General features: G+C 41.1%; 3 protein-coding genes, 1 long non-coding RNA gene, 1 other non-coding gene and 2 pseudogenes across 5 annotated transcripts; 2 read left to right on the top strand and 5 right to left on the bottom strand.

Annotated features, from left to right (window-relative positions):
* The first annotated feature begins 22,684 nt into the window (after positions 1-22,684).
* On the top strand, positions 22,685-22,771 carry LOC128593518 (uncharacterized; annotated as a pseudogene).
* A 16,732-nt stretch (positions 22,772-39,503) lies between these two features.
* Positions 39,504-67,813, bottom strand: AFM (afamin). Its single transcript, XM_053581624.1, has 15 exons — positions 67,659-67,813; positions 65,610-65,658; positions 65,080-65,212; positions 64,186-64,397; positions 62,917-63,049; positions 61,536-61,633; positions 60,653-60,782; positions 57,809-58,023; positions 49,081-49,213; positions 46,558-46,655; positions 45,247-45,379; positions 43,951-44,174; positions 42,096-42,228; positions 41,091-41,150; positions 39,504-40,292 (listed from the first exon to the last, which is right to left on the bottom strand). Exons 1-14 carry the CDS (start codon positions 67,744-67,746, stop codon positions 41,130-41,132), a joined length of 1,800 nt encoding a protein of 599 aa, XP_053437599.1. The 5' UTR covers positions 67,747-67,813; the 3' UTR covers positions 39,504-40,292; positions 41,091-41,129.
* Positions 67,814-73,670: 5,857 nt separating this feature from the next.
* On the bottom strand, positions 73,671-93,808 carry AFP (alpha fetoprotein). The gene is made up of 15 exons (XM_053580221.1): positions 93,677-93,808; positions 92,906-92,957; positions 91,702-91,834; positions 89,531-89,742; positions 88,603-88,735; positions 87,692-87,789; positions 86,049-86,178; positions 83,973-84,187; positions 80,386-80,518; positions 79,781-79,878; positions 78,856-78,994; positions 77,126-77,349; positions 75,687-75,819; positions 74,165-74,219; positions 73,671-73,819 (listed from the first exon to the last, which is right to left on the bottom strand). Exons 1-14 carry the CDS (start codon positions 93,759-93,761, stop codon positions 74,175-74,177), a joined length of 1,830 nt encoding a protein of 609 aa, XP_053436196.1. The 5' UTR covers positions 93,762-93,808; the 3' UTR covers positions 73,671-73,819; positions 74,165-74,174.
* LOC128587625 (deoxyuridine 5'-triphosphate nucleotidohydrolase, mitochondrial-like) lies at positions 80,525-83,900 on the bottom strand (annotated as a pseudogene).
* On the bottom strand, positions 80,684-80,790 carry LOC128591993 (U6 spliceosomal RNA). The gene has a single exon (XR_008381732.1). It is a non-coding gene; the product is annotated as a U6 spliceosomal RNA (small nuclear RNA).
* A 2,572-nt stretch (positions 93,809-96,380) lies between the features above and the next one.
* On the top strand, positions 96,381-104,376 carry LOC128579693 (uncharacterized). Its single transcript, XR_008378247.1, has 2 exons — positions 96,381-96,484; positions 101,503-104,376. It is a non-coding gene; the product is annotated as an uncharacterized LOC128579693 (long non-coding RNA).
* On the bottom strand, positions 104,260-122,445 carry ALB (albumin). Its single transcript, XM_053581248.1, has 15 exons — positions 122,298-122,445; positions 121,554-121,611; positions 120,428-120,560; positions 118,194-118,405; positions 117,232-117,364; positions 116,377-116,474; positions 114,608-114,737; positions 113,157-113,371; positions 112,040-112,172; positions 110,922-111,019; positions 109,514-109,652; positions 108,632-108,855; positions 107,357-107,489; positions 106,423-106,490; positions 104,260-104,426 (listed from the first exon to the last, which is right to left on the bottom strand). The coding sequence occupies exons 1-14, from the start codon at positions 122,374-122,376 to the stop codon at positions 106,449-106,451; spliced, it is 1,827 nt and encodes a 608-aa protein (XP_053437223.1). The 5' UTR covers positions 122,377-122,445; the 3' UTR covers positions 104,260-104,426; positions 106,423-106,448.
* Between the last annotated feature and the right edge of the window lie 7,328 nt (positions 122,446-129,773).

Below are 129,773 nucleotides of genomic sequence, written 5' to 3'. Positions count from 1 at the left end.
GTTAAAATTCAGAACACTTATTAAAAATTTAAAGTAGTGCCAGTACCTACCATACACATGACAAAAGATCTTTAATATGAAAGTCTATAAATTGCATAGAAAAAAAGAAAGAAGGTGGTATGAAATAAAATCACAAGAGGAAATACAAGTCTATGAAAAAAAAAAAAGATCTTTAGCGTTATCAATGGTATTAATCTGTAAACAATCAGGAGCCAGAATCCACGCAGAAATTCAAAAGGGGGAAGTTTAGCATAAAGAATTATTAAGCTACGATAGGCGAGTACAGCTAAAGATGGAGAGAGAACTGTAGGGCTGAGGGAGAGACCTCTAAAAAGGAAAAGCTTGGAACGGGAGTTTTTACCTTCCCCGGAGGAGCGCCCGCAGTCTGCCCGATAGGAGAAGCTCTCCGGGTGGCCCAGGCCGGAGCAGGACCGCAGGTGCCAGGCAAGCAGGTGCAACGGGCTGGGGCGTGGGTGACCTGAGGCGGGTGGGCAGATGCTTGAGCAGCCTGGGGCTTTGCTAGGGGTGGACACAAAAGAATTGAGGTGTAGCTGCAGGCGCTGCTGGAACGGAGAGCTGGCCGAGCATCTTTAAGCCCGCCCAGGACAAAGTCGCAGAGTGGCCCCCTGGGGACCTGCCGCAGGCCGGTCTCTGTGGGTGTGCACCCAGCTGAGGGATGCAGAGAGCAGAGGTATGAGCAGAGGGACAGTCCCCGTGGGGCTCCAGGTTAGACCACATTGGCCAAACCCAAAGCTCGAGAAGAGCTCACGGGAACCGACCCTGGAGGGGCAGTGCATCCCGGAAAGGCGGCTCTACCCGCCGCCAGACAGTGTGGGGCGCAGCACCTGCGCAGACCCGCCCCGCGGGACTCCACTGCGCCCTCTGCCGACTGTGCTGGGGCGGCACCTGTGCAGACCCGCCCCCGCGGGACTCCGCGGCGCCCTCTGCCGACTGTGCTGGGGCGGCACCTGCGCAGACCCGCCCCTGCGGGACTCCACTGCGCCCTCTGCCGACTGTGCTGGGGTGGCACCTGTGCAGACCCGCCCCTGCGGGACTCTGAGGCGCCCTCTGCCGACTGTGCTGGGGCGGCACCTGCGCAGACCCGCCCCCGCGGGACTCTGAGGCGCCCTCTGCCGACCGCCCGGGACACTACGCCGAGCAAGCGACAGCCAGTCTGGAGGTGGAAGACGGTAAAACAGAACCTGGCGCGTCAGCAGAGCACACAGTGAAGGAAAATGAAATACGCGTTTCGGTCTATGGGCAAAGTGTAAGAAATGATAGTATTAAGCACCCATTGAATCACGAGATGGGCATTCCCAGCACCCTGTGGGGAACCTGCCACCTTGAGGCCACGTGGGGCCTTCGATTCCCGAGTGAAGCCTTTTGACTGAATCCCAATTGTACCGAACAAATCCTTTCAGCAAGGGGGTTTGTTCTGTGAAGTTGGGTTTCGACTGAGGAGCTGTACTTCGGCATGTGCAGGTCCCCCACCCCTACATTGAAGATCTTACCATAAGGAAATAATGATAGATACAAACGCATTCTGCAAAGATATTTATTATATTGTTATTTATTGTGACAGAAGGAAGTTAAAATCCTGTGTTCAAAAAATAGAAAAAAAGAAACATCATGTACTCATAGAATGTTACATAGCCATTATAATTATGTTTCCAAATACATTTTAATTATGGGATAAATTTTCTTCATATATAAAAATAATATGTACACATAGACTCCAAAATATGTATCATATTTATAAGGTATTAAGGTCTGACAATTAAGTTCATGAACTCATCCTAGAAAGTGCTACCTTGTTGAATATCACTATGGCCACCTCTGCAGTCTCCCCTTGGAGCTAAGCACTGTCCTGACCGCGGGACAGCAACGGGGGACACAGGAACCACCTAAAGGAGAAAAAGAAACAAGGGGCGCAAGAAAGGGAGACAAGACAGTTTTCTGATCAGGTCTCAAACTTTATTGAAAAAACCTGTGCCTTATAAGCATTACGGGGAAGGAGGGTGTGTCTTGTTGGGAGGTTCAGAGGAGTTGTTAACTGGGGATGGGCTAGAGTAAGTAAGATGGGGCATAAGGTGATTGGTTGGCTAGTTGCCGGTTACCGGGAAAAGGTGAAACTGTTTTTCACTTAAAGAGGAAGTAAGGCCCAGCTGTGCCTTATATGGCTTCCCACATCTCCTCCCTTTTTGTTTTAAGGAGGTGGGCATTAACCGAGAGAGGGAGTAGTGACCTGGCTCCTCCCGTGGATTTCCCAGATCCACATTTGTTATTTGCGGTATCTTTTGGAGAGGAGAGGTAAGCGAAATTTTTGATACCAACCTCTATGCAAGCCAGGTTTGCTCTCAGAGAAAAATCAGAGGGGATCTGATCCTTCATTTGACTTCTCCTTGGGATCGGGAGGTCAAAGGATTGTGGGACCTTGTCTTGCAATGCTTTGCTGTGCACTCAGCTCGGTGCCCATACCCTTTTTTCCTTTTATTAGGAATGGGTAAGTGTACCTCTGATCTATACACTGCCCTCATTATGAGGGGAAGCCATGAGATAAGGAATAGTCGGCTTCTTGGTCAGACAAAGCTAAGCGATGGTAGTGAATTTGAATTGGTTTTGCTAGTGCAGAGTCTATTTGTTGTTTAATGAAGGTGGTGACCTTTTTGAATAGCCAGGGGCCAAAGGAAAGGACTAATGGAAGACCTAACAGGGGGCCTAGGAGTGGGAGGAGATAAGGGAGAAGTCCATTGAGTCCTGACCAAAGGGGGTTATCTCGAAGTTCCTTTCTTCTTTCTTGGAGCTGGTCTTGCAGGGTTTTTATCTTGTCTCGAACAATGCCTGACTTGTTGGCGTAGAAACAGCATTTTTCCTGTAAAGCCAAACAGATACCTCCCTGCTCTGCCGTGAGGAGATCTAAGCCTCTACGATTTTGTAGGACTACTTCTGCTAGGGAGTCTATTTGATCTTGAAGATCGTGAATTGTTTCAGAAAGAGTTGAAACATCCTCTATTAGTTGACGAGACAGTTTGTGGTAGGAATGTATAGATATTCCTGTTCCGGTAACTCCTGTGGCTACTGTTGTAGTGATGCCTAGTCCTGCTATTAGTGGGATAAGTTGAATAGCTCTTTTAGAGCGTGGATGTCCAGCTATATAATCAAGACTGGGGAGAGGAACAGGTTGATCTTCTAGTATAATAGAGATATCAGGGAGTAGTTGGGCGGTTATGCACTAGCCTGTCCAGTTACCTGGTAGGGCCGTGTAGGCCAAATTTCCTCCGCATACAAAAACATGTCCGGGAGGGGGGCACCGGTGTGAGGTGTTGTTAGAAATGGAGGAGCAGTTTGTGAAGGTGATGCTTCCTAAGTCTACATCATAATTATTGTTCTGGGGAGGTTTGTATATACAAGGGGTTTGTGTAAATTCTATAGGTTGGACTCTAAAAGGTAGACTGTTGCTACAGTTTAGATGTGAGTTGTTTAGATGTAAGTGGAGGTGTCTGTTAGTAGGGCTAGGGGCATAGGTGTGCCAGGAGTTAGCAGTTTTCCGCGAGGGTTGGGTTGGAATTATTTAAAGCTTTGAAAGTGGCTTCTAAAATATCAGAGGTTTGGATGTCAAGATCTATGTCTCGAGATTTAGGTAAAGCTAAGGGGTGGTATTGTAGGGGAGTATATTTTTCTTTAATTATTTTTTCAATTTGTTTTTGAACTGCATCTTCTCTTATTTTATCTGATGGCCCACCACCATCAGATGTGTGAATTGGTGGTTTTAGTGGCCAGCAAACATTCTTGCCAATTGTGCCTGAGCAGGAGGCTTGGGCATATTTGGAGTGTCCCAGGTTATGAGTAGAATCAAGCTCACCTCCAAAGGAGCCGGAATAAGTTCTTTGTAAAATGGCTGTTAGATATGTGTTGCCGTTTGTGTGGGTGCACTGCTGGACACTATTGTAGCACATAGAGTGCATTTGATCGGTTATTTCGCACTCCGTGGGACAAGGTCCTGGTTCGTTTTGAACTGGGAGTATTATTTTGGGTGCATTAACACACTGCCAGTTTTGCTTATGTCCTCCTCCTACCTGTGACGTGAAAGTTAAATAGGCGGTTTTGCCACTGCAATCAACTTGGCTAGTCTGGGAGGTGGGTACTATTGTAGTTGTTCCTCCCTTACAGTCACAAGGTGCCCCATATAGTTTTTGGAGTAGTTGTTCTGTGGTAATTGGGGGCCCCATGCCACCTAGGGTAGTGTTTAATAAGGTAAAGAATATTATGGTAGGGTAGAAAACCATGGTTTTGATTGATTTTGTCCTAGCAGGTAAGAGTTTATTGAGAAGTATTGTCTTCAGGAAGATCGTGTTCCAGGGCCGCATCTGTAGGGGAAGATGAAGTTTTCTCAGGGATTTTCCCTGGAACTGATAGTGTTACTGAGGGGTTGATGGGTTTGATTAATCGTTCTGGGAACCAACGAGGTCCGTCTTCTTTGGTATCATATATACAGGCATGTCCTCGACCCCAAATGAGAACGGGGTCAGGGCCATTCCATTTTAAAGTAAAGGGATCTTTCCACATGACTTTGGCATATTGGGTGTTTGTTTCTTGGTGCCAGAGTCTGTCAGCTGCAGACTTTCTGTGGTAATCTAATTGTGAGAAGTTTAGGACAAATAGAGCATGGTTAAGGAGGTTATGAGGGGAGCCTTTGGTGGGATAAAAGGAGGTAGTTTTAAGTTTGTTAATTGTGGTTTTTAAGGTTTGATGTGCTCTTTCAAAGATCCCTTGGCCTTGTGGGTTACAAGGAATCCCGGTAATGTGCTTGATTTCTAATTGATGGCGGAATGATTGAAAGGCTTTGGAAATGTATCCGGGGCTGTTGTCAGTTTTGATTTTTTGAGGTTTATTTATGGTAGTAAGACATTGGAGAATATGGGCTATGACATTTTTTGTGGCTTCACCGCTTTGAAGAGTGGCGAAGATGAATCCACTGAAGGTGTCAATAGTGACATGGACATACTTAAGGGTGCCAAATTCAGTGAGATGGGTAACATCCATTTGCCAAATTTCATTGGGGAGTATACCCCTGGGATTGACTCCCAAGTGAGGAACCGGTAATGAAGTTACACATCCGGGACAGGACTTGACAATTTGTCGAGCTTGTTCTCTGGAAATTTTGAATAGGAGTCGGAGGGTGTGAGCATTAAGATGGTGAGTAGCATGAGTTTGTTGGGCTTTGGTAATAGGGTCTGTAAAGATGGGGTATATAGGTCGGGTATTTTTGTCAGTGATGGCATTGCCCTGGGAAAGGGGCCCTGGTAGTTCTGTATGTGCTCTTAAGTGTCTGATGTAAAAAGGAATTTGTCTGGTTCTTATTAATTTTTGTAGTTGACAGAATAGTGGTAGGTTAGTGGTAGGCATTAGTGGTAGGTTTAATATAGGGAATAGTTTCTAATAAAGGGATGGAAAAGGCTAGGTAAGAACTGTCAGTGTAAAGATTAAAGGGAGAATTGGGTAATTCTGTAAAGACTTGAAGGATTGCAAAAAGTTCTACAAGTTGGGCAGATTTGAAAGGGGATTTAATGGAATGTTCTTTATCATTGATAGTAAAAGCAGCCATGCCATTGGAGGAGCCATCTGTAAATACTAAGAATGCTTGTTTAAGTGGTGTTTTTGAGGTGATTTTGGGGATAACGAAGGGATGTAATCGTGCAAATTGCAGTAATTTGTGGGGAGGGAAATGGTTATCTATTGTTCCTTGGAATGAAGTGAGGGAAATGGTCCAATCGTCATCATGTTGAATAAGCCAATTTAATTGTTCCTTAGTATATGGAAGAATAAGTTGATTGGGATCTCTTCCGAAGTATTGTAAGCTTTTTTCTCTCCCTTGTCGTATGATTTTTGTGACTAATGAAGGGTAGGGGGTAAGTACCCAGGAGGGAGAGGAGGGTAAGTGAATCCAAAGAAGGGGATTGTCTTGCCATAAAACTCCTGTTGGTGTGTGAGGTGTAGGGCATATGATAAGAGAGAAAGGTTTATTGTAGGAAAGGAATGTAATTTGTTGTTGTTGAATGGCATTCTCAACGGAGCGAAGGGCTTTCTTTGCTTCAAAGAAAGAGAGGGAGCGTGGGGAGAGAGGATTAGAATCACCCTTTAGGGTGTTAAAAAGGGGCTTAAGTTCCTCGGTTGTAAGTTTTAGATAGGGCCTTAACCAATTAATATCGCCGAGGAATTTTTGGAAGTCATTAAGGGTCTGAAGGTGTGAAGTTTTTAGTTGGACTTTTTGAGTTGTAATTTTATTTGAGTTTAATTCGAATCCAAGATAATAATAGGGGTCTTTGAGTTGTATTTTATTGGGAGCTATTTGGAGTCCTAAGGTGTTGAGTTGATTTTTTAGTTCTTGGCTGCATTTGAGTACTTTTGAGGCTGAAGGTCCTGCTAGAATATCATCCATATAGTGAATGATATACATAGAGGGCCATAGTGGTCGGAGGGGGTCTATGGCTTGGGCGACAAATTTTTGACATAGGGTGGGACTGTTTGCCATTCCCTGTGGGAGTACTTTCCATTGATAGCAGGGCATAGGCCCTTTGAAGTTGATGACGGGGAGGCTGAAGGCAAAACGCTCCCTGTCCTGAGGGTGTAAAGGAATGGTGAAGAAACAATCTTTAAGATCAATAATAATTTTGAAATAATTGGCTGGAATAGCAATTGGGGAGGGGAGGCCTGGTTGAAGGGCTCCCATGGTATACATGGTTTTATTAATTTCTCTGAGATCTTGGAGAAGTCTCCAGGATCCTGTTTTCTTTTTTATTGTAAATATGGGGGTGTTCCAGGGGAAAGTAGTAGGTTCTAGGTGGCCAGCTGCTAGTTGTTCCTGTACTAACTGAGTAGCCGCTGTAAGTTTTTCATTACTTAGAGGCCATTGATCTACCCACACTGGTGCGTCGGATTTCCATTTTATTTTGTCAGCGTGGGGTACAGGAAAGTCAATGGCCATTATGGAAAATGTTCACTCCCTAAACCCGAACGGTTACTGTTTTGTACTAGGGAAAGGGGTTGTTTTATTCCTTGGCCGTTTTTACCTAATCCTTGCCCTGGTAAGAAGCCCTGCTTAAGCATTTGATGAGTGATGATTTCATTGGGACTGCACATAATGATTTTCATCTGGGATAAGATGTCTCGCCCCCAAAGATTGATGGGCAGCCCTGAAACAATGTAAGGTTGTACTTGTCCGGTATTACCTTCTTCGTCTTTCCATGTTAATATTTTGGAACTTTGTTTAGGGTTGGTGGATTGACCAATACCTTTAATGTGAGTTATGGAGGCTTCACAGGGCCAACTAGAGGGCCAGTTTTGGGCAGCGATGACTGTAGCATCAGCCCCTGTATCTACTAGGCCTGTAAAGGCTTTGCCATCAAGATGTAAAGTTAACAATGGTCTTTCAGGGGTTATTTCTTGTGCCCAATAAGCATCAGCTGATCTGAGAGCAGCATTTAGTTTGGGGAAGGAGGAACTATTTTTATTGGAGGAATTTATGGGGAGCAATATAAGTTGGGCTATTTTTTTGACTTTGGGGATGGACACAGGTCCTGATGGTGCTGAGGCTAAGAGTGTTATTTGTCCTGTATAATTATTATCAATAATTCCGGATTGATGTGGAGACCGGCCAGTGTAATACTTCCTCTGCCTAAGACGAGGCCGAAGGTCTCAGGAGGTAGGGGCCCATATGATTCTGTGGGTATGAGCTGTATTCCTTGGTCAGGAATTAATATTGTATCGGTGGCGGCACAGAGGTCCAATCCTGCGCTACCTGGGGTGGTGTGGAGGAGAGATTTGACATCTGAGCGGGGAGAATTTGTTGTTGGTTTTCCTGGGCTTGAGGGATGAACCTGGTGGCCCCTTGGTTCAGTCCCTGAGTTGGGGCCAGGGGCTGGCCCCTCAGGGAGTTTCCCTGGTTGGGGTTTTCCCGCGAAGGGGTAAGGAGTTTACCTTCGATATCAGTTTTGGAGTAGCATTCATTAGCCCAGTGAAGGCCGCACTTGCAACGTGGGCAACGAGTTTTGGGAGGTGCTCGGGGCTGGGAACATTTAGGCGGGGAATTGGTGGTAGCTGCTGATTGTTTTTCATTAGGGCGGTTACGGGCGAAGTGCCCTGGCTGTTTACAATTATAACAAGTTTTTTGTTGGTTATTTGAGGTGAGGTCTTTTAAGGCTGCCCCAATGGCTAGACCAAGTGTGTGAGAAGTGCCAATGCCTGAGCATAATTTTATGTAGTCCGACAGACTGCCACAACGATGGGGTCTAAGGATTTCCTGGCATGTTAAATTTGCATTTTCATAAGCAAGATGTTTAATGAAGGTGCCCTCGGTTTCTGCTTCCCCTAATAATCTTTCAGCAGCATCAGTGAGGCGGCTGACAAAGTCACTGTAGGGTTCATCAGGGCCTTGGCGAACTTTAGCCAAGGAGGTGGTGGCTGAGCCTTTAGGAGGGAGTCGTCGCCAAGCTTTGAGGCCTGCATTCTGAATTTGGGCTAATAATCCAGGGGGAAATGTTGCTTGGATTTCATTAGTTTCATAGGGACTCCGGCCGAGTAGTTTATCTCGGGTCCAAGAGCGTGTGGTTTCACTTTCACTATTGCGCTGGGCGGTTTCTCAACAATTTTCCACAAAGTCAGTCCGCTAAAGGACATAGTCACCTCCTGATAATGTAGCTCGTGCCAGGGAGAGCCAATTGTTGGGTGTTAGCCATCAGTCACTAAGACTCTCAAGGATGGTAAGTGTATAAGGGGCAGTGGGGCCATAACTGGTTACTGCCGCTTTTAGATCTTTTAAATGTTTAAGGTTTAGGCGGCGGTATTTTTGTCCTTTAACAAGATTCTTTTGGTCAGTGTCTAAATCCTCCGTGTCTGAAATATCAGGATCAGGTTTTATGGAGTCGGGGGAGGTTTCATTTTCATTAGAAGGGTCTTCCTCAATCTCATTGTCTTCAGATTCTGCTACGGCAGGGTTAGAATTTTGGCTACGGGTGACTGGGAATGTAAGAACAGGGGAGTTGTCTTTGGCCCTTTTTGTTCTCCCTATCTTTTGTGGTGGTGAGGGAGATGGATTATTGGCAGTGAGGTTAGGGTTTAGTTTAAAAAGTTCAGTTTCAAGGGCCTGAATTTCTTTAATAAGGTGAAGGTGCTCACACTTGGTTTGTAATATTTCTTTGAGGGAGGAGACTTCTTGAGTGAGTGTTGTTTTCGCTTGTCAGATGGGGTCAAGTGGGAGATTATTGGGTATAAAGGGAGGTTTTGGAATAATTGAGGTGTTGAGGTTGTAAGAGTGTGGGTTATGGGGGGGGTTATTGATGACAGGAGCTGTAAGGCCCCAGGGGTTATGGTAATGGGCAGCTTGATTTTCTAGGGATTCTTCTTCCTCAGGGTTTAAATGATGTATTTGATTATTAGAAATGAGCGATGGGTAGAGTTTGGGAGATGAAGGTTTTTGAGGGAAAGGGTTGGTAACATTTGGAGTTTTAAGAGCGTTGTCGGGGCTGTTCGGGGGTTTAGGGGGAACTGGGGGGTTGTCAGGAATTTCTACCGTGACACAGGGGCAGGTGGAAGGAGGGCGAGAAGCCTCTTTAAGGACTTCTTCTCCTACTTTGATGACATCTCGAATGTCAGGATCTAGTGAATGAACTTTTAACATGTCGTGAATTAAATTCCAGTAGGAAAAGGCTGTAACTGGGATTTTGTCAGGACCAAAGGTGTGGTAAAAGTCCTGCAAGGCATCTCCTACTCGTTCCCAGCGTTTTTGGCTGATTGTTCCCTCTAAAGGGAACCAGGGGCAGGTTTTATGAATAAAATTAAAAAATTCTTTAAGGTCCTTTCTTTTAACCCTTACTCCTCGCACTCTGAGTGATCCCTTGAGTCCGTCAAGGAACATTTCATGTGTACTAAGCGAATTCCCCATTATGTTGGCTGGATGGCTCTCTCAGGATCTCGGTTCATGCAAGTCTCCAGTCGACTTGGAACTTAAGTTTCTTTGTGACCACTCTCTCTGTGCCTTACGATCTCTGCTCGTGTGTCATAGGTCGGCAGGTATAATCCGCCTGCTTGGACCCTCTCAGGCAGGACAGCTGCCTACCGCCCTCAGGCATGGCCTTTGGGAGGCAGCGTCCCTGGGGATGCCCTTGAGGTGGACAACTGTATAAGACGTAGCGAGCTCAGAGTTTGTTAGAGAGTGTTAGGCAGAAAAACTAGTCCAAGTGTTTTGGAGTTCTCACTGCCGAAACGGGTACCTCTTGTCCTTCCCCGCTTTGGCGCTGTGAGCGTTGGTAAGTGGATTAGATCCGGGAGAGCCAATAATAACAGCCAAGATGAAGGGGTGAAATGTTTGAAATCTTGTAAGTTATCGTTTGCCTACCTTATCTTCCGATCCATCTCACGGTGGGTGAACTGAGGCGATCTGAATGGGGAGTGCACGCAGGTCCTCGCTGCAGCTCCGAAGGGTGCCCAGCTGGGGCTTCTGTAGGCAAGCATTCTCCTCCAGGGGGTCCCAATCGCCCCATGTTGGGCGCCAGGATGTCCTGTCCCGCGGGACAGCAACGGGGGACACAGGAACCACCTAAAGGAGAAAAACAAACAAGGGGCGCAAGAAAGGGAGACAAGACAGTTTTCTGATCAAGTCTCAAACTTTATTGAAAAAACTTGTGCCTTATAAGCATTACGGGGAAGGAGGGTGTGTCTTGTTGGGAGGTTCAGAGGAGTTGTTAACTGGGGATTGGCTAGAGTAAGTAAGATGGGGCATAAGGTGATTGGTTGGCTAGTTGCCGGGTAAAGTTACCGGGAAAAGGTGAAACTGTTTTTTACTTGAAGAGGAAGTAAGGCCGAGCTGTGCCTTATATGGCTTCCGACAAGCACCTACACCAGTGCCTCATCCACCCTTCAAAGCAACTGTGGAACTCCTTCTGGAATGGCCAAAGAGCTGTTGTCATATTACCCTTGATGTCCTAAATGTCCCCAAAATGTGGGGAAATTAAAAATTCACTGGGGGCCAATCTGGTGAGTAAGGAGTGTGTTCCATATGGTTGTTTGCTGGCTGAAAACTCCCTCACACAGAGTGCCCTGTGAGCTGGGGCATTGTCGTGATGCAAGAGCCACACCTTTCTCATGCCAAGATTTTCGGTTAAGATTTTTCTGTTTCTCTACTGATGTTAACTTGGTTTGCTGTGCTTCTCATGGTCAGGCACTCATTTTGACACATGATTCATCACATTTTTGCCATACTGTCTTCAGTTCTGCCCATTACTGGTTGCCCTGACCACGCTTCAGGGACACTGTCTCTCCCCTCAGATAAACATTTCATCCACTTGTACACTGATGTTTTCTTCATGGCATTATCCGTATAAACTTGGATTAATATGTCCCTGGTTTCACTTCCACTTTTGACAAGTTTAACAAGAAATTTATGAATGTTTGTTTGTTGCTCTAATTCAAGTTTGACATCTCATGAAAACACACAAAAGTAATGAACACCACTCAGCAAGACACCACGATGTATTACTATACTCACAGCTCTGAGACTCTGCTATTCCAAGTTTATGAACCCTTACTAACTAAGTGCGGTGTTGCCAATATGAGCATATGGTGGCCAGATTGTGAACTTAATTGTCAGCTCGGGTATACATGCGTGTTTATATGTGTATGAGCATACACTAATATTTATGTAGGCACACACATTCACAACCAAAAACATGTTATAAGTCATTATGAGTGATGGTTTTCTAATTTTCTATATTTATTAAATGTTATGTAATTAATATTTATTATTCTTAAATCAGGACATAGAAAAGTTATTACTTAAAAATTGTCATCAAAAAAAGTGCACATAATCACAGAGTTCTACTGGGTGCAAAGAATTTCAGATCAATTATTCAGATGAGACAGTAGCATCACTTCTGTGGTAGCTTTAAAATATATCCCTGAACTCTTTGCTGCTCCTCCTTTCAAGAGATAGAGCCTAATTTTCCTCTTCTTGAAAGTGGGCTGAACTTAGTGACTTCTTTTTATTTCATTTTATTTTTAATTGACGAATAGTAACTGTATAAGGTACAATGGGATGTTATGGCATGTACATTATGGAATGATTAAATTGAGTAATTGACATGTTCATTGCCTCACAACCTTATCATTTCTTTGTGGTGTGAACATTTAGAAATCTACTCTTTTAGAAATTAGTGTCTTCTAATAGAGGAAGCAGAAGAGGCAGTGTAAGACTCTGGAGACTGGGTCATAACAGTCTCTGTCCACGTCCTGGTTATCCCTGGAAAGGACATGGAACTTGATAAGGAACCATGACTTTCCGCCTAAAGCCAGCAAGGAATTGAGGCCTCCTGTCAACAGTCATGTGAGAGATCCATCTTTAAAAAAATAAAACTGTTGGGGATTCATTGAGGGTGCAAGATACCAGGTTACACTGATTGCATTTGTTAGGTAAACTCCCTCTTATAATTGTCTCTTGCCCCCAAAAGGTGTGTCATACACCGAGATCCCACCCCCTCCCTCCTTCCCTCTCTCTCCTCTTCCCTCCTCTCACCCCCTCCCTCCTTCCCTCTCTTTGCTCTCCCCTTCCCCCTCCCCCCTCCATGTACTAAGTCATTAATTGTTCTCATATCAAAATTGAGTACATAGGATTCATGCTTTTCCATTCTTGTGATGCTTTACTAAGAATAATGTGTTCCACTTCCATCCAGGTTAATACAAAGGATGTAAAGTCTTCATCTTTTTAATGGCTGAATAGTATTCCATGGTGTACATATACCACAGCTTGTTAATCCATTCCTGGGTTGGTGGGCATTTAGGCTGTTGCCACATTTTGGCGATTGAGCGGTTCATCTTAAAAGTGCATCGTCTAGCCTCATGCAAACCTGAAGATGGCTGGCACCCCACCTAAAAGCTTCAGGAGAGAGCCTGAGCCAGAACTCCCTGTGAAACCCCCCCATCCCTGATCCTGAGAAACTGTGTGACATAAGAAGCATCTATTGTGATATGCTGCTCAATGTAGGATAATCTGTTACATAGCAAGAGATAACTCACACAATTTGCAGGACAAAAACCTGTTTATGAAGGCATCATTTTTACATAATACAAAAATATAAAATTTCTTCAAGAAATCATTTATCCTTGTTTTAGGCTGTCCAAATATTTCATTCTCAGTTACATATTACTTAACGTCAACATCCAGATGATATACTTACTAAATGATAGAGAGCCTGTCACATTCATTTCTGTATGAACTTTGCTGATCAATTTGGATCCATAAGGAGAAAGAAAATAAGCATGGCCTGAACCAGCCGTTCTCAACCTGTGGGTCGCAGCCCACAGGAACTGTATTAAAGGCTCATGGCATTAGGAAGGTTGAGAACCACTAGCCTAAATGGTTATGATCCCCAAAGAGAAACATCTTCATGACTTAGTAGTTGACCGTCTGAAATGGACTCTAAGGCCTTTCATCAAACCTTACACTTGCCAACAGGCCTTGTCCTTTAGCTGAAAGACATAATTAGGGTAATTCCTCTCCCACTTTCAAGACCCCATATTTGGAATGAATAAAAATTACTGCCTCCACACTACAATGTAAGATTCTTTTGCTATGGGGTAAAAACAAGCCATCAACATCAGCTTCTTATTGACTTTCAAATCTACTCTAAGTTAATCCCACTATTTCACTACATGGTCAGGTACAGGACCCCAAGAGGAACAAAAGTGTTTGGACTGAATCAAAATTTCTTTACCCTCTACATGTATACTAGTGTAAACCCCTACATTAATTCCAGAAGTTCTCCACAATTTTTACCTGTCTTTATTCAAATAAAATCATTTGTGGAACTCCAGACATAAAGATAAAGTGAGACCTCATTTAGCTGAAATGGGAGCAGGACCTCTCAAGTGTCACCTTAAGGTAAACAGGTGCACCTGCACACACATCCTGGGGGCAGCTGACAGAGCCTGCAGGATTCTGTGCTTAGAAAATGGTTAGAAATTTATTAATTTCCTACTTCCCCCATCCTCAACCAGTCCCACACCAAATAATTTAGAGGAGAATCTCTGTAGACTTGATTTTCAAACCACCTCTAGAGTTTAACCCATGACTTTAGAATAAATCTTCATGGGAAATTTCTCCATCAGTTTAACCCAAGATGTTAATATTAATCTCATCCATTGTCTTGGAACCCAACAATAGTGATGGACATCATCTTTCCCTATATTTGTGCTTATTCACCTCATTTATGCTATAGTTCCTTGGTAAATTTCTAACTGCTATTATAACACATGCTGTTAAATATGTTTCTGGTGGGTGGCACCTGTGGCTCAGTGGGTAGAGCACCAGCCCCAAATACTGAGGGTGGCGGGTTCAAACCCAGCCCCAGCCAAACCGCAACAAAAAAACAGCCGAGCATTGTGGCAGGTGCCTGTAGTCCCTGCTACTTAGGAGGCTGAGGCAAGAGAATCGCCTAAGCCCAAGAGCTGGAAGTTGCTGTGAGCTGTGATGCCAAAATACTCTACCAAGGGTGACAAAGTGCTCTGTCTCTTAAAAAAAAAAAAAAATATATATATATATATACATATATATATATGTATGTATGTATGTTTCTGGTAAGGGTAAGGTGGGAGGACGGCCTCAGAGGGGCAGTTAGTAATGAAGAATGCCTTGCAGGAAATAAGAGCAGTGATGCCTTCACAGCTGGAGATAAAGCCCATACAACATTTCCTTCTACAAAACATGGACTCATAGGATGGGACACAGAAGATGGAGAAAAGAAAGCAGGAAGATCTTCCTCATGCTGAGTCCAAATTTCTACTCTTTGATTTCCTTCGATGCTGGATCTTTGGGGAAACTGCTGGCATGGCACTCATCCTGAGGCTTTAAGATAAACTTTTCCAGTGTGTCGCTTCATGTACCTGGTACCATGGTTTGCGATCCTTTTTCTATTCTAGACACTTCCAGGCATAACAATTTGCCAATGCCTCTTAAACGTGTTGTCTCTCTCCTCTCTTCTGAAATCTCAATACAATAAAAATGTATAGAAGATAATAAAGCCCTATCAATCATGTCACTGATTTGAAAACAAAAGCACCATCAATGTAAGAGATGTTGATGCATTTCTGGGATTAACAAAGAAAAGAAAAAGCAATTGGGGATGATATTGACCAATATGTCAAAGTGAAGAGACAGGAGCTCAAATAGTAACATAGAAAAATGTACCAGCAGTAAAAGATCAGAAAGTCATTGATTTCTGAGCTGATTTGGTTCTTGTCTGCTCCCAGCTCATTTTTCAAACCTCCCATAGATTTTTGAAACCACTATATCTTTTCAAGAAACTCATTTTTACTTAAGTTATCCAGAATTTAATTCTATCATTTACAACTGGCATAAAATACCATGCAAGTATATGGACAAAATAATTTTTTAAAATACAAGGACCTCAAAAATTTATTTCCCAGATACCCATCCTGAAAAATACATAATACATACATAACTTGAGCATATAGCCTAACAAAGCTTAAAAGAATCCACGAAAGAATACAACATGGGGTAATAAAAATAATCAAATTTACCCAGATTGTATTGAAAAGAAATCCCACATAGACAGCCATGAGTAGGGCCCCAAAATAACCCAATCCAAACTGAAAGATAGGTAAGACGTTTTGAAATGTGGCCTAAGACAGTGTTAGTCAACCTCTCTATCTCACAGAACACCTAAACCTACAGGTAAACGCCTGCAGCACACTTGAATTATGTTGATCAAAAAAAGAAGAATATACTTATGGTGCTTTGAACTTCTTTCAAAAACAATTTATTAATGATCTTTAAAATTTTTCATGGCACACCTAAGATCCTCTCACAGTACACCAGTTGAAAATCACTGCGTCAAGATGATAATATATTCTAGTCTACAAAAACTATATAATTAAGAACCTGAAATATTTACATGGTGTGATGAAAGTAAGGGCTTTGTACCTTATTTGTTAACATGGCAGGAGAATCATTTGAAGCCAGGACCAGCCTGAGCACCATAGTGAGACCTCTCTCCCATCTCTATATAAAGTTTAAAACTTAGCCGAGCATGGTGGTGCACTCCTGTAGACCCAGCTACTTGGGAGGCTGCCGCAGGAGGATTGCAAGAAGCCCAGGAGTTTGAGGCTGAGTGAGCTAAAATTGCACCACTACATTCTCTCCTGGGTAAAAAAGCAAGACCTGTATCTAAATAAATTAAATTAAGCTAAAAAATGTTTGAAGTATATATTAGGAAATTATAGTTCAAATATGCAACACTAAATATATGTGGCATAATTTTCTGCAGTTAATAGCAGGTAAGAAAAGACACTTCATTTAATCTTAAGCTCTGTCAGATTCTCTTTTTTTTTCCCCTGTTCAAATCTAAGTATTTTTATTTATTTTTTTTATTAAATCATAGCTGTGTACATTATGTCAGATTCTCTTTTAAAGGACTCAGCGTAACTCACTGACATTCGTTTGTGATGACACTGTCAGTAATATTCCAGGTAAAGGCTCTGTTATGTTACTATGTTATTTAAAGGTTGCTAGTTTTTACCAGAACCTATTAACACAGCAGGATGTATAAATATGGACAGTGTCAAAGTAATAGTATAGTTTTACAAAATATTGCAAAGAAGTCAAGGGCAGTATTAGACATGTTAATTATGTTCTGGAGAATCATTAGGTGATGAATAAAGTTGAAGGACCAAGAAATAGAAGATGGCTAATAAAATAATTAGCACTAACTCCTCAGAGTCTGCGGGTGGGATGGTTGAAGTTAGTGTAAGTACATCTCTTCTTTAAGTGATGGGCATGTTTTCAGAAACTATTAAAGTGATGGCATAATCACAGGAGAACTAAAAGTGAAAGGTTAAAATGATATTGACCTTATCTTGGAAATAAGGAACATACCACCCTGTTTTTCTGGCTGAACTTTTGTTATGTCCTTGTCCCACCTACATAATTTTCAAAACTTGTGTAATGTATCAAAAGAAACTGAGCGTAGTGACCCAGAAGGTGTTGACCTATGTAGATGGGGATTATCACTGTGCTGGATTTGATCTCTCCCCCACTGGAAAGGCCTCCCAAGATTGCAGTAGCTTTGGCAGTAGCCCCATCAAATGTGGGGACTCCTGTAAAGTGTGGACAGCTTCAATCAACAGGTCTCTTCGTGGATACTTGTGATAAGCCACAGCTAAAAGCTAAATTTGACCTTTCCTTGTAATTTTCTTTTTCTTTTTGGAAACCGGGTCTTGTTTTGTCACTGGCTTGCAATCCAGTGGCATCGTAGCTCACTGCGACCTCAGTCTGACTACTCAGTTCTGCAGCTGTAGCCTGAATCTGGCAGCCATAGGCAATTCCTAAATGAATGGGTGTGGCTTTTTGCAAAAAAATTTTTATTCATCTAAGCAGGAACTGTAGCTAATTTAGCTCAAGGGCTATAGTTTGCCTACTAACACTAGACTACAAGTACATGACTTTTAACATAAGCACCTGTACGGTTTAGCTGAACAGGTAAAAAGAAGCCACTTCAGGTAATTAAGGCATTCAAGGAAATTGTTACCCTTGAAAACATTTCCCAAGGCCACTGCTAAACTTCACACAGTCCTAACCGGTCCCAGCCTGTTTTGCCACAGCACAAATCTACTTAGTTTAGTTTTTTAAACTTAATTTTGTTTCACTACACACCAGCATTCCTTGCTCAGACACTGCTCCTGTTACCTGAGTTTCTGTTCCTGACGTCACATCCCTGACAGGAGACTTTGTCCCAGGTCCCTGCATTGATTCCTCTCAGTGAATCTACAGGGATTTGCTGCGCTGCGTCCTACCTCTATATTCTCAGCAATTTAAAAGGCACAACTTAGCTATTTTATGAAAAATCATTAACTTGTTAACTGTATGCAATTAGATAATCACAGAAACAGTCTCCTGGGACAGAGTATGATGTGGAGATGGTCACTCTTCTCTCTTGCCAGTGCTCTTTTCTCTCTCTGCTCTTCAAGCGCCATTCTAACGAACCGCAGACCACAGAGAAAATGAAGCCCCCTCTACCCGGCTCCCTAATTAAGTCTCCAAACTGCATTTGGCGACTCTTTCCTATTTTATCCTAGAAATTTCTAGAACAAAACTCCAGTTTTCTCAGATAGATGTTTAGACCGTTATTTCTTTTAAATTTCTCTATATTTTCCAAGGATACCATTTCTCTACAATTACCAAAGATCTTCAGTTTATTCTCCTTCCTCCCATCCCTGACTCTGGGCAACCCTGTCCACCTGGTGTCTTGGCTGTTGTCTCTCCATCATGTCTAATGCTCCCAGCTTCCTCAGATGTGCATACGTATTAATACACTATAACCCCAAATGTAGTAAATTACCCCACTCCATTTAGACTGTGATTTTCTCCTCATCTACTCATGACTGGATTGGGAAAAGGATTTTTCCTGCAACCACATTCCTTGATTTTTTTTTTACTTTAATAAACAAGGAAACAGAGGTGTCTCTTCTTGAAAACATAAGACTTTGCTCAGCAGCACCTCTCCAGCAGGTGAGTAAAAGCTGCAGTTTATTGGAGCTGCATCTCTGTGGCTTAAGGTCCCTGTCCCTGGGTTCCAGAGTCAGGAATGCCCCGCCTCTCTCTTGGCAGGATGAGGGTTGAGGTTTGGCTGTTGTTTCTTGCCATGGGGGTGATTGACAGGTTGTAATAGATTACCTCACTGGCCTAATTGGATGGTAATGAGCTCTAGGTCAGTTACAGGTCACTAGGAACTTTGACTAAGTACCTTCCCACTAGGGAACAGCTCCTAGCTGCAGTTTGGTTCCTAGCTCCAATTCGGTTCCCACTCCCTGCTTTAGCCACAGCCTTGCCACCTGCTCACCTTCCCCAAGACCTAACGGTTTCTGCTACATGGTGCACTGAGGATCCTACATCCGAAATGAGGAATAAAAACACAAGCACTCCCTGAGTTCTAGAAAGCCAGCTCACAAGCCCGCCTTGGTCATTTCGATTGCATACCCCTCTTACCTTCATCCCTCTCTTATGGCTAAAAACCCTGAAAATGCCTCCATCTGCAGCATTCGCATCATCCATCTCTGTCTGTGTGCTGACTAAACACACAGTTTCTACAAGCACAGCTCCTTGGTATAAATGTTACATTACATTTAATTCTCTTTACGTACTTATTGCCAGGTTAAAAATTTTTGTTTTCTACTATTTTCATTGTGTATGTACTCATATAGAAAATTACAGAGCCATTAAATGACAAAAATACAAACGTTATATAATTTTTTAAGCTACACTAAAAAATAATGGCAACAGCCAATATTTTTGAGTACATTAAGATCAATGTTTCAGACAATGTGCTAATAATTTTTTATATGTTATTTCACGGTATGTTTTCTGGTATTTTCTTAAAATGGCTCTATGTCAGTTCCATTTTGCATCTGTAACAGATTTTTTGGACTTCTTGGGAATAACTTAAGTCTCAGCATATATAGAAAAAAAAAACTGGTGGGGTGAGCCTCCTCCTCAGGAGGCATGAGGCTCAGGAAGCGCTGATGAGAACTCATCCTGAGGCTGGGAGCCAGGTTCAAGGACTGCACCCCAGGGAGAAAGGTTTTCCTGGTCAGTGGAAGACAGGAGTAATTCTGTGATTGTCAGCTGTACCTCAGCTAGACTCATCTCTAAGTCACACAGGGATCCTGGTAACTCTCTGAAAAACGTACTTTCACTGAACTCTTGCCAGTATTAAAACACAAGCTGCTTTGCCTGGCACCTCTAAAAATGTGTATAATCCTGGGAAGAGAAGAGGGGCATTATCTTCCACTGGCTGTGAAATACGAAGCCATTTGCCACTTCAAGGGACTCAGTCTGCAGCTGAGTAGGAGACAGAGGTACAGGGGGTCTTGACGATCTCCCATGGTGTGGGAGAGGTCAGGGAGCACAACCTTGAAGAATTCTGGTGTGTGGGGGTTGGGAAGAGGAGTTTCCTAAGCTCCTCTTTGAGGATTCTGGGGATAATTGCTGGAAGCAAAATTCTGAATAAGCAGGAAGTAGCAAGAACATGCAAACCTGCATTATTAATCGCTGAGAACCAAAGGCTGATGGACAGAAGGCACTTGTGGGAGTGTGCACTTGTCCACATACGTGACCTCATACATCCCATACTCTCCATTGGTAATGGGAAGCACAGCATTGTGGGAATTAAACGGTTATGATTTTCTTCTTTGTACTCTTCCATATTTTCTAAATTTTCTATAATGATTATGCATCACTTTAACAGCAAAAATATCCTTTTCTAATTATTCTATATATTCAATTTTTATTCTAAATGAGTATAAACTTGATCCCACCTGAAAGAAAATAGCACTGTCCTTGTGTCTCTCTCTCATTCAAGTCTGTGTAAGATAGTCACTGTGTACTAACTTTGAATAATAATTTTCAGTTTTTATCAAATTAGTTCAAATGATAAATACAGGGCATTTCTCATGGGGATTTGGTGGGTTTTATCTCAGAACATATTTTCCTGAATAGAAACACTATTGCTCATGATGGTGAAATTCATTCATAAAGCCATAAAAGCATAGGGTAGCTGAAGTTCCTGGTTACAGACACCAGCCATCATGGTGCAGAAAATCAAACAGACCCTGCGGGCCTACATGATGGGATTCTGTACTTCCAAACACCTGTTTGGGGCTTCTGTGGTCTGGCATGGGGCATTTAACACCACAAAGGACTGAGGCTGAATTTTCTGCTATTTCATGCAGACTCTGGGCTCTCCTATTATAGTTCATCTGGATGGCTACAAAGTCAGCGTTGTAGTAAATAGCCTCTGAAATAAATGCATGTACAGGCCATTAAATCTTTTGTTTGTTGTCTACCATGTGTAGGAAAAGGGACTACAGCAACCATTAGGGAACAGTCCCTGTTCTCAGGGGACTCACCCCTGGTTGGGGAGAGACTGTGCCGGGTGTGCAGAGAGGAGTAGAGGGCTGCAGGGGCGGTGAGGACAGTCGGAAACCAACAAGAGGCTGAATTCTCCCTGCTGAAGAAGAGTGGACCCCACACACACCAGGCGGAATACACAGCCTGGGGAGGGAACGACCCTCAGCTGCTTCTCCTCCTTTAACAACAAACATTAAAAACATTAAAAGTAGCCCCTGCGTACTTACCTTAGAATCAGCAAGCACACAGCTTTTCCTCCTTCCAGTTAATCTTCACCCCCGAGTTAAGATTTACCTTGAGTGGATTCTATACACACACAGTGGGTGGACGCTCTGGGCTGCTCGGCCCTCCCAAGCCCCTTCCCGTCTCCCCGTCTTTCTTCCTCATTCCCTGCGCTGGTTCTTGAAACCACCACAGCTTTTTTCTTAGTGTTTACTTCAGAAACTCAAAACTGTAAGTACTTTCTTCTCTCTTTGAAATGTTTAAAAGTCCTTTTGAAAACTGGACGTGCCATTTGCCAGCTTTGTGACCCTGCCCTGTCATTGTCACCGGCTGGCAGCCATCCTCTGAGATGCAAACCAGGCAGACAGCACCCCTGTCTCCCAGTTTCTGGGGGAAACTAGGACCCGAACTTCACTGAGAACTTTGCTCCATGTCACAAAACTACTTCTCGTACATTAATGTGAAGTTTTATTTTTCAGTGTTTGGGCTGTTTGGTTTTTGGCTTTTGATTGTCTGTTTTACTCTGTATAAAGGAACTTGTCTAACACACAGAGGTCATCCTAGTGGCCAGGGGAGGAGAGGATGAACTGTGTGTGATGGTACCATTGTCCCATCCTCTCTCACTTAAAGACTAGTTACTGTCACAATAAGGGGCTGTGTCCTGGCTGCCTAAGGAGGGGCATTTCTGTCTTTACCGCCCCTCAGCGGATGGCCTCTGACCCACAGCATGTTCTCGTTTAATGCATATCCCATTGACAAAGCCAACTTTCTCACTACTGCTTTTGTGGAGAGGTTTTTGTGGACAGGACATGATTTTGTTTCTGACGTTCCCCAGTGGTACACAAAGAATGGCAGCTCACCCAGCCCGGGGAGTCCAGGAGGGGCCACAGGGCAGGGACTGCTGAGCTGGGCTCTGACAAGGACTTTCTTCCCTCCTTCCTAAATATGGCTGTACCTCACAACACCCAGACTTCGCTGTTGAGTGTCTGTCTTCGGCAGCTGCGGTGTCCACCCTCTCGTATCTGTGTACTTGTGTGTGTGAGCGTGATGCACGTCGGAATGTGCTGACATGCATTAGTGGATAAGGCAATATATATCACTGAAACACATTGATTAAAGAAATACAAAATATTGGCATCATTTCCCAACTTAAACGGTAAAAATAAAAACTACCAAAGGAGCTGCATCCCCTAAATATGTCATGGGGAGCAATGAGCATGTCCAGAATGTAAACTGGGCCCTGCTGCTTGTTTCACACTCTTCACAGCAGCAGCTTAGGGCTCTGTCTGCCGTGCACCTGCAAATGGGTCTGCTGGGGCCTGACAAAGACAGACAGGTCCAAGGGAAGGACGGAGGGGAGTACGGGGCGGGGGGTCAGTGAACGTGGTTTTGCTTTCTTGGGTAGGAGTGGTTGGAAAAGAAAAGGCAAGAAGGGAAGAAGAAAACTCAGTTACAAAGTCAGAGTGAAGTTGTTTCCAGGACAGCTGTGAGGTCCTTTTGTAGTTCACAAGCACCATGACATGTGAGATGTGCCCTCGTCAAAGCTTATTGTGAAGTCAGCACATTTCCCATCTGACATGAATTTACAGGAATTTAAAAAACTATGTTTGGGAGTTGCTTTTTGTTTTTGTTTTTACAAAGACTAGATGGGGGTAGGTGAGAGGCAAAGTGAGGAAGGAACAGTCTGAGCTCCCAGCAATCCAGGTGAGAGTCAACAATGGCCTGAACTGGGAGACTGGTGGTGGGAATGGACAGATTTTAAAGAGAAAGAGTCTGCAGAACTAGCTTTTGTGGCTGAGAAAGAACTAGAATTGATTAATGCATTTATAACAGAAATAGAATGTGGGGAAGAGTATAGTTTCTATAACCTCCAATGAGAGTCAACATACTCAAGTGATTCTCAAAGTGTGAAACCAGGTCAGTGGTACCAGCACCCTGGGAAACTTGTTAGAAATGTAAATTCTCACGCCCCATCCCAGACTTCCTGAACGGGAAACTCTTTGGGCGGGGTCTGTGTTCTTACAAGTCTTCCAGGTAATTCTGACGCAGCCTGACGTAGGAGAACCGCAAGTCTAATCCTTACTCCGGGCATTAGCAACAGATCACAACATAAAAGTAATAAGCCAAAAATTCTCTCTAAAACAAGAATACTTTTTCTGGATCTATTCTGCACATTTAATTTAAGGTCAACAGAATGGGACACTATATCAAACCTTTCCTCAACGCTCTACTTTTAAACAGAATTATAGTAAGATCTCGAAGATCACAAACAGTAGCTTTTGTTCCTTTGATAACAATCTCTGAAATACCCTGGGATTTCCCAGGCTCTCTGCACACAGAAGGGATATGTGTTCCATCTGGCAAGTAACTAAGGTTCATGCTTGGTGGTAAAAATACTCAATTTGTGCCATGGTTCTGACTTAGAACTAGCAAAGGAAGCCTGGATTAGATCTCTGTCATAGCCCTGACTCAAGGAGGAGGTAAAGAGAGGCTGCAGGAGGAGGGTCAGGCTGCCTTTGCTCTGACCCTCAGAGCAGTGTCTGGCATCTGGGGAACTGGTCTGGGATGCCCTATAGAAGTGCCGAAGGTGGTACAGGCACCTATCTTATTAGACAAAGAGAGCTAGGTTGGTCCTAAACTGATGTTTTCCCTTGGCCTCTGAGATTTTTAAGATCAGACATGAACGCTTAGCAACTGTCAGTGTTAGGAATTGACTAAAACTTACTGAGCAACACAAATTGGAACTCTATCCTATAGACGTCCGGTACCATCTCTTAATTTTTCATGTACGTCACTGTGACTTTTTGCACAGTCATGGCTTATAGACATCACTCTTTAAGACACCTCTTTCTCAAAAACAGAGATAATCAGTGTTTATCTATTGTTGCAATAATGTATCTTCAGTTAAGATTGCAAAACCATCTTCTCTAACACTTTAATGTAACATTTATCCTACACCCAGGGATTTACTTACTTAGTAAGTTTATAAATCTTGAACATCAGCTTTGCCCAACACAGAAACTGCCGTGTATTTTGTGGAGAAGTGGGACAGCGAGACTGGTGCTAGGCTTTCTGTGACAGGCTCATTTGCAGGCGTCAGTGGCATATTTTGTGAGCGCAGGCTAATCACTCACCAAGCTAGAAAGAGAAGCTTAGAGGGAGTTTATCAAGCTACATTTGAGGGATCAATGGGCGTGTGTGTGTGTTGGTTGTTTAATAAATCTGTCCTTTTATATAAACAGAACAGATTTAGAGATACAGGCATAGAAACACAGCTCTACATTCAGAAGTCATGGTTTAATAAAAATACGTACCAAGTGTGAACATGACAAAGTTCTCCGCCGATATACATGGAAGTGAATCAAAGGGATTTCAGAGATAAAGGCAATATCAAAGAGTTCTTGAACCATGAACATGAGATCCAGTTGGAAGAGACCAGTGACCTTGTAGGCTTAACCCTTTGGCAGGAGCACTGGTTATCAGCCTAACTAATACCTAATTCTTATCCTGATAAGCAGTATTTGTTACAGTAAAGGTTTTATCAGATTTGCATAAATTTAGCCTGGATTTTAGACTTAGCTGAGTCCTTACTGCCTGTATGACATTAGACAAGTCACTGAACTTGCTGAAACTCAATACCTAATCTATAGAATGCACTCAGGCATTCAGGCATTACCTATCTTATGAGGCTACCATGAGAACCAAATAGGACCTGGTTGTAAAGCTGCTTTATCAACTCTAAACATCTGTTAGCCTATAAGGTGCTGTTACCAGAGTAACTATCGTGGCATAACAGTGATGCTGTAAATGGTGCTGCCCGAGGAGAGACTGACTCACCCTCCCTCCCATGTTCTTCCTGCTGGGTGCGCCTGCTGGAGCCCAGTCAAGACCAGAGGCCTTTGCGCTTGTCTTTCCATCCCTACTCTTCACCCCAGGAACAAGCCCTTGCAGATATGAAAGCCGTTGATTAGAATAACAAAAGCCAGACCCTCCCTGGGTCACGGGCAGCCTGGTTCAGGGACCTGTAGTCAGCGGTGCATTAGGCCGCCAGCTTTCTCTTCACCAAATGCACAGTGGAGCTACTGCTGCTCATGAACAGCTGGATTTCTGGGCTGAGCTAGAGACAGTTTCCAGATTCCCACACTCTAACTGGTGCTTTCACGATACCTGCTACCGTGCCAAGCAAACATCCACATGGACTTCACAGAGAGACTGTGAAGGCTTCACCAAACACACAGTCTGTTAGAGAGTGACTCACCCAGAGAATTGCTATGGTATGAAGATGGTTTCCAGTCAAGACCAGAGGCCTTTGCACTTGTCCTTTTGTGATCTCTGTTCCTAACAACAGGAAAGTCACAGGATTGTTGCAAAGAAAAGGCAGCTGCATGCACAAAGTTAAATCCTGGATCCAACAGTCCCAGGCGTAGCTCTTTGAGCAAAGCCTTTCAGGTGTGTAAGCCTAAATTCCCACGTCCTTGACATTCACTTCATAGAATTTATCATCCTCCTGTCTCCTGTGCCATTGTTTGATTTTCATATAGTCAAAAGTTACTAAAATAAACTAAGCCCGAATCCGGGGAAAGGCACTGTTAATGAGAACTCCCCATCAGGAATATGTGCTGCTTTGCCTTCCTTTCTTCTTAATTGTCTCCCATTTTGTTGTTAATGGGAACTTATTTTAAGAACTGAACTCTGAGACAAGGTGTATGCAGTATCAAGCACCCAAATGGAAATGTAATAACTTGCTTAGTTTCCAGATACTTTTGGGAAGCAGTAAATGTGTGGAATCCTTTAAATCTCAAATGATAGGTGTTTTCAGATTTGAAAGATAATAGCAAAAAAAGGGGCATCTTTTGAAGCAAGTAGAAATCACTATAAAGTAAATGAGACTGGCCACCGGCAGATGTACTCCATTTAAAATGTGTTTCTAATGAGACTGATCATTGTTTTATGTCTTTTCAGAGTCTAGTAAAATATAGGTAGGTTATAGCCCCAAGATGAGAATAAAAAAAATCTATAATGAAGAAAATTACTAAGTTGTATTTTAAATTCTTTAGTATGAGAATTATGGATCAAAAAATACTCATTTGTATTATAAATTATTTAGTATGAGAATTATGGATCAAAAAATGTGTGGATTGTAAGAATTTTTAGTGTTTACCAAGAATTTTCTAAAACAATCACTATTTTCATGGAATTTGGTAATTAAAAAATAGATATACTTTATAACAAGACCATGATTAGTCTCAAGATTTTCTATTGATTGGGGCAGAGACAAGATGGTTGACTGAAGCCAGCTTTCCACAGAGGCTCCCATCCAGAAAGAGAGTTAAAGGACAGAAATTTAGCAAGTAACCTGGTGGATTAGAGCTGCACCAAGAAAGAAGGTTGAAGAATGCACATCAACCCCGCTGAGGCAAGCTGCGACCCCAAGGATACAAAAAAAAGTATAAAATCCATCACCAAGTAGACGGCAGTCCCCTCCCCCATGAGAATGTTTCGGAGTGCCCCACAAACAAATGAGCCGAGTTCAAAGTTCCTCCCACTAGACTCCATGGGAGAGAGGCTCTAAAAACTGGCCCTACCTCCCCTACTAGGGTGCCGCGTTCTCCTGCCAGGCATAAAACTGTATAAAACTGTATATATTCTCTACCTGCAACTCTGAGCTCCCAGCACTCCCCTCCACTCTCACTCTGAGGTCTGGAGGCCTGTCCCCCAGGAGTCCAGATTCTTGAGTGATTTCTCAAGGGGTGTGGACAGGGCCTGAACTGCAGCTGGTCAGTGCTGGCTCTGGGGCACGGAAGCGAGGAGAGGATGGTTGGCTGAGAGGGAACCACACCTGAGTGGCAGTGCCCTGAGGAACAGAGCAGCAGCTGTCTTTTAGCAACAATAGGGCTCACTCCCAGATATTCTGAAGCCACACACTCCTGTCTCCCTGGGCAACCAGAAGAGGCTGGGCATCTACTCAGGTGGCAAGCACCACAGAACAGATCTGGGACAGAAACGTAAACCCTGTGAGTAAAGGGTTTGCCTGAGGCGGTACCTGCCTGGGTGGAGCGTAGGGACTAGAAATGCATGTGCAGAACCAGGAAGTTCCCAGGGCAGGGCTGACCCAGAGAACAGCTTTACTGAGCCTAAGATGCACCCGGCCCTCAGGGGATCGTCAGCCTATAGACAAAGGAAGACAGGAGGCTAGAACTGACAGGTAACCAAATACAAACCTCAGGGGTAAAGACAGGGCCTGAGGCGCAGGCTCTGGGAACTCAAAACAGCTTTTCTTCTGTAGGGGAATTTAACAGGGACAGAAGAAAATTCCCACAAAGTTGTTCTGTCAGTAACATCAATCAGGGGTGGGGCTGGAACTGAGTGAACACCCCTCAGCCTCCATCAAGTGCCCAAGGTTGTCAGGCCTCACCTCCCCCTGCTAGATAGAGGCACAGCGCAGCGGCCTGGCTGAGCAGAAATAGATTTCCTTGTGATTCAGGCAGGTAAAAAACCCTGGAGTATCTGTTCACTACAGGCAACTGGGTCAAAGCCCTGCAGGACTAGTAGTGACTGGGTGTGACAGGGGTGCAAGGCAAGGTGGGGGGGGTCCTCCTGACTCCACGAAGCACTGGAGCAAGCCATATCAGAGTAGTTAACAGAACCCTGCAATCCAGTTGCCAGAGATCTTTTAAACTCTCCCACCTGAGACAGGTGCTGACTGAGACAATTGATTTGGACCTTTTGAACTGAGCCAATCACCCGAGGACTATTCAGGTGGTGCCCTGGGTGTGTGGTTGTAAGGAGGTTTGATTTTCCTTTTCCAATTGTTGCCTGTGGGGGCGGGGTGACTTAATTGCTGGTATTTCTCCACAGCTGAGATTTCAACCCAGAGGAATTGTTTCACTAGGGTTGAACAGAGACCAGCTGAAAACAAGACAGAACCACTTAGCCCCACCACACCAAAAAGGTCCCCAGTTTCTCAGGACATAGCACTGTACAGGTCCTCAACAAAGCTCCAGGGGAAAAAATCAAACGGTGTAAGACAATCATGGGGTGAAATCAGTGGAAAAACTCTAGTAACATGAATAACCAAAATAGATCAACCCCCACAAGGAAATATATGGCAGATGTAACTGAAGATCCCATTCGTAAACAGCTGGCTGAGATGTCAGAAATCGAATTCAGAATTTGGATTGCAAACAAGATTAATAAAATGGAGGAAAATTTAGAATTAGAAATTCGAGCAGCAATTCAAAAGTTGGAATTAGAAATTAGAGGAGAAATTCAAAAGTTGTCTCAAGAATTTAACGAATTTAAAGACAAAACCACCAAAGATTTTGACACACTGAAGCAAGAATTTGCAGCCCTCAAAGACATGAAAAATACAGTATAATCCCTCAGTAACAAAGTGGAGCAAACAAAGGAAAGGATTTCTGAATTGAGGTCAAAGCCTTTGAATGCTCCCAAACTCTCAATGAGGAAGAGAAATGGAGAGCAAAAATGGATCATTCTCTCAGAGAGCTCTGGGATAATTCGAAGAAGGTTAATATCTGCCTCATTGGAATCCCTGAAAGTGATGAAGTGGCCTCACAAGACACAGAGGCCCTTCTCCATGAAATTATGAAAGAGAATTTTCCAGACATGCCAAGAGATTCTGAAATTCAGATAGCAGACAGTTTCAGAACCCCAGCATGACTCAATCCCAATAAGACATCCCTCAGGCATATGATACTTAACTTTACTAAAGTTAATATGAAGGAGAAAATTCTGAAAGCAGCCAGACGTAAGAAATCCATTACCTACAAAGGGAAGAATATTAGAATGAATGCAGATCTCTCTGCTGAAACTTTTCAAGCCAGAAGAGGGTGGTCATCGACTTTTAATCTCCTAAAGCAAAATAACTTTCAACCCCGGATCCGGTATCCAGCTAAACTGAGTTTCATTTATGATGGAGAAATTAAATACTTTAAAGACATTCATATGTTGAAGAAATTTGCCATAACCAAACCAGCTCTTCAGGATATTCTCAGACCTATCCTCCATAATGACCAGCCCAATCCTCTACCATAAAAGTAAACTCACTCAGAAACTTTTGATCAAAGTCCCAACTTCCACAGTGGTGAAAGGATTAAAAATGTCCACTGGACTTTCAAAAAACTCGATACCCAAAATTTTACCAGACTTATCAATATTCTCCATTAATGTGAACATCTTAAACTGTCCTCTAAAGAGGCACAGGTTAGCTGACTGGATACAAAAACTCAGGCCAGATATTTGCTGCATACCAGAGTCACATCTAACCTTAAAAGACAAATACAGACTCAGGGCGAAAGGATGGTCATCCATGTTTCAGGCAAATGGTAATCAGAAAAAAGCAGGTGTTGCAATTTTATTTGCAGATACAAAAAGGCTTTAAACCAACAAAAGTAAGGAAGAATAAGAATGGTCACTTCATATATGTTAAGGGTAATACTCAATATGATGAGATTTCAATTATTAATATCTATGCACCCAACAAGAATGCACCTCAATTTATAAGAGAAACTCTAACTGACATGAGCAACCTGATTTCCTCCAGCTCCATAATAGTTGGAAATTTCAACACTCCTTTGGCAGTGTTGGATCAATCCTCCAATAAGAAGCTGAGCAAAGAAATTTTAGATTTAAACCTAACCATCCAACATTTGGATTTAGCAGACATCTACAGAACATTTTATCCCAACAAAACTGAATACACATACTTCTCATCAGTCCACAGAATATACTCCAAAATCAATCACATCTTAGGTCACAAGTCTAACCTCAGTAAATTTACAGGAATAGAAATTATTCCTTACATCTTCTCGGACCACCATGGAATAAAAGTTGAACTCAGTAATAACAGGAATCTGCATACTCATACAAAAACATGGAAGTTAAATAACCTTATGCTGAACGATAGCTGGGTCAGAGATGAGATTAAGAAGGAAATTGCCAAATTTTTGGAACAAAATGACAATGAAGACACAAATTATCAGAACCTCTGGGATACTGCAAAGGCAGTCCTAAGAGGGAAATTTATAGCACTGCAAGCCTTCTTCAAGAGAATAGAAAGAGAGGAAGTTAACAACTTAATGGGACATCTTAAGCAACTGGAAAAGGAAGAACATTCCAACCCCAAACCCAGTAGAAGAAAAGAAATAATGAATATTAGAGCAGAATTAAATGAAATTGAAAACAAAAGAATTATACAACAGATCAATAAATCAAAAGGTTGGTTTTTTGAAAAGGTCAATAAAATAGATAAACCTTTGGCTAACCTAACCCGGAAAAAAGGAGTAAAATCTCTAATCTCATCAATCAGAAATGACAAAGACAAAATAACAACAGACTCTCAGAAATTCAAAAAATCCTTAATGAATATTACAAGAAACTTTATTCTCAGAAATATGAAAATCTGAAGGAAATTGACCAATACTTGGAAGACGTCACTTTCCAAGACTTAGCCAGAATGAAGTGGAAACATTGAACAGGCCCATATCAAGTTCTGAAATACATCAACCATACAAAATCTCCCTAAAAAGAAAAGCCTGGACCAGATGACTTCACATCAGAATTATACCAAACCTTTAAAGAGGAATTAGTACCTACATTACTCAACCTGTTCCAAAATGTAGAAAAAGAAGGAAGACTACCCAACATGTTCTACGAAGCAAACATCACCCTGATCCCCAAACCAGGAAAAGACCCAACAAGAAAATTATAGACCAATATCACTAATGAATATAGATGCAAGAATATTCAACAAGATCCTAACAAAAAGAATCCAGCAACACATCAAACAAATTATACATCATGACTCTTTATCCCAGGGTCTCAAGGCTGGTTCAATATACATAAATCTATAAGTATAATTCAGCACATAAACAAATTAAAAAACAAAGACCATATGATTCTCTCAATCGATGCAGAAAAAGCTTTTGATAATATACAGCATCCCTTCATAATCAAAACACGTAAGAAAATTGGTATAGAAGGGACATTTCTTAAACTGATAGAGGCCATCTACACCAAACACACAGCCAATATCATATTGAATGGAGTTAAATTGAAATCATTTCCACTCAGATCAGGAACCAGACAAGGCTGCCCATTGTCTCCACTGCTCTTTATCATTGTAATGGAAGTTTTATCCACCGCAGTTAGGGAAGAAAAGCCGATCAAGGGTATCCATATAGGGTCAGAAGAGATCAAACTTTCGCTCTTCGCAGATGATATGATTGTATATCTGGAAAACACCAGGGATTCTACTACAAAACTCTTAGAAGTGATCAAGGAATACAGCAGCGTCTCAGGTTACAAAATCAACATTCATAAATCGGTAGCCTTTATATATACTAACAATAGTCAAGCTGAAAAAACAGGTAAGGACTCTATTCCATTCACAGTAGTGCCAAAGAACATGAAATATTTGAGAGTTTATCTAACAAAGGATGTGAAAGATCTCTATAAAGAGAACTGTGAAATTCTAAGAAAAGAAATAGCTGAAAATGTTAACAAATGGAAAAACTTACCATGCTCATGGCTGGGAAGAATCAACATTGTTAAAATGTCCATACTACCCAAAGCAATATACAGTTTTAATGCAATCCCTATTAAAACTCCACTGTCATACTTTAAAGATCTTGAAAAAATACTTCATTTTATATGGAATCAGAAAAAACCTCAAATAACCAAGACATTACTCAGAAATAAAAACAAAGCAGGAGGAATCACGCTACCAGACCTCAGACTATACTATAAATCGATAGGGATCAAAACAGCGTGGTACTGGCATAAAAACTGAGAAGTAGATGTCTGGAATAGAATAAAGAACCAAGAGATGAATCCAGCTACTTACCATTATTTAATCTTTGACAAGCCAATTAAAAACATTCATTTGGAAAAAGATTCCCTATTTAACAAATGGATGAACTGGCTGGCAACCTGTAGAAGACTGAAACTGGACCCACACCTTTCACCATTAACTAAGATAGACTCTCACTGGATTAAAGATTTAAACTTAAGACATGAAACTATAAAAATGCTAGAAGAGAGTGCAGGGAAAACACTTGAAGAAATCGGTATGGGTGAGTATTTTATGAGAAGGAACCCCCGGCCATTGAAGCAGCTTCAAAAATACACTACTGGGATCTGATCAAACTAAAAAGCTTCTGCACAGCCAAGAACACAGTAAGTAAAGCAAGCAGACACCCCTCAGAATGGGAGAAGATATTTGCAGGTTATGTCTCCAACAAAGGTTGAATAACCAGAATCCACAGAGAACTCAAACGTATAAGCAAAAAAAGTACAAGTGATCCCATCGCAGGCTGGGCAAGGGACTTGAAGAGAAACTTCTCTGAAGAAGACAGGAGCACAGCCTACAGACATATGAAAAAATGCTCATCATCTTTAATCATCAGAGAAATGCAAATCAAAACTACTTTGAGATATCATCTAACTCCAGTAAGATTAGCCCATATCACAAAATCCCAAGACCAGAGATGTTGGCGTGGATGTGGAGAAATAGAACACTTCTACACTGCTGGTGGGAATGCAAATTAATACATTACTTTTGGAAAGATGTTTGGAAAACACTTAAAGATCTAAAAATAGATCTGCCATTCAATCCTATAATTCCTCTACTAGGTACATACCCAGAAGACCAAAAATCACATCATACCAAAGATATTTGTACCAGAATGTTTATTGCAGCCCAATTCTTAATTGCTAAGTCATGGAAAAAATCCCAAGTGCCCATCAATCCACAAATGGATTAATAAATTGTGGCATATGTACACCATGGACTATTATGCAGCCTTAAAAAAGATGGAGATTTTACCTCTTTCATGTTTACTTGGATGGAGGTGGAACATATTCTTCTTAGTAAAGTATCTCAAGAATGGAAGAAAAAGTATCCAATGTACTCAGCCCTACTATGAAACTAATTTATGGCTTTCACATGAAAGCTATAACCCAGTTATAACCTAAGAATAGTGGTAAGGGGGAAAGGGAAGGGAGGGAGGGTGGAGGTGGGTGGGGAGAGAGGTGCAGTGCATCTTACAAGGGTATATGTGAAACTTAGTAAATGTAGAATATAAATGTCTTTACACAATAACTAAGAAAATGCCAGGAAGGCTATGTTAACCAGTGTGATGAAAATGTGTCAAACGGTCTATAAAACCAGTGTATGGTGCCCCATGATCACATTAATGTACACAGCTATGATTTAATAAAATTAAAAAAAAATTATTTCAATGACTGCAGTTTTCCGCTGTTAATACTAAGACAAGTTTGTATTTTATTAAAGACACTCTAACAAATGCTGAAAATAAATGTCTATATTATTTTTAAAAAAAAGATTTTCTATTGATTGAGCAAAGGAGTTCATAATATATTCAATTCTTTCTTCTTTTTCATATTTTCAAAGAAAATTTTTAAAACCAGTACTTCAGTTCCCCTATGAGTCTTTATATGAGACGTCAGACAAGAATATTCCAGCGCAGAGGCAGAATAACCACACGTCAACAACTTGATATTCTAGGTTACATCTCATTCTCTTGAGGGTTTGGCTCTTAGAGCCTTGTCTCCCAGCGATGCTAGAACACTTTCTTGCACGTGACTTATCCACACATACTTACCTTACAACCCCATGCTGAATTCTTCACCTAGCCCCCTTCGTAAGATGTAGCATCTTTTGGTTGCAACCTAGTTTGAGGAGATAAAGGCAGGACACGGTTCACCTAGCAAGTAGAGTACATCTGAAGATAACTCTTAACTCTCAAGTCTCAGTCACTTCTCTGTGAGACTCAGCGACTCCTCCTGAGCTGCTTTCTGAGCAATCTGAGCATTCCCAATGCGGAAACGTGACATCTGTGATGTTAAAGATAGAATCAAAGCCTTTTCCTCCTTTTTGTTACATCACTGCTTCATTTCCCCCCCCAAAAAAATTAATGTTAATTTCAAATTTTACATCAAAAAGTATTGCTAATAAAACTCACATGTCTCTTGAGTTCTCCAGATAATGCTATTAACATGCTGCATAGCTGGAAATAGAAGATTTTATTTGTTGCTGTCATCTGTACGTTTATGGCCTCTAAAATTCACACATTGAAATTCTAACCTGCAAGTTGGTAAGTTGGTGGTATCCACGGTGGGGCCTTTGGAGCGAGGGCAGGGTGGGGCTCTAATGAGTGGAATTAGTGCCCTTATAAACGAGGTCCCTGGGAGCTGACTTACTCCTGTCACCATGTGAGGACACAGCTGCTTCCTTGATCTTGGACTCCCAGATTCCAGAACTCTGGAAAAATAAGTTTTTGCTGTTTATAAGCTGCCCAGTCTGTAGCATTTTGTTATAGCAGCCCAGACTGACTAAGAAATTTGCACAGGAGGAAATTTTCCAAGTTGAAATCCTTTACAATTCTGCAGTCTGCATTTGTTCTCTTATAAATATCTAGATGTATTTTTATTTACTGTAAGAAATTAGAATAAATTACCAGAATGTATCTTTACTTTATATTCAAACTATATTCCAGGAATGACTTATTTACATTCAAATGTATTGTGTAGGTGAAATCTGTCATCAGCCTACAAATAAACCTCTCATCCAGGTGTTCACACTTGTAAATGAATGCAACTTGATGACTCAGTTACTCAACTCTGTACAGCTGAAGTTTCTGGCACACCTGAATTAAAGTTTAGCACCAGGAACAAAGTGTAAACGCAAACACCTTGCCAGGCTTCACTTGGCAGAGACAGCACCTCACACATCCTGGACCCCTCATCGTCCCCACCTTCTCCACCATCCCACCTCCACAGGACACCAACCACCCTCACGTTCTATTGAAAACAACAACTTCCTTCTTGTACCAATAGTTTCCAAAGAGTTTGGCAGCTGTCTCTTAAATAAACAAACCATTATTTCTTATGGCTTTAAGGTAAGGAAAGGCTTGGGAGACAGGTATTCTGAGTTCAGCTTTTCACTCTAGTACTTTGCGTGAGCTTGAGAAAATAAGCTGAGTTTCTATCCCTATAAAGTATAAGCTCTACTACACTGAGTGATGGTTAGGATTAAATGAAGGTGCGTGTGAATCGCTGCCCCAGGGCCTGGCACAGGGTAGGTGCTGAAGAGCACAGCTCACGCTGTGAGCCACCATTCACATTGTTGCTCTGAGACCACTTATTCCCAAATACAGATTTGAAATAGGAGCCCCAGGAGGGGTGGTTGGTCCATGTTGCCTCAGGATACCAATTCCCACACATTCCCGTTTAGCAATAGTCAATGACTCTAACAGTGATGATCTCTGAGAAAAATACGACTTTCCAAATACATTTTGGTAGTCCTTATGCCTTATTTATCTTTTCTCTATGCCTGGGATATATAGGTTATAAGAGGATTTCCTGTCTGCATCTAGTAAACTTCTCTAAAGAGTCTGACATTTAATACAGCTGAAGAAAACAAGAAATGATATGGGTTTAATACTGTTCATTATTTCAGATGAATGTTTATCATTTTAGGGAAATGGAAAGCTTCTTTATATTCTTCTCCATTAATTTCTATTAACATTAACCTCCTTCTGGTGGGCATGTTTTCCAGCCCACCGTGACCTTGATAAATTCATGACAATGAAGAATTGTTGATGGATTACCTTCATTAATGAACACTGGATTTTAAAACAAGTCATGACGTGCAGACCTGGTAATAAGTAACGAATAAACACTTTTGGCAAATGCTGGTTGGCAATGCCTCACTTCCTGGAAGCGTTCAGCAGGTACAAAGTTCTAAAGTGCTGAGCAGAAGGTAAATATGTACCTTCTCAGATTACATAAGTGGTCAGGGTTCAAGTTCCTGGGGAGTTCAGAGTGAGCATTCGAAGCAAACCCAAAAGAATGGGACTTAATTTCCTGAGTGCTTCCTGTGGTTCCAGCACTTTGTATGACTTTCCTACGAATAGTGATGTTTCTATTTATTGAATGAGGAATTAGGACTTAGAGTCACGTAAATTGCTCAGACTCACAGGTGAGACTTCAGGTGTGTCTGATTCAGAGCTCACACCACCTGGAGCTAGTGTTAAACAGCTAGGGCCCCAATATTGCCTGCTTTGCCTGTCATACAGTTCTCAGGTCTACGTCAGGAAACAGTTGATTACTAAGAAACAGCTGTAAGAAGCCTGTACACGAAAAGTCCGAAATGTTGGAAATGGGCGATCACTGGTTGTTGCTTCACCCTGTTGTGTTCTCAGTTGTCTCACATGTGAATGGAGAGTTTGGACCCTCTAAGGATGACAGTCCACTCACTACTCAATGCTGCTACCCACATATTCTCACTTCTGGTTTTCCAAGCAAAAAATAACATAAAGAAAGATGTGCTTTCCTGAAAAAGAAAAAAAAAGAAAAAACTGTTATAATGTAGGTTTGGGACACATCAGCTGCAGGTAAAGGGTACGGTGGCCCTGGGTGATACACGGCCACGCTCAGCAAGGGGAAGGCTGTCCTTGGCAGTTTTCTATCATCTACTTTGAGTCCTTTACACAGTCCTAAGGCTCAATGTCTCTTCTGCCATGGATCCTTGAAGCTCTTCCTTTGAAATCGTATTCTGAGCACTAGAACTATCACGAGCATGCCTATTGACCTGTGTGGTGGCCCACACCTATGATCCTCGCAGTCTTGGAAGGCAGAGATGGGTGGATTGCCTGAGCTCATGAGTTGGGGACCAGCCTGAACAAGAGCAAGACCCCATCTCTACTAAAAATAGAAAAACTAGCCCAGGGCATAATGGCAGGAGCATGTAGTCCCAGGTGCTCAGGAGGCTAAGGCAGGAGGATTGCTGAAGCCCAGGAGTTTGAGGTTGCTATGAGCTATGATGCCACAGCACTCTACGCAGGGTGACAGACTGAGACTCTGTCTCAAAGTACCTATCATACTAGGTCCAATTCTTTGACAAATCCTTTGAATGAACACTGTCAGAGTGTCCCTCACACAGACAATACTGAAGTGATCACTGTGGCCTTTCTCTCAGCCTAGGCTCAGCCTAGTTGGACGCACTGTCCTTTGAACGAGTCTAAGGGACAGTCACTACAATCCACTGGAGTTAACACTGAGGAAAAAAACTGTTATCTGTGCACTAAACTAACTCTTCCTTTCAAAAAATCTGGCCCAGGGCGGCGCCTGTGGCTCAGTGAGTAGGGTGCCAGCCCCATATACCGAGGGTGGCGGGTTCAAACCCAGCCCCGGCCAAACTGCAACCAAAAAATGGCCGGGCGTTGTGGCGGGCGCCTGTAGTCCCAGCTACTTGGGAGGCTGAGGCAAGAGAATCGCTTAAGCCCAGGAGTTGGAGGTTGCTGTGAGCTGTGTGATGCCATGGCACTCTACCGAGGGCCATAAAGTGAGACTCTATCTCTATAAAAAAAAAAAATCTGGCCCAAACTAACTTTCCACAAGAAACTTCCTCTCAGAGACATTTGAAATTTGTAAGAGATTCTTGAAAATGTAAGAAGTCACTTTTTAGTAACTAACAATGGAATTCCAGACCATCAATGGACAAGCACTGTGGGATTATTTAATCAAAAGTCAGGGGGTGGGTTTTGTGATTTGGTTCAGTAGCCACCACTGCAGACCCTGCTCTTTAAGCATGTACACTTATCAGGCTGCCCATTAAGATGAAAAGTGGAAGGTCTACAAGTTCAACACACAGGGATAAATGTTGATAAATATTGCTTTTACAAGCAAATAGAATTCTTGGCCAAGTCATAGAAACAGTTTGAAAGAAACTTAGAAAGACCAGGACTGGCCCTGCACCCACCAAACGGGGTTGGTGGATGGTGACGGCTCATGCACGGGCGTCTTGGCATTCAATGTTGCACATGAGACTTACCAAGTTCACAGCGTTGCTAACAGCAGTAGAGTCTTCCTGCCTCATCCAGCTGTGTGCTGTTGCATTCGCTGCTACTAGCTCTGTCCAAGCAACACAGTAAGTTTGGTGCGCATTCTAAATCCTTTCTTGTCAGGCAAAATAAACCTTTTAAATAAATTGTTTTTCTCCCTCTTCTCCTCACGTCACACTGGGTACCTGCTTTTATGAGCGTGTTCTCTGGGACAGCGGCAGAGAAAGAGTAGTTGTAAGTTTCCTCCGTGAGAACAGAGCCGTTCACAGCTGCAGGCTCCTGGCCCCCGTGCGTCCGTGTCTCTGCTGCTCTTGGGGCAGCCGTGAGCACAAGCAGAGTCCACTACTAGCATGATATTAATTAGCTGATTGAGCTTTGTTTCATTCTGTTTCTGAACCCAGTATCTACTGTTTAAGAAAAACTTCCTTCCTTCCTTGTTATCCTCATTGGTAAACAAGAGTCTTGGAGAAAATGGTTAAAGGACAAAATAGCTTTATAAGCGAAACCCCTGACAGACATTTGCTGGTCCATGTGTGAAGTACTTTATACAGTAATTTAATGCATTTCTTAGAGCCTCTGTGATGTGATTATTAGCCCTTACACAAAGAAATGGAGGTCACCTGGTAAGACCAAGAGTGTCTAAGGTTCTCAGCCAAGTTCACACCAACAGCAGCGGGACTTTGAAGCCCCCAGCTGCTTCTCACTCAGCCTCTCAGCTTAGCTGAGTGCCTGTGAAAAGTGCCCCACCGCGGGATCCCTGCACCTGCAGCACTGAAATGAGACTGTTTGTTTACCGTCCCGGCCCTCCCCAGCAAGACACGGGAACTTTTCCATCTGGTTCACACTGGCTTCCACAGTGTCTGACAAGGCAGTGTTGTTCTAATAAATACTTGTTGAATAAATGAATGAGAATTCCAAAGGCTGTGCTCCAAACACTACACCAAAGAACTCTGAAAACATCCTCCTGTTAAGTGATTATCATCTTGGAGTTTAGATATTGAAATGCTAAAAACCTAGAAGTTTAGAGAACAGTCAGGATAACTGGCTTTGAGCCCAGCACCAGTCTTTATTTCCTGAGTTCTCCCCTCCTTTGATGTCGCAGCTGTCAACCATTTAGAGATCCACATATCAGGAATTTTCCCATGGAACGGATGGAGCAAGACACCATTATCACTGTGGATGCTCCTCCGTCTCTGGATAACAGATTCTATAAGGCGTACCCCGTGGCCGCACCTGGGACCTCATCCCGGAGTCAGAGGCCCCAGATTCAAACCTTGCTTCTGCCAATCATCACTTACATCGCATTGCACAGATGATCTTCCCAAGTCTTAGGCTCCCTGATTATAAAATGGAAATAAAAATGACACCCACTGTTGCAGGAAGACGAGGCCCAATGGAGAGAAAGAGCACCCAAGCACCATGTGTATAAGAGGAAGGGCTTTATTTCAGCTGCGGAGCACACAGTATAGAAGAATTGGAAATGGCCACGCTCCCTGACTGGCTTGGTCTTTCCCTTTTTATCTCCAGCCAAAAAGTTCTAATCTTTCTCACTGGTCAGTTTGAATCAAGCAGGAGAAGCTATTCCAGCCCTCACAGAACTACAGGATTGTACAGAAGTGGAAATTTTCAGGTCCCAGGAAGTTAAGTCTACAAATTCCCAAGAGCTGAGTCACCATGGAGAGGACCCTGCAGGTGTGTCCTTGGGGTCTCCTTGAGAAGCCCTGTTCTCCTGGACCTCACCCTTCCCAGGTATCCTCTCTCACTACTTACAGACTTTTTAGGATTGAATCAAATAACTCAATAAAAGTACCTGGAACAACGTTTAGTACATTGAGAACAGGGAAACGCCAGCTGCTGGGGGCAGCAGCAGTTGCAGCAATAACCCTGTGCCCTCAGTTCCCCATCTCTTCCGGGCAGAGGCAGGACTGGGATCTGAGGGCACCGGACCCTCCCAGTTGCAGTGCAGAGTTCCGACCTCCACAGGGGAAACAGGCAGCGAGCAGAAAAAGCTGACAGAATGAAGGGGTCAGGGCTGCTGAATCTGTGGCTGGTGGACGCACAGCATTAGTCTGAGAAATGGCTTTACCACTTGGTGTTTATTGCTCGCTATGACAACATGATTTCGGGTGACACTGCAGCAACATCCTTTTATTTTGTTCTCAGGAAATGGAATTCACCACAGGACAGTTAGGAGGCCCAGAAGTTAGACATTGCTAAAAAGAAAAAATAACAGTTTATGCATTAAAAGGCTATGAAATGCTGTAGCTTGGATGGTAGTCATATATTTAAAATAACTGGCATTCTTCACTGTTTTGCATTTTGTAGACCAACACCCACCCTCTCTGGGGGTCCAGGACCCTCTCCCCCAACACTGAATGTCACTGCCATATCTATGCAACATTCTCTTCCTAAAGTTGATGTTACATAAACATAAGGCGTCTCTTATACATCTTTTTGAAATCACAAACATACTGCTTTTTGTTTGTGTAAAATTGTAAATGCTACAGCAAGACCCTTGGTGTGTGTGCCAGTCATATCTCGAAGAGATTTATTTATTTATTTTGCAGGGGTTTTTTTTGGCTGGGGCTAGGTTTGAACCCACCACCTCCGGCATATGGGGCCCGTGTCCTACTCCTTCAAGCCACAGGTGCTGCCCTCAAAGAGATTTTGTTAAAAAGAGTCTTGGAACCAGGGTACTGAGGCTGTCTGCCTACCCTATTTTGAGCAAGTACCCCCCTTATTTCTGTCAGCATTGAAGATTCAACTCTCTCAGTAAAGACAGCTGAATCCGATAGCAGCTGTCTACTGGAAAGGAAAGGCAGAGGCTGCTCTGAAAACTGCTTGAGTAGTAGGAGAAGTGGGGTGTGGACGCAGCATTGCCCAGAGAGCAGCACAGACCAGGAAAGGGGCTCTCAGCGACAGAGTGCACGGGATAGACCAGTAAAGCCTGAGGAAGCCACAGAGACAAAATGAGACGAAAATGCTCCCCACATTGATTGAGAAAGAAGTACCTTCAATGCGTTTTACTTTGTTTCTCAAGCAGCCTGGCTTCAGCCGTCAATTTTAGGACCCTGAAAGGAGAAAAAAAAGAAAGAGAAAAATGTGATGCTACCATTTACATTTAGAGAAGCATGTTGCCCTGAATTTTGGAAAGAAAACTCAAACTTCTCCTATATTGTACAGGGAGACAATGAACATTCTTTTTCAAGTGAACTTGAAATAGACATCCAAGGCCTCCTACAAACTTCCAATAAATTCAACCATCCCTTTACACAGCTCTAATGGACAAACTCAGATAAATGCTAGATGTTAATAGTGTCTAACTAAAATTAATTATATTAGTTTTCAAAACTAAAGTGTACCAAAATGATTTCCTGCATACTAAGCACGCACTCAGATCAGAGGGCTCTCAACAGAATGACAGGCGTGCCTGTGTGCGCCAGTGGACGTGCATGAAGTGTGTGAGTGTGCCCAAATGGTGAGTGCAGTGTTGAGTTTGGGAGTGGAGCAGGTGTTTCTAGGAAAGAAGTAACAACAACAACAAGAAAATCCAGCAGGAATGAGCAGGCACTTCCACGGAGCCATCCATCCAGGTTGATGTTCCCAGGTGGCTGGGACACCACTGCTCCAGGGAGTGGACGCAGACTCCACCACCGCAGGGACGCTGAGAACATTTCTCTCCCTTCCTCTCCCACTACCCTCACCCTGACGTGTCCTGCATGGATTCTCAGCTGAGGGACGCTGGAACAGCCACCCCTTGAAGGACTTTGCTTTCAGTTACATGATCAAGACCTTGGGATCAGCACCCAGGGCTCCCAGCTGGCTTTTCTTAAATAAGGAGAGAGAGCCGGCGGCCTGTATCATAGGGATGTCTGCATACTGGCTGTGTGGCAACTGTCCGCTCAAACCAGACCTCGCAGCCACTGCAGAGAGGAAGCAGATTCCCACAGGGGTCAGATTTATTTTATCTGACCAGAAACACCAGCTGAATTTCAGGAGAAAGGAATCATAACTACCTCTTCATTAAAGCAGGCCTCTGGGGCCTCTGCCTCGCAGCACTTCTCCACAGCGTTGGTGACTCCTGTGAACAGAGTCTGCAGCTGCTCAGCTGTGAGTTGGCGCCTTCGCTTCACCAGGTTGACAAGAAACCTGCGGCCAAAGATGTCCAGAGAATTAGCCAGGCTTCTTCCTGGAGCGCCTCTTCTCCAAAAGGCTCATCATGGAATCACATGCCTTGAAGTCTCAACTTGGGTGAGTATGAAGAGTTAATAAAATATTCCACTTTTGAAAGACTCTCCTGAAACTTTCTTGTTAAACTTATAGAGTTGATCCCACAGAAACATTCTTTGGAGGGTTATATAATGAAAGACAAAATGATACAGAAAGTGTGATAAGGAGAAGTTGGATAAAGCATACAAAAATCAGGTAAATAGGAGTGAGTTCTGATGTTCAAATAGTTCAGTAGAAAAAGTATCTCTGGATGGCGCCTGTGGCTCAGTGAGTAGGGCACAGGCCCCATATACTGAGGGTGGCGTGTTCAAACCTGGCCTTGGCCAAATTGCAACAAAAAATAGCCGGGCATTGTGGCGGGCACCTGTAGTTCCAGCCACTTGGGAGGCTGAGGCAAGAGAATCGCCTAGGCCCAGGAGTTGAAGGTTGCTGGGGGCTGTGATGCCACAGCACTCTACCAAGGGCAATAAAGTAAGACTCTGTGGAAAGGAAAGGAAAGGAAAGGGAAATTGATTGTAGATTTCAAAATAGCTAGAAGAGAATTGAATGTTCCCAAGATAAAGAAAAGATGAACGTTTGAGGTGATAAATATCTAATTACCCTGTTTTGACCACTGCACATTGCTACAGGTATCAAAATATCACATGTACCGAAAAATACGTACAAAAATTATATATCAATAAAAATGATACAAAAGAAGCAATTCAAGAAAGAAGCTATGACAACTAAGTGTGACAACTGCCACAGACATTAGTCATTTCCTTTATTTCTCGTAACCTCTAGAATTCCAGTGTTTTTCAAACTGCAGGTTGCTACCATGAGTGGTCTCAAAAGTATATTTTTAGAGAAATTTTTTAAAGTCATAAAAATTTTTCATGCATAACATTAGAAAGAATAACAAGTCCTGAATTCCCATTCTCCACATGTAAGGATTAACAACACTTTACATTTCCTCACTTTCATTTATAAAATGAAAACAGAACAGTTAAATAAAATAGAACACACTAAAGTAGGATGGGCTAGAACATACAAACGTTCACTACAATGTGAGTCTCTCACATAATAAGAGTGAGAATTTACATCCTATAAAAATGAGAACATGTCAGGCCTTTATCATACACAGTATTGTAGACACGTGTCTACATTTAATCTTTCTTGAAAAGTCTTGTCCACAACCTTCAATCCCTCTCTAGTAGCTGAATGCTGTTTCCACTATACTTCATACAGACGCTGTCTAAATCCCAAAAAACAGGTCTTATTCCTTAGCACTTAAAGCATCACCTGAGGGAAGGGAAGTAAAACTCTCATCCCTTCAGGCCTCCCCTTTTTTCAAACACTGGGTGTAATTCTCACAGCCTTCTCTCAGAAAATCCAAGTCATTGTGAACCTGCCTAGGAGCCGTTTTTCTGACTCACCTTTCCAGATTATACTCCACTGGACTCTCTAAGTGTCTTTCAAAGGAAAAGGCAAATCAGACTGTTATTTATAAACAATGGTGATTAACTTGCCCTGGTGTTTGTGGCAGTTTGGTGGAAGCAACAGGATTGTGATACCAAAAGCACATGTCTGCTACAGTGAACCTCACTCACTCATGGGGCGTCTTCAGCTAAGGAAAAAGATTAATGAAAGAGAATGTTTTACCTGTCTTTCTTTCTCTGGAGCTCCTCATTCTGAGCTTGACACAAGTCAGCATGAAATGTAAATAAATCTTTAGAAGTAGGAGGAGGCACATATGTTTTATCGACTTCCAGACCCGCAAAGCAGTGTCTTCTGAAGGCAAAGTTTGTTGTACAACAGTGGTCCACAGCAGGGTTGATGGTTCGGTTGTTCTGTACTCCACACAACTCTCCAAGAACTAAATCGACCTGTACCGACCAGAGTTGGAACCCAGAGACGATTTTGAGACTTGAATGGAGTTTTGAACACTGTGGTTAGATGAATCGCTTGATAGTTCTAAGATCATTATTTACCCTACTCACCTCAAATGTTTATCTTTTCTTTATCTTGGGAACATTCAATTCTCTTCTAGCTATTTTGAAATATACAATAACTCACTCACAACACACTACTATGTACAAAGAAAAACAGAGGCTAGGGGTCCTACATGGCTTTGAGACCAAAATGTAAGCCACAGAAATTTAGATGCCTACAGGTGAACTTCCTGGTGACATATACACAAACAGTTGTCAGCAGAGAGCAAACAGCCAGCCAACGGTGGCACTCAAGCACTGTGGCCCCTTGGGTTTATTCCCCTCCTGGGACATCCTGTAGAGTCCTCTCCTCCCAGCACTAACATTCAAGCCCTGACTGCTGGGAGGAGCAATTGTCTTACAGGAATTCTATAATATTACTTTAAAATTATGAAGTTCCCCATATCATTTTAAAACAATATTGTGATTCCTAATAATTCCATAATAGATCACTTCTATTTTTTAGCATAAACAGACGCTGACAAAACAAATCACTTCTAATATAAAAGAAATGAGAAGCCAGGTGTGGTGGCTCACGCTGTAATCCTAGCACTCTGGGAAGCTAAGGCAGTCGGATCACCTGAGCTCAGGAGCTGGAGACCAGCCTGAGCAAAAGGGAGACCCCGTCTCTATTGAAAATAGGAAAAACTAGCCAGGCATTGTGGCCAGCGCCTGCAGTCCCAGCTACTCAGGAGGCTGAGACAGGAGGATCACTTGAGCCCAAGAGTTGGAGGTTGTCGTGAGCTATGATGATGTCACGGCACTCAACCCAGGGTGACAGAGTGAGACTCTGTCTCAAAAAAAAGAAAAAAGAAAAAGAAATGAGAAAGGTAACATGGAGGACCTGCCAAAAAACTATCTGGGACAGTGGTGAACACAGCAAAGCGAGGAGGGCAGAGGTACGATGCTGCAGAGCAAGGAACACAGCCATCCTTTTTTAAAGAGGAAGCGCGTGCGCTGTTCTCACCAAGTTATCAACGCAGGCCAACTCTTCACTGAGCGTGCAGCAGGTGGTCAAAGCCGTCACCATATTCTTGCTGAGGAAGATCAGTTCTTCAGTGGAGAGCTGAGGAGCTGTCTTTGTAAGTCTGATGAGGTAGCTGGAAAAACATTTGTTTGTCTGCTTCCAAACGAAAGCAGACACTGTTTTTCCCTTTAATAGCTGCTGAAACCCAGATCCTTCAGGTCTGGAGACAATCAATATAAGCGCACCTGAAGCTCAGCCCTTTCCCAGCGCAGGGAGAGACGCCTCCCCACCGCCCCTGGCCTGCTGTATCAGCAGAGCTGCTTCTGGTTCTGTGGTTATCTCAGAAGCTTTTAGATTTGCCTGGCCTATCCCATCTGGGAGTGTAGGAGCTCCTTGGTAGCAACCAGCTACCTTGGTAGTGTGTAAAATCCTGCCTAAAATCCTTTGCGTAGTGTTTTAAAGGGAGAGTTTTAATGGAATACTTGTCAGAGAAGGGTAATCTGAGATGAAGGGAAGGAAGATCTTTCAAGGGCTGAATTTGAATTCCCAGCTAATAGCCAAACTGCAAAAACAGTAAAATTGGGTTTTTTAAATTGTGTTTTGTTTCAATTTGAAGATGTCTAGTTTCAACAAACACTACATCAGAATTATAATTAAGAAAATCCAAATAAAATGCATATTATTTATGAATTCCCATAAGCACTGAAAAATTAAATATTAAAGTGGTAACTATAAATCCACTTATTTCTGTAAACTCAGTTAAAACTAAGATGGACTTAAATTGTGGGCAAAATATCTCTTCCCTAGTAAATTGTAATTGCCTGAAATTTGCTCCATTTCACTTTCAAATGGGGCAGGATCCAAGGATCCTGGGTTAGGCCTGGGAAAGCCAAGTTGAAACAGAAAGTAAACATCAGAAAATAATTTTGTCCAAAATCTTAGAAAATTCTTCCCCTCTAGCAGAAAGAGGGACGGAGGGAGGGGGGTGGGGCCTTGGTGTGTGTCACACTTTATGGGGGTAAGACATGATTGCAAGAGGGACTTTACCTAACAATTGCAATCAGTGTAACCTGGCTTATTGTACCCTCAATGAAACCCCAACAATAAAAAGAAAATTCTTCCCCTCTAGCCTCATTTCTGGTAAAAGATTAATGTAACGGCTTAATGTGCATTCTTGACTTTTGAGTTTTTTATTCCTTCCCAGAGTTTAAGAATTGCCCACTAAAAATCTTGACCTAACTCTTTTATACTTTGATGGAATCTTCCTTTTATCGTGGTAACAACTGTTAGCTCACTTTGCAAATAACCTACTGGTATTTCAAGCCATTCTCGCCCCAGTTCTGGAGATGTTCACATTCTTGCTGTGCTATCTTGAGGCTTTTCTCAGTTGTCTTATTGAATCTGTCTTCCTGAAAATAAGAATAATCATAGTCACACACATTTTATCTAAAATTTAATCCTAAACTGTAAACCAATTTATTAAATATTTTCAAACTCCAATTATTATAAATTACTCACTAAATTAAGGGCACTTTCTATATGTGTGTGCAAAATTTTTATTTTTCAGTTATATTAGATACATTTTTTGCTAAATTTGAAAGTTCAAATTTTTCATTATTATCTTGTACATTTTATAGAGCCTTCCAATTTGCAAAATAGAAGTTAAATCTTATTCTGACAATGATCACGTTCAATTTTCACTTTGAAATGACAATGATCACGTTCAATTTTCACTTTGAAATGGCCAGAGCAGTCACTATCTCCATTTTTAAGTAAAAAAGAAACTGATCTTGTGAAATTGACTTTCCAAGAATGAATGACCCAGCTAGTAAGTATTGTTCAGATTATTTTTAATCATGCTTATTTTTATCACTTTTTTCATTATTTAGATTTGGAAATTAAAACCTCCAATACTACGTAGTTGTCTTCAAATATTTAATAAACTCTCTCGTGTGCCATAAAATTGGACATCTGCTGGACAGAGTGCTAAATACCCATGGATGGACGCTATGGCACACTTGGTATCTCACACAGAAAGAGAATTTTCTAGCACCGAGATTCATTTAAGGCTCAGGAACAGAACACAGCATCAGGGGCAGTGACAGAGCAGGAGGGAGACCCAAGTCTTTCTCCATTGCTCAAGTTTGAATCAACTGACTTTTATGACAAGTGGAGGAAAATTTAAAAATAAAGCAAAAAATTAAAAATTACCCAAAGGAATGAGAAATAAATAATAATGTAAAATAATTTCTGTAACAGATAAGGAATCAATATGAATTGATATAAAAAAACATTAATCTCGATAGGAAAATGGGTAATAGATATGAACAAATTGTTCACAGGAAATTTGTAAATATAATGGCTAAAATCATATGAGGAAATTTAACATCATTTAAAAATCCAATAAATGTCTTCTTAAAATACTGCTGTTGTTTTCTACATACAAAAATGGCAAAGGGTGGCGCCTGTGCTCAGGGGATAGGGCGCTGCCCCCCGGCCAAACTGCAACAAAAAAATAGCAGGGTGTTGTGGTGGACGTCTGTGGTCCCAGCTACTCGGGAGGCTGAGGCAAGAGAATCACCTAAGCCCAGGAGTTGGAGGTTGCTGTGAGCTGGGACACCAAGGCACTCTACTGAGGGCAAGAAAGTGAGACTCTTAAAAAAAAAAAAAAGATGGCATAGTTAATTTCCACGTGCAATGTTGGCAAAAGCAAAGCTGAAGAGGGCGTGCTCAGCACGGTTGTGGGGCTGTACACTGGCAAAACTTCCCAGAAAGTAACCTGACAATTTGTGTCACATGTTTTGTTTTTTTTTTGGCCTGGGCTGGGTTTGAACCCACCACCTCCGGCATATGGGGCCAGTGCCCTACTCTGTAGAGCCACAGGCGCCACCCATGTCACATGTTTTTTTAAAGGTCCATATCTTTCAACCCAGTAATTTCCCTTCTGATAACCTAGCCTAAGAAAATAGTCATAAATATTAATAAAGACAAATGGAGTGTGATTCTCAGAGTCCCTTAGGAAATTAAAACCCTGCCTGAATACCCAGAAGCCCCACCGCCAAGCAGGGAACAGTAATGTAAACTACTTTGTGTCGTTAGGACACCCTCACTTAAAAGGAAGCATATTTCGAAGTCTATTCAGTGACATAAAAGGATTTCTCTAGGAGGAGCAGAGAAAGGCAGGGCAGGCTCCCAGAGCCGCAGAGGGAACGGCCCTCCCAGCACCTTGACTGTAGCCCCTAAAGACTCACTTCAGACCTCTGGCCTCCTGCGAGGGAGTAAATGTCTGATGTTTTAAGCCGTTAAGTTTGTGACAATAAGAGGAAAGTAATACAGCACCATTTATAACCCCCCCCAAAAGTTTTCTATTATACCAATAAAAAACAGGTCCAAACATTTCCTAAGAATTATTCCAACTTTATTTTTAAAGCACACACATATGTACACGTATCTGCACAGAAAGGATGAGAAACTGTTATTTCTTAGTGGTAGTATCGGATGGGTTTTTCGTGTGAGTATTGGTACTTTTCTAATTGTCTACAATAACAATTCATTTCTTTTATAATCATACAAAAATTTAACATGGCTCAATAAAATGCAAAGGACATAAATTAAAAGCATATAAAATGTTTAATGGGAAGAGCTTTTGAATCAACACACTGGCTTAGTTGTTGAAATCACTATGGGTCAGCCAGACTGGCCACAGTATCCTCTGAGTGATTGTTTTCTACTCCCTAGACAGAATTAAACTCTGATATTCATTTCTAAGTGTTTTGTTGTTGTTGTTCTTTTCTCATTTTCTGGCCCTCTAACCCCCACACCGATGGGACCTACCGCATGCCGGTAGCAGTCTGGAGGGTTCTCCATGTGACAGCAGTTGCTCAGGAGGGCCTTGTACACGTGGGTGATTCTTAGAATCTCTGGGATAGACAGGCCTGGGTGATTCCTTGCGTATTCATAAGTGAACCTGAAACATGTAAAAATACTTTGCATACTAGAACTTAGAAAAAAAGGAAAACACCAAAACCTACTATCTTGTAATCTAGTCAAATCTTCCAATACTGAGTTTTCTTTCAAATGCTAAGTCCCTCCTCTGGTTTGCAAAGCATTGGAAGTCATACATTGTCTTCTTAGTACTTAGGAAATAACGTGTCTATTGAGTATAACTGTGTCCCTCAATGCATTTGAACTTCCACGTGGGACTCTGGGAATAGGGCTTGCATCTCGCTCCCTGTTCAGTCCTGGCCAGAGCCTGGAGCCCCCTTGGCCTATCACTCTGTCTTGCCACCTGCCACGTACAGGAGTTTCATCCCTTCAGCTCCGAGTCATCAGCAGTGCTTTCTGTGGTCCCAGTCAGAAGCTTCCAAGTCTAGGTGAGCATGATTTGGGGAGATAGCAGGAAAAAGTGAAGCTAACACTTACTGAGCCCTCTCTAGGCAGGCGGTAGGCACAGGACAAGCTTTGAGTGTGAGAGGGACAGACAGGCCGTATACTTCCTGCTCTGCACAGACACTTTATCATCACGGCTCACTTAGTCCTCATGGCAAACCCTGCCATACACGAGGAAACCAAGCCACAGCCCGGAGGAGCACCCCGCTAGGAAGGGAACATAAAAGTTTGATTTGCCCCTGGTCCCGGGGCTGCCTACTCCATTCTTTTCTATACTGGTTGACTCTTTTCTCAAGAGAGAGATGTCTTCTCAAAGGACCTTGGTTATGTTATTTGTATAATCTTCTCCATAAAGGAATCTCACCTGTTCATTCACAGTCAGTTAAGATATCCCATGTTTTATGAGAGCAAAACTTGATAAAAGTTTTTAATGACAAGGTAACTCTTTTCATCCCTCCCCTACTCTTTTTTTTCCAGCCTTTGATTTTCTTAATGAATTTTGGTTTTCCTGACACCATCTCACCAACTCCCCATCTGCCTTCTCAGTCCACTTGTGGGATATATTCACACACTCTAAAGCAGCAGTGCTTAACCTTCAGAGACTCAGGGCTCCCCTTAATATTTGACATAAGTCATGTGGTTCTTCCCAGGAAAAAGTAAAAACACACATAAAAATGCCTCCCCAACATGTTGCAATCAAAAAACCCTGGGAGCCTATACTAGGCTGGGGAGTCCATTGAAGCCTTACACAGATGTTTACATGCGGAAAACCTGCACTTTACAACTCCGTCACACTCGGCATACCCCCTGCTGGTCTCCCTGGGCCTCAAATACTGTCTATGTTGTGATGGGGACGACAGTGCAGATAGAAGTGCAGATGATGGTGACAAAGTGGCCTCTGTTTAAGGAGCACACACGTCAGGCACAATCTATCATTCTGTTTAGATGAATTTGATCTAATATACACAACCTGCAAGTGCAATGGAGCACAGTGGTTATGAGACCAGGAGCTGGAGCCACACTGCCTGGATTTGAACCTTGGCTCTGCCACATGTAAGGTGTGCAGCTTTAGGGCAAGTTACTGAACCTCTCTCTGTGCCTGTCTTGTCACCTGTAAAATCAGGATCAAAAAGTTATACTAACCGTTTTTGTTTTTTTTTCTCACAAATAATTTTTTTTTTTTTATTGTTGGGGATTCATTGAGGGTACAATAAGCCAGGTTACACTGATTGCATTTGTTAGGTAAAGTCCCTCTTGCAATCATGTCTTGCTCCCAGAAGGTGTGGAACACACCAAGGCCCAACCCCCCTCCCTCCTTCCCTCTCTCTGCTTTTCCTTCCCCACCCCATAACCTTAATTGTCATTAATCGTCCTCATATCAAAATTGAGTACATAGGATTCATGCTTCTCCATTCTTGGATGCTTTACTAAGAATAATGTCTTCCACTTCCATCCAGGTTAATACGAAGGATGTAAAGTCTCCATTTTTTTTAATAGCTGAATAGTATTCCATGGTATACATATACCACAGCTTGTTAATCCATTCCTGGGTTGGTAGGCATTTAGGCTGTTTCCACATTTTGGCGATTGTAAATTGAGCTGCAATAAACAGTCTAGTACAAGTGCCCTTATGATAAAAGGATTTTTTTCCTTCTGGGTAGATGCCCAGTAATGGGATTGCCAGATCAAATGGGAGGTCTAGCTTGAGTGCTTTGAGGTTTCTCCATACTTCCTTCCAGAAAGGTTGTACTAGTTTGCAGTCCCACCAGCAGTGTAAAAGTATATTCCCTTCTCTCCACATCCACGCCAGCATCTGCAGTTTTGAGATTTTGTGATGTGGGCCATTCTCACCGGGGTTAGATTATATCTTAGGGTTGCTTTGATTTGCATTTCTCTAATATATAGGGATGATGAACATTTTTTCATATGTTTGTTAGCCATTCGTCTGTCTTCTTTAGAAAAGGTTCTATTCATGTCTCTTGCCCATTGATATATGGGATTGTTGGCTTTTTTCATGTGGATTAATTTGAGTTCTTTATAGATCCTAGTTATCAAGCTTTTGTCTGATTCAAAATATGCAAATATCCTTTCCCATTGTGTAGGTTGTCTCTTTGCTTTGGTTGTTGTCTCCTTAGCTGTGCAGAAGCTTTTCAGTTTAATGAAATCCCATTTGTTTATTTTTGTTGTTGTTGCAATTGCCATGGCAGTCTTCTTCATGAAGTCTTTCTCCAGGCCAATATCTTCCAGTGTTTCTCCTATGCTTTCTTTGAGGATTTTTATTGTTTCGTGCCTTAAATTTAGTCCTTTATCCATCTTGAATCAATTTTTGTGAGTGGGGAAATGTGTGGGTGCAGTTTCAGTCTTTTACATGTAGACATCCAGTTCTCCCAACACCATTTATCGAGTAGGGAGTCTTTCCCCCAAGGTATGTTCTTGTTTAGTTTATCGAAGATTAGGTGGTTGTAAGATGTTAGTTTCATTTCCTGGTTTTCTATTCAATTCCAAGTGTCTATGTCTCTATTTTTGTGCCAGTACCATGCTGTCTTGACCACTATGGCTTTGTAGTACAGACTAAAATCTGGTATGCTGATGCCCCAGCTTTATTTTTATTGCTAAGAACTGCCTTAGCTATACGGGGGTTTTTCTGGTTCCATACAAAACGCAGAATCATTTTTTCTAAATCTTGAAAGTACGATGTTGGTATTTTGATAGGAATGGCATTGAATAGGTAGATTGCTTTGGGAAGTATAGACATTTTGGGAAGTATAGACATTTTAACAATGTTGATTCTTCCCATCCATGAGCATGGTGTGTTCTTCCATTTGTTAATATCCTCTGCTATTTCCTTTCTGAGGATTTCATAATTTTCTTTACAGAGGTCCTTCACCTCCTTCGTTAGGTATATTCCTAGGTATTTCATTTTCTTTGAAACTATGGTGAAGGGAGTTGTGTCCTTAATTAGCTTCTCATCTTCACTGTTATTGGCGTATACAAAGGCTACTGATTTGTGGACATTGATTTTATATCCTAAAACATTACTGTATTTTTTGATGACTTCTAGGAGTCTTGTGGTTGAGTCTTTGGGATTCTCTAAGTATAGGATCATGTTGTCAGCAAAGAGGGAGAGTTTGACCTCCTCTGCTCCCATTTGGATTCCCTTGATTTCCTTGTCTTGCCTAATTGTATTGGCTAGAATTTCCAGCACTATATTGATAGTAAAGGTGACAGAGGACAACCTTGTCTCGCTCCAGTTTTAAGAGGAAAAGCTTTCAGTTTTACTCCATTTACTAGTAAAATATTAGCTGTGGGTTTGTCATAGATAGCTTCAATCAGTTTTAGAAATGTGCCACCTATGCCTATACTCTTCAGTGTTCTAATTAGAAAAGGATGCTGGATTTTATCAAATGCTTTTTCTGCATCTTTTGAGAGGATCATGTGATCTTTATTTTTGCCTCTGTTAATATAGTGGATAATGTTTATGGACTTGCATATGTTAAACCACCCTTGTATCCCTGGGATGAAATCTACTTGATCATGATGTATGACTTTTTTGATGATAAGCTGTAATCTATTGGCTAGGATTTGGTTGAGAATTTTTGCATCTATATTCATGAGTGAGATTGGTCTGAAATTCTCCTTTTTGGTTGGGTCTTTTCCTGGTTTTGGTATCAGGGTGATGTTTGCTTTATAGAATATGTTGGGGAAGATTCCTTCTTCCTCAATTTTTTGGAATAATTTCTGCAGTACAGGAATAAGCCCTTCCTTGAAGGTTTGATAGAATTCTGGTGTGAAGCCATCTGGACCAGGGCATTTTTTTTATCAACAGAATAAAAAGAATTGAAATTTTACCTTGTATCTTCTCAGACCATAACACACTAAAGGTGGAACTCAACTCTAACAAAAACGTTCGACCCCACACACAAAGGCATGGAAATTAAACAGTTTTCTGTTGAATAACAGATGGGTGCAGGAAGAAATAAAACAGGAAATCATTAACTTCCTTGAGCATAACAACAATGAAGACACAAGCTACCAAAACCTGTGGGATACTGCAAAAGCAGTTTTGAGAGGAAAATTTATCGCCTTAGATGCCTACATTCGAAAAACAGAAAGAGAGCGCATCAAAAAACTCACAAGCCATCTTATAGACTTGGAAAAAGAAGAACAATCTAATCCTAAACTCAGTAGAAGAAAAGAAATATCCAAAATCAAATCAGAGATCAATGAAATTGAAAACAAAAGAATCATTCAGAAAATTAATTGAACAAGGAGTTGGTTTTTTGAAAAAATAAATAAAATAAACCATTGGCCAGACTAACTAGAAATAGAAAAGTAAAATCTCTAGTAACCTCAATCAGAAATGATAAAGGGGAAATAACAACTGATCACACAGAGATACAAGAGATCATCTCTGAATACTACCAGAAACTCTATGCCCAGAAATTTGACAATGTGAAGGAAATGGATCAATATTTGGAATCACACCCTCTCCCTAGACTTAGTCAGGAAGACATAGAGCTTCTGAACAGACCAATTTCAAGCAGTGAGATTAAAGTTATACTAACCTTAAAGGGCACCTCTGAAAATTCAGTTGGTTAGTAGATAAGAAGCACTTAAAATTGAGTAAGTATTCAATAAATATTAGTCATTATTCTACTCAGTTATCCTCAACTCAGACCTCCTGTCACACCAAGTTCACATTTAAAACAGTCCCCTGATAGTCCCAATTAGTTGTCCTACCTACACCTCACAATCACCTTAGACCTAAATATATTCTCTTTCCCACAAAATCTGCTTGTTCATCTATACGTCCATCTCATTGGAGAGGAAAACTACCAGTCCAGTCATCTAAGCACCAAACTGGGATTCATTACAGATCAAGTTTCTAAAAAATAAATGTGATTTGTCCTTGTTTATTCTTCAGTAAAAACCATTCCATTGAACCCCATCGCAGGGCTGCAGGATCCACCCCCCTGCCCTCCGCACTGCCTCAGCCAGCGGCATACAGATACCAAGTTGTGTGACACTCTGCCCATGCTCTGCCTCATCTGTCTACATCACCAACAATTCTTCAAGTACCTCCTCCCTATCAAGCCTTTCTAGGGTCCCAGCCACAAGGAAACCCTACTTTCTCTGTCCCCCACATTGTGTGGAACATAGTGCTACCAGAAAGAAGAGAAACTCTTTTTGCATTTATTTATTTATATGTCTGTCTCTTCCCACATCACACTCCCTATAGAGAAGGTTTCCTGGAGGTTGAAATCTGGTAAAGTCCCTGAATTATATTTCACTACCAAGAAATGAATGAATGAATGACTATTCTTAAGTGAATAAATTGATGGTTTCATATGAATTTTACATATGACAATATAAAGCACAGAAAAGCTAATTTGTCCAAGTGACTCAATTTGGACTCCATTCCAGTTCCTGTGATTTCAAATACACGAGTCTTCCCCATAACTGCTGTGAGGTGACACAGCATGACCACTGCCTGCAGTCTCATGGGCCAGACCTCCTGGAGTCAAATTCTTACTCTGTCATTTTTTAGCTGTGAATCTTGAACAAGTCACTTCATTATATCTTGTTCATCAGAAAAGGTAGGGAAAATTGGACTTGTTTTACAAGGTTTCTGTGAGAATTAGAATAGATAACCTGATGCAGAAAAAGCTTTTGATAATATCCAGCATCCCTTTATGATCAGAACACTTAAGAAAATAGGTATAGAAGGGACATTTCTTAAACTGATAGAGGCCATCCACAGCAAACCTATAGCCAATATTATATTGAATGGAGTAAAATTGAAAACATTTCCCTTCAGATCAGGAACCAGGCAAGATTGTCCACTATCTCCATTGCTTTTTAACATAGTAATGGAAGTCTTAGCCATTGCAATCAGGAAGAGAAGGCAATCAAGAGTATCCACATAGGGTGAGAGGAGATCCAACTTTCACTTTTTGCAGATATGATGGTATACCTGGAAAACCCCATGGAATCAACCACAAAACTCTTAGAAGTGATCAAGGAATACAGCAGCATCTCAGGCTACAAAATCAATACTCACAAATCAGTAGCATTCATATATACCAACAGTAGTCAAGGTGAAAAACCAGTCATGGACTCTATTCCCTTTACACTAGTGCCAAAGAAAATGAAATATCTGGAAGTGTACCTAACAAAGGATGTGAAAGATCTCTATAAAGAGAACTATGAAACTCTGAGAAAAGAAATAGCTGAAGACATTAACAAATGGAAAAACATACCATGCTCATGGCTGGGAAGAATCAACATTGTTAAAATGTCCATACTACCCAAAGCAATATACAGATTTAATGCAATCTCAATTAAAGCACCTCTGTCATACTTTAAAAATCTGGAAAAACTAGTTCTTCATTTTATATGGGAATAGAAAAAACATCAAATAGCCAAGACACTACTCAGAAACAAAAACAAATCAGGTGGAATCATGCTACCAGACTTCAGACTATACTATAAATCTATAGTGATCAAAACAGCATAGTATTAGCACAAAAATAGAGAGGTAGATGTATGGAACAGAATTGAGAACCAAGAGATGAATCCAGACACTTATCATCATTTGAGCTTCGATAAGCCTAGCAGAAACATAAATTTGGGGAAAGACTCCCTATTTAACAAATGGTGCTAGGTGAATTGGCTGGTGACTTGTAGAAGACTGAAACTGGACCCACACCTTTCACCTTTAACAAAAAATTGACTGTCACTGGATAAAATACTTAAACCTAAGATATGAAACCATAAAGATTCTTCAAAAGAGTACAGGGGAAACACTTGAAGAAATTGGCCTGGGAGAAAACTTTATGAAGAAGACCCCCAGAGCAATTGAAGCAATACCAAAAATACATTACTGGGATCTGATCAAACTAAAACGCTTTTGCACTGCCAAGAACACAGTAAGTAAAGCCAAGTGGACTGACCTCAGAATGGGAGAGGATATTTGCAGGTTACATTTCTGACAAAGGTCTGATAACCAGAATCCACAGAGAACTCAAACTTATTAATAAGAAAAGAACAAGTGATCCCATTTCACTATGGGCAAGAGAGCTGAACAGAAGGTTCTCTGAAGAAGACAGGTTCATGGTCTACAGACACATGAAAAAATGTTCATCATCTTTAAACATCAGAGAAATGCAAATCAAAACCACTTTGAGATACCATCTAACTCCAGTAAGAGTAGCCCACATCACAAAATCCCAAAACTACAGTTGTTAGCATGGATGTGAAGAAAAGGGAACACTTCTGCACTGCTGATGGGAATGCAAACTAATATGTTCTTTTTGGAAAAAAGTATGGAGAACACTCCGGGATCTAAAAATTGACCTGCCCTTGGATCCTGCAATTCCTCTACTAGGAGTATATCCAAAAGACCAAAAATCACTTTGCAAAAAAGATATTTGCACTGGATTATTCATTGCAGCTCAATTCGTAATAGCCAAGTCATGGAAGAAACCCAAGTGCCCATTGACCCATGAATGGAATAATAAATTGTGTTATATGTATACTATGGAATACTATGCAGCCTTAAAAAAGATGAAGACTTTACCAGTTTTATGTTTACATGGAAGGACCTAGAACATATTCTCCTGAGTAAAGTATCTCAAGAATGGAGGGAAAAGTATCCAATGTACTGAGTACTTCTATGAAACCAACTTATATTTACTTATACTTTCTTATGAAAGATAGGATCACACCTATAGAGCATATTGCAAGGGTACAAGTCAAATCTGTCAAGTGTAGAACTTAAATGTCTTAACACAATAATCAAGTAAATGAGGCGAAAGCTATGTTGATTGGTTTGATGTAAGCATGTCAGATTGTATAAAAAAATAAACACACTGTACCCCACATATGCATAAATGTATTCATGATCTATGTGTATATGACTTAATAATATGTTTTTTTTAAAAAGAATAGATAATCTGCCTGGTGCCAGGCACATGTCAAGTACTCCATAAATGTTAGCCATTGCTTTAATGCCACAGTTGTTTCGTTCTTAAAACTATGGGAAAACACTGTAGTCCATGGCCATGATTTTAGAAATTATAAGATACCCAGTGAAATAATGGGTCCACATCACTCCACCCAAATTAGCCAACATAGGTCAAATCTTATAAATTTCAATAAAGAAGGATATTACTCAGCAAAGAAGTTGTCCGGGTCAGCATCTCGTCCTTGACAGACATTCTCACTGTCAGTGAATTTCGCTTCTCCTGGTGACAAATCCTTTGGTCTGTCATCCTTGTTTGAGTTGATTATGCATTCTCCACGCTCCAGGATTTCCTTTTCACAGCACTCTTTGATTTTGCTGGAAATGGATTCTTGTTTTGAACAAATGTGGTTCATCACCTTGCTCTGTGCCAAATGAGAATGAGAATGATTTTATGCCCAAGGTGTCTTCGGGGCTGGGTTTTGTTTCATAATGGAATGGTGGCATGGAAAACCAGTCATGAGCATAACGTCTGGGATCACTTCATCTGCTAATATAATACAAATAACACTCATTTACATTTTGTTTTCACTCGATAGTTGAGAAGTTTTACATTAATGCAATCTTTATCAGATGACGTAAATATGACAAATGGTTCTATATAAATTTACATTTGTTGTTAGGTATTAATCTTTTGAATACTTTATTCCTCCTACTCTGGTATATCGGTATTCTGTATTCTAAATGGAGTCTTTTTTCCATAAAAGTCCACCTGTGCTTTCCGGGGAGGCCCCCAGAGACATGTTACTGTAGTATGTATAATCCTCATCTCCTCTCCTGGCCTGGAACTACATCGCCATGCATATAGCAACAACCTGATGCATATTTAATAAGTGAATAAAGGATGGAGAATGAACAGACCACTACAGATGACAATTTCTCAAATATAAGAAGCTATTACACTCGTGGCCTCTTCCTGTGGGTATCTTAATTGGAAGCTGTCCAAGTCACCAAACAAGGTACAAAATAGAGAACCTGACTCTGGCCCCATCCCTGCCCTCACCGCAATTCCAATCTCTACTGACAAAGTTTGGGAATTAGAGGGAGGAGGAGGTTATCTTATTTACATGTTAGTTGGATAATTTTTGAAAAACCAAAAGGCTCCTGGTCCCTTTCCAGACTCCCCAGAGCGAGCTGCCCATTCCTCCTCTCTGTTCCAGCCCGGCTTGAACTGAGCTAAGCTCCTTCCAGCCCTTCCCACTGACCGGAATCTTCCTGTGAACACTGAGAGTGAGGAATGGGAGGAAGCTCAGGGTGGTGGAAGTGGAGGGACGTTGGCACTGTGTTCCAGCACACCACGTGGGACCAGGGAGCCCGTCCTAACAAAGACACCCACATCTCACCTGGGGCCACTGTTGTCCTCAGCAGGACATCTCTGAGAATTTACCTCTACTTTCAATTAATTCACTTCCTCCTATTTCTCCATAAAGGCATTAAAGAAAAGGAAATTTGAGATATAATGTGATCCCTTCCTCTGAGGTTCAAACCTCGTAGGAAATCTACAGTTTTATTATAATTCAATACATTAGATTTAAGATTATAAAACCCACATTCCCATAAACAATCTAACAATATAAAAATAAATCACAAGTGAAGTTGCTTTAACTGGGGACACTTAGGGGAAAAATTCTTGGGTACATCTGTTGTCCATTGCTTGAAATAAAATGGACGTTTCTTAATACTCTAAAATTCAAGTTATTTAGTTAACATACTGTCTTCACCAAGAGCCTAAAACAGTTAAACCAATTACAAGTTACTAAGATAAAGCCTGATTTCAACTAAGAAGCTATCAGGATCTTTCTAATAAAATTGTATTTCCTTTGAGTGCATGAACAATTTCTACCATGCCAGACGTATATTCACCAACATATTCCCTTATACAATCACTCTAGAGGTTACTAGAGCATGGGGAATGGGGGAATTAGGTAAGTGTTGCCCAAAGGGCTCAAAATTTCAGACAGGAGGAATAAATTCAAGGGATCTATGGTACTTCACAGTCATCATAGTGACCACAGCTCACACCAATGTATGGAGTATTTCAAAACTGCTAAAGGAGTTTTGAAGTGTTCTCCTCCCAAAAGAAAGAAAGAAATATGTGAGGTGATGTCTATGTTGAATAGCTTGGTTTAGACATTCTGTGATGTGTGGGCACATATATACATGTGTACAAATGTGTGTATGTATATATCAGAGTACCACATTGTACAGCATAAGAATACACAATGTTTAATTGTCAATTAGAAAGGAAGGAAGGAGGGAATGATGGAAGTAGGGGAAAAAAAGAAGGAAGGGAAGCAGGGAGAGAAGGAAGGAAGGAAAGAAGGAGGGAGGGAGGGAGGAAGGAAGGAAGGAAGGAAGGAAGATTTAAAAATCACTGCACCTACCAACTTGGGAAGACTACCTAAATAGCTCAAGGAAGCTCAGAGAAGCAGTTTCTAGAAACAGAGTGACAGCAAATCGTCCCCTGAGCTTTACTGTTAACATTTCTTTCTTTTTTTTTTTTCAGTTTTTGGCCAGGGCTGGGTTTGAACCCACCACCTCCGGCATATGGGGCTGGTGCCCTACTCCTTTGAGCCACAGGCACTGCCCAACATCTAACATTTCTAAACAAGAATTTGTAATGGAAAAGAAAACTTCAGTCTGGACTAATGGGTTTTCAAAAATTCTAAATTCCTGAAGTTTTGCATCAAGACATTTAGCTATATAAGATATAATCTCTGCTGACTAATCTTTAAAAACTCTATGCATATCTGGGGAAGGCTGGAATACTATTGAAAGGATAAAATTAAATTAAATTAAATTAAAATTCTGTGTATTAAAAACCCAAAATTTTATTTGGGTTTATTTGTAAAAATTTTAAATTTTAAGTTATGATTTAATAATTTATTAACATTCCAATTTCAGCATAGCAAAGTAACCACACATTAGGGCAACTTCAGAGTAAACAATGGTTACCAAAAATCATGATTTTTACTTGGTTCTGAGAACATTTACCATGCTGCGGATACACTGCACAACGTCCCCTTCACAGCAGGCATCATACTTGGAAGAAATATCTTCTATGAGGGAGGAAAGTTCCTGAAATCCAATCTTGGGAAATTTTTGACTGAGTATAGCAATGTTTCTGGAAAAATAATAGAAAAACCACTAAGATAATTTTATCAGCAAGTAAAAAGGGCGGGAGTCCTTTGTTAATACAGTATAAATATCTCCGAAACCACTGGTACCCTTGGTTTTTATAAACATCTTTGTTAAACAGCTGATAGTATATTGACAGCCCGCAAGATCACTTTGAAAATGTTAGGCTGATATTTTTAGCCCCTCACCCAGGATCCTGATATGAGCAAAAAAAAAAAAGCTTCATTATAGCAAGCTGTGTTGTGGAAGGGCCACCATTTCCTACTGTGAGCCATGAAAGGCATAGAATCCATCACAGAACTCTTTCCTGCCAACCCACTTCAAACGTCAACAGTTCTCTCAAAACATTGCTCTAGCACCCTGACTAATGGGTCAGGGTGAACACCAGAGATAAAATTTATCCTTGCGAGGTGGTCTCCTGACCATAAGGTCAAAGATGAATGGATAAGTCAGGTCTAAAGCACAGAGGGGTCTTATACCCCTCACTAGGAACACCCATACCAGGTCAGATTTCCAATTAACCAAAATATGTCTCAGAAGCAGCTGCTTTTCTCTCCGGCGTCTCCCACCTCCCAAGCCTTGTCTCACCTGACAAGTTCTGAGCTGTTCATGTGGGCTCAGACCTGCCTAGTTCCCTGGGACACAGGGAAGAGTCTGCATAGAAATTCATTGACTGTTTAACACAAACAGGACACAGAAAGGAAGGCGACCAGAGACGAGACACACGTATAAAACTCACATCAAGTTTAAGACTTTGGGCCCAAATTTCAAAAGTGCACCACAGACATTCTTTTGATAAGCAGAAAATGCTCTTAAATATTGTATGACAGGTGCTGCCTAAAGAAGAGAGAAAAAATTCTCTTGAAACTAGAGTAAAACTTCACTCTTCTCTTATTTTAAAACTATAAGTCAAACTATTACAAAGCTTGTTCAAAGAGAAAAATCTATGAAAGTTTTATTTTAGTAACATTATATGTGAAAAGAAATACGCATTTGTGGCACATGACCAAGTTGAGGCCAGCTAAGCCTTCCTGATGGCTGAGTTGTACCTGCAGGAAGGCGTGGGATGCCCCCTGCTGGGCAGAGTGCGGTGAGCTCGGCCATCTCTACAGAGATGATCCGGGAAGGCACCAGGATGCCCCCTGCTGGACAGAGTGCCATGAGCTCCTCCATCTCTACTGAGATGATCCGGGAAGGCCCTGGGATGCCCCCTGCTGGGCAGAGTGCGGTGAGCTCGGCCATCTCTACTGAGATGATCCGGGAAGGCGCCAGGATGCTCCCTGCTGGACAGAGTGCGGTGAGCTCGGCCATCTCTACAGAGATGATCCGGGAAGGCGCCAGGATGCCCCCTGCTGGACAGAGTGCCGTGAGCTCGGCCATCTCTACTGAGATGATCCGGGAAGGCGCGGGATGCCCCCTGCTGGGCAAAGTGCCGTGAGCTCGGCCATCTCTACTGAGATGATCCGGGAAGGCGCGGGATGCCCCCTGCTGGGCAGAGTGCGGTGAGCTCGGCCATCTCTACTGAGATGATCCGGGAAGGCCCTGGGATGCCCCCTGCTGGACAGAGTGCGGTGAGCTTGGCCATCTCTACTGAGATGATCCCAGAAGGCGCCGGGATGCCCCCTGCTGGACAGAGTGCGGTGAGCTTGGCCATCTCTACTGAGATGATCCGGGAAGGCGCCAGGATGCCCCCTGCTGGGCAGAGTGCCGTGAGCTCGGCCATCTCTACTGAGATGATCCGGGAAGGTGCAGGATGCCCCCTGCTGGGCAAAGTGCCGTGAGCTCGGCCATCTCTACTGAGATGATCTATTGTAGGGGAGTCAAAAGAACGTGTGTTGGAAATAGAAGATAAAATATCTTTCATCCTGGGTATTCACTCACTAGGACTTCTTCCCCATTAAAAAAAAAAAAAAAAAAAACTAAGAGAGAAACCCTGGAAATGAGGGGCTGTGTTCCAGAGTCTCAGGGAAAGAGACTACTTAGATCAGCAGCTGGTGGTTAACGCGATGAAAATCAGTGAGTGTGACAAGGGCAAGTCAGGGGCAGGGACGAAGCCCTAGGCAGGTCTGGCCCTTGGTGTGGGTGACTGGGCTCTCCGGGGACATGGGCGCGGTACCCACCCTCCTTTGAAAGCAGCCGACCGTGCGCTGCTCTTCACAGCAGGCTCCAGCTACCTCTGCAAAGCGAGCGGCCACACTGAGAAGCGTGGGGCCAAAGACAAAGGGGTTCCTCCTGGCAACTTCATACACGTAGCTGTAAAAGAGTTAAAAATGAAAGATAGAGAAGACGAGAAAAGGAAGACCAGAGAAGGGAAGGGAGGGAAAGGGGGAAGGGAACAAAATGACAAAAGGAAATGAGATCAGGTTGCAAAATTGAGTGGAGGAAGGCAGTTTCCCATCACAAAAAATGCCAGCGGAAGGCAGCATGGCCCCCGGTCCCTTCAAGGCCTCACGGCTGAAGTAGCTGACTCCAGAGTGAAGGGACACTGGGACACCACCCCCAGCGCGGAGCTGGGTCCAGCCTCCTCCCTCCCAGGTGGCCGCTGGTCTCCCTTCCACGTTCAGAGAACGGCTATGTGTGCACGCCCCACCTGCGCCCTCTGAGCTCGGAGCTCACATGTACTCATGTTCAAGTCAACTTGTGATTTCAGTTTCCACGAGCACACCAGCTTTCCAGAAGTCTCTGCTTCTGCGATGGCCATACTATTAAAAACAGGTTTTTTTTTTTTGCTAAACACCCATTAATGTGTTGTCTGCTAGAGGTAAAAGCTGCAACTCCCCCTTGGGAAGAAGGTATTATTCCCTCCACGGTGCCTCCTAGCGATTTAACACCCTGCGCACACCTGGGCTCTAGAACTTACCACATTAGAAGATACGTTCCTTTGATATTAGGGTCTTAAAGTAGGGTCCGTATCTTATTCACATTAGTATCCCCAACCCTGAGGACGGACTCTGACACACAATATGTGAATGAGTTAAAGAATGAATTCATCAGTGAACCCAGCCGCGCTCCTGTAAGGTAGGTAGGTATTTAGCCTAAGAGTAATTCTTATTAAACCACTGGTTCTCAACCTTCCTAATGCCGCGACCCTTTAATACAGTTCCTCAGGTTGTGGTGACTCCCAACCACGAAATTATTATAAAATAATTTAAAATATTTATTAAATTATAAAAATTGTATTTGTAATTTCATGGTTATTATTTTTCATGGTTATTATTATATTTTATAATAGAAAAATAATTTAAAGTTATTATAAAATTATAAAAATTGTATTTATAATTTCATGGTTGGGGGTCACCACAACATGAGGAACTGTATTAAGGGGTCGCAGCATTAGGAAGGTTGAAAACTGCTGAGTCAAACCATTTTTCTACTAAGGTTAAACTTACTGATTTAGAAAAGATTCCGAGCTCTTCTTGAAATCCTGGCATTTCTCTTCAGGATCCAGAGTAGGGAAAGGAGGCAGAAATCCTACATCAGCTTTCTTGTTAAGGAAGAAACACATTCTCCTTTCAAAGTCAACGTTACCACAGCACTGTGAAAAATTGTACTTTTGTGGCAGCCCCTTCATAGCACATATTTTTTCCTGTAAAACATTATTCTGGACAATAGAGGGGAAAGGGGCAATTTCAGTCATGGTATTCTCTACCAGTGGAAAACACAGAGAGCACAATAAGCCATCACTATTACCCTTTGGTAAGAGGTGACCCTTTTCCCACTATTGCCTGCAGGGCAACCTTGCCCACACCATCCCCTCCTTCCCCGTGCTGGAAACTTTTCTCTGCCTATCACAAGACCCCTGAACCTCTCTAACGCTCTTTCCCTGCCTCCTGCGTTTCCTTTCCAGTTTGGCTTTTCTCTCCACCTCCCGAGGCGAGGATCCATCTGTATGTTAATGTACTGGTGAAGTGTTTAGAAGCAGAATTTAATAGTAGTTTCCTAGAGATGCAGATAGAGACTCTACTTGGAGGAGACCCAGAAAGGAAGGTGTGACGAGAGGATATACTGAGAGAGGTGGCTGTGGTGGGTGTCTCTGTATGATACTTAGTGGCTTCCTCCTCTGCCCGTATACACATGGTGTACTGCATACATAAGGCATAGGCATACATGTTGCAAGAACATAGGCCATTTCTGTGCATCGTAATATAGAATTATTATCTCTCCTGAGGAAAGTACCATTCCTAAATACTGAAATTAAGCAAAATAAAAATGATAGCACAGACCATAAGCCCTAAATTCTCTCTCAGTCTTATGTGTTTAAGAAACATAAGCAGTTTACTCACAGGCAATCTGAAGCACTCTGGGCGTGTCCTGTTAGCCACACATCTGTCCTTGTAGTTGACCATGTCTTTTACCAGCATCTCCACATCTTCGAAGGTGGCTTCCTGAACGTACTGAGCAAAGGTGATAATGGTGCTGCAACAGTCCACACGGTACACACAGATCATTGGCAGAAATTCCATTTATGTCCCCCAAACTCTTAACAGCCTCCCAACTATCCTCAGGAACTTAACTAAATATGAAGGCTGCAAATTTTACAACTTTTAAATGATTTAATTGCCTCACCAAATATTTAATTAATGTTATATTTACTTTTTGATATGGTTTCTACTTATTTTTTTTTCTTTGCAGTTTTTGGTCGGGGCTGTGTTTGAATCTGCCACCTCTGGTATATGGGGCCAGTGCCCTACTCCTTGGAGCCACAGGCACAGCCCAATTTAATTTAAATTACTTTGGGGGAACGTTAACTTTTCCAAAATGTATCAGATAAGATTATAACAAACCTTATCAAAAAGGGTTTGGTACAACTCACATGAATGCAGTGTTGTCCTCTATAAATTTCTGAGTAATCTTGAAGTCATCTGAAAAGCAAGAATATTGAGGTTATTGCGTCTCCTGGTATTGTAACATTTTTCCAGGATATAGCTACACGTGGCATTTGAGTATATGAAGTGTGAAGCAGAGCGCTGGGGGTAGAAAAGGGTCTGGCATATTTAACAAGAAGAAAAGAAGCCGTGTGACAAAAATAGGAGACCTTCAATACAACTGATATTTGCTCGGGACATATTCATTAAATTTAGTTAATTAGAACGAATCCTAACTGACTAGACTTTACATTTGTAATTTATGGCCCTCTAGATACAAGCATCAAGTACAAATATCATTTCCCCTTGCTCAATGTGTGTCCTCTTTGACTAGAGAAGTAATAGGAGGATTAGCTGGTGGGCAGTGTAGGGCCACGGAGGGCTTGCTGGTGGTCAGCACGGCTCCCAGGGCTAGTCCAACACTGACATCTAGGTGGTCTCCTGACTCATATGAGATCATGAATTCCCTCCCCGAAAGCATATACAAAATAGAGGACGTCTGTGTGTGTTCACACAGATTGCACTTAAGGAGTCCTAATTGCTGGGCACTGAGGTGACCATCACTGGGGCCAAAACACTCCACTGGGCCTCAGGCTCCTAAGCACTCTCTGGTGGAAATGACCCGTGGGCGTGACTGTTATCCAGTTTAGAATGTGCTTAAGTATTTGACAGCAGTGCTATAGGATCCCTCGTTGAGAAACCAAAGAGGATGGTAGGGGAGTGGTAGACCAGCCGAGCATGAAAAGACGTAGGGATGTAGCCTGCGGGAAGATGAGGAGCCTGACTTTCTGTGTTAGGATGCCGTGGGTGAAGCACAAACGTGAAAAATCTGGAGATGTATTTAGGGAAAGTCAATCAATGTTGATGGGAAAGTGGGTCACCGCAGCAACAGTGGGACCCACAGGGCCTGGGTCCAGATTATGGGGGTCTCGTGTATAAAACTGAGGAGTCTGGGCTTCATTTGGAAGCTGTAAAGTCTCTGAAATTGTCCATACCGGACAGTAACATGATCATTTCTATACACTAAGAAGTAACAGTCAGGGAGTGACAAATCTAAGGTATGGGGCTGTGCCTGACAATTAGAAAGTGACAGGAACCATTTGTCAAATAGATGGACAGGAAAAAATTAAAAGTTCACTCATGGATCTTTGTAACTGTCCTACTGAGAAATCAGGGGGATCTGAATTTGGGGAGAAGTAATGGCAGTGAAAAGGAAAACCTGGAGAGAAAAGACATTAAAGAGGATTAACAGGATTTGGAACAGTTATTACAATGGGAAACAGACAGTGACCTCAGAAACGACGGCTGTCTTCAGGTCCTCCAGTATTACCAGCAGGTGTCATAGGAGGTTATCAACTGAGTCAGACCCAGTCCGCACCTTCAGAGCCACTGCCATGCTCAGAGAACCTTTGTTCAAATTATAAGAAGATGTTCCTTCTAGGCCAGAGGGATTACAAGAAGATACCCCTCTGGACAGGTGAAGTTCAAAATGCTTCCCCATTTGGATGGAAGAAAAAAAGAAAAATAAAAGTAATTCCTTGCTCCAGGTTGACCCTGCCTTGGCCAGGCTTTGGGTACCGTGCCCGGAGTACAGATGAAGCAAGAAACAGTATTCTGCATGCCCTGACCATGTTCGCCGTCTGGGTGGGAGGTCTGTTGGACACCAACTCATACCTATCATTCCAACATTACCATAAAGTAACCACATCTGCAGGAAATACTAACACTTAAAATCCAAATTGTACCTCCCTGCAACACTTGCTATCCCGCCACAGGGCGCTGACCAGTTTCTAGGTGTGATGCACAGAGCTGCCTCTGCTTATAGACTCACTATCACGACCACCAAACACCAATTCTAGAAAGGTTAGTTGGGACCATTTTATATAAAATAATGAGAAAAGAAAAAGCTGAAGAATTAAATTGAAAGAAAGCAAAATTAAAAATTAAAATTAGCCTATTTGGTCATGCCTTAGCTGATATACAAGTAAATTTCTTACCTACATCCTCAGGCTTTGTGGGCAGAGTGAGGGATTCAGTAAAAAAGAACAAGAAAAAAATAAAATCTCTAAGCTTTAACTGTTTCATTTTCTTTTATTTTTTAGAAATGGCATTCACAAAACTAAGTAATGTGGCTGAGGAACATCAAGTTTTTATATTATTCTTCAACCTTATAAGTAAAAAAGTAACCCATTTAATCTATTTGGAAACATTGAATATTCAATTTTTATTTAATCATCCTTCAGAACTTGCTGCTAATTATTAACTAGGAAAAGTTGCCACTGTGTTTCACTGGGAAAAATCTTTTGACTTGGAACAAAAGTCCACAGGCTAAGTATGCACCATATCCAATCAAACAGCACCCGAAACGACTGAGAAATACTGCAGTAATTTCTCAGTAATCTCCAGTAATCTGGAGATCCAGTAATCTCCATCCTGGGCGTAGAAAGAAAATGCAATATCTGCATGCCCATGTCCACACAGCAGCATTAATCATAATAACCAAGACAGTGAGAGTAGTGGTCACTGTGCATGGCACCTCTCCACCAAATATTGAAATTGGAGGTTAAGACGGATCCAGCAATCATGGGTGGAATGATTGTTCGAATTGGAGAGAAATACGTGGACATGTCTTCAAAAACAAAGATTCAGAAGCTGAGTAGGGCCATGCGGGAGATGATCTGAAAGTGTTGATTTTCTATCATTGGTGAAAAGTTCTTAAACTTGAAGCAACAATAAAATGCTTCCAGAACCGAAAAAATAAAATAAAATAAAATAAAAAAATAACCAAGACAGGTAAGACAACTCAAGTGTCAGTCAACAAACGAATAGGTAAAGAATTTGTCATTTTGTTTCTGTGTATACACACACACAATGGAATACCAGTCAACCTTTAAAAAGAAGGAGATTCTCTCATATGACACAATGTGGACAAACCTGGAGGACATTAAGTGAATAAGCCAGATACAGAAAGGAAAATACTGCACCATCTGATTCCCAGAGACAGGAAAATAACAACGGTGGTTAGCACGGCGGTAGGGGAGGGGGGCTGCTGGAAATGAGCATGAAATTTCAGGTATGTGGGGTTAGGAGGCTGCACACATCTGATGTTCAACACGGGAAGTACAGTTCAAAGGTAATACTGGACTATATCCTTGGAATTTGCTAAAAGACTAGGTCTTAAGTATTCTCACTACCTTAAGAAAAAGGTAACTATGTGAAGAAATGGATATGTTGATCAGCTTGACTGGTGCTCAGCCCATTATGCATATTTATAACAAAACGTCACCTTGTGCACCTGAAATATATAGTACACAACATGCTCTGGAAAGTGTTGTTGGTGTGTTTTACAACTAAGTCAAAATCCAGCAGTGACTCTTTCTTAGTCTGGATTCTCCAAAAGTAGACCTGTAATATACTTGGGAGGTGATTGGAGGAGGCGCAAGTGGAAAAATGGGACCAGGCAGGGAGAAAAGTCAATGCCAGTAGTGTCAGTGAGAACAGGAACAGTGTAGCGATTCGGCTATGATCCTGCTGGGAACTGAGAAGTGGAAGATGCCCCCGCATCATCCTGACAGAGGACAGGGAAGCTGGGCCACCATTCCAGGGATGGAGGTAAACACAGCAGGAATAACAATCAATTGAATAATGAGATATACATGAGCAAGAAGAATGATAACTCCTCAGTTCATAAACAAGAGAAAAGAAAGCTACGAGAGGGAGGCTGCCTACCAGGTAACAAAGCACATCCTAAGACATCACAATAGTTAAAACTATCCAAAAGTGGGAATTAAGATACAGATACAATGAAATAAAAGTTAAAATGTAATTCAAATGTTAGCCCATCTGTAGGGTCGTATAATTCCAAATAGACCAGTGATAAATGTGTCAAAAGAAATAGGGGAAGTTACAAAAGTACTAGAAGAAACACAAGTGACAAAGGGAAAACGTCCCTAACTATGATGCAAAATAAACACAACTGCAAAAAAAAAAATTAAAGACTTTGCATCAAGAAAATACTGCAAGCAAAGTCAAAACACAAAGGAAAAACAGAAAAAGTATCTGCAACCTATATTATAATATACAAAGAGCTCTTGAAAATTGGAGAGAATAAAATGGCCTGTAAAACAGTCAAATAATACAAACAGTGCATAAAGGGGGAGGGAGCCTTAACAGAAGAAAAGACACACAAAACAGAAGAAATATCCATCTAACAACATCAAGGGATGTTTCTTATCGGTATGATTGAAAAACATCTAAAAGTTTGACAATATATTGTGAAGATTAAATTGTAGAAAATAGGTCTTCTCATTTATTGCTGGGAATGAAAATTGGTATGATATCTATAGGAAATTTGGCAGTATCTCAAAACATATGCATTTATTTTTTGGGCTAACCAACCCTCTAATAGGTGCATATGGTACTTACTGATTGTAGGAGCCCTCGGTGAACCCACACGGCAGTACTTGCAGTACCAAGAGATTGGAAATAGTCCAAATGTCCATCGAGAGAAGATCAACTGGGTGGACTATACCACATCTGCACAAAGGAATTCTAGGGAACTGTTAGAAATAATTTTGAGGAAAAAAACTTATGCATAATGTGTAGTGGTCACCAAGATTATATTCTTACCTAAAAACAGCAAAGCATAGAACGATATATGTACCCTGCCACCCCTCGTGTAATATGGGAAGCATGTTGTAATAGGAATATGTTTACATGTGTGTATTACACATTTTTGCTTAAAACTGAATGTGTAAAGTAAGAACTAAGAAAAGCTTCCTTCTATAAGAGGAAGAAGTTACAGGGTAAAAGGGATGGAAACGGAAGTGAGACTTCTCTGAGTAAACTTCATTCAGGGTTTGGCTTTAGAATTACATATTTTACAAGTCAAGAAAATCAAATAAACCTAAAAGGCAAAAAAAAATTTTTTTTTGAAAATAAACTGGAAGAAATGAAACTAGTTGACTGTACATTGAGCTTATGGCACAGACACAGAATGAGTTTGGAGCACAGTATTTTGATGGTACATCCTTGGTTGACCATGCTATCAGAGAAACAGAAATTTCTTAAATGAAAATAATTATGTTCATTTATGGGATAGAATGCGATGTGTTGATATATGCATACATTACAGAAGGATTAAATCAAGCTAATTAAATCCCCTCACATTCTGATCAACTTTTGAGGTGAATATACTTGGAATTACTATTAGAAATTTTGAAATACATAGCATTATTTGAAATACATTATCATTAACTATGGTCACCCTGCTGTGTAACAGATCTCACAAACTTCTCCCGTCCAGCTGAAACTTTGCCCCCAACCCCAGTTGACACTGGTAACCTCTGGTAACCTCCCATCTACTCTCCCTGAGTTCAGCTTTTTTCAGTTTCACATGTGAGATCAGCAGTGTGAAGTCTCTGCCTCTCTCTACCTGGCTTATCTCTCTTAGCACAATGTCTTCCAGGCTCTTCCATATTGTTTCAAATGACAAAATTTCTTTCTTTTTAAGGTTGAACAGTATTCCATTGTGTGTGTATATAAGGACATGTGCTGAAAATCTTGGCATGAGATGGGTGTGTGCAAAAAATGGTCCCAAAAGAGCTCACTGATGAAGAAAGTTTGCCAAGACCTCTTAAAGAGGCAAGACGATGTTCTGGGTGGTGTTATCACTGGTGACGAAATGTGAGTGCACCAACACAACACTGAAACAAAGTGTCACAGTGCACAAAGCAAGGCAGCCACTTCTCCATGTCCAAAAATGTCAGTCCAAATCAAGAGTCAAAACAATGTTGTTAATCTTTTTGGATATCAGAGGGATCATTCATTATGAATTTGAATTTGTACCAACTGGACAAACAGTTAACCAAGTTTGCTATTTGGAAGTGCTGAAAAGGCTGCATGAAAAAGTTAGATGAAAACAGCCTGAACTTTCTGCCAACAACTCATGGCTCTTGCATCATGACAATGCACCAGCTCACATGGCACGATTTCTGGTTATAAGGTAGAGTTCCAGTTGTAGTTGAGTCCTTCATCCAGGAGGTGTGCTGTATGCCTGTACATTGTACCTGCTAGGTGGGAGCTTACTAAACCCCTTTCACTCCCCACCCCCTCTTCCCACTTCTTGCCTTTAATTGTGTTTTTCTCTAGTGTGGGTCTGTAGTTGTTCATCTACTAGTTTCAAATTAGTATTAATTACATGGGATGCTTGCTTTTCCATTCTTGAGATACTTTACTAAGGAGTATGTTCTTCAACTCCACTCAGGTAAATACAACCAATGCAAAGTCTCCACCTTTTCTATGGCTGAATAGTATTGCATGGCATACATACATCATAGGTTATCCATCCATTCATGTGTTGATGGGCACTTGGGTTGTTTCCACAGCTCTATAGTTATGAATGGAGCTGCTATAAGGTGGAAGACAGGGTCATTAATTTGAAATCTTCCTTCTTTTCTAATATGGGCCTTAATGTTATACAATTTCTTTTGGTGCCGTTTTAGTGGCATCCCATAAATTCTGATGTATTGCTTTTCATTTTTATTTAGATAAAAGTATTTTTAAATATAATTTTGATTTCATTGATTCATAAATTGTTTAGAAGTACATTATTTAGTTGAAAAATATTTGCAGATTTTCTAGAGATCTTACTGGTTTTGATTGCTAATTTAATATTAGGCTTTCAAACAATTTTCTGGGATCGCCCTTAACTGTTTGAAAGCAATATCCCTGGAGGAGACAAATTGCCTGTATGGTAATCAACCCCAGTCCTGGCAAAGTAGGCAGGAGAATGCCCGGGGGTGGGGGCTGATCTCGAAAGAGCAGCTGACTTCCAGCCACCTTTTTTTCACTAGCCCTTCACCCCAGCAGGAGTTTAGCTTCACCCTGATACTGCTCCATGGACACCTGGCAATTTGGGCTACTGCTTAAGATTTATGTTCTCAGTGGTGATAAAACAAGTGACAGTCTTCTTTGCAATTTAGTATATAGACAAAAGCACACATTAAAATCTATCTGCCAAACCTATCCACCCTCTTTTAGATCCACTGCCCTGGACAACCACTCCCTAATCCCCATTCTAAACATGTGTGCACACACAGGCACACACACAAGAGCCCTGGACTTCCTCAGTGGTCTCTGGTGTGTTTATTTCTCAGGCCCATGCTTTTCTCTTTCTCCTGAGTGTAGCTTCCTGGTGATGGATCTAGCAACTCCTAATTCACCACCTTACAGGAAAATGCAGCCCATGGCATGTGGTATTTATCCACATACCCAAACAATTATTTCCTAGAATGCCTATTATGTTACAGTCACTGTTCCACATGCTGAGGATAACAGAAGTGACCAAAAAGACAAAAATTCCTATTCTCTTAGAGCTTATTAGACTCTAGTAGTGATGGACAGAAAATAAACAAGTATAATCAAGTGTTTTTCAGAGGCCGAGATGGTGGCAGGATGTTTAACAGGGAGGTGAGGAAGACTCCATCACCCAGCCAGGGACAGTGAGAAGAAGCTTCAAGTCATGAATGAGCCTCACATCCTGCTGAGGGTTTTCCAAGAATCACGAGGGCAAGACTGAATTTAGCCTGTGGGCCATAGTACGTTGAAAATATTAATTACATCCCATAAAACCTACAGTACCATTAATATTTGTATTTTTTAATTTTAATAGAGACGTAAGATTTAGAAAAAAATACATGTTGAATTTTCATGTATCCTACAGAAGCATAATAATTTCTGATCACATCTCTAGATTATCCATTATAACATTTAAGTGGTCATTTAATGAACAATGTGTCCTGGCAGCATCGAAAAGTGCTCAACTTGGGGGCATGGCTTCAGTTCATTAAATGATCGAGTGCTGGGAATCCACAGTTGGGTGGCCTTAATCTCCCGTAATAGCCAATACTCAAAGCTTGTGTAACAGAATCCACTTCACACAGAGTATACAACACTATTTAAAGAAATCATCTATAAGTTTTCATAAATAAGCAGACCAGGAAGAAGGAAACATTTGGGAATATTTTATTTCTATGACAGAAAATCTCACATGAAAGTCCTCATCATTTCATTCATTCACAAAAAGTATTAAATCAGTTATGATTAAAGGGAAAAGTTCACAGCAAACCATAAAGATTCCTTTTGTCTTCTCTTCCCCCTGAAATATAAACAAAACTATATTAATACTAACAAATGAACAGGTGCACAGGGAAACTGGTTCTATTACTTTGTATCAGAGAAACGCTGGCTACATGGGGAGATCTGATGGCATTCTCTGAAGACTTTGAAGTGACCTAAAAGAAAAACTAGTTGCTTCTTTAATTTAACATTGCACACAAAATTCTGTCGTAGTGTTCTTAACATAAGTGTTTTATTGAATTTTATTAAATAAAGTGTTTTATTTTTAAGAAAATCAGTGGTACTTTGGAGCTTCTATCTCCTGAAGGATTAATATTCGGGGAAAATCAACATTATATTCAGCCTTGTCTTGATGTTTTGTTACCTGAAGTAATTTAAACTCCCAAAGCAGCTCGAGTTTTTGAAATTAGTTTTGGACCCTGAAAATTGAGAATAAAAATAATCAGATAGAAAAGTGGACGGTTATACCAGTCATAGTTAATTCTCTACAATCCAGGGTGAAGTCACAAGTGTGTATATGAATCAAGTTAAAAGTAAGGAAATACATCTCTGATGCCAGAGAAGAAAAGACATTCATTCATATCAATAGTACATTTGTTTTCCTGTACCTATACTGATCCCCAAATCTTTGCCTATTCTCACCCCACTTTCTACCCTGTTTCCCCAAAAATAAGACAGTGTCTTATTTTAAGGTGTGCTCCCAAAGATGCGCTAGGTCTTATTTTCAGAGGACGTCTTATCTTTCCTGTAAGTACGTCTTATTTTCGGAGGATGTCTTATTTTTGGGAAAACAGGGTACTTCCTCTACAAATCACAAGTCTTTAGAAATTAAAAGGTTTGCAGAGAGAACACTGCTTCTATGTGCTAAATGCTCTGTACAGCTAAATTAATGGCTTCTCAAACTGGAAGGCATCAATCTTTTTGCATCATATGTATCAGAAATGGTTTACATTATGTCTATTTTATCCATTCTATCCGATTTGATTATCTGCCATCCCACTCCCACCTGACCCCACCCAAAACAGACACATGCCGATGAGCAACATACTTACGCACAGCTAACTCTGTTATTTCTAGAGAGACTCACCATTTCTAAACATTATCTGTCTTTGGAGTTTGACAGAACATAACAAAACAGCCAAATTCAGACAAAAAGGCTGAATTACAGAGTATCTTTTTCAAAGATAGTGATGCTATATTCAGAGATACATGTTGAGTAATACAAGCTAAGGTTTATAAAATGTAGCCAATTAATTTGATTGGCACTCATTTCACAATGTATACGTTAAAACATAATATATATAACCTAAATATATATAATTTTTATTTGTCAATCATGCCTCAATAAAGCTGAAAGAAAAGTTTTGAAAATGTTAGGTAGAATTCTGTTTTTAAAAAATACAGCCAGTTACAAATCCAGCTAAAATTATTAAGTAAATGGATTTAATTCCCAGTTAATACTCTATTGACATACAAAGGCATGCTTCTAAATGAGTTTAAACACATTTTCAATAAATATCCTCCCAATGTTCTAATTGCACAATTAATTTGCTATTAAATTTATAAAATCTGTTTAGCTGAACTGATAAATTTTAGGCCAGAAAGTATCTAAATCATCAATTTTTATATATTCACTTTATACTTTACTAGCAAAACATCAAAATTAATAATTACCTTAATGTATTTTAAAATTATAATTCTATAACATTTAGTGAGAAAAACATGATTATTTTTAAAAATCTCACGAAATTCTTCAGTCTATTTCTAAATGAAATTTAAGTCTCTGGCATTATTTTAAAGTCGTATGTGTGGAGGTAATTCTTTCTATTATTCACTATAGCCACTCCCGTGCCGGGTGTCCTGAGCGTGGAGAGGGCTGCGGATACCTCTTGGGCAAAGCACTCTTCCTGCTCCCGGCCTTGGCAGCACCTGTCCAGCAGGCCCGAGAAGTCGGCGATCACGGCCTCCAGCTGCTCCTCCGTGATCTGTGGCTTTTGCTTCACAAGGTTAATGAGAAACCTTCGATTTAAAATAAAACGAAAGACAAGAGACAGCTGTAATGCAATGGTATCTTTCTTTTTTTTATTATTTTTTTAAACTTCAGAATATTATGGGGGTGCAAATGTTTTGGTTACATGAATGGGTTTCGTACAGTGTAAGTTATAAGGGAGCGCCTCACCCGGGCAGTGCACGTTGACCCGATAGGCGTGAACTCACGCCGCCCACCTGCTGCTCTGCGTTGAGTTTCACCACCACGTGAAATCATTTTTAATCAGTGAAACAGATTTTAAAAATTTAATAGCAAATTAATTGTGCATAGGCAGGTGCAGGCTGGGCGTGCAACTGGTGGGGCTCGTACATGGTCTTTCTAAAGCCTTCCTCCTGAGAATCCTCGGAGTTCTCGCACACCGCACTCTAAACCCTGCCCATCAACCCATCTCCAGACTCACCACACACTGGTCAGAGTGGCTGCAGCTGAGAACACAGCACACTCGCCTCTCTTCTGCACTTAGGCGGGTTAGAGGTCAATGCCACCGCATAGCTCCTCCGCACTGCAGTGAAAGGCGGTCTCTCCCTCCCCTGTCTACAATGCCCTTTCCCCTACTCTCTTCTGAAGTCTGTCTTATCCGTACTGGAGGCTCAGCTCTCCAAGGCTCGCGGCGCGCGCCGCAGCCTCCCCTGGACCCCGCAGCTCTAGCTGCTTGCACCCCTCTTTGCTAATGCTTTCCTGGGTGAGTGATGTTGCAGAGGAGGCCGCGTTCGTACTTTGAAACACGCCCCAGACGTGATAGTAGGGAAAAGGGAGGACTGAGTTTCCCAGGGAAGGAAGTCCACTTGGAAGGCCGGCAGGCACTGAAATGCCTTTGAAGGGCACCGCTCCCCAAGTCGCCCACGTCACCTCGCAGAGAGGGGCCCCCAGGAGCCCGGACAGGCCTGCCGTCTATCCGCGCCCATAACTGTGACACTGGGTCCCATACCATGGTTATCCTCTTCCACGTGTAAATAGCGTAAAACAGTCCACACGTGTGTCCTCTGTGCTTGGAGTGGACGTCCCCAGATTGACTGCCAAGGCCCGCCCTGACTCCCGGATAGACTGCGGGTTTGTTCTCAAACCCAAAATGTGTCACAACAGTAGTTAGGGCGGTCTTATTTTTACAAACAGGAAATTGTCTGACTTGTGAATTTTTCCAAACCTAATTCCCAAAGAGACTATCAGAACATGGAGAAGGAACTCTTTTGGAAGCTGTTTGGACCGCGGGTGTCAGCGCTGCCCCCGGGGCGCACGTGCAGGGTCCCCCTCCTGGCCCCCAGCCCGGGGTCTTACTCCTGCTTGGTCGTCTGCAGCGCGACGCCCTGCGCCTGGCACAGGTCCTTGTGGAAGATGAACTTGTCCTCGGAGAACGCTGGCGGCGCGTACGTGTCGTCCAGCACCAGACTGCTGAAGCAGGGCCTACGGTTGGCGTAGGAGGCGGCGCAGCACTGGGCCACGCCGGGGTTCACCGGGGCCGCATCATGCCGGATGCACAGCTGTCCGAGGATGAGGTCGGCCTGAGCCAGGAGGGAGGAAGCCGGCGTGGGGGGCATTAGCCAGTGACTAGGTTCGAGTCCGGGGTCAGCAGCTGACAGCTCACACTACGTACGGGACGCTGGCTAGGGGACCTGCTGGCCGCGAGGTCCAGCGTTGACCATCCAGGGGCGCTGCCCTGTGTGTAACGTTGATCGCTTCCCTATTCGTGTCAGCTATTTGAAACATATTTCCAAAGGGGAAACAAGTCTCTGCCCTGACCCATGAAAATCGGTTTGTAAGTCGTGTTCCTGGTATACAGCTGGTTGAGTTTTCCACTGTACTTTTGAGATCCAGAGAATCATTTTCTAAAGGGAAGAATGGCACAAACCCACCCTTTCTATTCATATGTTTTTGTGAGAGAGACAGACACGCATATACAGCCGTGTGTATGTCTGTGTATATATGTGTGTGTACACACCCAGAAACACACACATGCATACAGCTAATATTAATCCCAACAGAAAAGAAATAGGGCCGGTGTGGGGGTGTCATTCAGGCTGTCCTAATGTAGGGTCCTGGTACCTTCCACCCTTCAGAGACATTTCTGAAGCACCTAGCAGAGATTTGTACTAAGAGCTAAGCGCTGTGCCAGCTACTCAGATTGCCTTGTTTAAAGCACCTGTCCTGTGAGGCTAGTGCAATTTTTATTCTTAAATACCCAATGAAAAAGCTCAAGCTTAGTGAGATAAGTGCAATGGGACTAACAGGCAGTGGAGATGGATGGGAGTGTTGGCAGGAAGCCTACAAGCCCCTGCTCCTGACCCTTCACCCTTCCTGTAACCCTTCAGCTTCCCAACCTGTGGCATTGAACTAGCAACTTAATCACAAGAAACTGCCCTTTCATGCCTAACCTTTGGTGAAAAATTCTACCACATGAACACTAACTAGCAAATAATTATCCAAAAGAAGAAAAGGAATAAAATAGACTTTAAAGGAAAAAAATGCGACTTTAAAAGAAAAAAATGTGAAAAAATTCACCTATGGTCATATGTATAGCACTTGTGACATTAGGCGTTACTAACTAGAGGGTCATTTTATTGCTATTCAGAACATGGGACTTAACCTGTTCGGTACCTATAGCCTGTCAAAGGGAGCAAATTGTCCCTAATGTCATAATAATAATATTAAACTACAAAGACAGAAATATGAATACAGCTAAAATATAATGACCAGCTTAATCCATCAAAGAGTAAGTTTTTTTCTTTTTTTCACATGAAAGTATCTAATGAGCAAAAAGAGGACATTATCAGTCCTGTTTCTACCGTACATAAAGCTTGCCTAGATACTGTTGGATCAGTTGGCCGCATGTCCACCAGCCACTCTGCAAGGACAGAAGCCTGGCCACGTGCCACCCATTCAGAGCTGAATTCCCACATGTGCTCCAAGTGGAACCAACCAGAAGAGCCTAATGAAGCCACCTCCATGCTGGTTTTTACTGCTCCCCTGGGGTGAGAGTTGAGATGGGATTCCACAAGGCAGACACTCACCGCTCCCTCGCCACAGGCCAGTTGCTTATCCTCACTGAGTTGGCAGCAAGTGGCTCCCGCTGTTGCCATTTTTCTGGTGAAGGCCATTAGCTCTGCAGAGGTCAGCTGAGGGGCTTTCTTCGTGTAAGCAACAAGAAACCTGAAAAAGGCCTTTTCTTACCAAGTCCTGCTGAGTCATTCATGAGTTCTGTTTTCATTTTTGTTTCTTTGAGACAGTCTCACTATGCCACCCTCGGTCGAGTGCTATGGAGTCACAGCTCACAGCAACCTCAAACTCTTGGCCTCAAGCAATTCTCTTGCCTCAGCCTCCTAAGTAGCTGGGACTACAGGTCCCCACCACAATGCCCAGCTATTTTTTTGTTGTAGTTGTCACTGTTTAGCAGGCCAGGTTTGAACCTGCCAGCCCCAGTGTGTGTGGCCAGCACCCTAACGCTGAGCTATGGGCTTTGAGCCCATTCAAGAGTGTTTAGACTCCCTGCTCCTTCTCAAAAACTCCCTCCTGCTGTCAGAAGACATGAGGCCAGCTCTTTGTTTCAACCCACGGTACTTGGACTGACTTCTGAGCTGCACTGAATCTAACAGTCACCCCTGCACTCCTGTTACACCTACATGTAGGTGGGGGAGCAAACTCCAGGCAGAAGGCTGATCTTCATGCCACTCTCAGAGCCGCATTAATTTTAATTTAATCCTTTGATGTTTTAACAAACTGATGGAATGAACATCTTTACTGCAAAACTTTGCATAGTAGTGGGTAAGTCAGTACACAGATGGGACTTTCTCTTCCAGGAAACTGGAGATTTCATTGACTGCAAATCTGAAATCAGAACTTACATTAGAATGGGCCTGGGTTCAGAAATTTGAATTGGTATTTCCCTTGCCTGTTAATAATTTTAAATCATTGAAAATACTATTTACAAAAACATACGCATTTTGTAAGTAATATTCTCCTAATTTCTGGAAGAGGCCACAGCTTCGTTTTGCCAATGCCTGGCTCTCCTGGATATATTTCTGTAATTCTTCTTCCTGAAAAATACAAACATTATTACATTTGTTTCTCTTTCTGAACACATACTTTGTATGTAAAAATTGATCATTATTCTATTATAAAATCAATAGAGTAAACTTAAAGTTTTTTTAAATATTAAAGATGAAAAAGTATGAATTTTGGAAAATAAAGCAAATAGATTTGGGGAAAATTAAGTGTAAAACTTTATGAATCACAAAATTATTTAATAGCAGAGCTCAATCTTTGGATAAAGGGTTACGATTCTTCCTATACAAAATTCTTGCCTTTCTGAAGCCGTCCAAAAATGAATATTACCTTTATTTGTGCACCAAAGAACTTTTGACTAACATTGTTGTTCCAAAGCAATCTACTAGTTGCTGACTGCTAGTTAATTACTAGTTAGTATCTAGATAGCTAGATAATAGATAGAACTAGCTAACTACTAATTAACAACTAACAAATATATTTTTAATGTATGATATAAATCCAATTTTAGAATCTTCTAAAATTCTAGCATAACTTACCCCTTTATCCTGACATTCAAGAGGATTTTCAGACTGGAAACACTTCTCCAATAATTCCTGGTATCCTTTAGCCACTCTTAGAATTACAGGGACAGCAAGGTCAGGATGTCTTCTTGAATATTCGTGAACAAAACTGAAATATGTGGAAAGTACTATCATAAGTTATAAGCCACTGCTTCCTTAATTATTCCTACACAACTTCCATACAGAAGTTAAAATTCAAATATATAAACCTGGAAATCAAATATGATTTTTTTAAAGCAAGAACTCTTTATTTTTATTTTTTTTTTCTCTTTTTAAAAATATGGAACGCTTCACGAATTTGCGTGTCATCCTTGCGCAGGGGCCATGCTAATCTTCTCTGTATCATTCCAATTTTAGTATATATGCTGCCGAAGCGAGCACAGAACTCTTTATTTTTAAGAAAAAAAGTACAATCTTTCATTTTCTACTCTTGGTTAATTTCCATTCTTTCCTGTGGAACCAAAACCTCCTGAACCCCTTTCAGTACCATCCAAAACTTGAACTTCTTCTATTTCTGGATAAAAAATCCGTTCACCAATGATCTGTGTGATCCTATCACCTTTCTTGACTTCAAACTTTTCTTTGCCAACATTAAATAGTACAACTCCAACATTCCCTCTATAATCTTCATCTGTGACACCAGCTCCTATAAAGTGTTTTGCAGCCACGGCCAGAGGATGGGGCTGCTCTCTGCATCACCCAGAAGGCAGAGCTGTCTGAACATCTGTCTTCTCAAGGGCTTTCTCCATAGGTGGTCCTGTGTAAATAGAGGCACTGTGCAGTGGTAGCCTGCAGTCCGTGTGAACCCCGGGACGGGGCCATGGCATGCTCCAAGAGCTGGGAAAAACAGAGCTGCACACTGCCCTTCTCCTTGGGCCAGCCCGTTTGCTGGGGGAAGTGAGGAGTGCCTCTTCCTAGCAGAGCATGGCAGAGCAAGGCGAGTGGACAGAAAGGGGAAAGAAAGCACAAGATCTCAAATGTGATTTGAATGATAGGAATGGCAAACTGTTGATAACTATAATCCCTCAAATCGGCCTGCAAAATCGCTTTTTGAGGATTTGAGTATGACATATACGAGTAAAAATGTTTTCTAGTAGACATAATGTCTTCTTTAAAAGGTCCGGTAGGACAGCAGAGGACATACACCTTTATTAATATTAGGCGATAAGCACAGTCTTAATAAATTCTTTTTTTTTTTTTTTTTTTTTTTTGTAGAGACAGAGTCTCACTTTATGGCCCTCGGTAGAGTGCCGTGGCCTCACACAGCTCACAGCAACCTCCAACTCCTGGGCTTAAGCGATTCTCTTGCCTCTTCTTGAGACAGAAAAAAACATACTAACAATACACAGTAAAACTAGGAAATAAAAGTAAAGTGTTAGATACAACAAACTAATGAACCTCACCTAAGTAACAGTTTAATTGATAAATACCATTTATTGTATTCTTAAAACTACTTTTCTAAAAAAGTGTTTAAACTATAACAGTGATTACTGTGACAGAGACAGTCATTTACCCCTTAATGTGAGTTCTAAACTTATCTATTAATGGAAGTTTGGGATGAACCTCTGTCCAGCTGAAGACTATGTTTACAAGCCTGTCTCCAGCTGTAGAATTAGGCCTGGATTCCAACCTACGTTAGTAACATGGAAATGATGTGTACACTGGCTGGGTCCTGCTGTTCATGGAAAAGCATACCACCACCCTGTCCTTCTTGTGAATGTGATGGTGAAAGCAAAAACAACCACAGAGAAATAGCCCAAGTCTGGGCCCATGCGTGGTGATAAGCTAGCACAGGAGATAACTACGTGGATTCATAAGAGAGAGCAAGCTCCCTCATCTTCAATTTCTCTCTGCTACCACACCTGGGAGCTATAATTCTACTTACAACACTTTCTCATCCCACTGGTAGGGAAGAGGGGAAGCCACCCATTAAAAGATCCAGTGGAATTCAATTCTTGCCTACCTGTTAATTAAATCTAAAGAATAATGATCAAAATTGTGACTTTTAACTAGTTCATTTTGGGGAGAAAATCATTTGACTAGAAAATAAAACGAATTTAGTTATTAAAAAACAAAACAAAATAAAATAGCTTTTTTGTTTTCTTTTGCCCCTCTCACTTCAGTTTGTCAGTTGTGGACTTTACATTCATTCATTCATTCAACCAGTATTTTTCCAGCACCCCCTCTACTCTAGCCTTGCTTTAAGCAAAAAGGAGTCAAGGATATGTAGGAAACATACAAAACATACATTATGGAGGTGGAAACACACAAACAGGCCATCTCATTTCAGGTAGTGATTAATCAATAAAGAGAAATACAGGAAGATGGATGAGAGGAGACACGCAGGTGGAAGGGGTGCTAATGTAGCGTGTGGCCAAGGAGCGTCTCTGAGCACAGGTGACATCCGAACAGAGACCAGCAGAGTGAAGGAAGCCAGATGAGTGTCAGGGGAAGATGATCTTGGGTGAGAAAATTTCTACTACAAAGAACCTTTACAATTGAAGGACTCCTTTTAAACAATTAACTGTAGGTGTGTATGGCTGTGTAAACTTAAAGATGGTTCTTGAATTTATTGATTATATCCCCTAATTATAGAATTAGTTCTACTGCCAATAAATTGTCAGTATGTATATCTTTAATCTAGTTTTTGTTCTAGTTTACATGGTTTTATTTAGCAGTGCAAGCAATGTATGGATGTCTAATTTTAAGGCAATAACAGAGTAATATTCGTCAGGGAATATTAAAAAGAAAATTGGGCCATTATTGGCCATTATTTTCATTACTGAATTAGAATACAACTCTTAAATTTAGAAAGACCTTTGGAGATCACTAAGTATAATGTCCTAAAAGTGGTACAAATTCCTTTTCTGATAGTATCCATAGATGTATATTGTACATAAAGGAAAATGTCTTAATTTAATTATTTGCTTTCCATAAAGGCAAATAGAATAAGAACATAGACTATTGATTATATCACAACCAACTACTATACCACAAATATCTCTCAACCTGTTTCAATTTTCCTAAAAAATATATAAAACATATATTGAGGGCGGTGCCTGTGGCTTAAAGGAGTAGGGCACTGGCCCCATATGCCAGAGGTGACAGGTTCAAACCCAGCCCTGCAAAATAACAAATAGCAAATAAGCTATTCCAACAAAATACCTTCTATCTAGCATCATCTATTGAAATAGATTTTAGGAAAAATTTTTTAAACACATCGCAAAAGGGCACATTCTTAATCATGAACCCTTCTTAATGCAAAAATATCCATGTCCTATTTGAAAGTTCGATCATGGCCTTTATATGAGTAATCACACACAGTAACAATGTTTCTTATTCCAGATAAATCAATATAAAATAAAATACAACTCCATAGGCAAAATAAATCCCACACCTTAGTTATATGCTTGAGTCTATTTTGGCTCAGACTATTCTAGCCAAACATTTCTTACATATTGAACTAAAAAACCACAGCCATTACTCTCCATTTCAACAATGCAAAGCTGTCAGGCACATAATAATCTTTACTTACATGAACATACGTTTACAGAGTGTGTTACCTTGCCAAGAAGATATTTTTTTCTACTGAAGAAAATTGGCTGAAATCTCTATCTCCCAAAAATCTGTTAAGATTTAGAGATAGACCTTCGGGTCTGTCATCGTTTTCTGCATGAATTATACATTGACCAAATTCAAGGATGGGCATTTTGCAGCATTCTGCTATCTTGCTTGACAGAATATCTTGTTGAGAACATATGTAGGACATAATTTTTTCCTGTAATGAGAAAAATAAAATGTGAGTTTTAAAGGTTTATTCTTTAGTGTAGGACCTCAGGGCCAGGTGTAGAACAGGAAGGGAGGGAGGAAGAAAGGGGAAGAAAATTAAAAAAGAAGAGAAAATAACAGTAAAGAGGAAGCGGGGAGGGAGAAACAGAGAGATGGAGGGAAGGAAGGAAGAAAGAACACGTCTTAGCGTGTCTCCTGTTTTAGGGTTTTCTCCCCCACCCCCTACCTTTTTCTTCTCTTTTCCTCTCTCTTGTCCACTTACCCATTTGTTCAATTGCTCTTTCCAGAGTTGTCAGATAAACTCTATTTTATTTTAACAGGAAGCCTTTAACAAGAGAGAAATGTAACCCTCAAGTCAAACGGCGTGAATGTTGCTGTGTATCTTTCTCTTAGCGTTCACTCTGTCACTAGACATTTGCAGCTGATGTCGCACGATGGGCTTTCTCTTTGAGAACGTCATTCTCAAAGAGAAAAAGATGTGGTAATTGTCTTTGTCCCAACAGGCGGCAGTGCCGGCTCTGGCCTCCAGAGGGCGGCAGTCTGTAGATAAAGCGCCGAACCACTCAGCCCGCAGGGGCCAGGGCGGGGCGGGGCTTAGACGCCCGCCACCGAACTGAAAACTGTGCACGTTTTCAGCAGGACGGTTAGAACCCATTCTTCAGCTATTAAGATCCAACTTACATATGATACTGAAATTAACTTCTCCACTGGGAAGGAAAAGGGTGGTTACAAATTTCAAAAATTGAAAAACTAAGGCTATGAAAATTAGTGAAATTATCAACTAGAGACTGAGAAAACCAATCTCAAAGAAAAACAAAATAGTTCTTGTCAATGTCCTTAACAGGCAGGCAATACTCCTACAAGGCAAAACAAGTGAAGTGGGAAGGTGGGTCTGCAGGCAGCCTCCGCCAGCTTCCCGTCCTCGGTCCTGGGGACTGTCACCCTCAGGCCTGCTCTGCAGCCTGGGCTTCTTGTTCACATTTGAAATGACGTCAGCCAAATTGCCTTGGGAATGAGATGAAATGAGTGTTTTATCTTCACTTTTAGCCCCTGGAAACCATGTTTCAATCCTGGTTTTCAAAACATTTGAGTACCTAAGAGCAGTGATTCTAAGCCTCCTTGGATTTTAATCTCCTTGTGGTGTCACAGGGGACCAGAGAGAGGATAACTGGCAAGTAACCAAGCCTCTCATCCGATATCTAGGAAGTCTAGGGCAAAAGTGGACTGCAGCCATGCTGCTTAAATTACCACTGACCATGGCAGAGGCATGAAACTTGTTGCTGGGTATTTTGGGTTTTGTTTTTAATTTTCCTAGAGCCCTTTATTCATACTTGTCTTTGGCATGGCTAGCCTTTTACCTTGTGGAACAGGTTCTGTGTTATTTTTGCTGTATTTGTTTATTCAACAAAGGACAACAGAGTGCCTTCCATGTGCCCAGCCCTGCTCTATGGAGACACAGGAAACGAGACCATTTCTAACCCCAAGGCGCTTGTCACTGTCTCATCTCCTTCATCAAACTATAGATTCTCTGAGTGCAGCTCATAGCAAGAGTCCCTCACAGTGGCTAGCAAATAGAAAGCACTCAATATGTATTTGTTAAATGAAAGAGTAAATGGATAGAAAAATAAATACATTAAAATTAAATAATCTGCCCCCAAGACCCTGTGGGGATGACACACTAGAGAAGTTCCCATCTGCTTTAGAATAAGAAGTGGATGGGCCTAGGTCTCACAAAACGCGGGGATCCTGGGGCCAACTAAGTCAGACAGCCTTCTACCCTTCAAAATGAGACAAAAAGAAACAAAAAGGAGAAGAAATATATATATTTTTTAGGAAGCAAAGCTCTTCACCCCATCCTGCAGACACTCCAGCACGTCCCCTCTGCAGCACTGCTCATGAATGTGGGCCACGTCCAGGACCAGTTTCTGGATTTCAGTAAAATTAACTCTAGTGAACTTTTGGCTCAGTTTAGTAACAATTCTAAGGGTGGGGAAAAAGAAAGAAATTAGAAATCCATCTATCAAAGTTAAAAGAATTTATAGAGTATTAGGACAGTCGAAGCTTCAAAGAGAAAAGAACTTAAATGTTCTAATTGTTTAAAAAGAAAAGAAAAATTGTTTTAAGTCTTATTGATTCCAGCCCTGGCCCCACGAATGGTATAGAAATAACTATCTTTTCACAAAACCTTTCTTGAGAATTGAGATAAATTCTCTTTTGCTATTCCTATCTGATTCTGAGCATTAAGATCATTATAGTGAGTGGACAGAAAAAAATAAAAAGGATTAACAATTTAAAAATGGAAAATTTCTTTAGAGTCATTTTTCACTTGAAAAAAAAAAAAATACCCCTGAGGAACCAGGGAGGAGTGCACACATGTGCAAATCAAGGAAGCAATAGTAGAAAATGGGGCCAAATATTTCAGGCGTGTCATCACACCGAGCGAGCCACGCAGCCGAAAGGGAAAGTAAGAAATACAATTCCCAATTCCAGTGTCTTCGTCATAGTTCTTTAAATTTTCAGAGACACCTGTGTGAAAGCACTGCTCCCTACAATACATGGCGGTATTGCTACTACGGAGGAGACGGGGTCTGTGATACATTGACAGCACTTAGCTTTAATCACTTACGGGTGCCAAATGATAAAATCATTGTACTACATCTCAATTTCTATTGTTTTACAAAGATAATTTAGATAAAGTAGTTCACAAATCAATCTTTAACTTTCTAATTGAGCTGAAGTGTAGTTAAGACACAAATCTGACCTCTTCCAAGAAGAAACCTTAGTCCATCTGTGGAGCTAATTCCATGACTAAACACTTCAGCCTGGGTCTCCACCAGGTACAATACAACTCCTTAGTGCATCGTTCAACAAACAGACAAATAAATAAACTCTGACTGTATATATGTACTACTTGTTTCAAGTAGTAGCTTAGATATTTTTGTACCATAGACATGTTCCATTATAAAATAGCTGAGAATACTTTAAAGCAGTTATTTAATTTAAAATGTTCTCTCCTGACTCTAGATTCTCATAGTATTGTCTTAAGGGAATATTTTCCATGGGAAGCAATGATTGATACAATGGGCTTTGTAGCAAATTAGGAAGCACAATTAATATAAAGAATTTTTGGTTAAGGCAAAAGTTGCTCACTGAAGACTGACCTACTTTGTGGAGGAGCTAGAAAAATATGATATAATGATGAGGTATAATTTGAGTGCAGGCCAGAAGCTAAGTGTCTTTAAAGAAAATTAAGTAATGTAAACCTTAAAAGTCATTTTTAAGCATTATTTCAGCTAGGCTTTAGTAAGGGTTAAACAGAAGACTGATCTGTTAGCTTCCTTTCCATCCTAAAAGTAGAGAATTCTGATCCCATTAGCCCTCACCAAAGGATACTTTATTCTCTATAACAGCAACAATGAAAAAAATGAACCCAAATTGCAATATGGTAGTTCTGTAGATCACACCATGTTCCCTAGAAAGAGCTAAAGCTTACATGGCTTGGAAGGTTCGGGGTCCAAAAGTTTTCATTACTGCACATGTATGTTGATTTATCAAGCTGCTTTCTCTTAATTCTTTCGTAATTGGTGCTGCCTAGATGTAGAAGAAACAGGTGTCACATGAAGGCGTGTGTTTCCTTCGACAGACTCAGAAACACTTAGGCTTCGGTAAAAGATGAAACTTCATAAAATATTTTCTCACTACAAATTATAAACGCCATACATTTTTGCAGAACAGTATTCGCTCCTTTATTCTTTTAAGCTAGTTTATATGCACCTGTGCCAGACAGTTTATTAAAAATACCTTGAAGTAAAACATTGTAACTTTCCTATTGGGAATTATAAACAAACTATACCCTTCGAGAGCTTCAAAACAAACTGAAACTTGCTCATGTCTTAAATGTCTACTTAATTACAAAAAAAAGTAAGATTGTATCATAACCTGACCTTGAGAATAGTCACGATTTTAGGAAATGTTTGTGGTAGAGCTTCTGGTGGCAAGCAGTTCATTGTGGATATTAATTTAGCTCTCAATTCTCTAAACCTAACTCTCCTTATCTGTTCAATGGCAGTAATACATGTCAAATTTGTTCTAAGGTTGGAAAAAAAATGAATACAAAGCATCTATCATAGTTCTCTTCCATTTTGTCATCTCTCGCTCTGCCTTGCCTGCTCTTACCCACCAAACTCACTCCTTAATAATAAAATAATTGTTGGGCAAATAAACAAATCAGTAAAAAGCCCAGCAAATCCAGGTATTTTTTGCACAAAGATAGGAGGCTTCTGCAAGTGGCTCCGTTGTGAAAATGCTGTTCTCCACGAGAAGCACATTCCCATTTCTCACTCTGGCTTTACTGAGTCACAGGCGGCTGCAGTCTGGACTGGGACACCTGCAGGAAGGTCATACCTTCGTCTGGAAGCAGTCGATGGCATTTGCAGCTTTGCAGCAAGGGGGGATTATTTTGTCATAGCGAGCAGCGAACGAGAGCACCACGGGTGCATACAGGAAGGGGTTCCTCCTTGCGATCTCATAGATGTACCTGCGAAGGGAGACAGCGCGGGGAGATTTCCGCATGTAAGACACAACTGCTGCTGCACGGAACTGGACTCTGCAATTTGTTTAAAGATGCAAAGAACAACGAAGAAAATAAAAGGCATTTGGCTTTTTCTTTACTGTGCTCCTAGGAGGAAAATAGTCACGTTTTTTCCACATGCTGTCAAAAATTTTCCTCACTCGGGGTGGTGCCTGTGGCTCAAGGAGTAGGGCGCCGGTCCCATATGCTGGAGGTGGCGGGTTCAAACCCAGCCCCGGCCAAAAACCACAAAAAAAAAAAAAAAAGTTTTCCTCACTCCAGATCCTTAGGAAAAAACCATCTGCAAATAACAAAATAAGCAGACATGCTGACTGTAAATCTTACTGATGTATCCTGTTCAATTAGCATAGTTGGATGTGTTTCAGAGAGCAGCAAGGCCAGACTTGTAAGTAAAGCAGAAAGACCACCTCCTTTTTCCCCCCACCAGTGGAGAACAGAGGTGTCTCCCTGGGCAGTCATGGCAGCAGAGATGCTAAAGACAGGCTCTCTGTTTCTCTGGCACAGGCAGTAACCTGGAAGCAGAAGCAATGAAGACTTAGGTGCGGCCTTCCCCAGCAGAGAGCCAGTGTTCCCGCAGCCAGGTGTCTGAGCGTCAGTGTCATCAACAAAATGGGAATGAGAAGAACGGCGAGGAGGGAGACCAGGAGACTCAGCGGCTGTCTGGGCAGCAGCCAAGCAGACATGTTCCTACACCATCCTGCGTGCTCCCTAACACTGGGCCATGTTTACACACCACCTTACCTGTTCGTGAATGTTGCTCTGTCTTCTTCATATGCTTTACAGCTCATGATGGCCTCTGGGACTTGGAAGGGTGCAGTGGACACTGGAGTGGGCTTTTTGTGTGCGAGTAAACAGTTAAGTCTTTCCTCATCACCTTGGCTGCAGCAGTCTGAAAGTCCATACTTTTCAGAAATTTCTTTCTCATGGCAAATTTCTTCCAGAAAGATGGAGATCTATAAGAAAAACTTTATCTTAAATAAAATACACGCTTCCTTCTTTGGAGACGTAATTTACCAAAATCAGATGATAACACTGGCATTCCAAAGAAAGCCTCCCAGGAATGTGTGTGATTCATTCATCTCAGGCAACACTTACTTAGCTTTTACTGTGGCTATGCTAATATTTAGAGGAACCTGGAAAGCTTACATAGGATTTCCAATTCCTAATCCACATTAAAAAATGCCTTTATGTTTACAATAATTAATCTGAAATCTGTAGCATTACCTTTAACCTTTAATTGAATGTAAAGTCGTTATAGGAAAATGTATTTTGCACTTTCATACACATTTTTATAAGATTGTCAGAACAAGCCAACAATAGACAGGCAAAGGGGGGATTTTTATCAAATCATAAATTTTAGCGATGAAAAATACTTTATCTTTAAAAGGACATCACTTCTGTAATATTCCTGAGACATTATCTTTTGCCTACTTTGCCAACCCTGCTGCAACAGAGGATTCCCTGGGCCTGTTGTTCCCTAACTGGTTAGCTCTCTGGCCATTATAATGTTTGCTTCTAGATTGAGATAAAATGAACAATAATAACTACTATTTATTGAGCTTCAAAATTGGGCCATCCTTATATTCAAAATGTATTTAGCGTTCATCTAAAATTTGAACTGAATTTGGTATCATATTGTGTTGGTGCTTGTTTGCTAACTGGCAGCCCTCACTGTGGGCTATGTACCTCATGGTCATGACTGCAGAGAGGGCAGCCCTCACTGTAGGCTGTGTACCTCACGGTCATGACTGCACAGAGGGAAGCCCTCACTGTGGGCTGTGTACCTCATGGTCATGACTGCACAGAGGGCAGCCCTCACTGTGGGCTGTGTACCTCATGGTCATGACTGCACAGAGGGAAGCCCTCACTGTGGGCTGTGTACCTCATGGTCATGACTGCACAGAGAGCAGCCCTCACTGTGGGCTGTGTACCTCATGGTCATGACTGCAGAGAGGGCAGCCCTCACTGTGGGCTGTGTGCCTCACGGTCATGACCACGTAGAGGGCAGCCCCCACTATGGGCTGTGTGCCTCACGGTCATGACCATGTAGAGGGCAGCCCCCACTGTGGGCTGTGGGCTGTGGGCTGTGTGCCTCACAGTCATGACCACATAGAGGGCAGCCCCCACTGTGGGCTGTGTGCCTCACGGTCATGACCACGTAGAGGGCAGCCCCCGCTGTGGGCTGTGTGCCTCACGGTCATGACCACGTAGAGGGCAGCCCCCGCTGTGGGCTGTGTACCTCATGGTCATGACTGCATAAAAGGTATTTCTCCTTAAACCTCTACCAGTTACCAAACCTCTCTCTCTGTGCCTCAGCTTCCTCAACCGGAAGATTAGCATCTGTCTTCCACAACTGTTGTAATGACGTGATAAATTGGTATTTGTAAACAAGGTTGATATTCTGCTGATCAGCCCCAGCCAGGGTCTCTGGACTCCCTGGACAACCATTCTCTTCATCAGTGCTGTCCTCCATGTCATGAAATACTTTGATTATCAACGTGTATGTAACATTCTGTAGAATACTGTCGCTCATATTATGTGCTTAATCAAAATTCACTGTGACTGCAATTTTCATATCAAGCTCCAGCCCAACTCTAAAGCAGCAGCTATCCTTATCCCTTACGTCATAGACAGAGAAACCTGAAGCTCAGAGAAGTCAGGTGCAATGCCCACGGCCGTCCACGGAACCTCACTTCAGTTTCTCAGCTCAGAGTTGCCACACCTCTGTCGCTTCTTTACAATACCACCCCTCATTCCTTCTGCCCTCTTCAGCAATGCAGAATTGATCTAATTGCTCTTCACACGACAGCTCTTCAAATACTTCACTGTATTTTCAGGCCATCCCTGTGCCATCTGCACGCTGAATGTCAGTCAAACATCACGTTGCTTTTCTTTCTTCCTCACTCACTCACCTGGTTTTCTGAGCACCCTGCGGCCTGCCCGCTGCCGGTGGGTTTCTCAATGACCGTCAGGACATCCTTCACCATTTTGCTTATTTCCCTGTAAGGGGCGTCTTGAATGAACTGGGCAAAAAATATAGTAGCTCTGAAACAAAAGCACACGTGGATGCTTACGGACAGAAATATCAAGCTTATTTTTCTCAAGTATAGTTTTGGGGGTTTGTTCCACTTTCTGTGTAAATTATGACCTGTTTAGAAAGGGTGACCTTTGCTTAAAAAAACAATATATTGGTATAAAATCAAATTTTAGCCACTCAGGAAGAAATGTCAGTCTTTTTCTTGTTTTCTTCCCCCATAAATGTTTCTCTCAAGATGTTAAAATCTCTCTCATAGATGTTAAAATCAAAATAAGTAGATTTCCCATCAAAGTGGTTCCTCCTTTTGTGGTCACCTGTCAACTGCGATGCACCCATTCTTGAGCGCATCTATATCCTTCACAGGTAGACTGTGTCTACTCCCAGCGCAAACAAGTTCTGAGCCAGAGCTGCCAGAACTCATGACTAATCCAGAGCAATGCCGGCACAGGTCTCTGTGTGCACCCTGCAGCAGCGTCAGGCTACTTTAAACTCCTTATTAGAAATTTCAGAAATGTGGAATGGGAAGACGGGATTCAAGAGAACAACATGCTCTCTCCCAAATGGACACAATGGGAGGGTACACCACACACCCCTGAGTGAAGGGCTCAACTACAACTTGAACTTCGCCTAACAAAGGCAAACAATGTAGCCTAATCATTTGTATCTTCATATTAATCTGAAATTAAAAAAAGAAAACAAAGTATTTCACCTTTTTGTGTGCTGCTAAGATTGAAATAGTATTTAGAGACCATTGTGATATCATCCAATGAATACTGGTGAGAAAAAAAAATCCCTGAATTCATTCATGGGTATCACTAATGAGACTAATCTTCAGTTTCTAGGACCTGACTTGGTTTGCCCCATGGAATTTCAAGGAATTTACAGGTGACTATGTAAGGCTTTGGCCAATGGTTCAACCCCTTTGGTATCAACTTAATAGTTAAATAACTTCTCTTGAAATTGTCCAATTTGCTTTTGCACTTTTAAAAACTCATAGAGCTACCCAATTTCATTCAGTCACCTGCTACCTTTATCATTGTTTTGTGTATGTAAAGTGCATTTATACAAGTAAAACTTACACATCAGCTAAGTTCACCTCCATGGAACATTGGGAAGAATCCAAAATGGAAGCTGGAAAGCAAAATAAACTTCATGAAACATGACGTTTTTGGTGCAACTAGGGAATTAATCATGGTGACAATTGAATATTTGCATACAATTTTAGAACTAAGAAGACATTAGGGATCACCTTTTCAAACATCTTAATTTTATGCTTTAGGAAACTAAGGAATGAAGTCTGCAGGTGTAATTTGCAGTAGACCTAGCACTAATATCCAGATTCGCCAGTTGTGCGGTTTCCCCCTGTAATGTGATGTTTTGACCTAAAAATAAAATGGTTAAGAATATATTTCAATCATCCTTTTGAACATGATTATCCTACAATTTGCGAGTCATATCCCAATCATAGTGCTGCTTCTTTGGGTAGTCAAATAATGACCCATTTTTCTGAATTAAGAATAAAGACATTACTCATTTTACCAGTCTGAGGGATTATTACACATGAATAATGCCAGAGTGATGGCCTGTGTGTGTGTGTGATTTTTTTCAAAGGTAATATATATCAATTCAATAATGTATAAACAATTAATTCAACATGGAACGTACCAACCATCCAGAGATCATGTTTAGCACTGATATGATTTTGTAAACCTCTGAAAAAGTTATGTTTATCTTTTATCTAAATATACTCATGTGGAACAGTAAATATGACAACTAAATCAGACAAATACATGCAATTTTAAGAATTTTGACATAGAGAAAAGATAAAAGACAAACACAAAATATCTCACCTATTCCATATGCATTTCTATGCAGTGTTCTGGATTCAGTAAAACTTAGTAAGAAAGTTAAAACAAATAATGCCACCCATTTCATGGTTGCAATTTTGTTGTTAGCAATAGTGGAAGAAGAATATTGAAAATTGTCCTGAAATTCTTTTATATCCTTTTCAGGCAGTGCCTGTTAACTAGTAACCTTTTATTGGTAAATCTTTTACTTTAAGATATTTCTTTAGGTTGAGGATGGGGCAATTTGCCAATAATTAACAGCATAGGGGTTATTTGCATTTTATGTTCAAGGACACAGGCCTCTTTGGGGTGGAAAAAAGGGGAAAATCTTGCAAATTTATTCCATGTGCAAATACATTAAATATTCTTCTCAAACTACAGAATATTCAAATAGATGATCTGTCCCTAAATGCAGAATAATTTATGAGGTCATAAAGAAAGGGCACCATAGTTGGCATACCTTTCAACTAAATACATTAATTCTTTAAAGGGAATGCATATCAAATGCCTGGCACTGAACACCTTGCCTGACCAATTGGACTTTTCATCAAAGAATGCATTGCTTCATTATGTTGTTGTTTTTTAGTTCAAAAAACTTTTCATCTGATTTTTATGTTAACAAGGTACTTTGTGTATACTACTAAAAACTCTAATGAACCAAGTCCTACAATAATTTTACTTGCTGCAAAATAATTTTGCATATGTTTCATTGTGAAGCGTGTCAGCTGCACCATTCTCTTAGCAAGTCAAAATAAGGATGTCAGCACTGTAGTAAATGATGGGCACTTAAAAATTCCCCATGACTCTATGAGTAGTTCACCTCACATCTTCCCAAGTCTGAGAGTTCCCAGTGTTGGCTGCACATTAGAATCTTTGGGGAAACATTTTAAATTCCCAGTGCCTGGACTGTGAACTCATACCAATGAAGTCAGAATCTGTGGAGTTGGGACCCAGGCATCAGTATTTTCTAAAGCTTCACAGGTGACCCATTATTCTAAAGGTAAGATTATAAAACCAAATGACAGACACTGGGAAACAAATAAATATGGTACATTTGTAAAATAGAGTAATATACAGCCATCAAGATAATTTTGTGGGAGAATATTTAATAACATGGAAATATGCTCATAATAGATTAATAAACGAAAAACAGGAAAAATCCATATGCCATTTTTATATCTCTCCTATTCTCTCTAACCATCTCAAAATAAAAAAAAGGTGTTGCCTAAAAGACGGGAATAATGGACCACGAAATTGGATTTCTCTGGATGGTAGGATTACAAGTGAATTTTATTCTCTCTCTCCACCCCCCTCTCTCAAAAGTTGTTCAATGGAAGGGTGATATATAATTTAAAAAATAAAATTATAATAAACTGTGTATATTCTTTAAAAATCATACTACTTGTTACTAGGGTATGCTCTTAAATAAAATTTACTATCACTAGCACTTCTGGCAGATACAAACATCTGTCATAGCATGAAGAGTCATAGTCAAGCAAAATTCTCATTTATTTGCTAGTTTTTGTTCATAATCTGCTACATATAGCTACCTGGGGTTTTGTCTCCTGAGGAATACTCTAGCTGGAACAGGCCTTCCTCACATACCCTCCAGTGAGAGGTGGCACTGACCTTATCTACCCACTTGAATTCTACAATGGTATGTCTGAGGTGCAGCTCTCCCACTACCCCTGAAAGGGGCTTTCACTCTAATATGTAAAAACAAAAGCATTAGTTATTAAGAAATAACTAAAAAAATAGTCCTAAAGCATTAGTTATGAAGGACTGGAATATAGTTTTATGAATCACACTATATATAACTTAGCTAGGCATGAGCAAAATATCCCAAAACCTTTCACAATGTCTGGTTCACAGTCAGGGCTCCATAACATTTGCTGAATGAATGATAAAAGTAGTTTTTTTTTTTTTCAAAACCAAGAATTTAAGTTAGAGGAAGAGATTACACGGGGCAAATTTTAGATTCTATAAGCTCTGAAATCATTGTAACTCTACAGATCTGGTTTTATGCATATGTTTCCAAGGCTGCATAATCCAATCACATCATCTCATCAAAATACTAGAGGGGACATATGTAAAAATTCCTGGTAAGGCCTCTACTAAATTACGACTATTTTACTATCGTAAATATAAGTAAACATACAACTGTAAATAATATGTACATATCAAGCTAGGTGTGTGTTGTGTCAGGCCAGGTCTTGCCTGGAGCTCTGTGATCACTCTGGGTCTGTGATCATGTTTTGGGCCATCCTTTTATCTCTATCCACGTTCTCCCTTTAGGGAGTGGTTGAGCAGATGTCTGCTATTCCGTGCCCTGTGATCAGACAGGCCACATAGTACAATGTTAAACACGCGCTTTGGGGAACGAGGTTTGTAGTTGTCACTTGTTACATGACTCTGGGTGTTATTCCATGTATCTTGGCTTTATTTTCTTCTATCAAATGGTGATAGTTATAGCATTCCTCCTTCGTGGGAAAGTGAAGATTAAGTCAAAAAGCATTGATGGCTCACATTAGGGACTCGCACAAAGGGCGAGACTTTATTCATTCAAAAAAACGTTGAGTTTGCGCACCAGGAGCTGTCGTTTGAATGGAATCCTGAGCTACGGGAAACAGGCGGCGCCGGCGGGCTGAGCTTGCTGCCCGCTGATAGGAGGAACAGCCGTGACGTCAGCGGTCGCCGCAAGTGTGACGCGCGCTGCGGCGGGGAGGAGAGCGCCGCCTGAAGTCTGCGCGGGGCAGGGAAGGCTCCCCGGAAGGAGGGACGTTTCCAGGGAGACCTGGAGGAAAATTCCAGGTGGGCCAACGCGGGAAGGAGGGAAGCGCGTTCCAGGCCCGTGGGGAAGGCGGGGAAAGGCGGCGGGTCGGGGAGGACGAGGCGTTTTAAGGAGTCAGCAGAGATGCGCTTCAGGGCAGCGCGGGGTTTAAGGACGGAACTTACGATCTATAGGGAATTTCTGACCAGGTCGGCGGGGGCCCCGTCACAAAGACCTTTCAAATCAATGTTATCGCTAGTCCCAGGGTAATGGTAGAGTACAAACGGGAGCTAATAAAAATCATATTTATACTTCGAAACTGCCTCTCTTAAGGGGCCGAGGCAGTGATAAGGAGAGCACCCTGGAAGTTTCTGCGGTAAGGCCGTCAGTGCTGATGGGAAGTGACAGCTGTGGGGGAAGCGAGTGCTGAGAACGACCCTAGGTCAAAAGGACTTAGGCGCTGAGCACGTGCTCAGGTTAGGATAGATTGAGTTAAGATAGTGACAAGTTTGCCCAAACAGCCCCGGGTCCTGGGCCTGTTGACTTAGTGTAATTATTAATCAGTCCCCCACCCCCACCCCCTCAGCAGTGTTCTGGGCAGGGTGCGTTGGTCTGCACGTCGTTACGCCCTCCAGTTGGAGGGAGAGGTTGATGGGCGTTTCAACGCCCGATCTTGTCCTCCAGAACAAGACTGAGGCTGGAGATGGAAATTCAGGATTCGTTCCCTTGTGAAGGGTTATCTTAGCTGTGAGAGTGATTGGGAAACAGAAGCGGGACCCTGAGGAACACCACATTTTACCAGGCCAGCAATAAAGAGGAGCTTTGAACCAAAGTCTGTACGCCAACAGTAAACACTCCTCAACTGTCATTGCTTAAAGTTTAGTCCAGAGTACAGAGTTCACGGCAGAAGATTTTTCATTGCTCTAATTTCAATTCTGTTTATTTTTTAATAAACCTATGGAGCCGTTTAGAAGCAACGTGGCACCATAAACTGGACTTTTGGTATCAGAAAGATTGAAATCTAATCTAATTCTAATCTAATTGGCATATGGCCCGTTATTAGCCATATGACATTAAGCAAATACTTTCATCGCTCTGATTTTTAACTTTTTCACATAAGTTATGAAAATTGTATTTCCCCTGACATTTTCATTTTGACGTATAGATGGAATAATGTGTTTCTAATGCCTGATACCTACTGAGATTAAAAAAGATGACAATAATAATTATCATTATTAGGATGGAATTAGCGTTAGAGATTAGATATATTCTTCCTCAGAACAATTGAGCTGTACATATGGGTTGCTGAAAAATGCCTTGGCTTCCCTCGCTCTGAGATTTTTTTCATTTTTGTTTGTTGGTTTAAGTAGTTGATTGTTCAAAACTGGTTTTTAATTGCAACTGCCCTTCACCATCAACACTTGTAAAAACTGAACCCAGGTTGATATCACATAATTCTCCATGAACGTATTTTTGGTTACTACCTAAATAAAGAAGAGCCCTCTCACCTCTGACAACTTATGGTACCTTTTAGATGGTTTTCTCATGAAACTTCTTGTTTGTGTTCTGTTATAGTCATTTCTATGCGATTATTCCTGGATAGTTAACTTCTTGTATTCAAAGACTCAGCTTTGTGGCTTCTGTGGTGGCTGGTACAACAGCTGGCACAGAGCGTAACCTTCACAGACAGAGCCTGAAGGGCACAGCTTCAGATGGCTGCAGTCAGGGTCTATGTACTGATGGGCTGGATGTTTGTGCCATGCCCCCAAATTCATATGTTGAAGCCCTAACTTCATCTGCTCCTAACCTGGAAATTGAGGACTTTAATAGGTAATTAGGGTTAGATGAGCTCATGGGATCTAGGCCCTGGTGGTGAGATTAGCATCCTTCTAACATCAGAAAACTTGCCTGCTCTCTCTGCCATGTGAGGACCTGGTGAGCAGGTGGCCATCTATAGGCTGGGAATATAGCCCTTATCAGAAACCAGGCCCTCCATGAACTGATTATAGACTTTCCAGCCTCCAAAAATTTGGGAAAATAAATTGTATTGTTTAAGTCACCCAGGCTACAATATTTTGTTTTGGCAGCTTGAACAGACTAAGACAAATACACACACACACACACACACCCCTGTAAATGTATGTTTTTCTCATAGGAAATGTATAGAAGAAAAAGCTGGAATTATTATCAATTATTCTTAAGCAAATCTTGCTTCTTCCTAAGACTATTTATTGCCAAACACCTACCTTTGATGTTCCTAAAAAGGAAGAAGAAGGTATGTTCCCTCTGGTGGTCTGTGGAAAGAAAGAAATTTGTGAACTTTTAAGGAACCACTCTCTAGGGCACAGATACTACTTGATTAAGTAAATAAATAAAGAAATTTGCAAAAAACAGAACTGAATAAGACCTGAGTGAAGATAAAGAGTAAATATAGGAAGGTGATCTGTTCACTTGCATGCAGTATTTTTTAGATATCATCCAGGTAACTTTTATAGTCTAAAGAAATTACAGACTCACAAGAATTAAATAACATGAACTATTACTCCCACTATGCATTAACCATCATATGTAATATTTTATTAACACAAAATATTTCATTAGAAAGAGATTCTACCTTTCCCAAAAAGATGTACCTCAAAATGTGAAAGCCCTTTCTTTGATACTGTCTGAGTATTCATGTATTTATTCACCAAGTCACTCACATAAGAGAGATAATTTGGATAATTCCAGACCAATTAGAGTGATGCAAAAGTGACACCACCACGTGGAACATTTCTAGGCCTTCCAACTTTGAATGTGCAGTTTTTTACATATTTTAATTTGGGGTAATTTTCACTATTTCACATGTTTAAAATAAAATGAATCATTATTATCCTCAAACACAAATGTGCACGATTCCAATTTGCATAAAATTCAATTTACCTTATTTGCTGTTTTGGAAGTCCAGGAAATCATTGTAAGTCATGATTCCATGACTTGTACTTTAGAATATTTATAGCCCACAGTATAAATCAATTTACTCAACCTAATTTGTATTAAATACCCACTACGTACCAGGTTATGCTAAGTGTCAGGGAAACATATGGACTTCTACCTCATGATCCTCGCTGACGAGAAACATCAGTTGAAGAGAGAGAGCTACAACTAACACCACTAATGGAGCCTGCTCTCAGGAGTCAGAGCAACCCGTGTTCAAATTCCAACCCTAGGACTTCACGTTATATATATTTTAAATGGATATAAAATCTACAAAAACTGTAATAGAATATAAATGTGAATATGAGTAAAAACTGAACGTGAATTCTATAATAAGTCATGTTCACAGAGTAGAGGAGTATTAGGGAAAGAAGTGACTAACTGGAACTAGGGAAATTTCCTTAAAGACAATGACCTTGAATCTGGATTAAGCAGATAAAAAAGAATGAGAAAGACATCCCAGGTAGAGAGAACTCAGGTAGGGGAGCTAATGAAGACTGTCAAGTTCAAACTGATTGAAGGTAGAGTGAAAAAAGAAACTAGAGGGCGGCAACCCCATATATTGGAGGTGGGTTCAAACCCAGCCCTGGCCAAAAAAAGAAAAAGAAACCAGAGAGGTGGGAGGTTCAGACTTTATAAAGTGACTGAGAAGAACAAGGAGAATGTTGGGTGAGAGGGAAGGGAGGAATGACAGGCCCCGTGCACAGATTCCATATACCCCACACTGGTTACAGAAGGGCAGTCTTGCCACAGTCTCAGCGGCCCTTCATAAACCAAACCCCTAAAACACAGTGGTAATAAAAGCAACCAAGCCCATGTTGCACCACCAGGAGGCGCCCCCACATTCTAGTCCACATTAATGGTCCCCTCTGGATTTATGCAACACCAGCGGGACCCATAGAAACATCTGAACTTCTCCATCAATATTTAAAATAATGGGTAAGGAAATGACACTGATACACTTGCTTATTTCCCAAGAAGTGCAAGTGAATATTCTTTTTAATGTCCAGGCACCATCTCTTCCTGGCCATCTGTTATCTTCCTGATTGTCAAATGCATCATCTCATTCCTGGCTAATTTTATATCTCCTGTATCAAGAAAAAAGTAGCAAAATTATTGCTCATGATGTAATGATTCTTTGGAGCCTGTTTGTATTGAAACAAATAAATCTTCTTCCCTTACAGTTCTCTGTCACCATACATTTAATTTAAAGCTGGCTACATCAATAGTGGTGCTGCGTGACCCATCATGTGTTGCTGTCCACTGGCCTAGTCAGAGACACAGAGGCAGACACTGCAGATGAAATGAATGATTTATTAAGGGATGGCTGGTGCTCAATCAGGCACAGCAGCAAATGGCCGTTCTTATCTTATTCACATTCTCATATACCCAAAATCATCAGATAGAAATAATCCAAGAACAAGGAAGACGAAAGGTAAAGATGACTTATCAGAGTTAATCCAGCAAAGTATTCAAACACCTTTCTAAACCAAGAATATCTTGTTTAGAGATAAACAACAATGGAGATGAACCATAAAGGGCTGGGTTGTCTGTTCTGTATGCCTGCTTCTCTACATGATTAACTGAAAGTTTTGTGTAAATAGAGGTAGGGGATTAAGTGCAATGGTCCATTGCCCAAGGCAGATGCTCTGTCTCCAGCTACGACTTGGGGAGAGCCCTCCAGGATATTCTTTCCTTTAAGGCTTGACTGCCTGCATTTTTCAGCAAAGCTGCTTATGTGAGGTAGGGGAGAATATCCCCCCAAACTCATACCTAGCCCAAGTACTGGAAATGTCCCTTCTCAGGTTCTCATAACTTCAAGGAGCACAAATGAGACTGATTCACCTACAAGGGTGCAGTGGACTGTGCCCCTTCAATCATGTCAGCTTGAATTCTGGCTTCCAGGGACTCTTTTAAATGTTGTTACTATGCTTTACTGATGATAAACACTAGTGCAAGTCTCTGCTCATGTGAAAGTCACTATTCACATCTTTCGACCATGACTTCTGATCTTAGGCCATAATCACTGCATTTCCAGAATGTGATCCCTTTTAATAATTGTTCCCCTACTTTTCACACACAGGGGTATGTGTGATGGGGCCACAGTGAAGCAATAGGAATGATCCTGAAGGGAATGTTTGGCAGGGCTTCAGACCAACCCAGAAGAGCACAGTATAACTACATCATTGGAGGCAAAAGAGGACATCAGCCAAAAGGGCCGACTGGCCTTCAGAGCAGTGGTGCCCAAAGTGCTTGGAAGGAATAGGCATGGCCACCGAGGGACTGCACAACTCTCAGTTGGGCTTGTGGGGAAATGGAGCAACCATCTGGGTGGCAGCAGCCAAGGGTCCCAGCCCCAGCCTGCCACCTCCCAGAGGGACAGAGGCAACTCCACGGGAGCAGCGACGGGAAGGAGCCTCTGGTGGCCCACACACAGGTGATCCAGAGGCCAGAGCCCTGAGCTCATGTTCTGTTCATGCTAAGTCACCCAAAGTCACCTGTCTCATAACTTCACAGAAGAGAATAAAGAAAAAACTCAGCTGACCTGCATAACTTAGGAAAATGATGCTTTGGCTGGAGATTGTAAAGCTAAGGAAGAAGGACTGTACATAAATACAGTACTCCACTTGATAAATCTGATTTTCGTGGAGATAAGAGCCATGATCCTGAAACTGCTTTGCATGCATCCTGAGGATGAACAAAGAAGTAAGCGGAAGGTAGGAGTGGGAACAAGTTGCTCACTGTCGAAGGGGAAGTCACTGCTGGGCCAGGGGAGGCTAGAGTGGACCTGTGGCATGGGGTCACAGCCAGAGATACTAGTATGAACTTGTGTTTGCTCAGAAGGATAGACACATAGGCTCAGGACAATTACAGACACACACGTATGTGTGGGTTAGGGTGCACACCTACAGTTCTCAGCTCTGTCCCCAAATGGGTCTAGAATCAATGACACCCCATGAGCATTGAGCCCCCGGCGCCCTTGGAGAGCGGTTGTCTAGTAGAAGAAGCCAGCCCTCTTTGAACAAATGGCTGTTCTAGGACTGGGGAATGGAAAAATACAAGATGAGCCCGAAGTGTTTTGCAATGCCAGAAAGTGAGTTCAAAAAATCTAAAACGGGGATAAGTGAAAAGGAAAGAAGCTGGCCTGAGGGGAGCCCCAGAGGCCAAAGCTGGAATAGTTCGAGAAACAAAATAAGACAGCACTGACTTACAGCCCAAGAATAAAATAAGTACATACAGGTTTATATAAGTAAGCAGTGGAATAAATAAATAAATCTTTCTTATGGAAAATTTTAAAATATGAGCTGTAGATACTCTCCCTTCCAAAAGCCTAATCCCTCTCCCTCTCTCACTTCAGCAAAGGCTGGATTTCACAGCTCGCTTCCAAAAATGAGAGTACAAAAGGGAACAATAATAACTCTAACGTGGAGAAACGTGGCCAACACTGTCGTACCCAAGTGATCCCCTGTAACATCCCCAGTAATAAGTTATAGTAATAGAATATCACGTTCTATCAATATGACATGAAAACAGCATTTCTTACACACACACACACACACGCACACACGCAGGGATGTGCACTGTGCAGACACTGTTCTCGGTACCATGCAGCATAACAAAAACCGCAGGAGAGACAGGCAGCCAGAGCCAGACCAGGCGTGGGCTCTGAGGTCAACTGAGGAGTCTGTCACTTCTGCAAGAAGTGGGGGACTTTATTTAACTTGGTTCCAGAATAGCATCTGTGTCTAAAAGTTTTACGTTCCCCTTTAACACTCGGGACTGGCCAGGATGGCAGTGCCATCTGTCTGGGCAGCATGCCAAGACCTCATCTTACGTAGGTCCAGTTTGGTGGCAGCACCTTGAAAACTTTCTGGGTCTGCTCCTGGTCCTTCTACCAGCCAGGGCCCAGCATGTCCATTTCTCTTCTGAGCTTTCTCCAGCCTTTGTGGAGATGTGGGGAAGCATTTGGTACATTCAGCACAGACCCAGGTGGGGGCTGAGGAGGGAGGGGCCGGTGAGACGGCCAGGAATTGGAACCTGACATTCCAGGAAGGGAAGGAACCTTTTTGCAAACACCATACCTAAAATGAAACTGTAAAGCACTGTTATTAAGGGTAAGTTGCAAAATAGCATGTACAGTAGGAAACCAATTCCATAAAATTAAAAAAACAGGGCACTAACAAATAGGGCCATAAATGAGAACGTATTAAATTCATATGCAAAGCCCTGCTAGGTCCATAAATTCATATGCAGAAGTCTGCTGGGTCTTTGTATTCACAGACAAGGGTGTGATGTGAGTGATCACCTCTGAGAACAGGGAAAGAGGCTGAGCACTGAGGGATGCTGCGGCGCCACACAGGCCACTGTCCCCTTCTAACTCCTGCACACAGTCAGTTCAGTGATCATAGTCACGCCTTCCCCTCCCAACCCTCTTCCCACAGTGCTTCTCTGAACTTTTTTACTCTTCAGGTATTGCTACCCCTCCACTGTCCTAAATTTCTTCCAGGATCACTGTTTTTTCCAATTCAACTAACTGCTCTTTCAATCTTCTCCATCTCCTTTATTCCTCACTAATTCTTACACAATCCCAGTAGAAAAGAAAAGCTGTGCCTTGCCTATACCATAGTTTTTGTTCTTTTATTCAGAATTATCATAATATTAAAATGTGATTTTGAATGTTTTTAATCTCTAACTCAGAAGAGCATTTTTTAAGTTAATTTGCCCATTATTATCTAGAAATCCTGTGCTGAAGAGGCCTAAGAGAAAACATTGGAACTGTCGCAGCACCTGCAGAATTTTCAGGATGGTAACACCTTTGAAAATAATAGTCCCAGACAAGTATAGGAGATTCTTTTTTATTTTTTTATTAGTTGCAGCATAGAGAAAAGAGGCCAAATGTTTAAAGAATGTATGTTGCTCAGACAGGTGCTAGCTTTACACCAACAGAAAAGAAAAACAGCTGAGGAAGCTCTGTGTCTCCGTTCCTCCTCTTCTTCTCAGAGTAGGCTGAAAACAGAGGGAAAAACGTAAATGCTATTTGTAAAAACATTGTTTTTTTCAAGTCTTTTAAAATAAATGCTAAATTGCTTAGACTGTCTGTCAGCGATTTTCACCAGTGAGAACCATTTGGGCCTGTCCTGCACTTGTTTTTTTTTTTTTTCATTAAATCATAGCTGTGTACATTAGTATGATCATGGGACACCATACACTTGTTTCATAGACCGTTTGACACATTTTCATCACACTAGTTAACATAGCTTTCGTAGCATTTTCTTAGTTATTGTGCTAAGACCTTTACATTCCACATTTACTAGGATCTGCCTTCTCCTGCCAGGCCAGTGAGGAGGTCACACTGAGGAAGGGCAGCCCCTCTTCCTCACAGGGACTTCCGCCTCCACAGGGTCCCAAGTCAGAGGCATTTCATCCTCACTCTGCAGAATTATTCACTCAAGACCTACTTTTTGCTTAAATTATTACAAACAAAAGGTATCTTCTCAAAGTTAGGCCCCTAGGAAGAAATCTTCCCACTTAGGACTAAAACAAATTACATTTTGAAACCAGCAAACTCTTGGAGTTTCCAAGTTGCTTCCTGGTCTGAATGCACAGCGTGCAGGTGCGGTGGTGGCAGTGGCACGGACACCACGCTTCGCGTGGGAAGTGTGAAAATCATCTGTGCCAAAAAGTACTTGAACAACTTTTTAAAAAAACTTGTTGTTGCTATCCTATTTTTAAATCTCCCAAAAATATTACAAACAAAATATTTAAAACATGTTTATGTTCAAATGTTGACATTTTAAAGTGGGTCCTTTTGTCATAAGAAGAAAATTCTGTTAAAGCTCAGCATGTTGACAAATTGGAAATTTAGTAACAAATTATTCACTATAAAGGTTATGTTAGATATGTCAGACCCTCCAGTGAAATGGATTTACTGAACTATTAGGTTGAACCATGTGAAATCACGGCTATTCAACTGTTTCTGACCTACAAAGATGTTCTTTCATATGATTTTTTTAAATTTCAGATTAAACTGAGCTTACCAGTGATTGGGTTACAATGTTTGCGTTTGTTAAGTAAGACCCTTACTGTAGTTGTGCCCTCACCCAGGAGTGTGCCGTACACCCCCACGCTGTGCCCATTAGGTGGGAGCACAGCCGTCCCCCTTGCTTTCCTCTCTGTCCTCCCTTCTCCCCCGACCCCAACTTCAATTAAACTGTGAGTTTCTCTCCTGTGTGGGGGTGTGTCAGTTTGTCTACTGGCTTTAGGTTAGGGTTGAGTACACTGGATACTTGCTTTTCCATTCATGTGGTACTTTACTAAAGAGACGGTTCTCCAACCCTCTCCAGGTTAATTTGTTTCACGTGATTCAGCCTAACACCCGGAGTATCCCCTGCCGAGCCATCACATACTTGGATGCCTCTGTACACTGCATCATGAGTCCCAACAAGACAAGGGTTGACTCTGAAACTCTAGATTGAATTTTGAATTTTGGCTCCACTTCCGTAGCTGGCTGGCCCTTTGGAAACTTACTTAACCCGTGTCTCTCTCTTTTTTTTTTTTGTCTCACTTTATCACCCTCGGTAGAGTGCTGTAGCATCACAGCTCACAGCAACCTCCAACTCCTGGGCTTAGGCGATTCTCTTGCCTCAGCCTCCCAAGTAGCTGAGACTACAGGCGCCCGCCACAACGCCTGGCTATTTTTTGTTGCAGTTTGGCAGGGGCCCAGTTCAATCCCTCCACCCTCTGGAAATGGGGCTGGCACTCTACCCACTGAGCCACAGGCGCTGCCCTTAACCTGTGTCTTGATCTGTGCCTTCATGATCTAGAAATAGGGAAAAAGGAAGATAACCAACTCAGCCCACTACTTTGAGAATCTAAAAAGTTAATATATATAAAGATCTTAGAATGTTGGCGCAGGCCTGTATGGCTCTTGGCAATAGTCAGTCTTCGCTATTTTCATAGTAACTATTGTAATTACTTTTTAAAAAAATCCAAATATAGTTACCTGAAGTGCTTGTAATTGTGATTTTTTTAGGCTAATGCAGCTTGACTTTCAGCAACAAGTTTTGGACCCTGAATACAAAGACACAACAAATGTTAGGAAAATATCAGCATTACCATTAAAATAAAAAAAAAATAGCATTTATATAGCCAGTGGTGACTGCAAATTTGTTTCATGTATGTCACATCTTTTAATTCCCATTTACTACTATAATCTCAACAAGGAGGCTCACAGACATTTGTTACTCCCAAAGGAATAAAAATATTACCATCAGTCCATAGGGAGTAATATTAAATGATTTAAACTTTTTTTTTAAGACAGAATCTCACTTTGTTGCCCTAGATAGAGAGCCGTGGTGTCTGTCATACCTCACAGCAACCTCAAACCTCAGTAGCTGAGTAGCTAGGATTACAGGCACCTGCCACAACACCCAACTATTTTTTAGAGACAAGGTCTCGCTCTGGCTGAGGCTGGTCTTGAACCTGTGAGCTCAGGTGATGCACGGGCCTCAGCTTTCCAGAGTGCTAGGATTATAGGTGTGAGCCACCACACCTGGCCCTGCTTTAAACATTTAAATGTAAATTTCCCCACTGATCTGTACAATCAACCAAATCACAAACTACCACTTTTCAAACTTTAAATAAATTAATGTGTTGGCTTAATGGTCAAAAGATTTTAGGCCTCACTACAGTTCTATCAATTTTTATAAGCATCACAAATTTGGGCATTATAAACACAAACATGCTATTAGGCCAAGCACAATAAGAGATAAAAACCAAGAAGTATTGTAGTTACTTTGTAAGATAACTGTACGTAGAATAAGATCTCTGTCCCACATTTATAGGACATTCTTAGATACATAAATTTTTAAACCCCAGCCTAACTAAATGCACAAAAATGGAAATTAGACATGTTAACGTGAAGATGACTTCAGTACCTCCTCAGCAAAGCAAGCCTCCTTATCGTCAGCCTTACAGCATTTTTCTACAAACTCTGTAAATTTCACCATAACACCTTTCAGCTGGTCATCTGTTGCCTTGGGCTTGTGTTTCACGAGCTCCACGAGTGCACTGCATTTGACCAGGAAAAGAAAAAAAATAACAGGGAAAAGGTTACTGACATAAAGAAAATATGGAGATAGTCGGGACGGTGGTGCCATCATTTATGATGAGGTGCACGTAAGTCTTGGAGATGGATGACTCTGAGCTCGAAACCTCAATATTCACATCTGTATAACAAGGATAAAAAAATTCAACTCACAGGTTTGGTGGGAGAACCAAACGGAGTAATCAATGTGAATTTCTTAACATCTTATATAGTGTCAGTAAATATCTATACAGTTAATTTCTAGAAAGGATTATTTCATTGCATTTATATATTATTTAGATTTTGGAAGTAATTATAGTGAATTTTATAGTTATTTAAAAGCTAAAACTGATCCTTAAAAACTTAATTATTTCAAACATTATTTTAAAATTGTGTCATCTGAGAATCTTTCTATTTGGTCTTTGAAGTTTGCCACATTCACAGATAATAGTGGGTAGGTGATAAAAAAGTTTGTCGAAATTCATGAGATCTGGTGCTTGTCTTCCACTGACATCTGCAAAAACGATAATGCCAGAGAGAAAACGTGTGGGCCTGTCAGGTCTCACGGTGTCTATCTGAAGTCTGGATCAGGACTAGGGTAGGCTACAGTCAGAGAGGCTCCTGTTGCTAAATTTCCTGCACTTCTAATCTCTTGTGAGCAATAGAAAGTTGAGCCTCAGAATTCATGTGTCTAGTTTTTCATCCAAGTCTCATTCTCAAAGTTCACATTTGGGGGTTTGTCTCCTCTGTAGGGCCAAGCAAACTTAAGATAACCATTTATGCCTAGAAATAAATTCTCCTCTGGTTTCTATGAACTAATTTGCTATTTACACATCTGTCACTTTTTTTCTGGCAGACTTGGCCTAAGACATTATTCCACTATGAATTTCATCCACAATGTTAACTGTGAATAATATATGGGCAATATTACAATATAGGTTTCTTTGCTAATAAACAAAATAAGCTATTTATTTTGTTCTGAATTCTTTTCTCAGCTGAAGAAGACCAATACTCACATACTTTTCTCTAAGAAATATAATTCCTACTTCAGAAAGAGCTGCTCATTTTAATCGACAGTTCTCGCTATGGGGACTAGAAGCAGCTGCAGTAAAGAAACACTCCTCACGTTTGCTTCTTGAGTTGCTTCTCCTTGTCAGGAAGTGTGCACATATCTGCATGGAAGGTGAAGGTCTCAGCATGGAATTCTTTGGGAACGTAAGTTTCATCAACTTCCAGAGCACTGAAGCACGGCCGCCTGTTCACCAAGGACTCGGTGCAGCACTTGGTGACCCTTTCACTCACTGGTGTCTTCTCGTGCAGCACACACAGCCGGTTCAGGACCACAGACAGCTGAAGAACAGGCAGAGAACAGAAATTCAAAAGAAGCAAAGCTGGAAGTTTTCCATGAGCGTCTATTTCCCGAAGCACAAAAAGAAGTGTCATATTTTAACAACATCAAATCCTAAGCTATTTGAGGCAGTGATTTATCTTTTGAATTTCAAATAAGGACGTTTAAGTCTTTTCTATTTTATTTTATTTTATTTTATTTTTTTGCAGTTTTTGGCTAGGGCTGTGTTTGAACCCACCACCTCTGGCATATGGGGCCAGCGCTCCACTCCCTATATCTGCATTTTAGGAATAATCCATTTGAAAAAATAATTGATTGGAATTACGTGAGGTGATGTGTCCTGATACACGTGTTGGAGTCTGGAGGAAACGATCTTAGACAGACATTAAAGAAGAGGCCCACAAAGACGGTGAGAACCAGAAACACCAGGACGGGATCCTGACAAAGCATGGATTGCATCAAAACAGTCTGTCACCTTTAGGATCTATCCAGTGTGAACCCTCATCTTGGTGTCTGAACAATACAGGTGATCAGGTCCTGGCTACCACCGTGCACACGCACACACACACATTCAATCCAATCTTGCTTCTGAAAAGTAGCTTTGTCAGTATCTAAAAAGAAAAAAACCACCCCTATGCCTTTGCCACTTTAAACACTCACATAGTCTTCCGCACAACCCATTCTCTTTGCTTCGTCCATCTTGCAGCACTTGGAGCCCACTCTTCCCAGGCTTCTCGAAACCTCCACTAGGGTGGGAGTTGACACCTGCGGGACTTTCTTGGTGTAACGAACCAACAGCCTGTAACAAAACAGACCATGTCCATCAGCCAGCCAAGGAATCTGTCTTTTTCTAACAAGGTAGCTCAAACAGAAAACACTGGGCCAACTCAACTAACATGTCCTTATGCTCCATGCATCCAATTATCTCCTTGTGCAGACTGGTAGGGAGTGTGAGGGTAAGGGCTTATCCTCAGCAGAGTGTGAATCTGGCTTTGACTTTTGCCTTTGAATTCTTAGAAAAGTAAGTTACCTTATTATAATTCAGCTTTGTTAATATATTTATTAATTGCTTTTTTCTTTCAGTTAAACCTATTGAGAGATTAATACAGGGTACCCATAAAGTTCATGTGCAATTTACTATGTTAAACTATTTTAAAGTGCACACGAACTTTACATCCACCCTGTATATATCAGCACTATCCTAAAGTTGAAAGATACAAGTGAAAAATGGTAGGAATATACATGACACAACAAGAATGGTGCAAGGCTTAAAAGGAATAAAGTATGTGATTAATCCAGCATGAAACCCCATATATATTAATCATTATTAAGAACAGCCATCACCAGGAAAAGTCAATGTGCAACTGTAACCTCCTCAGGGGAAGAAACTATATCTTGATCACTATTGTGACCCCCCCACATCCGCAGTGAGAAGAGTGCAAACTGTGTACATGACCTACACAGTAAGTGTCTGCAGCGCCACAGGGAAGGCTGTGCTGAACTGAGACATTAGTCCAGCAGGCCATTCTGTCCTCTAGGGAGAAAAATTCCGCAGGGGAAAATGGTGGTAACACTCAAAGATGCATCTTCCAAACATCCCATCTTTCCCCAAGTAGCCCCTTATGAATCCAATTTTCATGTATGTATCTTAATCCGTTTTATCATATTTCTGTGCCAGCCTGTATACACGTATCACTTTTTGAGCTATTGCTATTCAAGGCCGACTACTTGCTGTTTTGTAAATTATTATGTTTTATTTGCCCACAAACTATCCTTTAACCTTCAGGGCCCATCTCCACTTCCAATATGCCAAGATTTGCTGTCTCCTCTACCAGCATACTCTCAGTTTTAAGGGATCAATTTTTTAGACCAAATTAAAATACAAGTCTCTCCATCCCGTCAACTGTTTTATCTATCCTCTCCAGTCTTTCTTAGCAAAGAGTGATTAAAAATATATCCTGTATTTTTATTATTAAAAGTTCTATGCAAGACAGCCTATGTACATGTATTAAGTCTTAAGTAATTAGAAATTGATCATGAAAAAATGTCAGTAAACAAAAACACTTACGTGTTCTGGAAGCCATACTCTCCCAGCTTCTCAAAAAGTTCACAGTTCTGTTTGACTAAATTCTGAGGCTCTTCCACATCATGCTGAAGCTCATCCAACTGAAAAACAAAAGAGCTGGGTTGGCCGTGGTCCAGTGAGGGCCAGATGCAGGCATGTTCCACACCACTGGGCAGACAACCTTCCGGGCCACGTCTGTCACATTACATTTGAGCTGTTAATTCTATCTGGTGAAGTGGCACAGGCTAACTGGTTGAACCAGGCCCTGTGACTTGTCTTTCAATTGTGCCTTTTCACTCATCATCCCTAAACTTCAGAGTCCTCTTCTCTAAGATGGAGGCAAAGATGCTGCTGCCCTCCCAGAAGTGCTCTGGAAACCAGTAAAGCTAATGGTACCTGGCAGCTGGCTCACAGTGAAAGCTCAGGGAATGATGGCACAATTGCAAATGTTCCACCTTTCCAGCTGGAACCTGAATGCTCCAGAATGAGAGATTGTACCTTGGTCATTGGTTGCACTGTGGGACCTGGCATAAAGTAGCTTCTTGGTAGAAGAAAGAACAGTTTTCCTCTTATTCTGAATAGTTTAGAAACCGTGGCATATGCTATCAGAGGTCCTGAAAATCCTCCAGAACAAATTTCCTCTCCTAACTTCATTTCTTAAAGAACTATTCTTAAGCCTTCTTGAAAAAAATTGAAAAATATTCTAAAGGAATTAATTCTACAATCTTTCTTAAGATTTTAACTCTGTTACTTCATAAATCTTGGAATCAGGTTAACTTTCTTTATATCTTAGGTAAATCTCTTTTAATTAACATTTAAATTTACTTTATATTATTTTATTCTCAGGAGTGGGACAAAGAGAAAAAAGAAACATGGTCTAGATTTGATAAAATTAGAGATTTTTCTCTTCAGATCTTTCATCTCTAGACTATTCTAGGTTTTATTAGTCATTCCATTTAAGGTGATTTTTCCCATAATGTTTAAGAGCAAAGAATCTAAACCATCTTAAGAAAAGATCTAAATCACACTACGTATCATTTTACATTCTCACATTACTTGTCTTTTTCATTATTGGAACCATCAGTCACAGAGCTCCATGTTTTTTCCTGCAGGAAACCTACCACTTTGGCATAGCAGGTGTGAGGGTCAGCCGTGGCGCAGCACTTCTCCAAGGTGGATTCATATTCCTTGGCAAGTCTCAGCAGCAAAAAGACGGAGTACTCAGGGTGCCTTCTTGATAATTCATATAAAAACCTAATGAAAATGAAAACAAAATAGATATTGTTGTACAAATGAGAAAAAAAATCACATAACCTCAAGAGTAACTCGTATTCGGAAGGTCTGAACACAATTGAACCACATTAGTGGCTGATGGCTTGGGAGTCCACAGGATCTGGGCTCAGCCCTGGCTCTGCCTCTTACTTCACTGTGTCACCTTAGGCCTCTTCCTGACGTTACCAGAGCCTCCCACCTTGGAGAATGGAGTGTGACTGTAAGAGATGCCTGACATCAGCTCTTAGATGCTTGATGAATGATACTTGCTATTTTATGCATATTTTGTTTGATTTGAGCTACATCTCAAAATGATTGATAGATAGATGGATAGAGCTATATTGTTAAAAGTTTCCTTTTCCTCTCTGTGTAAGTGAAACCTTATAGAGGACATCATTTTACGGAATATTGACTCAAACTGCCATAATCCAACAATAAAAATGCAAAGCCTATCACCACACTCACTGATGGAGTGTGATCAGCTATTCTATCATCTAATTCCACCCTCCGTGCTGTCCTGCTGGGCTTCTGGTCTTTTCAACCAAATACTATGCATAAAGCACCTGGTGTCGGATGCCACCTTCGGCTTCTTTGCTACTATTACACAGATTGGATGGGGAGACCGTAGATGCTCAGTAGGTGATGCATATTCACACATGCACATTACAGATGTGCAAGAAATACCCTTTGAATGAATGAGTTATATGATTTATTTACATACCAAATACTTCTAGAGGTATTTCCAGAAATATGCCTAAGAAGTAAGGAGCATTGTGCTTTTGCTGTGAGCACATGTTATTTTATAATAATGTTTTAAACCAACAAACTACATCAGAAAGTCTTTCCATTGCTGGGAGAGAGAATGATGGAGAAGCATTGTGGGCTCCATGGAAAGAGCCTGGCGTGTCAGTTCCTAAGTTGTGAGGCTGCGTCACACCGACCAAGAGCACCTGCTCGTCTACTCACGTGCCCAGGAAGACGTCCTTGGCCTCAGCATAGTTCTTGCAGACATCCTTATCCTCAACAAAATCGGTAGCCAGTGGGGCCAGGTCAGCAGGCATCTCGTCATTCTCCACGTGAGCCAGGCAGTGGGATTTCTCCAGCAGGGGCTTCTCACAGCATTCCTTCAGCTTAGAGGACAATGAGTCTTGATTTTCACACATGTACTTGGCAAGGTCCGCCTGTAAGCAAGGTGATAGAAATTGTTCAACATAAATTGGCATTGCTACACTTTCTCCTCAGACCTTTATTATGTTCGCAGAGCACGCTGATTGTATTCTAAGACCGTGCCCGTATCAGCATGCCTTCCGTGAACACTTTCTCAGTCTGCTCTTAAACCTGCAGACTCAGCCAGAACTACTCAGACATTCCCACCTGATTGAAACACGTATGCTCTCGTTAGTAACAGGTGTTCATGTCAGTGATTTATTGAGTTTATAGTTCTCCTATTAAGGCATTCAAAGCTTTATTCTTTCATTAAAACTGTACTGTTTTTCCAAATATTTCCCTCAAATTAAATGCAAATTTGAAGCCAAAAAACTAAAGCATGAGTAGTTTTGAAAAATGAGTCAGGTGCAAGGGTACATGTTAAATCTACTAAGTGTAGAATATAAATGTCTTAACACAATAACTAAGAAAATGTGGTGAAGGCTATGTTAACCAGTTTCATGAAAGTATTTCAAATTCTATATAAAACCAGTAAGTACATTGTACCCCATAATTGCATTAATGTACACAGCTACGATTTGATTTTAAAAAGTGAGTCAAGATCATAGTCATGGGCCCTGCTTACGTATATAAAAATATCTTCCTTAAATCTTTCAGAAAGTGTCGCAAGATACTAGGATTCTAGGATTCAGTCATATTTTTAATACTTAAAAAATGAAAAAAATATTGTAAGTTTGAGGAGTAGAGATTATCATTCTAAATATTTGTTTATTTAACACACAGCATTAATAAAGGGAGAAAATATTGCAGGCGGTGGAATACAACATTTCTAAATGTCTCTCCAAGGAGCAGCCTTCCTCAACTCCACTCATCTCCCTCCAAAATCTTATGAATCTACTTGTAGCTGTTCTCCGCAGTGGGAGCCTTTGTTCACAGTGTGGGATGATGGTGGGGTTTACAGATCACTGACTAGATTTATCAGGGCATTTAATGATTAGAATAGCCAGGTTTAAATATATATATATCACAAGGCAGAGAAAGATTGGAGATAGAGCAGATGAGAGCACAGAAGACAATGTCAACCCACTGTCAGCACCCCAATGATCCTAAATGAATTCATTCGGCCAACGTCAGGAGGCACGCCACCCTGAGCACACCGACGGCGCTTTACTCTGTCATCGCCACCCCAGAGCATGCCAACCACGCTTTACCCTGTCATCGTCACCCTGAGCATACCGACCGCACTTTACCCTGTCATCTGCACATTCCAGCAGGTCACCGTGGCAGCATTCCGTGTGGATTTTGGTCAGATCTGTCACTAACTTGGAGACTTCTGCAAATTCGGCTTTGGGAAATCTCTGGCTCAGGCGAGCTACTCCCCTGAAAAGAAAATCCCCCCCATCAGAATATTACCATGCAATATTTTGTGTGAAAGCCCTAGGAAACTACTGTTTCTGGCCAAAAAAGTTCAAGACAAACTAATACATAACTTCTGTTATTTTTGAGAGAGAGTCTCACTCTGTCACTGAGACTGGAGTGCAGTGATGTCAACGTTCACTGCAACCACAGAGTAGCTAGGAATACAAGCGCGCACCACCACACCTGGCTATTTGTTTTGGGGAGGGTTAGGGGCGGGATTTTGGTATGTTGCCCAGGCTGGTCTCAAACTCCTGGCCTCAAGCAATCCTCCTGCTTTGGCCTCCCAAAGTGTTGGATGACAGGCAGGAACCCTCATACTCAGCCAGAAGTAATTTTTAAAATTCTCTAGTTTCACTGGTTTTTCTTTTAATGCTAGCTCTGAACCAAATGTTTATCTTTTTCTTTAGAGCAGAATTATCCATTTAAGAGTAGAAGGGGTGGATAGAAATCCAGCAGTTCACAAAAGCGGAAACCAAAAGGAATTCTGAAAGGAGAGACAGGCTCAGGGCATGGAGCTCGGAGTGCACGTCTGGCCTGCAGATCTGGCTTTACCACTGATCAGCTTATAAGACCCTGAGCAAATCCCTCAGCCCTCAGCTCCAGCCTCTGCCGTGCCACCGCGTGCTAAATCGGAGAACTGTTTTGAGGACTGAATGTGTGAGTGTTTTACAGTGTGGGAAGTACCACACAGATTCTAGTTACCTTTCTTCTCAATTAAAACACATTCTTCCTGACTTCTAAAGGTCTCCGAGAGAAGAAATTTCATAACTTCCACAGAACTAGAGAGTTTTTACTGATCATACTTCTATCAGGAAAGATCCAGCACAGTCTCTGCGCTCCATGAGAAGAGTAAAGGACTAATTTCCCTGTTCTACCCCAGTCATTTCAGAGTTGCCTCAGTCTGATAAAGGAGAGCTTCCTTTACCAGAATCAATCCCAGCTGTTTAAAGGTGTATCATTTCACATTGGGATTGTTTTATTTATCACTTTGGTTGATTTTGGTGATTTAAATAATAAGAGTGATGGGCAAATATAGTTCAGCTGACAGTTCGGGGGCTGAGAGAAGGGCATAGTATTTTATTGCCTCAGATATTAAAGTATACGCCTATCACTAGCTAACTAATATAAAAATAGAGGCCCAGGCAACAAATACGAGATTAAGAGCAGAATTGGAGCCAAGAGAAAATTAGAAGACTTCAACTGGTTGATGCTGGAATTTAATTATCATGACTTAATTATCAAGACAAAAAAGGAAACTTTCAGATCATTGTGGGAAAAGATAAATAAAAAGATCCTGACTACTCTGAAAATAATGGATCATTAGAATAAGATCTCCAGTCTTTATAAATAAATGGTACTTAACACTCTGTCCCTTTTATTAGGACAAAAATGATATAGCCCTCTAAATTATTTGACTGTTTAGAAAACAATACAGTTAAAAAAGTGTAACATTGTCATTGATGTTCTGATTTTTATACCTTTTAGGAAACCAAAAGGCTGTATGTGGCACTTTGTAAAAAGCCACATAATAATTGTGTCAACTGAGTCACTGTCATGACACCATTATAAAGATGCAAACTGTGTTGAAAACAGGACCCACCATGCTTTGAAAGCTCTCTCTCCGAATTTCTGGAGGCTGCTGCACTTGAGCCTCTGCTTGGCAGATGCAGCCAGTCCTTCCTCCTTCAAAGCGTCAAGCTATAAAAAAGGAATAATTTTTTTTAATTAGGGGAAATTTTTAAACATCCCTTCATAAGCTCAGATGAGACTATGTCAAGTTTAACTTTAAAGAGATAATTTATGCCTAAATCCCCAAGTACTCCTTTTGGCCAATAATTATCCTGCTCTGTAGAGAGAGGAGATAGTAGCCTGATGCCAGAGGAAGCCCTGAGGTAGTTAGAAACCAGCTGAAAGCAGCGTCAGGGCCCAAAGGGAGAAAATGATTTTGCTGACTCCATGTGGGTAACTCCCTTCATCCCTCCTCTACCAACTCTGATAACATCAGTTATGAGAATACAGCACATAATGATAAATATCTGTGGAAGGGACACATGAACCCTGACTTCCAGGGCAGTAAAATCCTCTACTTTGAATCCCCACCCTGGTAAAAAGGCTTATAGGGAAATGAACAAAAACTGTGCCCCTTGGGCAATTTGACAAGTGAGTTCTGTGTTTCTCTATGGCAATTACCACCATGGAAATCGCTGAGATATTTAAACACGTGCACGGACTCCCTCTGTCAGATCAAGTCTTGGCAGGAGAAAAGAGGATATGGAAGCTACCAGAGGCCTTCAGAAGATGAAAGCTGTTTTGGAGAGATTAAAGTGAGGAACAGTGTTTTTGACCATGTAGAGAAGTTTCTATCAGAGACTTAGGTTCCCTAAATTTAGCCTTAAGGTGGTCAAAATCTGAGGCTGGATTACAAACTGGTTCTTCAATCTTTGGGGGACAGTACCTTTGGTAACAAGCAGGCGGCTTTATCAGCAGCGTGGCAGCATTCTGTAAAGGCAGCCTTGTACTTTTCTGCGAAGAAAAGGAGTTCTGGGCCGTAAAAGTAAGGATGTCTTCTGGCAACTTCATATAAGTAACTAAATATTGAAAAAGAAAAACAGGCAGTCGTTTTTTATCAGATAGTATTATAGAAACAATTGTAATCAACATTCTCTCCCAGCCCTTCCAAAACCTAAAGATACCTGATTAAGCTCAATTTGCCTTGTCTTTGTCATTTTTTTAAGTCAGTGAAAGTTAAGTTTATATGTGTGTGCATATAAAAGGTTAAATTTTGATAATATAATGTTGCTGACTAAAATGAAATCAACTCTGAGAATAACTACATATATATGTATCTTCACAACATTTTAAAAATGCATTCATCTCAAATACTTCATACAGATCTGCTTCAATGAAATCCAGAAGGTCTTTGATCATATTTTTTGTTGTGTAGATACTTGTGGCATCAAATATTACTTTGAAAAAAACATAAAAAACATAAGAAAGAAACTTCCAAGTCTTAATGTTGAAACTATTTTTGTTATGATAATTGTTATAATGAGCATTGGCCTATAGATTTATTCTATAATTTTTTTTTTTTGAGATAAAGTCTCAGTCTCTTGCCCTGGGTAGAGTCCTGTGGCATCATAGCTCACAGCAACCTCAAACTCTTGGGCTTAAGCAATCCTCTTGCCTCAGTTGAGACGATGGGCACCCACCAGAACCCCTGGCTAGTTTTTTGTTTTTGTTTTTTTCCCTATTTTTAGTAGAGATGGAATCTTGCTCTGGCTCAGGCTGGTCTCCAACTCCTGAGCTCAGGCAATTCACCTGCCTTGGCCTCCCAGAGTGTTGATATTACAGGTGTGAGCCACCGTGGCCGACTATTCTATAATTTGCATTTTGAAGGATAAACATCTAATTACTTACTGTCCCAAAAAGTTCTTTTCATTTTCCTGAAAGGAGCTGCACATCACCTCAGTCTCTGGTCTCACCAGTGGAGGGAGGTCAGGCTTGTCATCCTTGTGGTCCAGGAAGCACTCGTTCCTCTCTGGCTCCTGCTTGGCGCAGCAGTCAGCCATCTCGCCGTACTTCTCCCGGAGACTGGCCACTGTGCACAGCTTGTCTCCTAGCAGAGTGTGCTAAGGGGAGAGAGCAGGCTTCAGATCTCTGGGAACACTTGTGTGCCTTACAGTCAAAGGACAGCAGAGGAAATTTTATATTCTTGTAAAAGTTTGGTTAGGAGATCATATAATAATCCACTCCCCTTCTCCCCACCCCATGCTTAGAGTGTTTGTTGATTTGACCATCTCTGTATAATTTCCACGAGAATTAACTGTCACACTATTACTTATGGTGGATAAAACAAAAGGCATAAAGACAATTAAGAGCCTTTGGGAATGTTACATTCCTCTCATTTCCAAACCTGACAGTAAAGGCTAGGAGAGGACTCATTATAACAAACATCAGGAGAAAATAAGCATCTAAGTGGCAGATGAACTTGCCCTATGGAGAAAGCACTTCAGATAGTTTCTCCTTCCATCTGCTACTTTTGGAGGGATCCAGTTTTTTAGAAGATAACCCAATCTACTATACAGGGTGGACATAAAGTTCGTGTGCAATTTAAAGTAGTTCAATATAGTATATTGCACACGAACTTTATATCCACCCTACATATGGGTACTGCATTCAAATCGAGATTTCCTTTTTATTCTAGAAATGTTTAGTCAAAGCACTTTCCGTTAAATGAATTCATTGCTTTCTCATTCATTTTTATTATGAAAGTATTCTAACCCCAGGGAAAATACACTGCTCTAGACAGAATTTATTAATTATGCCAAAAATGCATTTTTAAAACTGCATATATAGAATCGTACTGCTGTGTAAAGTTAAAGCACTGACTCTACCACAAAGGAGAGGTATATAGCAAGTGGGCGAAAGGCTCCAGTGACAAAGAGAAACCGTCCTTGCCACCAGAGAGACGTGACTAGATTAAGTGGCAACAGGAAGATAGACCCAACCTTGTTTGGAAGACCTATCTGGAAATACCAAAAGTTCATTGTTCTTCAAAATGACTAAGTACTTTGCTTTTTTATTGAATGTAAAAATACGAATATCTCTAAAATGAAGACTATATAGCAGTTCTATTATTGTGCCCAGGTAACAAAATCAGCACAGAACTCAACGGGTGCTTTCTGAGAAAACCAGGCTGCCGGGGCTGAGAGGAGGCACTGTGTGCTCACCGTAGGGCGCTCACAGCAGTCAGGGCAGGGACCGGCTCCTGAACCAAGCAACACGTGACTGGATAAACAGAAGGGGGGACACACATGCAATGGGACGCTCCCCAGGCGAAGAGAAGGAAGTCCTGTAACATGCAATGACGTGGATGCTACGTGAAATAAGCCAGCCACAGAAAGACAAATGCTGCAGGACTCCCCTTATCTGAGGTCTCTAAAATCGTCAGATTCACAGAATGAAAGAATGGAATGCCAGGGGCTGGAGGGAGGGGATGGAGAACTGCTAATCAAAGGGCGTTAAGTTTCAGTAAAGCAAGATGAGTCAGCTGTTCAACACTGCACCTGTAGTCAACAGCGAGGGATTGTATACTTGAAAACTTTTGGTTAGGAGGGTAGATCTCACGTTAAGTATTCTTACCACAAAAAGAAATGAATAGGAACAGGGGAGAAGGGGAGGGAACTAGTGTTCTTCCACTTACCGGGCACAGCGTGGGGTGTATGGGTGTGGGACACAACTACAAGAGGGACTCTTACCTAACAATGCAAATACTGTCACCTGTTTGTGCCCTCACATTAACCTGACATGAAAATAAATAAATATATTCTATCACTACAAGCCTCTGTGAAAAAAGACAAGCTTCAAATTTTGAAAAGATAATCTTACAAATGACAAGCGGGCATCTAAGTGCATTATGACTGCTGGGTGTGGTCTCAAGGAAGAGACTCATCACAGCTGCTGACGTGGCTAGAGCACCTCTGTCCCAGAGGAAACACTGGCTTGCCAGGCGATGAGCAACTTTGGAGTGTTGCTTACAAATCTGGTCATTTAATAATAGTTGAGCAATTTTTAAAAGAATTTTTTTCCCCTTAAAACACCTGGGTTACTTAGAAGAGGAGGGAGAACCTCCAAGATCAGCGCATACTTACAAGGGACTTGTCACAGTTTTCAGCCGACTCATCAGCAGCACACGTTTTTGCAAATTCAGTTACTTCATTCACTAATTTTACATGATCTTCATAGGGACACTTCTGTAGAAACTGAGAAAAGGTAACCAGCACCCTGAAACAAAAGGTATGGAAAGATGTAGCATCAGGAGATTTAAGGTAAAGCAGCTTGCATGCATCTTTTTCACCGCTATCCAGAGTCTGCTCACATCGAGTAGTACATGAGGCCTAACCAGCGATATGCCTTCTTCGGCAAAGAGACTACATATTTCCTCAATATATTTTTTAAAATTTCTTCAGTGTTTGAAATACACGTATGTGAGTGTTCACACAGAGTGCATGCAAGCAAGATGCAAACTAAATCGATATGATCATCAAGACAAACATCACACGGGTCCTTTGAATCATTTAACACAAAAAACAGGAAAGGGGGAAGCCGGGGGGGGGATGCGTGTGCACCTAATGGGCACAACATAAGGGTGTATGGCACACTTCCTGGGGCCAGACACAACTGCACAGGGACCTTACCTAACAAACGCAAACATTGTCACCTAGTCCTTGTACCCTCCTATTAATCTGAAATTCAAAAAAAACCACACACCCTCTTTGAATTAGGCTGTAGGATGAGATTGACTGTTAAAAAAAAAATTATTTCCCCCTTTTTTATTAGATTCAGAAAATATTAAAATGTTCCCAAGAAACCAGAGGTTATTTGCTATAAGGGGTATTGAGTGAGTGAGTTTCCCAAGGAAGCGCATATTAAAGTCCTTCCCACCAGCAGCTGGTGCAGAGCTCCAGGGCCACACTGCGCAGCACAGTAGCCGTCAGCCACATGTGATTATATGAACTCAAATTCTTTAAAATTAAACGCAATTTAAATTTTTGTTCCTGTCTCACACTTCCTTGTTCAAAGTATTCGGTATCCACATGTGTTCCATAGCCTCATATTGGACAGCACAGATACAGAGTATTTTCCTCCATACAGAAAATCCTATTGGACAGCACTGTTATAGAGTCTGACTCCCACGACAGGGGAACATAAGGTCTCTGGAGTAATCACCAATGCTGTTAGAAATATTAAACTAGATTCTTCAATATTTTAACTTACAGGCCTCTGAAATGGTCTTCTCCCAAATCATTATACCGATGAGCAAGCTCACTCTTGTCTTGGAGGAGAAAAAGAAAAAACAAAAGATTCATGTGAATACTAAAGAAGACAAGAAGTTATGATGCTACTTTTTATATATTTTTTCCATTTGATTTATGTTATTTATTTGCTTCAAAATGTTGGGCTCTGATGCCTACAGAAAATCTCAGAATGACAGTGAACTATTTCTTGTGTATCTAAACAGAATTACTGAATCACCAAGCATTCTATTTTTAAGTTATCAAGTATTTATAGCTTTATATTCAAAGTTGATCAGATATAATGCTCTTGTAGTATCTACGAAGCCTCTGAAATGAAATAAATGTAAATAACAAGTTCTACTTACAAGATTAACCACATAGGCTTTGTGTTTTTATATAAAGCATGGCACAACGGATGGGCCTTTGAGATTTATGAATTTTATCTCCAACACTATCCTGTGAAATTTAAGCCACTCTGCCTACAGTTATTTTACACGCAGAAGAAAATTACAGTCACCAAACTATTCTCACCATTGTTTCCTAGATATTTGAAATATCCTAAAGAGATAACCTTGTAAGGCTTCAGAAATACCAAGTATCATCACATTATATACATTAAATGCTAAAGGAAAACTTAATTCTTTAAAGATGTAAGGTTTACTAAAGCTTTCTTTTACTAAGAAAGTAAAATGGAAGTTGAACAATAGAAAAATAAAACTCTTACGTGTATCTCGACGAAACACACCCCTGGAATAAGCAGAGCTGAAGAGAAAGAGAAGTGAAATAAAAGTTACCCACTTCATTGTGCCAAAGGCGTGTGGGTTTGATAGAAGAGAAAAGATAGGACAAATGGAAGGAAATTAGCACTAATATACTTCTTTAACCAATAAATGTAGATTATTAACTAGACTCATCTTTGAATTTCATTGGCTCCCCACTGGTTGCAAAATTCATAATAGTCTTGCCAAAAAATTGTTTGACTAAATCCCTTGCGTATATTTGCCATCTGGATCTGTTTTCTTCACAAGACCTTGTCAATTCATTAAAGTTATGTAAAACTTCTTATCAAATTTTACATAAGAGTTTAAACGATTTGTACCTATTATTCATTACCATGTTCTTTATCTGCAGTTTCCCATTTGAACAATTTAGTTTTCAATGTTTACAAAAATGTAACCAAATCAATGACTTTGCTCAGAAAGACGCGCTAAAGGAGCCAAGCCCCAAACTGCAGCTATTACTAATTTCAAGTGTGCTCTTTCCTACAAGAGATGAAAAATGTATACACACACCAAGACACATCACGGGGTTTCCAAGTCTCTCATTCCTCTGAAATCAGTCTGCTTGAAAAAGCTGGCATTGCCTCAGATGCAGACCGAGGAAAGGCCGGAGCAGCAGTTCCAGCTGCAGGAGTTGGTCAGGAGTTCCATGTTTCCACCCCAGGCCTAGAGGGAGGACACTGGGATCCCACATGAGTATCATTTTGTGGGATTTTCAGTGAAGAAGAGACGAGGAGGAAAGCGGACCCAATGGCAGTGATGATGATCTTCACCATCACGACACACACAGGACAGGCTGATTCAGCTCCACAGGTTGCCAGAACCCTGAACCTTTCCCAGGCAGAGGGTTCTTTACTCTCTGTTTCATACTTTTTTTCCCTCCTTCTTTAGTGTTACTTTAAATTTCAAAATAAATTAAAGGTTATGGCTAAAAACAGAACAGAGTGAGGATAATTTTTTTTTTTTAATCTTTCTTTCCCACTCTCCCACCAAAGGTTCTGACCTCTGCTTCTAAAGGACGATTCTACCTCCACCCTCTGGCTCTGCAGATGAGCTACTGACCTCAACCAGCAGAAAAGATGACTTTCTCTGATACGATAATGAGTGTCAAGCTGGTTCTTTGACTTAATTAAATAACCAAGTCTGTCAAAACTGCCAGTCAAATTGCCCCACTCAGAGCACAGAGACTAAGAAACATTCCAGGGAAGCATTATTTTCCTATTCAGTCTTATCATGAACTTTATTTTCGAGAATTCTTATTTTATTTCATCTTCAGAATGAATACTAATAAAAGAACTAAGCATAGAAGAGGATAAAATAGATGCTAGGTGATAGATAGATAAAAACATTTCTAACTATTCAAGCAAGTCCTGAGAGGGAGGACTAAACTATCCTTTCAGGACACAAAAGAAGAAATGAAAGAATGTCTGCCTATGGAATTATTTCCATTGAAAAGAACATTTTTTATAAAGTCAGGAAACATATTGGGGAAAAATGGAACTATTCTAACTTTCTAAATAGAGAAAATCATTTTTTCTTGGATAAATGATGCCAGCTTTTCTTTAAACTACCTAGAAAGAGTGGGCGCTGTTTATTTGAAGTCAGGGACCACCCCCAGCCTTTCCAGACATGGATCTGTGGGGAAGGACTGTGCAAAAACACAAGGTTTTTGTTGTCGAATGTAATTTTGTATCACCCATTCATGAGTTCAGGCCTTTGTTATTCACACAGACACTGCACATTCTTTTATTTAACAGATGAAAAGAACATTAATCTACTTTGTGCTGCAATATTATCTAGCAATACATTGATAAATGCACAAAACACCCCAAAATTCAAATTCCCAAGTGACCATCAATACATGAGTAGATTAATAAAATGTGATACACGTACACCAGAAACTGCTACTCAGTCATTAAAAAAATGGTGAACTATAGCTTTTGTAACAACCTGGATGGAATTGGAGACCATTCTTCTAAGTAAAGTTTTGCAAGAATGGAAAAACAAACACCACAGATACTCACTATTAAATTGGAACTAATCGATCAACCCCAAGGTGCACATCTGGTAGTAAAACTCAATGGAAAGCAGCCAGGTGGAGTGGGACGGGGAGGGAAGGGTCGATACGTACTTAATGGGTAGAGAGCTCTCTACCAGGGGGTGGGCACACCTGTAACTTTGACTCAAACTGTACACAAAAGCAATTGGGGTAAACAAAACATTTGTACCCCTATAATATTCTGAGAGTTTAAAAAATTAAGAATTTTTTTTAAAAACCCATATTTTACCCACCCAGGAGTCCTCAAACTACGGCCCACGGGCCACATGAGGCGGTGTGATTGTATTTGTTCCCGTTTGTTTTTTTTTTGTTTGTTTGTTTTTTTATTTAAAAATAAGATATGTGCAGTGTGCATAGGAATTTGTTCATAGTTTTTTTTTAAGCTATAGTCCGGCCCTCCAACAGTCTGAGGCACAGTGGCCCCCTGTTTAAAAAGTTTGAGGACCTCTGCTAGACTTTCCCGTCTATCTCACACTATTCCATGTTCCTGCCGAGAATGAGGCTGGTTCATTATGAGCACCTACGTTTAAGGAACAAGGAAAACAATTCAAATTCATTATGACTGAATAGAAACTTTGAACAGATTTCCCTATTTAATGAGGATCCCATAGCTTTAAATATAAAATTGACAACACCTGAAAGACTCTTTCCTGACAATCCCAGTAAGCTGTTTTGCATGTGTGTATCCTAATTAAAGATTAGTAGATAGTTGATAAACTGACATATTTGTCTTAATACTTTCTACACGCTTAACATGAATCTTAATTAGTAAGAAACATTAGAACATTTGCATTTTGTGAATTTCCAAATTAAGACTCTGTACATTTCTTTTTTTCTGAAAAACTCTGGCATTAATTCTGTACGCACATTCTACCATGAGTGAAATAAAACCACACAATTGTCAGTTATTTCTAAATGTCCTGTTCCCTGGCTTTTAAACTCTATATTGAGTCAGTTGTCAGAGGACTCTGGTGCAAAAGTAAATGCAAATATTAAACTATGGGTTATAAACATGGCGTAAAGCCCAGGGATCTCATTTCTAAGTAAATAGAAAAATAGCTAATGACACTACACTACTTTTGTGGAAGAAGTTGAAAAATAAAGGGTTAGTTAAGAAAATTATTTTTTGAAAAGAATAATAGCATACTGATTATTTACAAAAGAAAAAAAAACCTCAATTGAAAAGTAAACGTACCTGAGAATTGAAGCTGAGCCTTTGTCCCTCTGTTTGCGCAGGACAGTAATGGTACCATTCTGAAGATGAATTGTCTCTTTGGACTGGTCACTTATATTCTGGCCATGCTAATTATAATCTTAAACCTATAGTCTTCTAATATTCCCTGAATTTCTGCAGTTTCTCACCAAGTTATTCAAGCCAGTATTGCCCACCATGAGCCAATCCGCTCAGCCCAGCCTTTACGCGTCCCCTGCCGTCATCACCTGACAGATTACTAACCCTGATTATCCTTCTCTCAGAAATACAGTGAAACAGATGCATGAAAATGTGTCTAAAAATATCCTCAGCATTTTAACAGGGACTTTCTAGAAACAACTACTTAACTCAACATCATTCCAAAATACCAGAAATCTGTATTTATTTGAAGAGAAAATTGGGGATAGGAAAATATTTTCTTAGCAGTCTTCCTACTTTAACATGAAGCTATGCAGAAGCTAAACCGCCCCCCCATCCTGAAGAGAATTTTTTATTCTCTAAAAAATACAGAAAGATAGAAAATGAAAACACTGTTAAGCATGAGTCTAACCAAGAGAAACATAATGGGCAATTTAATTTTTATTGACTTATACATTTCACAATTAAAAAAAGAAAATTGTCTAAATACAGGGTGGCCATAAAGTTTGTGTGCAATTTAAAATAGTGTACAAGAAATTTATGGCCGCCCTGTATATAAATTATATGGGCATTTCTAATAAAACTCAAATAAAAATTGCAATGTAAGCATCAACTGTCCCCTCATCTCCCTCTATATGCCATTTCTCCAAAATACCCACTTGAACTAGTGAAAAGCAAATTGGCTGAAGATTTCATAGGGGACAGGAGAAGACAGTTTACATCATAACGTACACCACAGGTCACCATCTCTGACTTGTCACCTCTTACAAGTTCCTCTGCCCTCACAGCTCCCATGGCAAGGGAGCCCTTTGCCTACCTCTCCTCATGTTACACCAGGTCTCTGTAATTTATATCTACCTCCACTCAGATTTCCTAACTATTTACTTAAAATTTCTCAGTTCTTTTACACGCAGTTTCTAGCTACAGACTTGGACATGCAGATCTGTACACATCTCCACGCCGTAGAGATCAAGTTAGAGTAAATTAACTTTAAGGATCCTTCTGCCTTGAACATTCCATGATTCCTTGTTATCAAGATGACAGTCGTAGAGTAAGAAAAGGGCTTGACAGGTAGGAAAGAACACATGGAGGTAGACAGGTGGCATCCAAGTTTGAGAGTACATTCATTCCTAAGGCACTCGTGCTACTCAAGAATCACTCTCTAGCTAATCAGCTTAATGTTTCCAAGAAATGAAAACATCACTTAAACTTGTCTAAACCAAGTGATAAAATGAGGCAGTCTCGTGTCTTTTTATCAAGTTTTTCATGAAACTTGATAGAAAAATATACCTAACGTCTGTCTGCAATCCACACTTGTCCATTCTTCCTTAATTAACATACAGAATCCATGAACATAGAAGTTGAAATTAATAATAGTAGCTTGTATCTCATAAAGATAGCTACAGGGGGAATTCAAACAAATGAGTGCACTGCTGAGTCTATTCATATTCTATATTTTTTCAAATGCAGTTCAAGAGATTTAATACACAAAAATAATTTAAAGTTACAAAAATGAAAGTTTTAAATTTCTTGTAAACAACAAAGGTTGTATGGCTAAAATATTCCTATGTTGAAATGTTAGTAGATCGAGTTTAGAATGTTTTCCTTCAAAGGCAAATTGTTTTTCCCTTTGATGTCTGCCAAACCTTTAGTATTTATGGGATGCTTTGTGACATTCCAGTGCTAGTTCTGAGCTGATGCTTCCCTGGCCTGTTACCTACTTGAACCTTGAAGTTTAACTCTTGGAATTCTTAAGAGTTTTTCAAGCAACTACACATGTACTAACAGCAAGACATGGATTATTTGATCAAGAAAACACTTGTAATAATTAAGGATTATATCAAATAAGTAATTGGCATATGTTCATCTTTTTTAATCAAAAATTCTCTTGCAGCCTAATTATAATAAATTGTATAATATAAATGCTTTCAAAATAATTTTAAAATATTGGGTATATAAGCGTTGAATTGTTCGAAATTAGTTTTTCATTATCTAGACATTAAAGAGAATTAAATTCTTTTGTTAGAATAATGTATATGAGTTTGAAAGTTTGGTTTGCAAAAATAGTTTATTTAACAATAATGTATTGCAATGAAACTATACATTCAAATAAATAAAGAATAATTTCAGTAGCATATTATAGTGATAATTGCACTGTCCTTCAGAAATGTTTCTGATTCAGTTATAACATATCCATTATATTTAACACCAAGCTAAATTACTAGATAAAATACATACAATAACTATTTCAATTCAATTTTAATTTTTATATTTACATATTTATTTATTCATGCCTTAAAATTATACAAATTAGCATCTTCACATTTAAAGTCTTGAAGGCAAATAACTGTACTGATTAGTCCAAACTTCTCTCTGCAGGTAGATGGAAAACTGGCCAAACATGCAGATCTGGAATGATGCATCTGAAGGCAAACCTCGCCCTGGCAGCCACACACATTCTATTTATTCAAGAACAACAGTGTTCTTGCTGACAGGGCATGATCCACAAAAGAACATTCCATGCTTATTTTAAGTAGTGCCACCTAGTTTTTTATCTGTGCTTAAAATGTATTGAGTGTCCACTCTATACCAAGCACTTACTAGACTCTGACGATACAGAGAAGTAATAAAACACAGTCTCTGACTTCATGAAGTCCACGGTCTAACACGGAGATAGACACATAGGAAGATAATTAAAATCACGACACTGTAAGTTTATGTATGAGGAATTCCTGGGATAGTTATGAAACAACAGAGGAGAAGTTCTAAATTCAAGGGCAACCTTGTGTATAAAATAAGGTGTGTACTCAGTACTTCTATGAAACCTCCTTATATTTACTCACACTTTCTTATGAAAGATAGAACACAACTACAGCCCAGGATGAAGGAGAGAAATGGAGTGGGAAGGGAGGGGAGCAAGGAGGTTTGACAGAGGGAGGATAAAAGGCGGGACCACACCTATGGAGCATATGACAAGGTACAAGTCAAATCTGTCAAGTGTAGAACATAAATGTCTTAGCACAATAATCAAGTAAATGACGTGAAAGCTATGTTGATTGGTTTGATCTAACCATGTCGGATTGTATAAAAAAAAGATCCAACACATCGTACCCCACATATGCATAAATGTATTCATGATCTATGTGTATTTGACTTAATTAAAAAAAAAGAATTTGTGGTAAGTTATAAGTTGCAGAAGACAATTTAAGTGATATTTGCATAATTACCACCCCATTCTACTCCTATTTCTCGTTTCTTTATCGCTTTGGAAATCTCTCAATAAATTCTCACTCCAATACTTAAATAAATAAATAAATAAATAAATAAGTTGCGTGGTCTGTGAGCACTTCAGTTACCGGAATGGCTCCACAGACTTCAAGCTTCAAATTTGCATTCACCGGGTTTATTTTTGCTTATGAAGGAACTTTGCCTGGAGAGAAGTATTGAATGGTCAGAAGACTGAGAGAAGGAAGGCACAGATGAAGACGGGTAATTTCCAAATGTTTGATAAAAGAGCAAAGCAAAGAATTAGGTCCCAACTTAATAGATGATGGAATTTCTACAGAACCTCAAGAAAGAAAAGAGCAGACTGGCATGCAGAGAAAGAATAGCAGAATTAATGACTATCTATGTTTCCAGAAAAAGCTAAGTATGGAAATATGGTCATTTTAATATCACAAGCTCCAAAGAAAGATACTATCCTTGTAGAACCCACAAAACTGGTGTGGAGGAGGAGTCTACCGAAGGTAGTTGACAAAGTCAGTATACCACCCAAGCATTGAGGGATGAAACAGTGTTCCTTGAGTCAAGTAGTATTTATTTAATAACATCTGCCTATGAGCCTAAGAGGGCTTTCCCAGAACCTGCCACTAGCACTGAGGATTTGTGAAAGAAGAAAATAGACTTCCAAGCAGAGAAACAGTATGTGCAAATGGCTGGGGCAAGAAAGAGCTTGAAAGAGACGGAGAAAGGCTAGACAAAGGGCCAGAGGGAAGCGCAGTGTGGGATGAA

Source organism: Nycticebus coucang, chromosome 1 (genome assembly GCF_027406575.1).
Source record: "Nycticebus coucang isolate mNycCou1 chromosome 1, mNycCou1.pri, whole genome shotgun sequence".
Lineage (NCBI taxonomy): Eukaryota > Metazoa > Chordata > Mammalia > Primates > Lorisidae > Nycticebus > Nycticebus coucang.
This window is presented reverse-complemented; position numbering and strand designations above follow the sequence as displayed.

Bases quoted from the DNA above. Each gene is read 5' to 3' on its own strand.
- AFM (XM_053581624.1), bottom strand. From the start codon at position 67,746: ATGAAACAGTTAAAGCTTAGAGATTTTATTTTTTTCTTGTTCTTTTTT. The intron at 65,213-65,609 runs GTGAGTTGTACC...GGACTGTTGCAG, and splicing joins GAGGACAACACTGCATTCAT to CACCATTATCACCTTTGCTC. The intron at 63,050-64,185 runs GTAAGTTTAACC...ACTCTTTTACAG, and splicing joins TCGGAATCTTTTCTAAATCA to CTACGTGTATGAAGTTGCCA.
- AFP (XM_053580221.1), bottom strand. From the start codon at position 93,761: ATGAAATGGGTGGCATTATTTGTTTTAACTTTCTTACTAAGTTTTACT. The intron at 92,958-93,676 runs GTGAGATATTTT...TTTGCTTTCCAG, and splicing joins TAGAAATGCATATGGAATAG to CTTCCATTTTGGATTCTTCC. The intron at 78,995-79,780 runs GTATGTTTTTGT...GGCCTTTTTCAG, and splicing joins GAATATTACTTACAAAATGC to GTTTCTTGTTGCTTACACGA.
- ALB (XM_053581248.1), bottom strand. From the start codon at position 122,376: ATGAAGTGGGTAACTTTTATTTCACTTCTCTTTCTCTTCAGCTCTGCT. The intron at 116,475-117,231 runs GTACTGTCCCCC...CCTTTTTTATAG, and splicing joins CCGCCTGCTTGTTACCAAAG to CTTGACGCTTTGAAGGAGGA. The intron at 112,173-113,156 runs GTGAGTAGACGA...CATTTTCATTAG, and splicing joins AAGGACGTCTTCCTGGGCAC to GTTTTTATATGAATTATCAA.